The sequence below is a fragment of the Solanum lycopersicum genome, chromosome 12 (assembly GCF_036512215.1).
Source record: "Solanum lycopersicum chromosome 12, SLM_r2.1".
NCBI classification, from domain to species: Eukaryota; Viridiplantae; Streptophyta; class Magnoliopsida; order Solanales; family Solanaceae; genus Solanum; species Solanum lycopersicum.
The window spans coordinates 18,857,219-19,001,397 of NC_090811.1; the positions used below are offsets into that span (position 1 = coordinate 18,857,219).

At 35.2% G+C, this 144,179-nt stretch overlaps 1 protein-coding gene, 2 long non-coding RNA genes and 2 pseudogenes across 3 annotated transcripts; 3 read left to right on the forward strand and 2 right to left on the reverse strand.

Annotated features, from left to right (window-relative positions):
- Positions 1–23,332: 23,332 nt before the first annotated feature.
- On the forward strand, positions 23,333–24,912 carry LOC138340727 (uncharacterized). Its single transcript, XR_011213476.1, has 2 exons — positions 23,333–23,592; positions 24,592–24,912. It is a non-coding gene; the product is annotated as an uncharacterized lncRNA (long non-coding RNA).
- Positions 24,913–46,529: 21,617 nt separating this feature from the next.
- Positions 46,530–50,156, forward strand: LOC138340241 (uncharacterized). Its single transcript, XM_069291952.1, has 7 exons — positions 46,530–47,053; positions 47,412–47,978; positions 48,241–48,332; positions 48,671–48,751; positions 48,908–49,005; positions 49,048–49,482; positions 49,854–50,156. Exons 1-7 carry the CDS (start codon positions 46,530–46,532, stop codon positions 50,154–50,156), a joined length of 2,100 nt encoding a protein of 699 aa, XP_069148053.1.
- Positions 50,157–51,321: 1,165 nt separating this feature from the next.
- Positions 51,322–63,006, reverse strand: LOC138337073 (NAP1-related protein 1-like; annotated as a pseudogene).
- LOC112940477 (uncharacterized) lies at positions 58,974–59,803 on the forward strand. The gene is made up of 2 exons (XR_003244712.2): positions 58,974–59,117; positions 59,281–59,803. It is a non-coding gene; the product is annotated as an uncharacterized lncRNA (long non-coding RNA).
- Positions 62,942–67,324, reverse strand: LOC101264191 (NAP1-related protein 2-like; annotated as a pseudogene).
- Positions 67,325–144,179: the final 76,855 nt, after the last annotated feature.

The window sequence follows — 144,179 nt, forward strand, 5'->3', positions numbered from 1 at the left end:
AAAGATATACTTTTTACAACAAATAAATTTCTCACAAATGTTAAAGCATTTTGAGACAAATTTTTCTTTTTATAGTTAATATAATACTTTTCGAGACGAAGCACTAAATCGTCTTTATATACTTATAGAGACTCTCATTTAGTCACAACTAGTGGCAAATTATTTTTTGTCAAACAAGATTTTTAATAACGAAATATGATTTATAAGTGACAAAATTATTTGTTCCTTATAATCTAATTTATTGTAGTGAGAGGAACATGTTTATGTTGGTAGATCATGTGATGGTTCGGTGGAAGAAGGTGAAGTGTAACAATTTGGATATTAATGAGGTACCCGGGTGTTTAATGGACTTCATGCATGACTGCATTGATCTCAGCAAGAATGAGAAACTAGATGATTTAAAGGATTGGTTAGTGCCCCTAATTTTGTATATGATACTAAGGTGGTTGGGGGTTTGTGCATCAATTGAGAAGAAGGACCTGGATGTGGCTGCAAGATACTAGTTTGGGTTTATTAGTTGCACAATCATGCCTTATCAGAATTATTCAATCCTTTGAAATCCAAAGGTTGTGTGTCTAGGTTATAATATGGATTGACATAGACTGAACTTTGGTCTGCTCATTATATAAGAGATGGCAATGAAGCAAACAAGAGTCAGACCTCCTTTACGTTCCCGGTATTGATCACTAGGTTGTGCAAGCCCGCCTATATTCTGTTAGTTGCCAAGATGGATGTGGAAGTAACTCTCACTTCCTCTACTAACATCCAGCATATTGAGGTTAAATACTTGAGGGATGAGGCCCACGGGATGAGGGGTGTGCCAATGGATACATCCTCCATAGTTGACATTTTGAATATTGTTGAATATGGAAATATGTCCCTCTTAGACCAGTGATCCTACAAACACATCTGTTCTTTCTAATTCTACTAATCCTAGGGCACCCCCTCCCACAACTTCTGTTGTCGCTGGTGATGTCGCCTACTAACCCCCTATATGTAAGGACCCAAACTGCCGTTGATTAGGAAAGAGAAGCATCTATGGAAAATCTTGGAAATTATCCCACTAGAGCAGGCTAGATGTTGCTTGAATAGTAGTGCCACATTGGGATAAGTTGCCTCTACAGTAAGATAGATTATAAAAATGTAATTACGAGAAATCCTATTTTCTCGATCTTCCTAAAATACCTATGTAGGTCTAAAATTACCCCCTAAAATCATAAGGAAATCTTCTCTAAGCTTGGGAATGAAGGAGAAGGAGAATTATAGTGGGTGAATGGTGAAATCTTGTGAATTATTGGCCAAATTCACTATCTCAAAATTTGGAAAAGCTAGAACGAAGTCAAAACCTCTTTAAAACTTCTTGGCACCCAGATAGGCTAGGTTTATGCATTGAGTAGTTGTAAATATGTACTTACCATGCATTATATTATTATTTTTATATAGACCTTCGTTCACAGAGTATATTACAAGGGAAATTTCTATAATTTAAATTAATTGTCTTAGTGCTTGAGTAGAGATTTTGATGACTTGTCAAGGTTTTCGAAATTTCCTTTTTCAATGGATTTGCTTCAAAAACAAGGGTATCCTGTAACGTGGAAAAACATTACGGGTGTACACTTTTTTCGATCTAACAAAGTTTTGAAATTGATCGATTTAGGTGAATTAGGATAAAACACTAGTAACGAAACCTAAAGAAGAACTATGACTAAGCTTGACCTACTGCATGTTATAAATTTAGGGTTATTCGTAGATAATGGTTGTGATTTCATGTTTGTGTGAGATCTGTTTGTAATTACACAATTATAATGCATGTATGTATGTCCATGTTTGATTATCGATCACACTTATTGTAAAAATGAGGATAACTTAATAATTGTATGCCATGAATCACCTCTTGTTGTATGATTGGAAGAATATACATTGTGATTGTGATTATGGTATTTGAATGAGGATCGGAGTGTTACGTTTCGACAAGCTAACTTGGATCTTCATGCTATATTTTGTCACAAATATTGGATTAGGTTGCCACATTTCGGCACAACTTGGGATCAAATTTACGTGTTTTAGAAAGCTAACTGTTTGAGTTTGGGTTCTGTGAGAGGGTCAACTACTTCTGATAAATGTATATTGTGAAGTATATTATATTCAATGTTGTCCGTGTGTGAAATCCTTGACAATCGGGTACCGATGGATTTATTTCTATGCATTTAAATATGTGGTGACATGGATGTATTCTATAATATACACTTGTTAGGAATCAATGGAAGGTTAATGTTTTCTAAGGGAAAGTGAGGAAAAATGAGGGGTGTTTGTTTTGGTAAGTACCAAGGGAGAGAGTGGTCTAAGGTTATAGATGGAGGTAATAAAACTACATAAACTTTGTTAGTCTAGGTGATGAGAATTTAGGGGTATGATACGATCAGATTGTAAGTACATTCATCATTCGACGGGGTTAGTAATTATTATTCTATGATCTTATAAAAACAGAAGTGTTAGTTGGGGAAAAAGTTGTTAGAATTCAAACCATTGGTGTAAATTGAATGTTTTCTAAGAGAAAACATGGGTGAAGAAGCTTGTGGTTAATTGCATGATCTTACTATTTATTTCTTATCCTACGAGGTGGGTGTCGGGTTGACCTATGATGTTTCATTAGGTAAAGACGAAGAAATTCTACATCAACTTCTATTCTCTTTTCTTCACATGGTGGGAGTTGTATTATTTGTTATTTTGTCTAGTTTTAACTATTAGTAGCTCTTGTACATGTTAGATTAGATCATTGGGGTTGTTAGTTTTCTTTACAAGTCTTCAATAGTTTGTTGTAAAAGATTGCTTTGTAAAATGTTGATCTCTATCATATCTATGCTTCGTTAATTTTTTCCGCATGTTTAAACCTTTAGGGTATAAGGGTTTTCTTACTTAGGTGATAGAGTGGGTGCCCTCACGGCCCGATGGGTTGGGTCGTTACAAATTTGTATCGCAGCCTAAGATCCGGTCTTCCCATAGATGAGCAAAATATGTACTAGAATCATGGGGATTTGTGTGTGTGTTGATGTCCAAATCTAATCTTCACGAAGCTAAAAAACATTCTATGATGTTTTTTCACTCTTTCTCCCCTTCTTGGGAGGTGTTTCTTATGATAAGTCCAATTGGCATCTCCCAATTCCAATGGGTATATCAATAAAGTAGACTAGAAATCGCGATTATGACAGAAGGGATACAAGAAAAAGTTAATAGGAACTGAGAGGCATAAATAACTATTTGTGGTCATTTATAGGATTGAACTAATCTATATTGTGAGGTTGTTATGATAGGTGATTTATGCTTATGAATATTAGACTTAGTGTCTGATTTATGGTTGTGAATGTCTATACTTTTTGTTGTTTGCATTAACTACGAGGATATTCTCCTTGTTGTGACAAATGATTAGGTATGTGGAGGTGTTATGAGGGATGTGTGACACATGATTAAGGAAATAATGTTGTGTGTTGTTTAAATTGTTTGATGAATCGTTAGCGTATGCAAGTGTAATTCCTTGAATGTCAAGAAATCTGTTGAGATAAACTCTAATCATTAAGTATGTGATTGTATGGGTGTATCCTGGTATTTGTGGGCTGTAATCCTAAATGATTTATTACATTATGGTTTGAATAACGTGTACTCTAGATCAAAAAATTTATTAGTTTGATGGAATGATATAATGGAGATCCTGGAAAATATCTGGATGTGAAAAAAAACTCTGAAAAATTATCCATAGGTTATGGGACCGTCGGAGCCACTACTACGGAATTATTACCAAAAGAGTGGTGTCGCTACAACATTATTTATCCCGACAGAGAGTGACGAAGGGAGGAAGAACCTTGCCAGTTTTTCCCTACTTCCCCTATTTTACAAATGTCAACCTAAAAGGGATTCGAACAAATCTGTGCAATTCCTCACATTGTCCAACAACAGTAGTAGAGAATCAAAATATATGTTTAAAACATGGCTGCATTAGACAGCCAAGAACAAGAATAAATGTTCTACAAATATTTAGAAATATCAAAAGGTAAACATAAAACAAGATTGTCTTAAAATTCACAACTAAAATAATAAGGATCGAAATAGCGACCAATAAGAAATTCTTAGACTAGGTGGTGTCCACATCAAAGTTCACATTCTATAGGCGTTCTGGGCCAGCCCAAGCCTCGTTCAACAAAAAAACTATGGAAGTCTATCAGATCAAGTTGGGTAATCTCCTTTGCAGGGGACATACAAGTGAAAAATACTTTAATACATTTCCATATTCGGTCAATTGAGCGATCCCTCTCCACGCCCTTCCTCCTCTCCTATTGCAGCTGGCGTCGGAGAATATGTACCTTGAGGTCAGTGCTGCGAGGAACCAGAGTGAAGTCATCATATGCACTCCCCATATTCTTTCAGGCCGTGTCTATGTTCACCTCGACCCATGTAGCTAAGAGGGGGTATTCACATTCAGAACATGTGGCCACCGTGCTGCTATTAGCCCTATTAGTCCTCCTTCTCTCACTCCTAAAAGAAGAGCCAAACCTAACTAATAGAGGGTCAATAGAAGGATCCGTAAGAATTACCTCGTCAACATCGATCAAGGGCATTAATGCCTAAATTCAAACGGCACTGATAAGAACAAAAATGAATAACACCTTCTTGTTGGCTCGATCGAGCATCATCCACTCAAAGATAATTTGTGTTCCATCATTCAGATGGATGCCTTGCATAGCGCACGCTACCACCAAGTCCTAGGAAAGGTCATGTCGATACGATTGCATGATGGCTAGATCCTCCTAGAATCCAAGAGCAGCCACCTCTAAGCAACAAGTGACCAATCAATACTGTGTTTCCCTCTCCCGTTGATGAGAAAACATATTGCGTATAGTAGGCTCAACTTTAGAGTCTCTCAGCCAGTCCGGACCCATATCTCTAAACTTGGTGTCTAACTCTATGTTTGGGACCTCTATAACCTCCAATACCTCATTAATAATAGTGTTATTAAAAAGAAAGCCGACTCCTTGAACGTGACAAACTTGATAAGGGTCACCCAGCATACGATAGGGAGGATTGAATAGAACTCTCTCACCCAAGTAGAGTATGCATCTGAGGGATACTTAGTTAGTCGTAACTACCATAACTCGATGATGTGGGCATAAAAGTAAAGACCCTTCCATTCCACCTTATGTAACACAAACTCACTTCTGTAGAAGAATTCGGTGTTGCAGTAGTCGTGGTGTCCCTCACGACTAGTAGCATTAGGATGCTAGACAAAGGCAAGTTCACATCATTAAATCCAGCCATTAAGAAATCCTGTAATAAGTTAAGATAAGTAAGAATAGTGTATAATAGTAAGGGGAGGCTAAGCCAAAAGAGAGAAATTTAGGTTTTAAGGGGTGGGACTACTTATCTTGGACTTGCCGCTAAAGCATCCAGAATCCCGCTTCAGCGCGATGTTGTAGTTCGTTAACATACTCGTCCTAGATGATTCGAGTATGATAACTATCATGAAACATGAGTAAGGATCAATTTCAAAAAAAAATAACCCCTAACTTTTTTCTAATTTGGAGTTTATGTCACGAAAACCTTTTAAATTCCCCCACCCATTTATCTCTAACCGTATTTTTTTGAAATCATTATGCATAGGGTGTGTGTTAACTTTGTGGATGTAAGGGATGTAACCATGCTGGATTTTTCTATATGGCCTAGCAACCTAGTTCAACTTTTAAAATAATTATCCAAAAACCATTTTCATTCGATCTGTTAATTAGCATGTTAATTTTGATTAATCAAGTAATGAAGTAATGAGATAGAAAAATAAGAAATTACTTGAGTTTTGACGTTCAAAGAAGAGTGATTTCAGAGAGTTTGGAGGAGTTTACGAGGAAATGGAAACTTCTATCCCTTCCCCTACTTACTGTCCACAATCTCCCACAACAATAGGAAGATTTCCTAGTACAACTTGTGCTCCACAGCAGGAGGTCTACCACTCTGGCAAGCCATGTAGTGTTGTTTGAACATCTTCGATCATTCCAGGGCAAACAAGGGATAAATTAAATTCACTTGTAACAACCTGAACTGTCGTTAATTAGAAAAGACAAGCATCTGCAAAAACATCTTAATATCCCGCTACATCAGACTAGATTTCAAAGGCATAGCGGCACTCCAACTGTATAAGTTGTCACTGTAGTTGGATATGCAATATAGAATGCAATTATGGGAAAATCCTAATTCCTCCATCTTTTTTTGATACCTAGATAGGTCATAAATTACCCAAAAAAATTCACAAAAATTGTTTCAAGATTGAGAAGGAAGGAGAAGAAGATTTCTATTGGGGGAATGAGAGAATCTTTCAAATTCCTAGAAAAATTCATCGTGTCAAAGTCGGGAAAATCTGGAAAGGAAGTCAAAACCCTGGTACAGCTACTTGGTTCCGAGGTAGGCCAGGTTTATACTACCATATAATGTATGAAATCAATAATATGGGTTATGAATAGACTTTCGTGCACCGAGTGAAATTAATGGAAAATGCTATAATTTAACGTAATTGAGTTAGTGCGTAAGTATGAATTTTGGTGACTTGTCAAGGTTTTAAGAAATGCATTCTTAAATAGATTTGCTTCAAAAACAAAAGTATCTAGTAAGGTTGGACAAGATTATTGGTGTAATGTTTGTTCGATCTATTAAAGTTATGAAATTGATTGATTTGGGTGAATTAGTGTTAAACCTGAATAACGAACCCTAATGAAGAACTAGGACTGAGCTTGGCCTATTGAATGTTAAGAATGAAGGGTAATTTCTATATGATGGTTGTGATTTCATATTTGTGTGAGATATGTTTGTAGATTCTCAATTATAATGCATTTATGTATATAAATTATTGATATTCAATCACACCTGTAGTAAATGAGGATAATTGAATAAATATATGTCATGAATTGCCTGTAGTTTTATGATTGTGAGAATATATATTGTGATTATGATTGTGGTGTGTGAATGGGATCATATTTTAACTTTTTGGCAAGATAACTTTGATTGACTTACAATGTTATGGCAGAACTATTTGATCGAGTTTCTCGTTCTCGCACAACTTCTGATAAGATTTGATCGGATTTTCACATTTAGGAAATCTAACTAATTGAGTTTGGATACTGTAAGAGGACCAAATTCTTGCGATAAATATGTATTGGGAAGCATTTTATATTAAAAGGTGTGCGTATGTGAAATCCTTGATAATCAAGTGTAGGTGGGTTTTTGTGTATGCATGCAAATATGTGGGGACGTTGATGTAATATATAATGTATACTTGTTCGGAAAATAGTGGCAAGGTGTTGTAGGGGTGAATAAGGAATAACGAGGGGTATATGTTTGGGTAAGTAACAACGGAGACAGTGGGCTATAGCTGGAGGTAACGAAGCTGCATAGCCTTGGTTAGGCATGGTGATGAGATTTAAAGGGTTTGATATGATCGAATGGTAGTAATGGAAGACCGTAGGTGCATGGAACATTTAAAAGGGTTAGTAATGTTTAGGCTATGATCTAACAAAAGGAGAACTGTTAGTTTCAAAAAAAGTGGTTAGTGTTAAGAGCATTTCTGTAAACTGAAGTTTTATAAGAGAGGACAAGGCTGGACAAGCGAGTGGTTAAATGCATGATCTTACTATTAATTTCTTATTTTATGAGGTGGGTTTATGTTGAAAAATAATTCCTACCAATACGTGTGAGTGTATTGATAGTACTCCTGCTATGTCTTCTGACAAAGTCTAGATGCAACATTGGCGATTAAGAAACTCTCTAGCAATTTCTATAATTCTTTCCGCATGGCGGGAGTTTGTCCTTTGTGTTTTTTTGAATTTTTACTCTTAGTAGATCTTGTACCTATTAGACTAAATCCTTGGGATTGTTGATTACTTTACAAGTCTTAACTAGTTCGTTGTAAAAGATTTCTATCACATCCTGCTTACCCCCTAGACATAACCGACGTCGTCATCCTTTTTAAGGACTAAGACTAGCCTCTTAGTTTTGTGTCATTACATTCATAGGTTTAAAATGCAGAAAAATTTAAAACTTTTACTTTCTCAATTTGGAGGTGTACACAGACATATACATATACATAATATATATTCATATCGTGTACAGATAGACCCTTCATATACGAAGGTTACATAGCCTTTTACTTTTATTGGACATATATATAAAAATATAGAAATAGTCCAAACGATCGTCCCATCTCATACCATCTAAACGGATGTCACAATATGGGCAAAGCCTTTACATAAATTCAACAAGACCATGTAAAGGTCATACGAAATTACAATATTCAAATAACAAGGAATGAAATGGTAGAGTCAATAAGCTAATAAAAAATTCAAAGCTAGAAGACGGCATTGCCCTCGTAAGTTGAGGACCTACCTTACTTGGATGAAAGGAGGAATCCAAGACTTCAACGATTTCTCCTTTGAAACTTTCAAATGACCAAAACCTAAAATTTTTGGGAAAAGGGAAGAAAAAGGGATTATTACTCCACATGTACTAAGTATGGATCTTATGCATATGCACACGCAAACACATGATAAAAAGGACTTTTTATCAAAGCATGTCATTCTACCCCTTTATGGGGCTTAATGCAAAGTCAAGTAGGTAATTTTGATCAACCAAACATGCTTACAATCTCAAGAAGTAATACTTATCCCAACATACTCAGAATCATGATTTACTACAACCCTTACATCAAGGAATAATATCACAAGAATGAATAAGAGTTAAACATATCACAACAAGCAAGACAACTACTCACAAGTCCTTATCAAGTCAACAAGTGTAATGTCTAAGCAAAGCACCATAACTTTACTCAATTAAGTATCCTCAACAAGAAAACATGACCAATGTCAAACTTTACATATCATGGAATTTAGGCTTGCATTTCATCTTATATTATCATTATAATTCAAGGCATATTCATAAACGAACTAATCAACATATAGTATCAATAATATGACATCGACATCATATATATACATCATAATTATCATAACATAAGCATATAAGAACCTACTCCTAAGACTCCCCTCAAGACTAACTAGTGCAATATCTAGGTAGAGTCACAATACCCCTACTTAAACTAAGCTAGACCCTTAGGTTATCCAAGTTAGAGTTCAAGTCCATTAATTTGTTTTAACATTTGGGAAGATCTTGCCCTAACCGACATAGACCACATAAGCTAGTGTGGAATCTGGTGTCATAGAACCCTACACCAAAAAAGGCAAACTACTTGCCAAGGTAGTACAAAACATAAAATATAGCAACTACATGGATCAACTAGCTAGTATTCCTATGGGGTCAGCATAGTTAAAGAACTACAAGATTTAGTTGGGACCCTCTTTATGCTCCATGCATTATAGTCTCAAATATCAAGAGTAATGTAGTGCTTCTACATTCCCTATGTCGGAAGGGACACTTCTCTATCTAGTTCACTCGGGGCTAAGCTAGAGTCCCTTTTTGAAATGTCTTTAAGACTTTAATTATCAATCATAACTTAATTTAGGCCATAGCGTTTTCCCCTTGTATTATCATCATCATCAATAGCTCAATAAGAATTTTATGATTATAAGTCCTTTCATCACAATTCAAATAAGTGAGGTTTACACTTAAACATTTCATACCTTATTGAGGAACATTAATAGTTTTCACCATCCTTATAGCACATACACCTTAATATACCTCATAACATAGTGAATGCATTACAATTCAACATCATACCACCTTATAATCCTAATATAGGACATACTCGAATGTAATATCACGGCATAACAACAATTTATCATAATAGGAAGTAAAGATAGAGATTCTAAGACTTACCAAGTATTTCTCATTACTTATCATCAAGGTTTTACCATCAATCTATAACTTAACCCAACTTGGGGAGTAACATCATCACACAAGGATAATCAATAAAATGACACGGCCAATTTCATCTCTATAACACAATTCATCTTTAGATCACAACTTGAAACAACATACATAGGCTAATTTCACATTATAATTCATAAACTAAATCACATATAAAGAACTAGAATTATATACCTATAATTAATCTTAATTTAAAAATAATAGCACCATAGAATAGTAATCTAATCAACAACCAACTCAATTAAATATCACCAAAAAACATAGGTCAAGATTACTACCTAGGTTTAGGGATAGAGGATCATATTCTTCAATTCGACTAAACCATCAAAAATTATTATAAAAAGTCGATTTTTATGTAAATGTACTCAATAAACCATCAAAAATTATTATAAAATAGTTGAATTTTATGTAAATGTACTCAATATAACCCTAAGAATTCATTAACAACTTAATCCATGACTTCCTCCTTGTAATTGAATAAAACCAATAGAAAAATTCATCTTTTTGCAATCTACTATGAAGAAAACCTTTGAGTAAAGGATATCAAAGGTGAATAGAACCCATACCTTAATGTTTCTCGACAATTTGATGAAGAATCAACCCTTTTTTATCCCCCAACCCTTGTTCTTGCTAGTCTTCAACAGTGAGTTCCAGTAGAGAGACATATATGAGAGAAGAAACAGAATTTAACTTGAGAGATGTCTTTAGGTTAACGAGGGTTAAGGGTATTTATAGAGGGCTTAATTAACTTATCAAGATTCCCTTTAATCACTAACTTACCCCAAAAACACTTAATTAATTTTAAATAAAATCATTTAAAATTTATCAGTGAAACTCGACCCTCACTGATAAGACCCCTATTGGCGGTCCGTCGGTGCATCAACTGAAAACCCACCCTCCGTCCTGCATTCCGTCATCTCTGTCAGAGACTTTCCAGGTGAGTTTCCATCCAATTTTTCTAACTATGGGATAACGGTGGCCTCGATGCCCCCTCGAGCCACATACTGACCATCATTTGTCCCGTCGATGCACACTACCAGGCAGTACTGCATCAAACTGCAGGGATCCTCTTCAAGGGACCTTAGTTGATCCTTGGGGAGTCGTACCCAGACGTTTCAATAATGAAAAAACTCAAACATCTATTAGATACCTTTCAACCTATTTTCGTACATTTCTAACTCCTAAAATTTAGTAAAAAGGCTAAAGCAAACTAACATCCCTTTGAATCAACTTCCCGGACGTTTTTGGACGTTTTGGTTAATAAACCTTCTCAATGACCTATATTCATAAAAAGTAGACTTATAAACTGTTTTTAGACTTCACGAAACCTATTTTAGGTTTTATCATATTTCTTGGATTTTTATGATGTTACAATTCCTTTATAAGATGTTGACTCTATTATATCTATCTTTCATTAATTTTTATGCATGTTCAATAGTTTGTGGTATAAGGGTTCTTCTACTTTGGTGCGAGAGTGGTGCCCGCACAACTCAATGGTTTGGGTCATGATACTATGACTCAATCCATGTTATACATGATAGGATATCTAGCATATTCCCGTGATGTGTGTGACTCCCAAGTATAGGCCATTGTTCCTGGGATCATACAGAGGGTGACTTCTGCTTTCTTGGACCTGATTAGGAGTGATGAGAGAACATAGAGAGTTGATTGATGGCAACAGGCTTGAATTTTATGCACTTACTCTATGGGTTGAGGTTGTGAGAAGGGTCAAAATGATTCTTCTGTTGTGGCGGCCTTGAAGGTTGTTGTGGTAAGGCTGCACAATGAGTTAGATGAGATGAAGTCCTTATACTTGTCGATGTTGTTCGGCTATTTCATATTCCCAACAATGCAAGCAGTGATAGTCCTACTAGGTGTGAGGTTCCTTCGGCAAATACGACTGGAGATGTTGTTAGGGTTGATGATGCAGATGTCGAGTCTGAAGCACATACTGATATGGAAGAGGTGGGCGTATGTGATGCTGCTATGCATGATGACGGATTTGATCTTAAGGTAGCCATGGTTTAAAATGTTTTATCGGCATCACTAATAGATTCCTTGAAGGTGGGATCTAGTGGATCCAAGAATGTTGCTAATCTGAGCACTGATACCCAGACATGTTGTACCGATCCTCTAAGCGAAAAAGGTTGAACTAGAGCTTATAATGTTTTTATGACCTAATAATGCATTGACATGATAGATTTTAGCAATATATATTAGTTTTATATTTTTGGAAGCCAAATGTTAAAGAACGACGAAGACGTTTGAAAACTAGTCTAGTGTGTGTCCTAGTGTGTCCTTTTTTCGTGCATGTTTTTAGGTGCTTTTTGGAGTATAAAATCAGTGGGTATGACTGTAGAACCTATAGGGGATACCAAGGGTCAAAACGTTCAAGTATGAATCCCCGAGGACCACCCAAAGAGTCCCCAAGGAGGACCCAAACATTGGTCAAGAAAGCTACCGAGGTGGCCAAGAATTAGCGTCAAAAGCGCGTCGTGCCTTCTACACATAAAGGGAAAAATTTTCCCTGCGACGCGGGGCCAACACAAATAATTTTGTCCAAAAATAAATTCAAGAACCTAGATGTGGAGGTGTCCCTACGACACGCTACCGTGTCCAAGATATGGTCGCGTCGTTTTTAAGTCAAATTAGACTTTTGAAAAGGGTCCAATTAGTTTAGGGGTATTTTTGGAACTTTGGGATTATTTATGAACTATTTTTAGGTCACTTTAAACCCCAATTCCACAAATCAAGCAATAACCAAATACACCTACAATGATAAAGAAATCAAATAGGTATACTAAATTAAATCTTAATATGAGCAAGAAGAATGGAGAAGACCCACTTCTAATTTAAGGAATAAAAGCTCCTTTCTTCAAGTCTTCCACAAAAATCCTCTCCAAACTTTAGAGAAAAATACCAAAAACTAAATATCTAAGAGTGAAAATAAAAATAATATCCAGACATTAAAAATTATCACCAAGAACTAGTATTTATAGCTTTCAGATTAAGTGGTAAGAATTCATTCGGCGAAGTGAGTCGTGAACCACCGAGTTATTTAGAGATTATCCCTTCTTCTATATCTCGCCATTTTTGCTTTGACTTCAAAGTTTATGCATTCTTGTTCATTTGGCGGAATAATTCTTGATCACAGAACTACTCGGTGAAGCGACGACTTCTCATTTTATCTTCGTTTTGTTCCACAAAATTCAGGGCGTCGATTGCTAGAATAAAGGGCAAAATGCATCCTTTTGACTGATAGCTAAGTATACCTTGCACTTATCAGGCTTCAACTTCATCTCTTTTAATTTGTTCACGTTTTGTGCATAAGTGTCCATGCTTACACTAAAACATCAAATACTAGAAACTTAAGAGTTTTCATCAGATATTGACATAGAATGAGCATTTTAGAACACTATATCATTAAAATAAGTCCTGAAATAAGTGGAATCTGAAGACTCATCAACACCCCCAACTTAAACTTTTGCTTGTACTTAAGTAAATCTTAAGTTTAATAGCTCAAATATGATATATCAATTGATGCTACACAACACTTAATTATTAACATAGACAACAAGATTAAAATTACTCATGCAAAGATCAATTTTATACGCATAGATTCAAGTTATAACACACCATTACCAAAGATTTTTGTGCTTGCAATACTTAATACTCATGCAAGTTCAAGCTCAACAAAAGTATCTAGATGCCCTCACACAAAAAATTATTCCATATTCACATTAAAGTATTAATCGATTTAAGATCAGGAATCAGATGCAACGCTCACACTCATAAAGAGGAACACAATGCATATTTTCACCCATAGATTTGCCCTTATTTTCCAATAAATCTTCAGCTCAGCTCACTCAAGATCAAAAAAGTATTTCTAAGGCTTGTAATAGGAATGAGTGCAAATGTTTGGTCATTTAGGTCTAGTGGATTTTGGTAATGAGATGTGATATTCTAAAGACATTTCATTATCTTTCTTTTACCGATTCTCTTACAAGTTATTCTAAGTCAACCTTTTATTCACCTCCACTGATTGAATGAAAACCCAATATCTTTCATGATTTTAATCCACAACTTTCATTTGTTATCTTTTGTTTCTTTTTGGTATCAAAGATTTCTATCTTTCCGCACCACTATGGGTTAAGGAAGACTTTTCCTTCATTCCTTGAATTCTCTTTACCCTTTTCACCACATCCCAAACAAAGGCTTTTGTCCTAAGTTGTCTAGTAACTTTAAAACACAAATTAAGAGGATTATAGGTGGTAGATCATATAAGGATTAGTGTTCGTCAAGGTTCTTCTAAAGACAGGTAAGGCTCAAAGGGTGTTCAAAATAGTTTCAAAAACTCATGGGTAGGGCACAAAAGAGATATACGTCTGAGTGGACTTACACCATAAAATTTCCTAAGATCAGCTCAAGAGGACACTATTCTAAAGCAACTAGACTATCCGGGCAATTTTTAGGTTTATTCATGAATGGTTCAAAGTAAGCTCATAACAAGACATTTATAGTTAAGCCAAACAAGACTACACACTTTCGGTATTGTGCAATGGTCAGTACAACAGAATCAATTTTATAAATTGCTAATTTAAATGAGAGGCAAATAGTTTACACATTGTTTTTGTAACTTCATTTATCCTTTTTCTAATTGTACATGCATGTTTGTTAAATAGAGAGCATTACTCAAGTCATCGGTATTAATCGAAATCAATATTTGAATTTGTACAAGAAAAACAAATTTCAACACCAAGAGGTGGCGAATTTTTTAAAAATAAAAATTTTTGGAAACGTAAAAATTATTTTGAATTAAATCAACAGAGATACATAAGGTCATACAATTGCAAAGATGTTTTTAAAACACAATTAAAATAGAAAACCCAAATATATATATACATACATACATATATATATTTATATATATCACAGAAGAAAAACTAGGTGGATCTCATCCCACGACAAACAAGATTTTCTGTCCTCAAATGAGAGTAATTTTATCAAAGATAAAAATGAATGTCAGCTAGAGAGAAGTGAATAAAAGATCTTGTCTATGAAGTTTCTCTATCTTTAAGGGTGTCAACACTTTGAGCAAAGGCATGTGATTGGGCGTAAGTGCCTGGAGTATCCACAGCAAGAGCAACATATATATATATATATATATTACTAGAATACAAATATTCACAAAAGAAAAATAAGGTGGGTCACACCCCACCAAAAACAGAGTTTTTGTCCTCAAATACGAGTAATTGTATCAAAAAAATAAAACGAAAGTAAGATAGAGAAAAGTGAATAAAAGACTGTGTCGATGAAGTCTCTCTATCTTTAGGCATTTCAACACTTTGGGCATCAGCATGTGATTCTACATAAATACTCGGAGTATCCTCAACAAGTTATATAGTGCTACGTCTTGTGGGAACTACTGTTAGAGTCTCGGCAGGCAATATCTGGGTTGTCGACTTCACAATGGCCCCCACTAGTTTTGGCAAATTCTCTAAGATATGCTCTTCCTCTGTCTTTTCATGTGTTGTTACTAACTCCTCGCCAGTCTCTACATCTGTAAATGAATCTACTCAACTTCCATGAGTACATAGTACATATCCAGTGGTAGTTGAAAAAATCTTTGAGGTCATATGGACATCATCAGTCATTCTCATCAAATCATTGAAGTCAATAGACTTCAAATAATCCATGTCTTGGCACAGGCCTGCAATATAGGCTTTCATGGACTGTATCTCAATTGTTCTCCCTTGTCTTCTCTCACAAGCTCTAACCCTCAAGGTCAAGGAATCAATAGAGGTTTGAAGTGAGGCTAATGTACCGGCTCTTGCACTCTTTATTATCCCGTGGACTGATCTATCCACTCTAGTCACCTGTACATCAGACAATTGGTCCAAACATCCTGTCTTCATAATCATACCCTGAGTGAACCTGATCGGCTAATGAAAAAGAATTTTGATCGTGTGAAGAGGAGGAAGGAGCTGATGTACCTATGGGCCTAGAGGTCGGCGTGGGGGTTATTGCATTTGCAAGTATCATGTCAATACCGATCTCTAGAGTGGTATCAATAGTAGTTGCTTCCCTTATATCATCCTTCTATTGGTTGTACTGGACCTCATATCACCGGATATCAATGGAAGCTGAGGGATTTACCTCAAGGTCTCTTGCAGGGTCTAAGGCACTCCAGCACGTCTGCATAGGTCAATAACATAAAAAAGAAATAGAAGGGAATTTTGCTTCTATTTGGACCTCATTGACATCTCGTGTTAGATCATCATGAAAAGATCAATTCTTCTATAGTTCATGATGCTACCCACGTAGGATTATTTGGGAAGTCACGGAATAGACTCATTCTGAGAGGGCATGATAGCGCTATTTATGAAAGTGAACTGAAATCAGGCAGCCATGTTCAGATCCCTCTTCTTAATTTGAGAACGAACCCCGATCTATCTTTCACTTTTCTCTGAATTCATGGGCCCCTACCACACCTTCAGGTCATCTAGTGATACAGCAGGGGGCAACCCCTCATAACGATGTATCAAGAGTAGTGACCTTCCTATTACAACATTTATGTGTTCACTCTACCAATCAACCTTTTTGTCTCTTACTGTAACACACCTTACTGTTCTGAACTCACTCACATGCTTTTTGTTTTTAGGAACAAGTGCAACATAAGCTTCATAAATTCCTAGACCCAAGAAGGGATGTATGGGCCTCGGGGCCTCATGAACTTCTCAAACTCGTAGAAGAAAAAGATAGATAGAACATCATGATATATGTCTAATCGTTCTCTCGATAGAAGCTTTACATTTATAATGGTCCAGAACCCAACACCTTCAAATTGTTCACTAGTTGTGGGTGGGGAGAAATAGAGTATGTAGGAAACCCTGCATGTGGTTGTGCAGGATCAAGCGTAACTGTGGATGGTGTGTCTCTAGTAGAAGTGACAACATTCATTCAGTCCCTTTTGGTTGCGGGTTGGGGCATGTTCCTGAGCGTCGTTGTTCATGGATCAATGGATTATCATCTTAGGTCTCATCCCACTCAATATTTACCTCAGCAACTACACTTCTCTTTGCCACTCTTTTTATCTTTTTACCTCTCCTTTGTTGGGGTTCTTTCTCCTCCCCTCTTGGGAATATTTAAAGCCCCTACATTAATATGAATATCTACTGTTTGCTTCTTTTTAGGTTACGTATTAAGGTTGGTGCATACCATACCTGCAAAAGTTTGTGATTAGTCAAAATGACAACAAAATGCAAATACAGGAATTGGTTGCAGACAACATCATTGTTACACTCTTGCTCGTCGAGTGGAGTATCTTGTGATAATGAAAAAGTTTTGATGGATAATTCTACTCAGCGAGTCAGCACTACTTTTGGCAATTACGAATTTGAGCTCTTGAAGATACAAAGAAAGAAGGAATAAAGGGCATGCAAAAGGGCGATGTAAATCCTATCAGCGAGTCAGTGACTATTTCAGCGACCAAGAATGTGTCTGCCAAAAGTTCCAAAACTTATAGGACAAGTTACATGTACTAGGTGTGGTTTATAACCATTATACAAACGACCATATCATTCGACGATCAGCGAAAGACACTATGTGACCACTTTTAAACCCAACTCTCAAAACTGGCCTCACAATTTTCAAAAGCACCACCAAAGTAAGTAAACAGAAAATTCACCTAAGACCAAACATCCTATCACCCTGGAATACTCAAAAACTTCTGTTTTTGCAATATTTATTCATTTAACTACGATTACCCTTAAGAACATTGTCACCCATTCCTTCATAGAGAAATTTTGTTATTTACCTCAAATGGTGGGTTATTTAGACTTCACCAACACAACATGACAGTCATTATGTAACACCCATTGCAATTTCAATCAATACAAAGCATAAATAGCATGGTATGCAAATATTTAAGCATTTCAGGCAAAAATTTTGAATTATAAATAGCATGTTGACTACCAGTTTCTTTCAGAGAGGCCCAACACACGTCATCCTTATACTATACTTGCAAATGAGTTCAAAAATGTAAAAAACAAATTTAGAATTTTAGAGACTAACCTTTTATGATAATCAAATATCTTTTTGTAAAGCTAGGTAGAAAAGAATTCCAACCCCAAGAACTATTCACGAACTAAAATAATAATTAACGATAAAAATCTAAGAAAAAAATACCTTCACTGTGATTGAGTTTGAATGGATGGAAAGTTAGCGAATCAAAAATTTTACCTTTGGCACTGATATAACTGTTGAGTTCTCATCCATTTGGTGAATTTAGTCACTTTCTCTGAACCAATTGGTGACGTGCCGACTGGCCTTGTATCTCTCCCTTTCTTCAAAATCATTAATTTTCTGGGTGCGAGATTGGTGGTCTACATCAAAAGTGCCTAACATGTCTGTGATACACCTATACTTTTATCGATTTTGCAAGTTTTACAGGCTCTACAATGCTCTACAATATTCTTGCATTGAGCCACGCGGTAGGATTTAGATGCCCTCGCCGACTTGTTTGGCTTCTCGCAGAAGTTTCAAACCTGAGATTTTTCACACATTCCTCATTTTTACGTGCAACAGTAACACACTATTACTTATCAAAGTAAATCCTATTGTAACAACCTTGGTTTGCCTCCAAAAAAGTGTGTCCTGCCTCACTCTCTGGTATGGGAGCTCGACCTAGTGTCACTAGGTAACTCCAATGTATCGCTAAGGTGGAGCTTACGCATGGAAAACATCAAGATTGATATGATATGCTGGATTGATCTAGATTGAGAGATAATAAAACCCTTCCCAATTTTTTTCACTTATTCCAACAATAGATCTTGATCGGTGATCTTTTGGAGAATGATTTGAAGTGTGTCATCAAAATGACTTTTCTCATCTTCTCTGAACTTCTTCTGTGCGTGGGGAGGTATTTTTCTCCTTTGGCATTTGCACTGGTTTTTTACCTTTGATATTTTTGTGGTCAAGAAATGTAGTTGGGATACAAGTGCAGCTAACGTGAAGTCATCCTCCACTTCATGATCTACCTAACTAGCTTACCACCCACTCCCTCAGCTATGCTTAGGGGACATGCACACAGATACGTGTAACAAAGGAAACAAAACTAGAAGTAAAATTAGTAAAGTACACTAAAAAGAACAAAAACTCTAGTGAGCCACATATTCACAAAATACCACTCCTCGCTAGTGACTCCATTTTGGTGCTTCTTTTGTAATCATTATTAGTGACACTACCCTACAGTCTTAGTGTTTACCAATCGAAGCAAGTATTGTAACCCAACCAAGGGTTGGATTCATTTCCCAAGGGAGCGGTTGTGAAAAATAGTAGCTGAAAAATAGTAGCTAAACTAGAATTTCCGTTTTAGTTAGTAATAGTTTGAGATATTATCAAATAAAAATAAATTCAATTCAATTTGTGATACCAAAGTGTCAAATATCAAAAGGGTTTGTAACAGTTATTAAGACAACAAAAATAAGAAGAGGGAATTAAGTATAGGAAGAATTTCTTCGGGTGTGGCCACAATATATGTTGACTAAACTATTGGGTACAAGCTTTCAATAGGAAATCTGCAAGATAACAATAGACTAAGCTTTAGGTGAAAGTAAATTCCCTCTAAAGCAACTTACCCGATATCAAATGGTTTCCTCTCCTTAGGTCATAAGTCTAGTGGTCTTGGTTTCTCGACTTCTCTCTCTCTCTCTCTCTCTCTCAAAATCCAAATACACATGGGTGGTTTTTTATTTTCAACTACAAAGCTCTTAAATTATACCATAACAATTAGGTCAAATCACCATTAGAACACATCTAATCTATCACTAAGAAAGACCCAACAATAATATCAACACATACTTTCTAAATAACACCCCAAGGATGGGGGTTATATCCATACATAAAGAAATAACCAAATACATCTAAAATGAGAAAGAAATCAGATGGATATAATAAATTGAACCTTAATATGGGCAAACAATGAAGAATGGAGAAAACCCACTTCTGATTTGAGTATGAAGATCTCCTTTCTTCAAGTCTCCCACAAAAAACCCTTTCGAAACATGAGAGAAGAATACAAAAAACTAAAGTTCTAAAACTTGAAAAAAAAATAATGTACAGATTTTTAAAATTATCACCTTTGTCTAGTATTTATGACTTTCAAATTAGGTGTTGCGAATCCATTTGGTGAAGTTAGTCGTGAATCATCCAGTGATTCAGTGATTTTCCTTTCTGCTAAAACATTGTCATTTTTCCTTTACCTTTGGCATCTATGCATTCTATATCATTAGGAGGAATAATTCAACTTCTGAGAACTAATCAGAGAAGTGTTGACAACTTATTTTTATGGTTCTTTTGATCCATATCCTTCAGGCTTCATTTTCTTGAACAACGAGCAAAATGCATTCTTTTGGCTAATCGCCATGTTTCTCAAGCTTCAACTTCAGCACTTTTCATTATTTTTCTTCCTGTTTTGGGCCGAAATCTCCATGCTAACACTAAAACTTCCATTGCCTGAAACTTAATAGTTTTCATCAGATATTGAGATAGAATGAGCACTAGATGACACTATTTTCATTAAAATAAGTTCCAAAAATAGTCCAATAATCTCTTCTATGATAGTAGGATACAAGTCTTGATTTTATCCCAAATAATTCTTAAGGAAGTGGATAAGATATGCAAAAAAATCTTGTGGTACTAGTTCTAATAAGAGTAAGATAGTTTTCGTGTCATGGGAGAAAGTTTGCTTTCCAAGGAGACATGGGGGTCTAATTAAAAAAGGTAGCAGCAACTGAAATGTTGCTTCACTCGGTCAATTGCCATAGCAAATCATAGAAAATAAGGAGTCATTGTATATATATATATATATATATATATATATATGTATGTATGTATGTATGTATGTATGTATATACACAGACACACATATATATATACATATATAAAGCATGACACTTCTATATGGACTCACAAGGCACCATTAGACTGTAACTGGTACTGAAAGAAAATAATTATAATCAAAGTTCAAATGTAGGGTTGGTAGACAAATATAAGTTCACACACTCTAAAATTTATTTTATCACTAGAAGTTTGTTTGCAATAATAGTCCACAAGCCACAAATTAGGAATGTTGGACTGATATGGACGTTGTTGGCTCTACTAATGCATAGATTTATGGTGTGGTTAGTTGTACAAGGAAGGTTACTAACTCAAAATAGGTAGTGGAAACTAATCATTCAAGTAAATAACACTGATTGTTGTCCCTGTGATAAGGAAGCTTTGGAGACCATTGTTCCTCTTTTAGAAGTGTAAATTGACATTCGTTGTATGAAAAGAGGTTATTCAATGGACATGTACAACATTACAAAATGTCAGAATCTCAAAGAGGTTGGACAGCATTAGGAGGAAACACCGGAAGAAAGCAAAGAAGGAAATTATGGCAACTCTAGGTGGAGCGGTCCTCTATCATACATGTGTCACGACCCAACTCGTCCTGATTGTCCCCACCCTAATCCTCAGGGGGAGAACCAATACTACCATCCAACTAAAGCAAATTATCTAAACTATGGTACTTAAGTTATGGCAGCAAGTTAATAAACTCAAACAATGTAGAAAATACACCTAGAACATGAAACTCACTATACAAAAATGCTACTAACGAAAAGCCTAAGTACAAGGAGCACAATCCCAAAAACTAAACAACACCTTAACAGTAGTATGAGCCTTAAAGGAGTGGACTTAAACAAATGAGAACTCAAGGAAGCACGAAAACACTAGCTCACTCTTAATATTGAAACCGTCATTGGTTATCTAAACGAGGTCTTCAATAGCTTCCAAAAGATTCTGTGTACTCAACAAAAGTAAAAGCAAGTGCAGAATTAGTAGAAAACCACTGTGTACTATTAGGATCACGCAACTATCCTAATAAGTGAAACCTATATAAGCAATTACAACAGTATAACCACATAACATACAAAATATTGACAACATTGATTTACACGATCTTCATAGAATAAGAGAACTAAACCAAAACCACTCTTAAAGTCCATTGCTGCAATATATGAATGAAGTCTCATTCCCCTATTCACACTAAGTATAACTCTTTGACAATTTATAAGTCATAGTCTATGTTCATGTTCATAACAAAAAGCCAATATATGACAAGTCAATGGTCCTTTCATGGAACCTTGGCCCAACTTTTAGCTTGCAAAAACGTGGAAATCCAATCCAAAGTTACGCAGGAACGTGGGAACTGATCCAAAGTTAGATTTTCGGAACGTGGCAATCTGATCCGAACTGTAACACCCCCATCTTTTCAAAATGTACCTTCATGGAAACACAAAAAGAATGAGTAATAAATTCAGAATGATGTGACATGTAATATTTTGAAGTGTACAAGGGTTGTAAATCAAGGTTTGAAGTAATGTAAGTCGAAAAATAAAATTTGGCAAAAGTTATCTTACGTTCTTTTTTAAACAATCATCTGAAATTTGGGTCAAATGTCTCGAACGTTATCTCTCAATCTATCATGACTTATGGGGACAACTACCTATCAAATAGAAGTTCTACCAGTCGATTTCAAACTCATCAAACAATTTGTTCAGAAGACTTCATAATAGAGAGATATTTTCGCTTTTGCGAGAATGCACAAGCACACATGTGGGGTGGGTCCCCTAGTTGTGGAAAACTTATAATATAGTATCTTCTTTATTTTTCTTCATTCAGAATCGCAAGAAAACCACTAAATTTAGACAATTACTTCTCAAATAATCATTGTGTGCTCGTGATCTCTTCTTTGCTCTTACTAAAAAATATTCACGACGTTGCGAGCTCGTCATTTTTGTATAATTTTCACAATGAATTGAGCGGTGTAGCACTCTGGAAATTGTGGCAGGAAGATTATTTTCAATGGAGTGTTTGTATTCAAGTGTTTTGGCTGATTAAAGAATGGTAGGAATCACCTTTTATCAATTTACGAATACTTTGGGTCTTGGATTATAGTTTAAGATAGGAATCTGTATCGATTGTAGAATCGTCACAGTTATTTTTGTATCCTTAATTATTTATTAATTAAACCTTTTTATATAGTGTTGTAGTCGGACGATAGAGTTAGTTTAACCTTAAGTTATCAAGTAAAAGGTATATTAAGGCTATTCCCTGTTGTTCGACATATTTACTTAGAGCTTGGCAGCGACATCATAGGGTAGTTAATGTTGGTGATCTTATAAATGCAAATGTGAGTGGTTGGCTGATGAAGTGGTTATAAACCCTCATTTTAGGGGCTTAAAATCAGTTAAAAACGACCCTAAGATAGGAAATACTTGGATATTATTCATATATATTGTTTATAGCTATATTTCTCACCTTTATCCTATTCAATTGTTTGTTGTCACCCTTGGGACTATTGTGGTTAGTTTTTTTATCTATGAAAGGCCTATGGGGGATATGATGTGGTAAAATAGGACTGTGATATTGCCAATGAGGGCTATAGGTTTCCCATGGGGCAATACTGATGCGAAATAATGTTATGTGTTGACTGGAGGGCTATTTTAAAGCCAAGGAGGGCTATGTGAATCCCACAAAGTTATGATGTTTCCTAAGAGGTCTATGTGCTACCTATGAGGCTATATTATTTCTTAAAAAGGCTATTTGACTTCTTACAAACACAAGGAGCTACTGGTAAGTGTACGAAGATCTGTTGGCACCTTTCAGGCTTATGGGGGCGTAGCAGGTGGTATATTATTTGTACCTACCGAGCTTATGGGATCTTGGTTAGGTTGTTTTTTAATAGTATTTTTTTATCAATAGGTTGTCAGCATGTTTATCTAAATTTTGATTTCCTTACATGATTGTTTTTTTTATATTACAATACTTGCTCACTAATCTATAGCCTTTTATACTTTATATATTATATTTACTGATGCCCCATTGCCTAGAAGTACTGCATTCATCTATACATGTCCTGATCGACGACCCAGTAGACCTCCTTTGCAGTTGGATTGTTTATATTATTGTTTAGCCCCTTTCCTCTTGAGCTGCCAGAGTTGCGAGGGTTGTTAGCTTTTGTTGTAAATATATTTATGGTAGGCTGGGGCCCTGTCCCGCAAATTTGTTCTACTTTTAGAGGCTTGCAGACTAGTGTGTGGGGTTTATAGCTACGTTATTTCCATGTTGAACTAGCTTGTTCGTTTACTAAAACTTGTGAGTCATTTGGCGTATTGTCTTGATATATACATGTTTTAAGTTTTGGTATAGATATTGTGGCAGCCTCAACGACCCAATCATGAATTTTTTCCTAGTTTAATATTTATTTATCTGAACCCTTGGGTATAGCTATTTCATTTATAGATATTTTCACATGGTTTTTTCCAGCCAAAGGCTTTATTTTAAGTCGAGATATACTTGTTTGTTTTCTTGATTGCATGTGTCTTCCATGCGCTAGTAGTAAATAGTTCAGTAGGGGCATGACAAACTTGATATTTGAACAACATCATATATTAGGTTGTCTGAAAGCCATGTCTAGTAGAGTATTGTTTATAAATATATTGTGCACCACATTGGATACTCAAAACGCTACTATGCGTGTTAGAATGACTATACTACTTTTGGGCACCTTATGTTAAAGAGCGGTGTCTTAAGGGTTGAGGTTTCTTCCTTATAATTTCTGCTTGTATGCAGATAGAGATGTATGAAACAAGACAGACCATATCTATCCTGGGTCTAGATACAATTGAAGGCATGGGAACAGACAAGGTACAACATATGGAGGTAGCCCATTGTGATACTGAGGTGGAGACATCTTTTCAGCCTCCTATATCTTCTCCTCCACTTCAAGACCCTCCGAGGACTAAAGAAATTCCGGCTCCATCAGCAGTACCACCTCTAGTTCATTGTATTCCACCTAATCAACATTTAAGAGTTTAATTTGTATGTTAGAACATTGAGTAAATGCACAGTGCCAGATGTGGCTGGACCATCTCAAGGGACCAAGTTCCAACAGATCATGAATTTCTTTCCTTGAATCCTCCATAATTTACAGGAATTGATTTTAGAGAAGACCCTCAACACTTTGTTGATCAGCTTCGTTGGATCTTTAGACTCATGCATGCTTCAGCGACTGAGTCATTTGAGTTATATGCATTATGATTTGGTGATGTTGTAGTGTGTGGTATTAGAGTTAGTAGAGATCTAGGGGTTAATACGCATCTCTTCCCACCTGGGATAGCTTTATAGAAACTTCCATAGCACTATTTCCCTTGATAAGGGATGGCCGGCTTGTAATACTCTGAAAGTCTAAAGCCTAATCTAAATCCTCTCATGAGTGTGTAGGGTTTTAGAACTGTTTTTTAAGGTCAATTATAATGAATAAAGGTCATTGAGGAAGTTTTAGAGCCAAGACGTCAAAGAAAAACCGTGACGTCTGAAAACTAGCTAGATTGGACTAATTGATACCCCTATGTTTAGTGAAGGTTTGGGAGGATTACATGAAGTCCAAAACATATAAAAAGACTTTGTATATTCGGAATACAGTACAAAGGGTCCAAACGTCCAGTAAGGACTCCTTAGGGACCAACCGAAGGGTCCTTGAGTAGGACCTAAACTTTGGTAAGCAAGATGCCAAAGTAGCTTGCAGCAACATAGAATTGAAGGTCCCTGCGCACGCAGCGGAAACGTGGGGTGGAAAAAAGTTTCCTCGCGACGTGTGCACTCCATGAGGTCGACTTTCTTAACCCATATTAATAAAATAATATGTGAAATTAACCCCGCGATGCACAGCCACTTCCCAGATCATTGAAATAATATTTTAAGCGTTTTGACTTCACAAAAAGACCCATTTAAGTGAGGGTTATTTTGGATATTTTATGGGTGATTATATATTGAAAAAGTATTAGTTTTATGTCATTTTTAGTCACCTAAATCAAATACACAAAACAAAACCCAAAAGCTCTCATCTCTCTCTACTTTCTCTCTCCCTAAATCCTCCACTGAAGAAGCAAGAAAGCTTGAACAAGAAGACCAATTTCCCTAAGATTTCACTTAAATTTCGTGGATTAATCTTTATTAAGGTATGGGTTCTTCACTCTTGGGAGTTCTCTCCTCAAGAGATCCTTTCAAAGTTTATTTCTAAATCACCCAATTCCAAGGGTTTTCCTATTCTAATGAGTCTTCCAAACTTGAATCGAGGATTGATTTTGATTAATTGTGATTCAATGTGATTAATGAAGTGTATATTGTTGAGTAATTGATGTTAATTAGGGTAATTTCATGTGGGATCGTGTCCCTTTTCTAATTTCCCCAAATCTTGGATCTTGTTTATAAATTTATGAGAATTGTAGAATGTCTTGATTGTTAGACTTATTTTGTTGATTATAATTCATCCATGAACTTAATAGGGTAATTTATTTTTGGGATTGGATCTATTTCTTGAAGAATTCATGATGAACCCTACTCCCGTAACCCTAGGTTATGAAGTGAAGTTTATTGGGATAGTAATGATATTATTGACCTAGTTATTGTATCAATTTCTATTTAATGATGTTATTACACCCATTGTTCTGTTTAATTGGATTGTTGATGGTAAAACCTTGGATAATCTCTTGTGAAAGAGATTTGGTAAGTCTTGTGCTCTCAATTCTTTACTTCAATTACGATTACTTATGTTTAGTGATGAAGTTATATTGAAGTATACCTTATGATGAGATTGATTAGCGTTGGTGTAATGTTGAATTTGAATGTATTGAATTATGACTTGTGAGTTGTTGGCTAGGACGTGATGACATAAGGGTGGTGATGAATTGCCTATGTACCTTATCATAATGTCATTATGTAATGTGCTAACCTCACATATGTGAATTGTAATGAAATAACAATACTCATGCAATTCCTATTAAGCTATGATGACAGCTATATAAGGGATAGATCCTATGACCTAAACTAAGCTATGATTATAAATAAAGGCTTAAAGACATTTAAGAAGGTACTCTAGCTTAGCACCGAGTGAACTAAAAGTGAGGAGTGTCCCTTCCCACATAGAGAGGGTAGGATTACTAATGTACTCATGATATTGTGACAATAATGCATTTAGCATGACGATCGTCCTAACAACATCTCCTAGTTATTGAACTATGCTTCCCCCATAGGAATACTAGCTAGTGATCCGCATAGATACTATGTTCATGTTTTGGTACAAGCTTGTCAAGTAGTCCACCTTCTTTTGATGTAGGTTTCCAAGACAACGGATTCCACATTAGCTCATGTGGTCTATGAAGGTCAAGGAAAAATGTTTCCAAAGGTAAAATGAAGTAATGAAGTGAACTCTTACTAGGATGACCTAAGGGATTTGGCTTAGTCTTTGTAGGGGTATGGGACTCTACCTATACATTGCACTAGTTAACCTTGAGGGAAGTCTATGAAGGATGTTCTTTTGTACTCATATGCTTATAAATGTAAATGATATGTATATGTTTATCTTATGTGTTAATGACACTATGTAATATTGGTTTCACTTATGAACATGTTGTTGGTCTATATTTCTAATGTATGATGATGGTTACTCTTAATGATGTAGTCTGTGAACTTGGACATCGCTTGTAGTTCTTATTAGGTTTACTTCATTGAGTGAGGTTATGGGGCCTTACTCAGTCATTGCACTTGTGGACTTAATGAGGGTTCATGATTAATGGTCTTGCTTTGGTTATCATGTTATAAAATCTTGTGTATGCTTGTTGATATAATAACTTCATGATAGAGTTTTCTTGATTATGTGCACACTTATGTTGATATGCATATTGACTTGACTAGACTTGGTATTGTTGGTCTTGTGATGTACATAGTCTTGACTTAAGGAATATGTGCTTATTCATTTGTATTGGTTCTTCAATGTGCATAAGATAATTCTAAAGTAGTTTTGCATGCTTTGAAATAAATGTCCCTTTTTAGCATGATTTCTATGTGTGTACATATGTGCCCACACTTAGTACAAATGATCTGCTAAAACTATTTCTCCCATTTGTCCCAAACATTTTAGGTTCCAGTCGTTGAAGGGTTCGTGATGAGTCTGTAAGAAGACTTGGATTCTCACTCTCCAAGTTAGGTAGTTCCTCACCACTTCGAGGGCATACTATTTTCTGGCATTAGATGTTGATTAGTCTTAAAGACACTTTTTTCATTCTCTTTCAATTGAGTACTATGATTGTATAGCCTATATGTGGCTTTTATTGTATTAGTGTATGGTCTATGCCCAAGGGTTATACTCTTGTTTAAATGGTTATGATATGAAACACTCATTTAAAAACTATGTTATGTATCTTGCATATATATGTGTCATAAAAGTAAAAGGCTATGTAGTTTTCTTATATGAAGGGTCTATATATACTCGGTATGACTATATTCATAAAGTAGTGCAGATGAAAAAATTTAAATTTTCTGTATTTTTCGACCTATGAATGTAATGATAAATGTTAAGAGGCTAGTCTTAGTCCTCTTTACGGAGGAGGACGTCGGTTTCTTCTAGGGGACACTTTGCGGATGTGACAAACTTGGTATTAGAGCATGAGGTTGAATATCTTTAGGATTTATGTCTAATTAAACCACATCAATGTAGGTTCTTAATCATAATTGTGAAGTGCGCCACACTTATGAGTGAGAAGCTATATAATGCTTAACAAATTCTCATTTTCTTTGAAATCACATGTCATTCCTGTAGAGTCTACTTTATGTGTGCTTTTGCCTAAACCTTGTATTATGGTTTTAGGTATGAATACTCGAAGGGAAGCCGCACGAAGACTTGATGAAGATATTGCTAATGTGGGAGTTCTTTCCCTTGGCAATCAAGATCCTTCTCTAGAAGAAGTTGCTAATGAAAATTGAGATCCGTCCAATCCTCCCGACTTGTAGGATGGGGACATAAGGGAAGCTTTTCTCCAAGTGGTCCAATATATTACTACTACTCATGATCAAGCCATGACAACCCAAGCTAACCAGGAGGTAGTACCCCAAGGAAACCAACATGTTAGCACCATGGCCTCCGCTTAAGGGATTCCACATGGATAAATCCCCCTACTTTATATGGGTCAAAAGTGGAGGAAGGCCGCCAAGAGATCATCGATGATGTCTAAAAAAACCGTTGTGCCATGGGGTTGTCTATTAGGAAAAGGTCGGGCTAGCAACCTACAAACTCAAGGACGTGGCCCAAACTAGGTAAATTTAATTGAGATACAATAGTCCTTTGTGGGGTGGTACGGTGACATGGGATATTTTCAAGAAGGCTTTTATTGAAAGGTTCTTACCAAAGGAAAAGAGGGAACCAAAGGTGGAAGAATTCATCAACCATCATCAAGTAGGTGTTAGTGTGATTGACTACTCTTTGAAATTTACTAAGTTGTCGAAATATGCTCCTTCTTTGGTTTTCCAACTCGAGGGATGAGATGAGCCGCTTTGTGAGTGGAGTGTTCAATGACTTGAACGAAGAATGTCGTTCGGATATTCTACATGATAATATGAATATTTCTCATCTCATGGTTCATACTCATCAAGTGGAGGAGGGAAGGGTTAAGAAGAAGAGTAGAGATCTAATAGGGCAGGGTCCTGTGATGGTGGTTCTTCGAAGTGTAGAATTGATATCCAAGACAAACCAAGGTTCAAAAAGAGGTTCTCAATTCAATTTCCTTCAAAATTCCCCATGGCTCGTGATGATAGGGTGTCTAACCCTAAGTCTCAAAAGGGATGATGTACTACCTCACCTAACAAGAACCCAACTTGTGAAAAGTGGGGCTCGAAGCATTATGGCCATTGCCTTGTTGGGATGGACAATTGCTTTGGGTGTATCAAGAGAGGCCACAAGGTTAGGGATTTCACTAATGTGAAGGGTAAAAACAAAGGAATGGGCAAGATCAAACTAGTGGTTCTAATATTGATGCTTCAAAGAATAATCGCTTTTATGCACTTTGTTCAAGGAGTAAACAAAAGAGTTCTCCCGATGTAGTGATCGGTATGTTACTAGTTTTCTCTATTTATGTATAGGCTTTACTTGATCTGGGTTCTACATTATCGTTTGTTACTCCCTTGATAGCTAGAAATTTTTATATTTTGCCAGATATTTTAAATGAATCTTTCATGGCAGCTACCTTGATAGGTAAGTCAGTGGTTGCAAAGAGGGTATATAGAAATTGTCCTATAATGTTTCCTAGTAGATTTAAACATTTTGAATTAGTAGAGCTTGATATGGTTGATTTTGATGTCATTTTTGGGATGGATTGGTTGCATGATTGTTTTGCTTCTATAGATTGTAGAACAAGAATTGTCAAGCTCAATTTTCCAAATGAACCCGTCTTCGAGTGGAAAAGGGAAATTCCCTTCCTAGAGGTCGTATTATCTCTTGTCTTAAGGCTTGTAAAATGATCTCAAAAGGGTGTTTCTACCACATTGTCAGAGTGAAAGATTTAGACTCCGAAAATCCTCCCATTGAGTTGTCCCGTAGTAAGGGAATTTCCGGAGGCCTTTCCTAATGATCTTCCTGAAATCCCTCCCGAATGGGAGATTGATTTTGGTATTGAATTGCTACTGGATACTAATCCCATTTCAATTCCTCCTTATCGGATTGATCTAGCCGAATTGAAAGAGTTTAAGGCTCAACTCAAGGACTTACATGACAAAGTCTTCATTATACCAAGTATTTCTCCATGGGGTTCTCTGGTATTATTTGTGAAGAAGAAGGATGGGTCCCTTAAAATGTGCATTGATTATCGCAAACTTAATAAAGTGCCTATTAAGAATAAGTATCATATCTCTTGGATTGAAGACTTGTTGATCAACTCCAAGGGGCAAGCTACTTTTCTAAGATTGACTTGCTATCGAGGTATAACCAACTAAGGGAGAGAGGTGAGGATATACCTAAAATGGCATTTCGGACTAGATATGGTCAGTATGAGTTCTTATTAATATCCTTTGGTCTCAATTATTCCTCGGCGACGTTTATGGATCTCATGGACAGCATTTTTTAAAGTTACCTAGATTCATTTGTCATTGTCTTAATTGACGACATCTTGGTATATTCAAAAAAAGGAGGGTGAACACATGGACCATTTGAGGGTGGTGTTGAAAGTACTTAAGTAACACCAATTATTTGCCAAGTATAGCAAATGTGAGTTGTGGTTGAGGTCTGTGGCGTTTCTTGGTCATCTCATATCTAGTGAAGGAGTTGAGGTTGATACAAGGAAAACAAAAGTTGTGAAAATTTGTCCTAGGACATTGAATCCAACCGACATTAGGAGTTCATTGGGTGTAGCGGGATATTAAAGGAGATTTGTGAATGCTTTTGCATCCATTGCATCTCCCTTGACTACTTTGACCCAAAAGAGTGTGAAAATTGAGTGGGCGCGGGCATGTAAAAGAAACTTTGAAATTTTGAAAGAGAGGCTTACCTACGCTCTGGTATTGACTTTACTAAAGGGTCATAACAGATTCGTTGTATATTTTGATGCATCCTGAGTGGGCTTGGGGTGTGTGATTATGCAAAATCGGAAAGTAGAAGCTTATTCTTTTAGAAATCTTAAGGTGCATGAGAATAATCATCCAACTCATGTTTTTGAGTTAGCGGTTGTAGTATTTAGATTGAAAATATGGAGGCTTTATTTGTAAGGTGTCAACGTTGATGTATATATCGACTACAAAAGTCTTCGGTATGTGTTTACTCAGAAGGAGTTAAATCTCCGACAAAGAAGTTGGTTGGAATTGTTGAAAGATTACAACATAAGTGTTTTATACCAACCCAGCAAGGCCGATGTGGTTGTGATTGCTCTATCACCATAGGTAGTGCGTCTCATGTAGAAGAATCCAAGAAAAACCTAGTAAAAGATGTTCTTAGGTTCGCTCGTTTTTGTGTTAGTTTAGAAAATTCTACAGATGGTAGTTTTATGGTTGATCATAACTCTGAATGATCTTTTGTATTTTAGGTGAAGTCTAAGCAACACCTTGATCAATAATTGATGGAGTTGAAAGAATCGGTTCTCGGTAAGCTTAATGAGTCATTCTTCACAGGGTCTGATGGTCTCTTAAGGTATCAAGGAAGGTTGTATGTGCCAATGTTGATAACTTAAGAAATAGGATTCTTGAGAAAGCTCATGGTTCTCGTTATTCCATTCATACGGGATCTAGTAAGATATATCATGAACTTAGAGAAGTTTTTTGGTGGGAAGGTTTGAAATGGGACATAGCGTAATTTGTTAAAAAATGTCCTAATTGTTAACAAGTGAAAGTAGAGCACCAAAAGCCAGGTAGCATATTTCAAGAAATCCAATTTCCTACTTTGAAATGGGAAGACATTAATATGGATTTCGTGGTAGAGATTTCATCTAACACAAAATCAATTTGACTCCATATGTGTGGTTGCAGATAGGTTGACTAAATTCTCTCATTTTATTCCCGTCAAGTCAACTTACTCGGCGAAGTATTATGCAAGGATTTTCATAGATGAGATTGTATGTCACCATGGTATTATGTTATCCATCATATCGAATAGGGGTGAAAAATTCACGTCTAGGATTTGGAGGTCATTCCAAAAATGGTTGGATACAAAGGTGAAGCTTACCATCGCTTTTCATCCCCAAACGGATGGTCAAGCAGAGCATACAATTCAAACCCTTGCTGATATTATTAGAGCTTGTAAAATTGACTTCAATGGAAATTGGTATAAACACTTGTTTTGTTGAGTTTGCTTACAACAATAGTTACCACTCATCTATATCTATTCTCCTTTTGAGGCCTTGTATGGTAAGAGATTTAGGTCTCCAATTGGATAGTCTGAAGTGGGCGAGTCTTCACTTTTAGGTCCCAATTTAATTTATAAGTCTTTGGAGAAAGTTCATATAACAAGGAATCGCTTGGAAACAGTTTTTAGCCAGTAAAAAATTATATCGACCACAGTAGAAGAGACTTATAATTTGAAGAAGGTGATAAGGTGTATCTAATAATTTTACCTATGAATGGGGTGATGATATTTGGCAAGAAATAAAAGTTGAGTCCTCGTTATGTGGGTCGCTATGAAATTTTGCAAAGGTTTGGTAAGGTTGCATATGAGTTGAAGTTACATAGTGAATTAGCTTCGGTTCATCAAATGTTCCATGTTTCCATGCGTAACAAGTGTATCGGTGATCCCGAGTCCATTCTTACTGTTGAGGGTCTAGGTGTGCAAGAGAACCACTCCTATGAGGAGGTTCCGATAAAAATCCTTGATAGACAAGTGAAGAAATTGAGAACAAATAGGTAACCTCTGTAAAAGTTCTATGGATGAATGATACGCTCAAACTTACTTCTCAAATAAGAAGTAAAGCGGTCGTATCAGGTAAAGAACCCACTACTAATGAGGTTGGGATTGTTCCAACGAGGAAAATAGTTCAGACTTAACTTTAATCTATTATTACTATTATTTGGTCAATTATTTCCTTAGAAAACAAAAGACAATAAAGGGGGGGTTTATTTCTAAATGAATGAAAATAACAAACTAATGTAATGTAAACAACTAACAGATTCAAATATTGGAGTTTAATGAATTAATAAATGTAACTAGGGTTTAAGTGTTCCTCACAGGTTCCTAACTTGACAATTCTAACTATAACAATTCTTTCGTAGTATCTTGCAAGCAAAGTGATAAGTTATGTATTTCTAAATTCTTGGTCCGGCATCTAGAAAATTTCACTCCACACCTTGGTCCGCCTACGTGTGTTGCTATACCAACCCTTACCTTTACCACATATTACGCATTGTATTCGATATTTGACTAAGTTATTACCTCGTACCAACCAACACTAGACTATTAGATAGTATACACTAAATCTATGTTGATAATTCTTTTCCTATTATCTACCTCCTTGGTCCGGCAAGTAGCATTAATGTGAGTTCTAACATTGTCCATCTGTTAAAATGACTTCTAAACGATAGAATTATCAATACATGCAAGACAGTAATATGGAATTGTTATTTTTGTTAGATTCTACCTAATTATTCACCCATGGTTCCCACAACCCTTGTTATAAAGTTTAGTTACCCATAGTCATAATCACAATATTCATATATTGAATATAAGAATTCATGCACTTATTTTGATGTGAAAGAATAAATTCCAGATTTTCACGTGATTGATCAACAAAATCACTAACAATCTATTCCATAAAAAGTGTAACAATCAAAAAATATAATATCAAAGAGTTTACTAACAGAGAGTCTAACCCCAAAATGAGGTTTTTCGAACTATTTATAAAAAACAAAAATCTAAAAAAAGAAGGACCTCGTGACAAACCGTCGTGGTCATGACGGGCCGTCATTACCTCTGCTGTCCCATACTTCACAAATTCTTCTGTTGCTCTCTATATTAACCTTAACGAAAGGTATGACGGACCATTCAAAGCACGACGATCCATCAAGGGTCTCTGTTCCATAAAACTTAAACTTCTTTGAAATTGGGTACTGGACTACTCTCTGATCATCGCGACGAACCAGCCAGACGGACCGTCGTAGGTCTAACGCTCCGTCATGAACTTTCGTAATCCCACACTTGGAAGACTTTCCCATCTTCCTTTAGCAGCTTCACTACTTTGCCACCTACAGACCGTCATAAGCTCCGTAGGTTGTAACTTTTCTGCATTTCTTGCTCAAAAACTTTCGCGTTTATCTTTGGACAAATTTCCTGCAAATAAAGAGAAACTTACATAAAAATCAATACAAAATGTCTTTTGGACACACTAAACTTAAGAAAAAAAGCATTAAAAATACCGTGAAACCACTGTATATCAACACCCTCAACTTAAATTCGTTGTTTGTCCTCAAGGGATACACTATGACTCACTACAAAATCTTTGTACAATAGTATACATATTTTAGCTTTTGCAATCATTGGGCTATCAATCCCGATCAGTCTCATCACATTTATGCATGTTATCACTATTAGGCTTGAAATATGTGGAATCAGTCCATGACACAGACTCACCACGCTTTAACACCTATCCTTTTCAATTTCTCTCCGAGTTGCTAATATTTCCGGTATTACACTTAGTGTCTTCACTTCAAAACAACATCCTCATTTTTCACACAATGATTTCAATTTATGTAGAAGGATTACTTTTCAACAATCACTCTCAGAACAATTTCACAACTCATTCATACATATTGCCATAAGCTTGGCCTTATTTTCACTGCTTTAAGTTAGCTATACAACTCTTAGGATCACGATATGACTTTCTTAGCTTGTAACATAGGATCTGGGTCAGGTAGGTTATATTTAGGTATATTTTAATTGACTTTTTTCCCTCCTTGACATATCGGCTAAATATATCGCTTGTTATTATTTTATTTCGCCCGATTTCTCATATTCTTTCACCTTGATATTTTCCCTTCTTTCTTGATTTGTGTAAGTGAATCTCTTCTTTTCTTTCTTGTATTTATTGTATTTTTTTATTTCACTTTTCTTTCGACTAATTCTTGAGTCACTTTACTTTTGTTGTTTCTCTCTCATTGTTCTTTCAACCCCACTTTCCAGAGCATTCCTCATAATAGTCACCCTCAAGTTATGGCTTTGCCATGAATCAAAGTACACAATACCCAAAGTTGGGTCAGGTCCATGAAAAGGTTGTTTACTACATTAGCCACCCTCAACTTATACTTTTGGCATAAGCTGAGATGCACATGTCCAAGGAGACACCAGGGCCAACACATTATTCCCAGAAAAGATCAGTTGGTGTGAAAAAGAAAGGTCTAGTTTATGCTCAAATCATTTGGATCAAAGAAGGATTGATTTCACTCTGGTTTTTTAGTTAGGCTAAAAATTGGCTATATTGTACAAGGGCCTATGATCCTTTCCTAATTGTCTATTACAGCTTACTTTTAGCAGGACTAACCAGGCAAGTTCTAGCTCAGTTCAAATAGTGGACTATTCAAATCTTCCTCCCACTCACATGACATATCATTACTCTACCACATTATCAGACACATAGTTGGAATTTTAGACTTAAGGTCATGCAGTGGTGTATCTCTATGTCATGCTTAAAGCCACACATTTATCAATTACTATGCCTAGTCACGCGTCATTTTCATTACATGAGGATATCATTTTTGTTTTAGCCATCATGCTTCAGAGTTATACTATGTACACATGATATAGACATGCTGGTTCAATGATAAATATAATCAGTCTGTTGGGGGAAAAGAAAACCCCAAAAGTGGATCATGAATTGGGCTACTCATACTTCACCCTAGCACTCACTTTCCATTTGACCCACACCCAACAAAAAAATATGAAATTGTGCCCAATAAATAAAAAAACTGAAATATAGAGTTGTAGGTGAGCAAAACTAGAGCGCAATGCGCCGACAATCAGCAAGTTGGTGGGTCCGGTTCCCCTAAACCCACTACCTCTGTAGTCTGGACACCCTCACTAGTGTCCTCATCAGCAACAACACTATCAGTAGTGCCTCCCCCCGTCTCCACATCTCTCGATCTAGATGCCCCAGCAGCTGACTCTACAACCTTAATCCGACGCGCCTCCTCATCAGCAAGCAAGGCTCTCCTCGCAGCGTCCATATCACGGAGCTCCCTCTTTCGTGCTCTAGCCTCATCCTCCTCTCGACCCTTGCGCCTCTTGACATGCTCTCAAGGTGGAGGTGGTGGAATCTCACAAGAGGCGAATAAGGCAGCCATCACTGTGTCCTCACTAGGATCTGCAGAAGGGGCCTCAGACTCAGGCAGCTCAGCCTCTAGGATCATATCAATATCCGCACGAAGACTCTCAACTGCACACTGAATAGTCGACACGTCCACCTGAGGGGCTGTCTAGGCTAGCACCCCCGACTCATGTACAAGCGTTGATGAAACTTAGCTATCTTTCATTTTGTGTGTTGGACAACTTTATCTCCAAGCAATCCTCCGCCTCAGCAATAGACCTCTGATCCATGGATTGATGTGATGCAGAAGTGTGGCCATATGAGCTTCTAGTTTATGACACTAGCAAGCGGGACCAGAGCGGGGAATGGGGTTGAGCGAGAGGAGATAGGGGCAGTGCTACTACTCGGGATAGACTTGACTAGGGTAGTGCCGGTGGTTTCAGAAGCAGCCTGCATAGTCGTTCAAGCACGTTCTACCGTATTAGCCAGATTTTCACCAAGTGGAGGCAACTCTGAATGGGGCCCTTTGCGTGGAGCCAACTCGTTGGGCTCATCCTTGATGAGGCCGATATCAACAGTGCCCAACGAAGTCTTGAGCTGATCAATGTGCCAGATAGTCACACCTGTGGACCTGTATATTGAAAATATCATGCATGGAAATGATTAAGTAGTTGTGACCAGAAAATCCCTCTCGTGCATGACCGCCTGTAGAAGCTAAGCGAAGTCCACCTCAAACCCGGCTATCATTGCCACCATCAGAATTGTGCGATCCCATGTGACTATATTATCAACAGCCATGGGGGAAAGGCAATGGCAGAAAATCAACCATAAAAACTTAGCCTTGAAGGTCAAGTTAGCCTTCTTGATGACTCCCTTCGGCTCTGTTACCCAGTCTGCACCCTCTCATTCAATAGAGAAGTTTAAGGTCATCCATCTCTTGGTGGTCGCTCTCAGCGATGGCTCATGCAAGAAGTGGCCATCTTTTACTATTTGCCACCGGTAATCAAACTCAGCAGTGAGAGGGGTCCTGTTGGCATCAACATCCTCGTCGTACAGATACCGGTGGATAGCGGGCATGGAGATGTCGACCTGTATGCCGCGTACACGGACGTGCTCAAGTGGGGCCTTTTTGCCGGGGGTAGCCTGCCTATCTATATATGATCGAAGAGTATCCACGTAAGAGGCGTAAAACTCGCAGACCAACTCATCACTATAGCGGCCTAAAGAACGAGTTATCCACTCTAGCCAGTGTCTGGTGAAGAGATTGTGGATCTCTGGCATGGTGGGGAGACTTCCCATATGGACCCGCCTTTCCAGTGTAAGGGTCTATGTCTGATGCCTTTATCATTTAGAAACTTTGCGTCTGAATACACTTGGTATTGCCCGTCGACACACCACCGGTTGGGCTGGTCGACAACCAGGGTGAGAGCAATGGTCGGTGAGCGTGGAGTGAAATCACAACTGTTAGCCTCATCAGATGAGGCAGACTATGCAGTTGCGACGGCTCAGCGAATTCTGCGGAACCAGAGGCTTCCTCTGACCACGAAACTCCTAATCAGCCAGACGCTCCTTCTTCATGTGTAGTTGACCCAGAAGGTGTGTCGTTTTGTGTGCATTCTTCATCAGACTGGGAGGCAGTGACTACGCTGGACGCCACCTTTTTGGGCGTATCTCTGGTTGCACATGCAGCTCGTGATGGAGTGGCAGTGCCTGGGGGCATGTACTCGGGATCATGCTCATCATCAGAGCCTATAACCAGTCGGGCAGATGGGTTGACAAACTTTAAATGCCCACGTACATATACTCGATCTTGTTTGGTGCAATTAGAGATAGTACTTGTAAAGAATCAATATTAGTACCAGAAGAAGAAAACAAGACAAGCAAAAATGACAAAAAAAAATATAAGAGCGAAGTTGTAATGACATTTCTACAGTAACAGTGAAACACGACGCAGCAGGTGATGGCTCGTTGTGAGTATGACGCACCATCATGGGGTTTGTCATGTCTTATTTAAAACTATGTTTATGTGGAGACCCTAAAGGAAAGTCTCTAACAGTATGACGGATAAGAAGGACGAACCATCGTGATAATGACGGTCCATCATCGATTTCCATTGTGGGGCACTTAGAAAAAGTATGGAGACCCTTAGAAGAGGGGTCTCTGACCATCATGATAGTATGTGCAGGACGGACCATCGAGGGTATGATGGTCCGTCATAGATGTCCATCAGAGGACACTTGGAAAAAAAATGGAGACCCTTAGGACAACGGTCTATGACCGTCATAACGGTTGTGCAGGACGGACCATCGAGAGTATGACGGTCCGTCATAGATGTCTGTCATAGGACACTTAGAAAAAGTTAGAGACCCTTAGGATTAGGGTCTCTGACAACCAGAACGATTGTGCAGGATGGACCGTCGCGGGTATGACGGTCCATCTTAGATATTCGTCAGAGGACACTTAGAAAGAGTTGGAGACCATTAGGAATAGGGTCTCTGACAACCAGAACGGTTGTACGGATGGAACGTCGTGGGGTCGATGGTCCGTCGCATGTGTCCGTTGGTGGACACTTAGAGAAAATGAACAGTGGGGTGTTCAGTTTGTTGGAACAGACCCTATGTCGGTCCGTAGTGGGTACGATGGTCCATCATAAGGGTCTCATTCTGTCATTCAGTGATAGAACTGAGGATGCCATATTCATCCTTTGTTACTCACATGGAATAGTTAGTGTTAACCTATATGTTCCTAATCCAAATACCTAGAAAACTAGCAATGACAAAGCACCTATTTTTTGAGTTTTAATAAGGCAATTCGAGGATTCTCAAACTAGGTAAGACAAAATTGGAGCAAAGAATTAAGACCCACGAAAAAGGAATAGGCTAATACTAATTAAGACAAACATGCATTGAAAATGGGTAGAGATCAGATACACATACCTGAGAAGAGGAGAAAAACAAGCAAATGAGGCACTTGGTTATCAAGAGCGGAACCACAACAGCAGACTCCGACAAGTATAAATGAGATTTCTGGAATTTGGGGATTTAGGGAAGTGATCGGTTAATAGAGAAGAGAGGTAAGAAGAAGTAAGTTTGAAAGGGAGGAAATGAAATAAAGAGGGAAGAAAATGATTAAAATGAAGGTATTGATGAAACGAGTCTCCGACGACGGTCAATCGCAGATGCGACGATTTGTCATGGATTCCGTTGCATGTGCCCTAATTTTGAAAGAAATGAAAGAAATACCTAGCACTATGGATTCATGCGACGGTCCGTCGCATGCGTGACGGTCCGTTGATGTATCCGTCAGTGACTGTTGCCAAATGATTTTTCTACAGAATTTCCTGGTGATGTGCCTGCAAATGTTTTAGGTCGCTTCTTCATTGTTCAACCAAAATTTCATATTCCCCTTTTCCATATCAACTAAGGCTCTACCCATATCAAGGAATAGCCTCCCAAGAATAATAGGCACTTCTATATCGACTTCACAATCAAGAATAACAAAATCTGCCAGAAATATGAACGACTCCACTTTTACTAGCACATCGTGAAGTATCCCTATAGGTCTTTTTAATGTTCGATCGGCCATCAGTAGCCGCATCACAGTGGGCTTTGGATCACCCAAACCCAACTTCCTTTAAATTGAGAGGGGCATGAGATTTATGCTTGCCCCCAGATCACATAATGCTTTCGAAAAATGTAATGACCCGATTGTACAAGGAATAGTGAATGCACCCGGATCTTCTTTCTTTTGTACTAAATATCATGTAGCAATAGCACTACAATGCTGCATTCTTTCATCATCCTCAAAAGTGACCAATCTTTTCATTGTAACAAGATCATTCATAAACTTGGCATAACCGGCATTTGTTCTAAAGCTTTTACCAAAGGGACATTGATAGAAAGCTTCTTCAACATTGTTATTAGATGTCGATATTACCATCCTCGGTATTTATTCACTAATCTTTGAGGAAAGGGGGGGTGGTCAAGGCTTGGTAATTACCTTTGTAGGTACTTTAGCATTTTTTTCAGTGTTATCTTCTACTTCACCAGTAACCTCCACCACTTTATCATTATCTTTTATCACCTTTTCCTCATTAGAAGGCATAGATGGGTCAATGGTTTAATTACCACCCCAAGTAGTGATTGCCATACAGTGTCCATCATTTTTTGGATTTTGAACAATGTTGCTAGGAAGAGTGACCGGTTGCCATGTGTTCACAGTCGCAGATAATTAGGTCATTTGTAATTCAAGCTGCTTAATAGATATTGCATGTGTATCGACTTTCTGCCCAATAGAGGCTAAATCACTCCTTAACTCTTTAATATGCTCATTACTAGCATCGAACCTCCTCATCATTTTGTGCAACATATCCTTAACTTGCGCCATACTATCTCCACCATCCCTAGGAGTAACTTCACAATTTTGAGGAGGGACATAGGGCTCATTCCTATCATTTCTGTTACCATAGTTACCCCTATTGAAGTTGGTGTCGCGGTTGTAGTTTCCATCTCGGACATAATGACCCTCACAGTTTTAGTTACCATAGATTCGACCTTGGTTTCCTTGACCTTGGCGTCAATTCTCCTGATTTGAACCTTGGTCACTCAGTCGGAAACCCCCCATCTGCTCATTTACCGCATAGGAATCCTCCGCATAATAGCATTCATCATTTGGTGGTGGTGGTTTAGGCAAGTAGTTAACTGCATTTATCTTTTCTACACCCCCAGTGACATGTTTTGATACCAACCCAAGATCAGTTATCATCTGAGAAATCTATTCATGATTCTCATCTGTGGCTGGGTTGTGAGTGGATTGCACTGCGAAGATATTTCTCCCAATATCTGACTTCCTAGTACTCCAAGCTTTATTATTCCGGGAGATTTTCTCTAACTTCTTGGCAATCTCGGCATAAGGACACTCCCCATAAGAATCACCCACTATAGTATCCAATACAACTTTATTATTATCATCTTGTCCCCGATAGAAATATTCCTTCAGTGACTCATCATCTATGCGGTGATTGGGGACACCTCTAAAAAAAGAAGTGAATCTATCCCAAGAACTACTAATTGACTCTCCCGGTAGTGCCACAAAGTTGTTCACTCCGTCTTTGTGGTTTAGTTTCTTGGAGACTGGGTAGTAACGTACTAAGAAAACGTCCCTTAATTGGTTCCAAGTGAAAATTGAGTTATCAGGGATCTCAGTGAACAAAATAGCAGCAACTCCCGTCAGTGAAAGAGGAAATGCTCTTAGCCCTATTACATCTAAGTCAAAATCAGGCCTCCCTACAGAGCTTTTACACACTGCCCTTACCTTAGATATATGGGCATGTGGGACCTTAGAAGGTATCTCTGAAAACAACCTCTAGCAGTGAGCATTTGCATCAGACTACTAGTTACCACGAAGGTGTGGCCTTGTGCTAGAGGGGGCAAGACAAGTGGCCCATCAGAGTCTGCAATATTATCAATCGGATGAAATATTTTTAAAGACGGTGTCGTCTGAAACGCCTCAAGATTAAAGAATTCTCTACAAAGTTCATGGCTAATTATAAGTTTGGTGAACTCCATATCAAGTGTTTGTGATTAAAGTACTTTCTGTAAGATATATAACAATTTTAAGGATATTTTTTAAACTCTTTTCTTGCGGAAAATCAATCACTACAACATTAAAGTTTTTTTTTGTTAAAAAGAAAACTAGAAAGAGATTAGCCTAACATCTAGATTGGAACCTAAGTTTTACAATGTTAAGATTTTGTGGGTTAAAAAAAAATTAGTGTTAGATTTCTAGAGATACTTTTCAAATAGATAATTAGAAAGAACTAGAAAATCTTTTGCTAGGTCCTTAAGACTTTGATAGTATATAATTATATATATACATATATCAATCTCATTAATTTAAGGGAAAATGGTCTAATATACCCCTCAACTTTGTCCTTTGGAGGTGATATACCCCTCGTTATAAAAGTGCTCATATATGCCCTTACCGTTATACAAATGGCTCACGTATATCCCTGTCGTTACAAAATGACTCACATATACCCTTCATTTAACGGAAATTAAAAAAATTTGTTTTAAATTTATATTTATTACTTCTAATTTTTTTAAAAAAAAAAATTATTTAGGGGTACATATGATTCTTCTATCAAAGTTCAAGTTATATTTTAATTTTTTCATGCATAAATTATTTTTTGACTTTTTTTATTACAAATATTTGAGTTTCTTATTCTTATTTTGTTTTTTTCTTTCATTCATTAGTTTTTAAAGAAAAAAATTCAAAGTATTTTTTTTGTGTGTATTGTAATTTATTTCGTATTCGAAGAAAAAATTTGGTCAACTACAATAAGTTTTACAAAAATATTAGTGAAACATAAATAAATTTGATTATCAAAATAATAATTATAAATTAGTCATTGAAATAAAAAAAAGTCAAAAAATATGTTTGACGAGGATTAAATTTACTCATATGGGATTATATTTTTTAGAAAAAATAATAAAAATTTAAGTTAAAATTATTTTTTTTAATCATTTCCGTTAGAAGAAAAGGGTATATGTGAGCCATTTATTTACAAGTAGGGGTATATATGAGTCACTTTCATAACAAGGGGTGTATCAACTCTAAATTACAAAGTTGAGGTGTATATCAGACCCTTTTCCCTTAATTTAATTGGATTACTTTTCTTAATGTTTTAATCACCAATAATAATGTATATAAGTATATAAAGCATGTTGTTTGATCTATTAAGTGTGCATTGTCACTTTTTTAAAAGCATAAAAGCTGATGAAGGTTTGTAATGATACTATGTGTATATATTTTTAATGATTATTATTTGTGTGTGGTGAAATAAATAAACATGCTTCTTATGTGAAGAAGATTTCATAGAAATGATAATCTCACTAAATAAAAATAAATATGACCAAGCGGATGATGTAAATTATTGTGATCATTTCTCAAGTAAATTGTGTGTCTAATATATGTAAAAGGTTGGGTGTTAGACTCTGACATAGCTGAACACATTTATGTGAATTAAAATTATTGTGTCCTTCACCCAAATTGGGTAAGAAAGGGGGAAAAAATAAATGTTGGTGATTCTGGAACTACTCAAATTCCTGAAATGAAAAAGTTCTTCTTGTTAAACTCACACATGAAAATAGTAACATTATTTGACATGCTACATGATTTTAATATTTGTGCTAAATTGATGGTTATGAATTTATGAGGGGAAAATATAATGAATGAAGTTTTTATTTCAGTTTGTCAATATGTTTAAAAATGTTGATAGGATAATGAGTATTTTATACTTGACGGGTTAAGATAATTATTGATGTGTTAGACTTCTAATCTATATAATTTAATTTTGTTATGTTTGGTATATAGATTTGTATGTTACATACTAATTTGAAAACTTTATGGATGTTGAAAAAGTTAATCCTCTATTATAAAATATTTAAAAGTGTAGGAGTATCTTGTTAAGCTTATATTACATGATCTTAAGAAAAGAAAAAAAAGATCTAATTTTTGCTAATAAATGTTGCATATATATATTTATGGTAATCAATTATGATTTGAATGCAATGTTAGAGTTGGAAAAAATAAAATAAAGTATTGTTGAGTTTCTAAAGTGAAAATACTTTCAATGTTCTTGTTATTGGAAATGATATCCATTCTTTATACATTATATTGAAAAAAGTATTTGGTATTACATGAGAGGTACGACAAGTACAACAATAAATAAATTGAATATTTTGTTGTACAATAAGGGTACAACATATGATGAAAAATATAAAAAGAATTTGATACTTTTTTGTGAATGACATAATGTAAAGACAATTTATTAAAATTAGTTGTTGTGGAATTAATTGTGATGAGACTAAGTGGTTAAGACAATTTTTAGTGTGTATTTCAGTTGGAATAAAACCACTTTTTATGTGACTAAATTAGATACATGTGTTTGAGACACAATGTGATGAAAATATTGTAGTGAGACAAATTATTTACGTAAATAAATTATGTGTAGTCGGAGGTGAATCTCATCACTTCACAGATTAATGAAATATCGACAGGAGTAAGACCTTTAGTCATTTGAGAAGATCAACAATGATGGTAAACCAACTCATATGGGTAATAAGAAGTCACTAGTCGCTCAAGTAAGCACTATAAAATGATGTTTCTCCTATTACATGTGTATATAGTGCACAACCTTCAAAGCAAAGTGAGGCTGATTTAAACTCTTAATCCAAGTCATATCCTTTATAGGTGTTGTATTGCTCTGGAGAATACACTTGATGATTGGACCTACATGAGTGTGAAGTGGCTTATAAGTCAAAAAACTAGAAATCCATCCAAATAATTTAATTTTAGGAAAAATTACATAAATACACAACTTAAGATATCATAATCTCTAAAATTCTCTATTATTTAAAAAAGAATTACAAAAATCCTCTCTCAGATAAATCTTTATCCCCTCTCGAATACATCCTTATCCTCGTATATATCCTATCTCTCTCTAATAGAGTTTTTGGCCAAAAACATCCCTAAACTATATCACAAAATTAGACTACATCCTTAAAGTATCATTCTAAGCAGAAAACAACATTCAAATACTTAAAAGTGAACAATTTTTATCCTTCTGTTAGATGTCGTCAAAAAACTAAGAGATCGTACAAAAATATGAGCAGTTCATGTGACCATCAACAGAGATTTCCCGCATAATATCATTACTTGCTATAAGAAGTTCATGAAAAAAACATATTAAAAATCTTATACACTATTGCTTACAGAAACAAAAAATATTTGGAAGGTGTGAGGATACATGAGCTGCTCTTTTTCTTATTTAGTAAAGGAAAGAAGGTGGAGCTTAATTATCTTACCTTTTTCATAGTCAAACTATATTTAGATGAATAATTTTATTGGACCATCTGATATTCAAGTGATCAAACTATTGATTATTTCTCGCATTTAAGTTTCATTCTACATTATTAGAAGCGGAAGTCTCCAACAAATGCCGCTTCTAGAATATTTAGTTGAGAAGAATCATATTTTAATTGATAAAAAAAAACTATTTCAACTAATAATATTTTTAATATCAAATTACATAAAAAAAAAGGGATAATGCACAAGTACCCTCTCAATCTATGCCCGAAATCTCAGAGACACACTTATACTATACTAAGGTTCTATTACCCCTCTGAACTTATTTTATTAATAATTCTTTACCCCTTTTCGGTCTACATGGCACTATCTTGTGGGTCCAACGCTGATTGACTATTTTTTCAAGCTTGTGCCACGTAAGCCGAAAAGGGGTAGAAAATTACTTATAAAATAAGTTTAGGGGGCTAATAGGACCTTAGTATAGTATAAGTGTGTCTCTAGGATTTCGGGAATAGGTTGAGGGGGTACTTGTGCATTTTCCCAAAAGAAAATGTCAAACTAAAAGATTTTGCATAATGCTAAACTCAATTACCAAAAAAGTTCACGGTTAGTATTTTTTGTTGAGAAGTGATTCAAAGATACTTGACCAAGTCTTTAGGAAGTAGTTAATTAGTTCCCTTTATTTTAGCAAGGTTAGATATAGTGGCAGATTAGTAGCTAACTAGAAATTAGTGGGTACCTAAATTTCAGTATTTCAGTTTCATTGTAAGCCTATTTAATAGGCAGGTCTCGTTAGTTTCATAATAAAAAAAACCCAGAAACAGAGAAGTTGGCAGTAGCTTCTCTTTTCTTTTGCTTTATTCTCTGTTCACTTTCTCCCTTAGATTTCCTTTTTCTTTCCAACAAATCTGGTATCAAATCAAGGTTCCTTTTTGGAAATTGAGTGAGTCGTGAGGCTTATATCAACTGAGTATTTGAGTGGTACAAAGAGGAAGTGTCAGAGCAAAAAAAAAAGTGGCAGTGAATGGTATATCATCATCTTCGCAGCCCCTCGTGCCAATTTTTACTGGTGAAAAGTATGATTTTTGGAGTATCAAAATGAAAACTCTTTTCAAATCACAAGGAGTTTGGAAGCTGGTTGAAGAAGGCTTTGTGTATCTAGCAGGCTCTAACGAAGAGGCAGATAAATTGAAAGAGATCAAAAAGAAAGACGCCAAAGCTTTGTCCCTGATTCAACAAGCAGTTCATGATACAATTTTTTCAAGAATTGCAGCAGCAACTACATCTTCTCAGGCATGGAAGATTTTGAAGAAGAAATTTCAAGGTTCAACTAAGGTGATTACGGTAAAATTGCAGACTTACCGTCGCGACTTTGAAACTCTTTCTATGAAAAGTAATGAATTTGTTCAAGCTTATTTGTCTAAAGTTTCTTATCTTGTTAATCAAATGAAGTCTTATGGTGAAGATATATCTGAAGTAATTGTTGTAGCAAAAATTTTAAGGAGTCTTACTCCAAAATTTAAACATATTGTTGTTGCGATTGAGGAATCTCATGACTTAGTTGATTATACTTTTGATGAACTAATGTGTTCTTTGCAAGCTCATGAAGAGAGGCTCCTAAGGTCACATGAAAAAAAATGAAGAAAAGGCATTTAAGGTGATGGGGGAGTCCAATCATCAGAAACATAAGCTAGAAAACTTTGCAAATCGTGGCCACGACAGAGCTGGCTTTCGAGGAAGCGGTCATGAAAGAGGCCAAGAAAGAATTTGAGATAGAGGAGGACCAAATAAAGAGAAGCAAAGGACGTTTTTGTGCCACTACTGTAGAAAACCAGGTCAAAAAGAAGCTTATTGTTGGCAAAAACAGAAGGATGAGAATGATCAAGCAAGTTTTGCAGAGAAAAATGATGATGAATAAAAGCTGTTCATGGCCCTTTCTTGTGAAAAAGAGACTCCTAACGATATTTGGTTTTTGGACAGTGGATGTTCCAATCATATGTCTGGAACAAAATCATTGTTCAAGGATCTTGATGAGTCAAAAAAATCAGACGTGAGGCTTGGAGATAACAAGAAGATTCAGGTTGAAGGCGAAGGCACTGTTAGCATTATGACCAGCCAAGGTAATGCTAAAATTTTAGAAGATGTGATGTTTGTTCCTAGCCTATCTCATAATTTGCTTAGCATTGGACAACTAATGATTAGCGGGTACTCAATTTCTTTTGATGATGGTGTTTGCACTATTAAAAATAAGAAATCAGGGAAAACCATTGCTAAAGTTCCAATGATTAACAACAAAATGTTTCCTTTAGAAGTTTCAATGGTTGAAAAGTGTGTTATGGTAGCTAGTGGAGATGATGAGACTAGACTGTGGCATTTGCGTTATGGTCATTTAAATGTTAATGAGTTGAAGTTATTGAGCCAAAAGAAAGTGGTTTTTGGGTTGCCAAAAGTTGAGAATCTTGATTTTTGTGAAAGTTGTGTTTATGGAAAACAAAGTAAAAATGTTTTTCCTGTAGGCAAGTCTTGGAGAGCTTCTGTTTGTCTTGAGTTAGTACATGCTGATTTGTGTCCTATGAGTGTTGAGTCCTTAGGAGGAAGTTTACTTTCTGCTTTTTACTGATGATTATACTCGTATGAGTTGGATATATTTCTTGAAATTTAAATCTGAAACATTTGACAATTTCAAGAAATTTAAATCTTTTGTTGAGAGGCAAAGTGGATGTAGACTCAAAACTCTTCGGACAGATAGAGGTGGTGAGTTTATGTCAAAAGAATTATGTTCCTTTTGTGAGTAAAATGGAATACACAGAGATCTCACAGCACCTTTTACACCGGAGCAGAACGGTGTAGCTGAACGAAAGAACCGCACAGTTGTCGAGATGGGCAGAAGCATGATACAAGGTAGAGATGTATTGTAGTGTTTTGGGGCTGAAGCTGTTGCCACTGCTGTCTATTTGCTGAATATTTCATCCACCAAGGCAGTGTTTAATTGAACACCATATGAAGCTTGGAGAGGTAACAAGCCAAAGGTAAGCCACTTACGTGTCTTTGGATGTATAGCTTATGCTTTGGTAAATTCGCAGGCTCGACGTAAGCTTGATGAAAAATGTGAAAATGTATCTTTGTTGGATATAGCTCAAAATCCAAAGCCTATAAGCTATACAATCCAGTGAGTGGCAAAATTATGGTCAATAGAAATATTGTGTTTAATGAAGATGCAAGCTGCAACTTTAATTCAGGAAATGAATGTTCAAATATTCAATTGTTGCCTTCTGACGTTGTTGTTGATCAAGAGTATGGAGCAGATCAGTTTTTGGCAGGTCCATCGACTACCTCATCAATTGCACCAGCAACATCTCCAACATTGGAAGAACCTTAAGCTGAGCCAACTCCATTAAGAAGATCAACAAGGGATAGGAAACCAAATCCCAGATATGCTAACAATATATCTTGTATTTTTGCTTTACTTGTTTCAGATCCTATTTTCTTTGAAGATGCTGAAACAGAGGATAAATGGTGCAAAGCTATGGAAGAGGAGTTGTTGGCTATTCAAAAGAATCAAACATGGGACTTGGTAAATTTGCCAGAAGGAAAGAAAGTTATTGGGCTCAAATAGGTGTTTAGAACCGAGTATCATGCAGATGGCAGCATCGTAAAACAGAAGGCAAGGCTCGTCGCAAAGTGTTATTCCCAAAAACAAGGTATTGACTTCGACGAGACTTCTTCTCCTGTTGCCCGCTTTGAAACTGTGATAACTTTCTTAGCCTTGACTGCTAATTTATATTGGCCAGTGTATCAATTTGATGTTAAATATGTCTTTTTAAATGGTGATTTGGAAGAGGAAGTTTATGTCTCACGGCCTGAAGGTTTTGTAGTTAATGGCAAAGAAGATAAGGTTTACAGGTTAAATAAGGCACTCTATGGATTAAAGCAAGCGCCGCGGGCATGGTACTTCAAAATTGATTGGTATTTCCAGGAGAATGGTTTTGAAAGAAGTAACAATGAGCCTACTCTTTATGTAAAACAAGAAGGTAAAAATGATTTTTTGGTGGTATGTCTTTACGTTGACGATATGATATATATGGGTTCGAGTGAGTCTATCGTCACTGAATTTAAGGGCTGCATGATGAAGAATTTTGAGATGTCTGATTTGGGTCTTCTACATTATTTTCTTGGTCTTGAGGTGAAACAAGGAATTGATGGCATATTTCTTTGACAAAGAAAATATGCAACAGATCTTTTGAAAAAGTTTACTATGGTAAATTGTAAAGTTGTTGGTACGCCAATGAATATTAATGAAAAGTTGTGTCGTGATGATGAATATGAAATGGCAAATGCAACTTATTTTAGAAGTCTGGTTGGTGTTTGAACTACTTGTCTCATACAAGACCATACATTGTTTTCTCTGTTGGAGTCATATAGAGATTTATGCACAATCCAAGCAAGCTTCACCTTGGAGCTGCAAAGAGAGTGCTGAGATATATCGCTGGGACAACAGAGCATGGAATTTGGTATTCTAAGGTAACAAATTTCACACTAACTGGCTTTACTGATAGTGACTACGCAGGCAACATTGATGACAGAAAGAGCACATCAGGTTTCTTGTTTAATCTTGGATCTGGAGCAATTTCATGGAGTTCAAAGAAGCAGGAAGTAGTGGCCTTATCAACTTCAAAGGCTGAATATATTGCAGCAACCTCTGCAGCTTGTCAAGCAGTTTGGTGAAGGAGACTTGTTGCAGACTTAGATCAAAAACCAGCTGGTGCGACTAAGATTTTTTGTGACAATATATCTGCTATTGCGATGATGAAGAAGCCAGCATTTCATAGTAGAACAAAGCACATTGATATTCGCTATCACTATATTCGAGGTCTTGTTTCTACTGGAGAAATTACTTTGATGTCTTGTGATACAAATGAGCAAATAGCAGACATCTTCACGCAGTCACTTTCGCAAGCAAAGCACGAGTTCTTCAGAGGTCAACTTGGAGTTTGCAGGTTTGAAACAAGGGGGAGTGTTGTGAAGTGATTCAAAGATACTTGACAAAGTCTTTAGGAGGTTGTTAGTTAGTTCCCTTTATTTTAGCAAGGTTAGATATAGTGGCAGATTAGTAGCTAACTAGTAATTAGTGGGTACCTAAATTTCAGTATTTCTGTTTCATTATAAGCCTATTTAATAGGCAGGTCTCGTTAGTTTCATAATAAAAAAAACCAGAAACAGAGAAGTTGGCAGTAGCTTCTCTTTTCTTTTGCTCTATTCTTTGTTCACTTTCTCCCTTAGATTTCCTTTTTCTTTCCAACATTTTTTGGCATGTCTAAGAATAATAATTACGAATGAATGACTGTGGGATTTATTAGTTTTCTTATAAATTCAAGTAGAAAGATGAAAATCGTTCACTTTAAAATACTTGAAAGATGTAATTTAAGTTAAAGTAATGTATCACTCCAAGAAATATAGTGAGAATTATTAAAATATTAATTTTTTTATAATTGAAAACTTTTGAGATAGAACGTGACTAGCCCCAAATGTATGAGATTTTTGTAATTTATACATTTTAGTATTGTCTCATAAAAAAGGTTATTCAATATTATATTGAATTCATATTTCATGCCACGGTCCATTAAAGTTGCATTTGCGTTTGAAAATTACTAGTGCAAGTTTCATGTTGGATAAAATAAAAGATATATATATTTTCTGGAATGAGATTATTTAGTTCTACAATAGTGTACGGGGTATAATAATTTTTATTATATTGGGGTGGTGAATACAAGAGTATGACCACTAGGTTATAGTATAATGGGATCATGGATGGTTATGAACATATGTGAAAGTAGAGAGGATATGACCCTTTTCCAATTATGAATTTGTATCTATCTATTGTAGGCAAACGTAAATGAAACCTCTGAAATTAGATATTTTTTTATAACCAACCATACAAGTAGAAGAAGAAAAATTAGTCACCAGTGTAATTTTTTATCTTTTAGATCTTTACAGACACCAAACCCCAATGATTAAAACATTGAAGATGATAGCCTATGATAAGATAAGTGTTTATCTCCTTTCATTCTTCATCGCCATCTTCGTCCTTCTCATCGTCTTCAGAGCCTTCACTCTCCTTACCCTGCATTAGACATTTAGAATTCAAGTCAATCAACCAATTTAACAATCTCACCAGAAAAAGATTGGTGAAGACTTAAACAACCACTGTATATAACAGACATTTGACAATAGTTAAGTATTTGGTGCACATATATATCAAAAGGATACTATTCCTCTGGGGGAAAAAAGATCATTCTTAACCACAGATAACTCCACTTAATACACAGCATCATAGAACACCATATGTTGATCAACATTCAACTAAATTATATTATAGATGTTATGAATATTGTGACATTTTAGTCAGAATAAGAACATATTATCTCTATTTGAGCCCCAAGAAGCTTTTGAGGATAATCCAAGCAAAGCTTTCTCTCAATATTCTTTGCTTTCACATATGGTATCACAGTTTATCATTAGATTCCTTGGTAGTGTTGCATCAACCAACACTGCCACAAGGATTGGAACTCTATGGTGACCAAATCCTAGAAAGGCAATGAGCAGAGAACCCTCCACAGGCCGCCACATGGCAATCAAATCTAAAAACCTAGTCATGTGTGCAGTCCACCAACGACATTCTGAAAATATTCTTTTACTGATGGACTCGCTTCTTCACTTCAAGTTGACCCTTTTAAGGTCTCATGTGTTAGCACTTAATGAAAGGCTTAATCTTTATCATTTAGATCTAAGTCACAATGAGTGTTTGCTTTTTAAAGTTTAAACCTTAATCATTCCGAACTTAAACATCAAGTGCGTTTGTTTTTAAATTCTACAACCACTTAATATGTCTATGAGTCTTAATATCACTAAGATATCTATTCAAGGATGTCTACAAAGATTGTAGTTCACCGCAACTCCATACACTTCCAGTGCCAACTGCCCCTGCCCCTGCCCCTGCCGCCCACCATTATCAATTATCACATCATGCACAACCACCACGGTCATCTGCTACCACCATTTACCATTACGACCACTTATCACTACCATCAATCACCACAATAAGCCATCACTATATACCACCATCTATTGTCATCATATACAGTAGCTATTACAATTATCCACAATAACTAAAGTACCACAAGGAAAAACCATTGTTAATCACTACTACCAACCAGCATCATTACTAGCTACTATTACCCAAGACAACCTCTAGTCAGTACCACAACAACTAGCGCTAACCATCACCACTACCAACAGGCATATCAACTGAAATTAGGTTTTATATTTATTAATTTAAAATAAAGATAAGCTTTATTCCCTCCGTCTCAAAAAGAATGATCTCCTTTCTTTTTTAGCCTGTTTCAAAAAGAATAACATCTTTCTTTCATTTTGGTAACATTTTAACTTTAGCTTTCCACGTGGCATGTTTAAGGCCACAAGATTAAAAGACAATTTTGTACATTTGACGTAACTTTAATTTAGGACCACAAGATTCAAAAGTCTTCTTTATTTACTTAAACTTCTTGTCAAGTCAAATCAGGTCATTCTTTGTGAAACAGAGGGAGTATATATTAAAATATTGAGAAAACAAAAGTCTTAATTATTTAGTATTCTTATCATGATACAACATCTTTATACTCCAATGTCGATTAAGATTCATACACCTAAATCTAATTGCACATTTTAATACTCAGATTCAAATATGTTATTGATCTTAGGGCCAGTTTGGTCATGCGATATGAAATCATGATTCCAAATCATGATATGAAACCATTAAATCTAGTTGAAATTTTGTTTTGTCATGCAATTTGGAATTCTTATATTGTATGTTTTTCATAAACATGAACCCCATAAGTTGTAAAACTATTAAAATTGGCTCAATTCTTTATACAATCTTACAAAATAACCAAAAGTTTATAGATCAAATAATACACTATCACAAAAGTATTCTAAAGAAAATACAACAATTATAGATCAAATCTAAATTCAATAAAATATAAATTGAACATAAGTTGTGGCATTCTAGTTGTTAGTAGCCAAGAAAATTATTTTTTCAATAAATGTTACCATGGTTAGTACAAATTTTATTAAACATTGATTTGAATGAAATAGTAATAAGTTTGATAAAAAATAATGAATTTAGTGAATCTAAATGGTAAATTAAAAATTGATTTGAAATAAAAAAAATTATATTAGCGAGAATAATCGTTATAGATTAAACAGTTTTAAAAGTAATAATACATATTATAAATTTAATTTACTTATGAAACAAATGGCTAGTACATATCCATATATCTATATAAAAGAGAACCCTAGACCCGCCTCCGTTGCGCCACCACAAACCAGGATTTCCTTTTAATTTATTTATTTATTTCCAAAATTAGCCTTTTCTTTACTGAAAAGTTTAGACTTTTACGAAAAGTTGCGATTTTATGAAAAGTAGCGACTTTTATGAAGAGTTGCGACTTTTATGAAAAGTTGCGACTTTTGTGAAAAGTTGTGGCTTTGATAAAAGGTTGTGACTTTTTCGATAAGGCACAAAAAGAATTTATTCACACTACCTTTTATTATCTATAAACAAAGAGTTTTCGTCTCATTTTAAAACAATGAAAATTCTGAACTTCTTCTACATAATTAAATATTCATGTACTTTGCTCCTGTAAAGTGACTCACTGACACCATTGTTTTGGTATCAATACACTGGTAAATAGAATCACTCTATCTTGAAAATATCTCTTTCTTTATAAGCAGGTACTAGAGGAGAATGGCTTTCTTAAGGGGACAAGCATACAGTGGACTCGATTTTTTCCTATCTATTTCATTCTATTGTTACAGATCCTGGTATGTTTTTTACGATCATTAATTTATGTTTATGTTATTAATTGTTATTTTGAGTACAGGTTTTAAACTTTATTGTTTATTTTTATTCTTTTAATCATTATGTTGAAGTAAAGATATGTTAATCAAAAGTTTGATGTAATCATTAGACTATTGTTGTAATGTAGAATAGAATTCATAAAGTTGTAAAATAAATGACTTTGATCTTTATAGAGTTTTCAGAGGTTAAAAGATCCATGGGATGTCCAAGAAGGGACTTTTGAATGTTCAGAAGTTATGGTGGTTCCACGTTACCTTGGAGTCTTAGTTATTCAACTTTCTATCTTATGGAGACATTCAATTATGACATGCAAAAATTAAAGAAATACCGGATGGTTAATATTTTACTCAACCTTAATCAAAAGTTTAGGGTTCAAATGTTGGATTGGAGTCAATGAGCTACCCCTGAAAGTAGGATGAATCCAGATTAATCAAATATTAAAGAAATAATTAACTCCTTATAAACATTAGCTTAAAAGTCGCAAATAAATTTTTTAACCATATTGATCGAAAAATAAACAAAAAAATATGTCTTTTGGCTATCAAAGTAGTGTCATCGACTGCAAATGATTTTGAATGACGGACTTGCTAAAACATCATTTAATCCAAATTATTTGAGCGGCATAAGTTATTCCATTGAACTCCAAGAGATGTGTTTTTAAATTTCAATTAACTTATCAAGTACACAACTAATTATATAACATGTAAAATATTTAGATTATATATGTAGAGGTTTGAGTAGGAGAAATATCTCGCAATTAATGAATAAAATATTTTTACACTTCTTGAAAATACAAATATAGACAACGAAACAATTTCATATCTTTTGTAAAGACTGGTGATGATTACTATAATTAAAGGGAAAAGGGTCTGATATACCCCTCAACTTTGTCATTTAGAGCTGATATACCCCTCGTTATAAAAGTGGCTCATATATAAAAGCCCTTACCGTTATACAAACGGCTCACATATACAGCTGCCGTTACAAAATGGCTCACATATACCCTTCATTTAATGGAACATAAAAAATTAGTTTTAAATTTATATTTATTACTTCTAATTTTAAAAAAAAAATTATTTAGGGATATATATGATTCTTCTGTCAAAGTTCAATGTATATTTTAATTTTTTTCATGCATAAATTATTTTTTTGACTTCTTTTATTATAATTATTTGAGTTTCTTATCCTTATTTTGTTTTTTTCTGTCATTCTTTAGTTTAAAGAAAAAAAATTTAAACTATTTTTTTTGTGTATTGTAATTTAATTTCGTATTTCAAGAAAAAATTTGGTCATCTACAATAAGTTTTACAAAAATATTAGTGAAACATAAATAAATTTGATTATCAAAATAATAATTATAAATTAGTCAATGAAACAAAAAAAAAGTAAAAAACAATATGTTTGATGAGGATTAAATCTACACATATGAATTATATTTTTTAGAAAAAAAATAATTAAAATTTAGATTAAAATTTTTTTTCATTACCGTTAGAGGAAAAGAGTATGTATATGTGAGTCATTTGTTTACAAGTAGGGGTATATATGAGTCACTCTCATAACAAGGGGTAAATCAGCTCTAAATGACAAAGTTGAAGGGTATATCAGACCTTTTCTCCATAATTAAATAAAGAATAAATAACAAAATGCATACAATTAGAATCAAATCTTTTTGGTTCTAAGATTTAAAAAATATTTTATTTCATATTTGGTTAAAATATTCTGACAATTTATCGTAGGCCATACCCACTCAAAAACACTTCTATTATAAAATATTCAAAAGTAGAATATTGACATAGTTCACCACTGCGCGAATATATATATATATATATAAGAGTAAAGTGGAGGACGACCAAGGGAAAAAATATAATTTCACACTAACAAAAATCAATGAAGAAAGATAATAAATAATTCTAGAATAATCTTTCTATATATGAAATGAATAATGATCAAGGGCAAAAATATAATTTCACGCTCACAAAAATCTACCAAGGGCAAAAATGTAATTTCCCACTAACAAAAATCTATGAATAAAGATAATAAATAATTCTAGAATTATCTTTCTATACATTAAATGAATGACGATCAAGGGCAAAAATATAATTTCACGCCAACAAAAATCTACCAAGGGCAAAAATGTAATTTTACACTAACAAAAATCTATGAAGAAAGATAATAGATAATTCTAGAATTATCTTTCTATATATGAAATGAACAATGATCAAGGGCAAAAATATAATTTCACGCTTACAACAATCTACCAAGAATGATAACAAAAAAATTAAATAGTTCTATAAACATCTTAAGTAATTATTATTACCAATAACTTATTTTTTTGTTACCTCATTTCCTTTTTATTTCTATTGTGAGTTATTGTGGTATCTATTTTAAATTGCTCTATTTTACTATTACTTTAATTTAATTGTTAATATTTATTCTATTCATTATGCTTATTAAAACACCTACTTTTTATATAAAAATATCACGAATTAATTATTATTTTGATTCTAATCAATATATTTGAAAATAAATTAGCGTGATAAGATTAATAATATATATTATATTGAAATTAAAAAAAAAGATGTTAAAAGTAACTTTACAAATAAAAATAAATAGGATGATATATTTATATTAAAGATGATCAAGAATAAAAATGTAATTTCATTCTAATAAAAATCTATCAAGAATAAATAATTTATTAAACATCTTTCTATATATGAGATGTATGGTGATCAAAGGTAAAAAGGTAACTCATGCAAGCAAAAATCTACGAAGAATGATAACAAGAAAATTAAATAGTTCTAGAAACATCTTTAGGTACTATTATTAGTATTACCTCATTTTGGTTATTTCTTTTTTTATGAGTTATTGTGATATCTATTTAATATATGAAAATTAATAAACAATGATTACGCTTAACTCTTTATAACTATATATCAATTATAATATTAGGTGGAACTAATCAAAATTAAAATTAAAATTGATATGTATATTAAATTTTGTGTCGAAATATTTTTTAATTTTGTGAAAATCATAGGGATTCACTTTTAGTTTCCAGCGAAGTTTCTCTACATTAATGTTTTCAACACACATTACCACATTTATATTTTTCCCCATCATTTTAACATGGAGTCCTCTAATTTATTTCTCTTCAGATTAGGCTCAAACATGTCATCGAACTTTTAATAAAGACTCATTTATGTCATCCGTTAAAAGTTTGGCTCATCTATGCCATAATCGTTCGAGAAAAAGCTCATTCATGCCATTATTTTTTAATTGTGGTTTTGCAAAACCATTTTTGACACGTGGCCAATTATAATTCGGCCACTCATCAATTTTTTATATAAAAAAAATCTAATTGTGGAAAAAAAATTGAATTAAATTTTTTTATTAATTTTTTATTTAAAAAATTGATGATGTGGCTGAATTATAATTGGCCACATCATCAATTTTTTAAATAAAAAAATCAAAATTCAGAAAAAAATCAAATTAATTTCTTTAAAAAAAATAATTAAAAAAATTGATGACGTGGCAGAATTATAATTGGCCACGTGTCAAAAATGATCTTGCAAAACCATTGTTAAAAAATAATGGTATGAATGAGTCTTTTTCTTTAACAATAATGACATAAATGAGTCAAACTTTTAACTAATGGCATAAATGAGCCTATTCTGAAAGTTTAATGGCATATTTGAGCATTTTCCCTTCTCTCTTTTTCTATTTTGATATGTTTACTTGAGCTGAGGGTCTATCGAAAACAAATTTCTGCCCTTCACAAGGTAGGGGTAGAGAGGTTGCTTATTCACCACCCTCCTAGACCCTAGTTGTGGCATTTCACTTGGTTTGTTGTTGTTTTACCACATTTTCAAAATTTTGTAAATCAATTCAAGCATAAGATATTCGATGTCATTTTAATATTCTAGTAATTTTTTTCGACAATCAAAATATTCTTGTAACTTCCATCTCAGAAAAGAAATATTCCCACAAACTTTCAGACATTCAAAATATTTTGGAGATCTCATAGCAGTTCATTCTTATTTCATCAGCTTATAAAATATTGTAGTTTGAACCTCTTAGCCTAACTATTTAAAATAAGAGTTAACCCATAAGCTTAGTTGCTCAGACCCTTCACATTTGGTGTTGCACTCATGTCAACACAACATGGGTGTGGTGTGAGTGTGAGATATGTGTCCGATTTGGTCAACCAATTTTGGGTACTTTGACCAAAATTCATGGGAAAGTCTGGACCATTCTAATGATTTCTGTTACTGTAATCAATACAAAAGCTAAAGTGAGATTAAAGAAAATAGAATACCTTTTATATAGAAATTTATGTCACTCCTTTCCCTTTAATTTCCTTCCAAGAATCTCCATATAATATCTCATAATTTAAGTTTGATAACTCTATTTTTATATATTTTGATTATTTTAGGCGAATCCCCGCACCCACTATCAGTGGTGTTGAAAAAACCCATTAGGAATAATTCAATACAACAATAACAGATCCAATGAAATTCTACTAAGTATTGATGGAAATCCCATAAGGATAAATACTAAAATATTGATAATTATTCTGACAATAATAGCTTCCAATATAAGTACACCTATTGTGTACAACTAGAAGACACACGAAAGATAAAACTCTAAGTACACTTTTTTTTCTCTCACAATAGCATCTAGGGTTGCTACAACACATCGTGACAACCATTACTAGTTAGTGTCAAGGTTCGTTCAAGTTTTTCGCTTCCACAGTTCTGCTATACATAGAACATGTAAGTCCTTTTACAATTACATGCTATCTAATTAGTTTAAATTAATGTGTAATCGTCCTTTGGTATCAAAGCAATTTTTGGAATAGTGACCCTTCTTACATAATTGTAGAAAATCATTTTCGCAAATTTGACACATCTAGGCTGTTTATTCTTGCCTAGTTAGGTCATTGCTCTGTTGGCAGGTTGAGGGCCTTGTAGCCAAGTGCAACTCAGATATTGGTTTTGCAGCTTCAAGGCATTTGTTCTCCAACTCAAGATGCCTCAGGACATGTTCTAAAGTTGTTATTCATCCATTGTGGGTCAAATGCATTTTCTAATTTTCATATGGTCTCATGAACTAGAAAAGACATATGATTGTTTGGATCTATTGTTCATCAGTCAGCATGACCAGCATTTTTCCACTCCATGATCATATTTGTTATTGCTTCAAATGTGTTTTCATTCAATGTTCTAGCCATTTCTTATGTGAATCTAAGTTAATCGTTAAGACTAGAATAAGTACCAAACATATTCTTCAAAGCACTCCAAAGATATATAACTCTTTTGTGCTCCTTTAACACCATTAGGATGTCATCATCCAAGGTTAGTGGTATTAATTTTCTTCCAAGCATCTTAAGTGACACAGTCATGCAAATGTTGAACCATGAACATCCTTAGGCTCATTCATGACTTCTTCAATGGCTTCCAAAGCCTCTTGCTCTTTAAGCACGTACTGGACTACAAGCTCCAAATTTCATAAATGTCGCCGTTGAGCTTCAACCCTTAGTTGAGCTCAGCAACAATATCTTTTGCAGTAGCTATTCTTTAATAAAATAAAAAACTATGTATTCACAAAAATACTCCCCACAAACATGGTGGGTCATGTGGTAAGCATGGTTAAATGATTCTTCTAAGTTATGCTCACAACCCAAGATGAAAACTGCTCACAAATAATCTAAAACATGTACCTTAAACCATAAAAAAGGAACCATCATAAAAAAGATGTAGGCAGTTGCATATCTAAGATTTTGAAGTCTCCGTAAAGTAACCACACAATTCTTAGAATTTATGCTTTTCTATTGAAGATGAAATAAAACGAAGAAAATTCTTGAAAAGATCAAAAAAAAACTTCTAGATAATTGACGCAGTATGTCGGGAGAAAGAAAAGGATTAAGGAAGTTATACCTAACAAATACGTTTTTCCCAAAAGTACGCTTAAGCCACCAATTTATTCATATATTTTATTTAAAATATTTGCAATAATATTTGTAGATTATTCTTTGGCTATCAAAATTTGGTCCATTCTTTCAACTTAGCATGAAATTTGGAAAACTAGGTTGGGAATATTTCACACAAAATAATGATTCACTCACAAATTTTTGCGTTATTTTCAAGCCAAGTTCATGTCCAAACACAACTTTAACTTCCATTTTTTTTTTTTTGAGATTTAACTACTGGTTTTTTCAACTTCAACGAAAGATTGACCCAACTCCCACATTAATAAAGACTAGGCCCTCAAACTATTACCATCTTAACAAAAAGCTTACTCAACAATTAACCCACCCAAGGTAGCAACCTTAACGAAACACATGAATTTTAGTGATAAGGTAATTACTACCTCAAGTTCCACTCGAGTCCGCAGTTTTCTCCCACCTTCAATGACCATTATGATCTTTTGACCTTCGGAGGACTACATTAAGAAGTTGATCCATCACTTAGGAAGATTATTCGACATTATTGACAACAAATGCCAGACAACTTAATTGAAGATATAATGCTATAGCTTAATAAGGAAAGAATATACTGAAAATAATGTAAACCCAGAGAGAAACACGCATTATAGTCACAGTAAACTAGTATTCATGCACTCATCCATGATATATATATATATATATATATATATATATATATATATATATGACACTTAAGAACTAGTTAATGCATCTTTACCTGGTCCCCATCGAAAGTTTCTTCATCAGGCTCCTGCGGTATGTATAGTAATGCTTAGTCCTTAGATGGTGTTAGGCAACAAACATCTTTTACAACTAAATTTTGATTAAAGAAAACAAGGAAGCTTGAATGGGACTAACATTGTTAAAATACGTGAGCGGGTGCGGCCACAAGTCATCCTTAATTATCTCAGCAACCTGCAAAAGCACCAATGATACAGTGTCAAAATGAAAATCTTCAACAAAAAATTAGACCCCAGTACACCAAAGCTTGCACCACCACCCCAAAGAAAACAGAAAAATTGGGATAAGAAATGATCATGAAGTAATCTGCAAAAAAAAAAAAAAAAAAAAAAAAAAAAAATACCAATGGAGGGGATGGAAGCGTAAAGAGATTATTCAGAAAGATGAGAGATGTAAGGATGAAGGTGTATTTTATTTATGAGGAGAGCTCCTCTATTTATACACAAAATTTACAAACTTTTGGCCAAAAGTAGCCGACACATACTTTACACATGGCCTCTCTTTATTCGGCCGACACAAGAAAACAAAATACTTACTATTACTACTTTATATAATTGGCCGACAAACTTTTTACATGATTGGCCGACAAACTATTTACTTTACGACTTTTATACAATTTGGCTTTTTATAGCCGACGCAACACGACAAAAATAAAATTATTTCTTTCTACATATGGCTGATATTCAGCCGACACAGAATTTTAACAAAATAAAATACAAAATAAAATACAAATACTTTCTTCTTCTTCTTTTTTTTTTTTTTACTTATTCGATTTGTACGTCTGGTATGACATTATCTTCTCCTTGACATTTTGAACATATATGGTCGGGGTATTTTTGTCCAATAATTTTGCAATATCTGGTCAATAATTCTTCCGAAATAAACCCTTTCCTTAATGCTCTTGTTGTTGGTTTTTGCTCTGGCTTGAGTAGACTAAGTATCCATTGGCGTATCTCTTCCATATCTTGTTCTCTGGTTTCTTTAGAATTTGAATATATCATAACTTGCTCTCGTACATAATAGCTCCATACTGAGTTTCCGTTTAAATAATTGTTAGTTAGTTTATTTAGGATAGTTGCTATTCCTATAACTCTTTTGTTGGCGTAGAATTCTGGTATCTCAATCTTTTGTATTTCTTGTTGTATTCCGATATCTTCTGGAATTATCATATCTCTGGTCAAACCAATTTTTATAACTTGTATAATTGGTTTTATCTCATCAAATAATATCTCTGCTGGTGCTGAATAAAACTTTATATAAAACAATGTTCCTTTAGTAATTCTTTTATAGTTCATAAAGGCTTTGTATAGCTCTGGTATGGTAGATATTTCATCTCCTGTTTGGGTATAAACTGTATTAAGTAATCCATAACTATAACATGTTTTTACTAGATTTGCATTGGTGCCCGGTTGTGCTATTAACTTATTATATCCTTGTAGCTTTTGGGTTATAAAATCAGTGTTAGGGTTTTTGGTAGTTGGAGATCTAGGTGTTGAGTTTAAATAATTTTGGATTTTATAAAGGTTTTCAATATATGAGCGGGTTATGTGGTTGTAGGCTTTTTTATCTTGTTTTAAACTTTCTGAGTAAGTATGTATTTGCGGTGGTATAAATAATGAGTCTTTTTGGTTCTTTGGAATAAATGGTTTATCGAAGATTTTGTTCATATTTAAATTTGTATATCTTATTCCACTAGCTCCTTTTGTTGTAGACGTGCTTGCTGTAGCTGCATTTAAACAAACATTGTCATGGGTTTTATGGAGTTTCCCAACGTCTCCTTCTAGTTCTGGCTTTTTACCGTCTGCCGAACGACGTAGCTCCGCATTTTTAGAGTCATGCTGCTGACTTGTAGATTCTTCCTTTTCTTCTAGCTTTTGAATTCTCAATCCCATACTGTCCACTTTTGTACAAAGTGTAGTTAGGGTTTTGAGTATGTTTTCCATAACATTATCTTGTCCTGGCTGTGTAACTCTGTCTTGATAAATAGTCTGCAATCATATTTTTGTCAGTTTTTATTACCTCAATTGTAAATGTAAAATTTAGTATGTTTAATACTAGTCTTCTTATTTCTTTTGTTGTAACTGAATCATCTAATTTTTTCGTTATCCACCATTTTACTTGTGTGTTATCTGTTCTTACAATAAATTTATTGTAAACAATATATGGTTCAAATGCTAATAAACATTTATATAATGCGAATAACCCGCTCATATATTGAAAACCTTTATAAAATCCAAAATTATTTAAACTCAACACCTAGATCTCCAACTACCAAAAACCCTAACACTGATTTTATAACCCAAAAGCTACAAGGATATAATAAGTTAATAGCACAACCGGGCACCAATGCAAATCTAGTAAAAACATGTTATAGTTATGGATTACTTAATACAGTTTATACCCAAACAGGAGATGAAATATCTACCATACCAGAGCTATACAAAGCCTTTATGAACTATAAAAGAATTACTAAAGGAACATTGTTTTATATAAAGTTTTATTCAGCACCAGCAGAGATATTATTTGATGAGATAAAACCAATTATACAAGTTATAAAAATTGGTTTGACCAGAGATATGATAATTCCAGAAGATATCGGAATACAACAAGAAATACAAAAGATTGAGATACCAGAATTCTACGCCAACAAAAGAGTTATAGGAATAGCAACTATCCTAAATGAACTAACTAACAATTATTTAAACGGAAACTCAGTATGGAGCTATTATGTACGAGAGCAAGTTATGATATATTCAAATTCTAAAGAAACCAGAGAACAAGATATGGAAGAGATACGCCAATGGATACTTAGTCTACTCAAGCCAGAGCAAAAACCAACAACAAGAGCATTAAGGAAAGGGTTTATTTCGGAAGAATTATTGACCAGATATTGCAAAATTATTGGACAAAAATACCCCGACCATATATGTTCAAAATGTCAAGGAGAAGATAATGTCATACCAGACGTACAAATCGAATAAGTAAAAAAAAAAAAAAAAAAAAAAGAAGAAAGTATTTGTATTTTATTTTGTATTTTATTTTGTTAAAATTCTGTGTCGGCTGAATATCAGCCATATGTAGAAAGAAATAATTTTATTTTTGTCGTGTTGCGTCGGCTATAAAAAGCCAAATTGTATAAAAAAAAAAAAAAGAAGAAGAAAGTATTTGTATTTTATTTTGTATTTTATTTTGTTAAAATTCTGTGTCGGCTGAATATCAGCCATATGTAGAAAGAAATAATTTTATTTTTGTCGTGTTGCGTCGGCTATAAAAAGCCAAATTGTATAAAAGTCGTAAAGTAAATAGTTTGTCGGCCAATCATGTAAAAAGTTTGTCGGCCAATTATATAAAGTAGTAATAGTAAGTATTTTGTTTTTTGTGTCGGCCGAATAAAGAGAGGCCATGTGTAAAGTATGTGTCGGCCACTTTTGGCCAAAAGTTTGTAAATTTTGTGTATAAATAGAGGAGCTTTCCTCATAAATAAAATACACCTTCATCCTTACATCTCTCATCTTTCTGAATAATCTCTTTACGCTTCCATCCCCTCCATTGGCCGAACCATGTAAAGAAGCTGCATAGGAGACCCCAAGAGGGAAAGCAACTGAGCAAGGATGACCAGAACTATCACATTCCAATGTTTATCAAGAAAACACTACAGAACATAAGGCCAGTTACAGCACCACCGCTACAAAGTAGCTGCATTAAATAGTGATTATATTCATGTTTTCTAGAAGAGTCTCAGCTTCTTATTTGATTATGATGACAAAGCTCAGCGTCACCGCTGACCAAAAACCAGTAGAAGTGATGCAAAAACATTCCAACAACCAATATCATCAAGAACAGTTATATTCGAAGGTTTGCACTGCAATGGACCAATGATACACCGTATATCATCAAGTACAATTATATTTGAAGGTTTGCACTGCAATGGACCAATGATACACCGTATATGTCATAATGTGCATCAACAAACACTTAAAAATTATCATCAGGGAAGTTTGAAACAAGTAAGCATACTATCAACATTAACCAAACTACGTTTCCAACCATATATCAGAGCATTCAATTTTAAGTTGGCATATAAATAGCAAAAGTTGATTAAAAATAGATAATATAGAAATTCTAGAAATAAGTAAACTCACCTTTCCTCAGCATGAGATCGCTTGTTTCCATTCTTCTCATTAGAAACTCTATTAGGGATGCCCTTTAAAGAGTCAACCAATATCATCAATACGATGAAATACAGAACATACAGAATGTGCGACATCTGTCGAGCTACAAAACGGAAACTCACCATGGCTTCTTTCCATTTTATTGTTGTAGTAGAAATCTTTGTCAGTCCATCTTCAAGGAAGGTATAGGTCTTTGAGAGCTTTGTATTTTCAAAATAAGGATTTGCACTGAAGTTCTATAAAAGGTGGTCATCAATTTGAATTTCCAGAAATAACAATTTACATACATGGATGTACATTAATTCCATGTGGGGAAAACTTACAAAGGTGATCGAATAGCCCGACTTCACATCTTTAGATTCTTCCACTTCAATAGAACTAAGAAACTTGAAGATCTAGCATGGGATGAGGCGGATGCATTTTAAGATGCATAACTCAAGAAGCATTTAGATGATAAGTTAAAGCTTATTATAGATTTATTAGAGAGCATTGTTGATATTACAGCAATGACTTGTCAAAAATAACAACTAAATTCAGCATTGATAGAGCTTGGCCAAAATAAGCAGTAGGTTGGTTATAATCTAGAATTATAGTTATAACCAACAAATTAGAACCAAACCTTTTGGTCTTCTTCAGTTAGAAGTTCACCTAGGACAGGATGGTTCAAAAACTGCAAGTAATGAAACAAATCAATCAAATGAGAAGCAATTCAGAATTGCAGCAACATAGAGATACAAAAGTCTCAGGATAGGATCACTAACAGCAGTCAACCAGAAATCTGGAATAGCTTTAATGATGTTGTTTCACTTATCATAGACAGGCTTGCGGACCTCATTGTACTTCTGTTCCACTTCCAATACTTCATCACTTGCTTCTTCATTAATCTGATAGAAAAATTAAAATGCTCATTAGTTAACATGTAACACCAACTATTAAGCAACAAAAGAATCTAGCAATCGACTCTAAGTTAAATATTTATTTATTTTGTCTCAACTTTCACCTAAACTAGAACATACCCTTCACACCATTTTTTGTCAGCGCACTAGCAAAAGCTTGAATTTTAATAGAGATGCTTTGGTTTGAGAAGGTTAAGATTCTCACATACAGAGCACCAAAACCTCCAACTCAGTTCCTTTACATTACTGTAGGAAAATAAGTAAGTCGAACATTCCGTCCACAGTGTTGACATCTTTTAGTCTACATCAAAAAGCTAAAAAAGAAGTAAATTTATGTTTCACAGTATGAGTATTTCATGTTTGCTTTGAAAAGTTCTTCTATTTCTTTCATTTCATATAGAGATGCTTCTTTACACATAGAGGATTTATTTATTTTTTATAACTGTTGTGTCCAGGACAACTTGTGCATACCTCAGCCCACCAGCAAAAATTACCACATAACTTTGTCCACCAAGTCTACGACAGGATTGGAAAGAAATCACTTAGTATTTTTGTCACTACGGTGATTTGAATTGAGACATCATGGTTCTCAACTCACATCATTGACAATCAGGGCACCCCTTCATTGAAAAGGAATATATAAGAGGGCTTGCATCAACGAGAGTATTTTTATCTATTCCCGCTGTTGTTATCAACTTTAACAATTGCACATCCAAATGTTATCAAGATTATGCACATACAGAGAACATAACACACTATTTTAGAAACAATATCAGGAAGCAAATCTTCGAATTGTCCAGACAAGGAAGGTTATCTAACAGAACACATTATTCAAGAAACAATATAAATAAAGCACCACTCACTCCAATTATGCTGAGTATTGTCACAAAAAAAACTAGTAGTATAAAGTAGTCAAATGAATAAAAGGGATTGATTACCTTCTCAAGCTCGTCTTGAATTTCTTGCAATTTTTCAATGGAAAAAACAAGGTCACCATCAATGTTGTTTTCTTCATCCACTTTTTGTTTCTTCCCTTTGTCTGCACCCATCTTATTCCCCCTACACAACGTTCAACTGCTCTCTTAAACCGTAGAACCCTAAACCCATGAATTTATATGTTGTCCAACTAAAACAGTGCACGTGTGAAGAACAGAACATGAGAATGGACAGTTTTTTGACTAAAATGGTCCGGGGTTGTTACTGCTTTATTTTGCTTTCTTACGGCCCGTGAGAAAACATCACAGGAAATTAGATTTTTGTGTGGTTCGGTTTGTATTGGTTATTGTATAAAAATTCAAATCAAATTTATCTATTCAATTTCTTTGTATCTTTCAAAATCAAATCTTGTCGTCAGTTTGATTATTAACGATTTTTTTTAATTTTTCTATTTTTTTCTATTTAAAGTAATAAATTATTTAGGACATATGTATCTTGATAGATATAAATATCTAGGACTCGTTTTATACGAGAAATAAACATAAATAGTCATGGGAAAAATAATAGTTCTCGATAAAATTTAGATATTATATTTGGTTGACATGTTTGAGATAACTTATCCGTCATTTATAGCAAAGTGATGGAATACGTTATCTTATACACATTGTGGGATAAGTTATCTCATGATAACTAATCCTAAGATAGTTAATCTTGTGATAACTAGTTCTCAATCAAACAACCCCCTAGTACATTAACAATCCACAGAAAACTACAAGACTATTGTTTTCAATTAAGTAATACGAGAATTATCATTACACAAATAGAATAATTTAATTAAGAGAAAGTGTGACTATCTTATCAGAGGTATAATTGGTAAAGACTAGAATAATGAATGTTGATGGATTTGAACTGAGAATTGTATTAGTTGAGCTAAAATTGAAGTGTTTGACTTGAGAAAATGGTAAGTTAAAGACTTAAGTTACTTAAAATTTAACAAAATATTTATATTTTATTTATGAATAATATATCGACAATTATAAACTTTATGTATCTAATTTTATCAGTCCAATTCGGTTATTTTTGCAATTCTTTTTTAGTAAAACAAAAATCAAATAAAAAACGATTTTCAAAAATTTAAAACAAAACCTAACCAAATCAAATCAAATATCGATTTTGTAAGTCGGTTTGATTCGAATTACAGTTCAATTGAATTTTTATACACAACCCTAAGCAGCCCTACCTGAAATCATGATATGATCATAATATGAAATGATATGATGAAGTTGAAATTTTCTTTTGACATGCGATTTGGACTTTTTATTGTATTCTTTCTCATAAACATAAAAGTCCATTAATTGTAAAGCTATTAAAATTGTCCCAATATTTATACGATCATATTAAATAAGTGGTAAAAATGCACAATACACTATCACAAAATTATTCTAAAAATACAACATTTATTGATCAAACCTTAATTCACTTAAGAAAATTAATTGAATATGAGATGTAATGCTCAAGTTATTTGTAGCTACGAAAATTATTTTTTCAACCAATGGAACAATGGTCAGTCTTGTCCCCTCAATAAAATGATGGGAAAAAAAATCATCAAACATTAATTTGAATGAATAAATTTGGTTTAAAAAATAATAATGAATTTGTTGAATATAAAAGGTAAATTAGGAGTTGATTTGAAGTAAGAAGATAATTTTATTATATTTACGAGAATAATCGTTATAAGAGATACAAAAGGTTTAAAAAGTATTATATGAATTTTAAATTTTATTTACACATGAAATATATGGCTAGTGTATGTGTGTGTGTATGTACATATATATATATATATATATATATATATTGTCACGACCCAAAACGAGCCGCAAGTGGCACCCACACTTATCCTCCTAGGTGAGCGAACCAACAAATCTAAACCCCAACATTTATCAGTATATCAATTATGAGTAGTAAAATACTGCGGAAGATCCAAAACTTATTAACGTAATCAATTAAATAAACTTCTAAAGTTTAATATTTATTAATCCCAAAATCTGGAAGTCATCACATCAAGAACATCTATCCTCAAATTTCTAAATCTAAGAGTATTTAAGAAGCTAAAATAAGTAACAGAAATGGTCCATGTCTGAACTTCAAAGACATCAAGACATGAAGGAGAGAATCCTGTCCGAGCTAGGAATAATAGCTCACCCTGAATTCTGATGTGCTGGAAACTGGCTAGAGTTGAGGGCGAGTCGAAGTTGATAGTGCACTTGCTGCACTCCACAAAACAACAAGAAGAAAATACATGTAGGGGTCAGTACAAGGAACACGTACTGAGTAGGTATCATCGGCCAACTCAAAATAGAAAGCAATATATACTGATTAATAATATAAAATCAACCACAATACTTAATAGGTGACAAAAAAGAAGTACAAAAACCATTGGCAACAACACCAAGCACACCTATGAGGAATCAAGCCTCCACACCATACTCATTTGGGAAATAGGTTTTTCAAATATGAGTATATTAACCTAATTCAAAATTCCTTCTCTTTATTATTATCGTGTCGGAACGTGACACTCCGATCCCATATACCGTGTCGGAACGTGACACTCCGATCCAAGAATACCGTGTCAAAACGTGAAACTCTAATCCAAAAATACCGTGTCGGAACGTGACACTCCGATCGATTTATCTCATTATTTTATTTCATCAAGTTTTCTTCATGTCAAGGCGTCATCTTAATAGAGAGGATTTAAGATTGAAGGTTCAACAATCTCATCATTCTAACCAACCACAACTGCACAATCAAAACATACAATTGCACAATCAAGTACATAGAAGACTTTACAATACCACCCAATACATATCGATCGCTATTTAGAGTTTATCTATCACATATAAATAAACCATAACCTACCTCCACCAAAGAATCGTGATCAAGCAAGCTACCTCCCCAATGCCTTTGAATCTTTTCAATCTGAAGTCTAAGTCACTTGCTTTCTTCTTCGTTATCTGTCTCTCGCTCGTTCTCCCTTTCTGTTCTTTTTATTTTTCTTCTGCAGATTCTTTTTCTTTTACCCTAATTAACATATAATCCATTATGATAAAAGTAACCCACTATTTATTTCCCTATTATCTTCTTTAACCCCCAAGTAAATAAATTATTGAACTTACCCCACTAATTTCATAATTATAATCATGAATAGTCCAAAACACCCATTTAAATTTTAGCGGAATCCGACCCAGGGTGGAGTTACGCAGCTTGTGACGGTCCGTCGTATCTATGATGGCCCGTCCTGCAGGTCCGTCACAAAGTTCAGAGAGTTAAATTCAGTAGTGAGGTTACGCAACTTGTGACGGTCCGACGTATCTACGACGGTCCGTGCTGCAGTTCCATCGTGCAGTTCAGAGAGTCGATCCCAGTACTCAGATTTCAGAGTTGAAGTGTTTTGGAACGAAGACCCTCGACGGACCGTCGTGCCTATGACGGTTCGTCCTACCTACCGTCGAGGGTAATGAGGAGAGCAGCAGAAGAAATTACACAAGTATGGGACGACGGAGTCTAGCACGGTCCGTCGTGACCATGACGGACCGTCGCGTGATCTGTCGACCCAATCAGTTTTTATCAAAAATAGTTCTACTGCTCGAACCGACTAAACATGTTGTTACAATAGATACCAATTTACCCATCGTTCGTCCTAGAACGATCACAGGAAGAAAAGCAAGGGCGAGAAAGAGTACCTGAATCTGTAAAAAGATGTGGATATCTTTCTTGCATATCAGCCTCATTCTCCCGAGTGGACTCTTCAACTGGCCGATTCTTCCACTGAACCTTGATAGATGCAATCTCCTTTGATCTCAACTTGCGGACCTCTCTATCTAAAATAGCAACAGGCTCCTCCTCATAAGACAAATTCTCATCAAGAAGAACTGAATCCCAACGAATAATGTAGTTTCCATCCCTATGGTACTTTTTCAGCATAGACACATGAAATACCGGGCGCACTCCTGAGAGTCCTGGAGGCAATGCCAATTCATAAGCCACCTCCCCCACGCGCTTCAGAACTTCAAATGGACCACTATACCTCGGACTAAGCTTACCTCGTTTCCCAAACCGCATCACTCCTTTCATGGGTGAAACCTTTAGCAAGACTTGTTCACCCTCCATAAAATCCAAGTCCCTAACCTTTCGATCTGCATATTCTTTCTGACTGTTCTGAGCTGCTAGAAGCTTCTCCTGAATGAATTTTACTTTATCTAACGATTCCCTCAAAAGATCGGTACCCCATGGTCTCACCTCAAATGCATCAAACCAACCAATGGGAGACCTACATCTCCTCCCATACAGTGCCTCAAATGGGGCCATATCAATACTTGAGTGATAGCTATTATTGTATGAAAACTCTGCTAAGGGTAAGAAGTTATCCCAATGACCACCAAATTCTATCACACATGCACGAAGCATCTCCTCCAACACCTGAATCGTTCGCTCAGACTGACCATCGGTCTGAGGGTGAAATGCAGTACTAAGATCCAACCTAAACCTAGTACCTAATTCAGCATGCAATGTTCTCCAAAACTTAGAAGTAAATTGCGTACCTCTATCTGATATGATGGAAAGTTGAACTCCATGCAATCGAACAATTTTTGAGATTTAGAGTTTGGCTAACTTCTCTGCATTGTAAGTCACCTTGACCGGAATGAAGTGAGCAGACTTAGTTAATCTGTCAACAATTACCCAAATAGAATCAAACTTACCCAATGTCTTTGGAAGACCAACCACAAAATCCATTGCAATTCTTTCCCATTTCCATTCAGGAATGGGCATTTTCTGAAGTGTCTTGGCCTCTGGTGTTCATACTTTACCTGCTGACAATTCGGGCATTGGGAAACAAAATCAACAATGTCATGCTTCATTCTACTCCACCAAAAAATGTTGATTTAGGTCACGATACATCTTGGTTGCACCAGGATGTATAGAATACCTTGAACTATGAGCCTATGTAAGAATAACGTGAATCAAATTATCAACACGGGGCACACATACCCTTCCCTTAATTCTCAAAACGCCTTCCTCATCAATTATTGCCTCTTTAGCCTCTCCTCGTAATACCATATCTCGAATTCGGCTCAGCTTCTCATCAGTAAACTGTTTTCCCTTAATCTTGTCAAGAAAAGAAGATCTTGCCTCCACACAGGCCAAAAATCCTCCCTTCTCTAGTACTTCCAGCCTCATAAAGTCATTAGCCAGGGTCTGAATCTCTCTAGCCAATGGGCGTCTAGAAACCTGTAAGTGCGCTAGACTTCCCATGCTCCCTGCTTTTCTACTAAAAGCATCTGCCACAACATTAGCTTTTCCTGGGTGATACAAAATAGTAATATCATAGTCCTTCAGTAGTTCCATCTACCTCCTCTGCCTCAAATTCAAATCTTTCTGAGTAAAGACATATTGTAAACTACGATGATCTGTATAGACTTTTGACCCCATATAGATAATGTCTCCATTGCTTTAATGCAAACACAACTGCAGCCAACTCCAAATCATGGGTCGGATAGTTACGTTCATGCACTTTTAATTGCCTCGAAGCATAAGCAATTACATTCCTCTCCTGCATTAGCACTGCACCCAAACCAGAATAAGATGCATCACAGTAAACAATGAAATTCTTAACTTCCACTGGCAAGGTAAGAATTGGCGCAGTAGTCAACAAGGTCTTGAGGTTCTGGAAGCTTTCTTCACATTCATCCGACCATACAAATGGAACATTCTGCTTAGTCAAATTTGTCAATTGGGAAGCAACAGAAGAAAATCCCTTGACAAATCGATGGTAGTAGCTAGCTAAACCAACAAAGCTCCTTACCTCTGTACATTAGTAGGTCTTATCCAACTCTTCACTGCTTCAATCTTAGAAGGATCCACCATCACTCCTTCCTTAGAAACCACGTGCCCCAAGAAGGACACTGAATCTAGCCAAAACTCACACTTGGAGAATTTGGCATAAAGCCTTTTCTCCCTTAACAACTCCAATACAATTCTCAAATGCTCCTCATGTTCTTTCCTGCTCTTTGAGTATATCAGTATATCATCAATGAATACAATAACAAAGAGGTCCAGATATGTCTTAAAAATCCCGTTTATCAGGCTCATGAAAGAAGCAGGGGCATTCGTAAGCCCAAAAGACATTACTAAGAATTCATAATGCCCATACCTGGTTCGAAAAGCAGTCTTTGGCACATCTATTGCCTGTATTTTCAATTGGTGATAACCAGATCTCAAATCAATTTTTGACAAGGTACAACCACCTTGTAACTGGTCGAACAAATCATCAATGCGGGGAATATGATACTTGTTCTTAATAGTTACCTTATTCAGTCATCTGTAGTCTATGCACATCCGAAAACTTCCATCCTTCTTCTTCACAAATAAAACCGGAGCACCCCAAGGGGATGCATTTGGTCTAATAAAGCCTTTACCTAACAACTCCTGGAGTTGGGCCTTTCTCCCTTAACTCAGCTGGAGCCATTCTATATGGGGGTATGGAAATGGGGCGAGTACCCGGCTCCAGATCAATACAAAAATCAATATCCCTATCTGGTGGCATACCAGGAAGGTCTGCACGAAACACATCCAGAAACTCACGGACTATCGAGACAGACTCCATCGAAGGTACTTGGGAAGTATCATCCCTGAGATGTGCCAAGAAAGCTAAACAACCCTTACTAACCATTCTCTTAGCACGAAGAAAGAGATGATATGAACTGGAGTGAAAATATAGTCACCCTCCCACACTAGGGGATCTGTCCCAGGCTTGACCAATGTCACAGTTTTAGCATTACAATCTAAGGTTGCAAAATTTGGAGAAAGCCAAGTCATACCCAGAATTACATCGAAATCAACCATCTCTAGAATAATCAAATCTATGTGAGTATTGCTCCCCACAAAAGCCACAAGACAAGACCTATACACCTTCTCAACTATCACAGACTCACCCACAGGAGTAGAGACACGAATAGGCATGTCAAGCAAATCACAATATAAATCAAGACCAGTAGCAAATGAGGAAGATACATATGAAAATGTGGATTTAGGATCAAATAATACAGAAGCCATGCAATCACAGATCAGAAGATTACCTGTGATAACAACATCAAATGTCTCTGCTTCAGATCTCCCGGGGAAAGCATAACAATGGGCCCTATCACCTGTCTGCCCGTTGCCCCTATCATGTTGCGCTGCAGTAGTTACAACTTTCCCGCCACCCCGACTGATTTGATGACCACCATTACCTTGGCCACCACGTCCTCCAAAATGGCGGCCCCTACCATGACCACCTCTACCTCTAGCTATTGGGGGTCTGTAACTCTGTTTTGGACAATATTTCCTAATATGTCCAGTCTCTCCACATCCATAACAATTTCTGGAGTCAAGCATAGGTCTCTGTGAGAATGACGAAGTCTGGGGATAACCTCCAAACTCAGAAAAATGCTGACTGGTCTACGATGGACCCCCAGCTACAGCCTGTAGTGAAGACTGAATAGGACTGGCTGGGTAACCTCCTGAACTCTGCCCTCTGGAGTAAGAACCACTAAACTCACCTCCCTTACGGAACTTCTTAGATGTCAATGCCATGGTGAAGTCGTCTGGCTTCACCCCTCCACCTCTATCACAAAATCGACCACTTCCTGAAAGGATTTTGCTGCGGCAGCTACCTGTAAGGCTGGGATCTACAAATCTGACCTCAATCCTTTCACAAAACGGCGAATCCGCTCTTGTGGACTAAAGCAAAGCTGGGTGGCATACCTGGATAGTGCACAAAACTTAGCCTCATAAGCAGTAACAGACATCCTGCCTTGCTCTAGGCTCAGGAACTCATCTCTCCTCTTGTCCCTCAAAGTCCGGGGTATATACTTCTCCATAAATAAGCTAGAGAATGATGCCCAAGTCATAGGTGGTGCCTGTGCTGTTTGACACTCAACATACGACCGCCACCACATTTTGGCATTCCCCTGAAACAGGTAGGTCACAAACTCAACACCGAATCATTCTACTATGTCCATCTTATGTAGCAGCTCATGACAATCAACCAGAAAATCATAGGCATCCTCAGATTCAGCACCCTTGAAAACTGGAGGTTTCAACTTTAAGAATTTAGTGAAAAGTTCATGCTGATCACTCGTCATTATAGACCCTGTAGTCAATCGAGGAAACGTGCCTACTTCCAATGAGGCATCCATGCGGGGAGCCACAACAGCTGCATGTTGTACTCCCGGAACTTGAGGTGCTGGTGCAGAAAATACTGTAGGTGTCTAGCCCTGATCAGATAACCCACTAAGATAAGTAAGAACCTGGTTAATCATCTCTGGGTAGGCTGGGGTGGTAATTCCTCTTCTTGAACCCGCTCGTTTTCCCCTTCTTCACCCTCTCTCACTACCTCATCAGTCGGTGGAGGAGTCACCGCCCTATTATTAGATGGACCAGGTGTTTGTCCTCTACCCCTAGAGGGCGTTCTCTTGCAACCTCTACCACGGCCTCTTGCCACTGCTCCTTCTCGAGCTACAGCCCCAATGGTTGGCTCAGACGCACCCTGTCTTGCCGGTGTTGGTGTTGGCACAGTTATTGCTCTAGTTCTAACCATCTGCGAAATAAAGTGAGGATGTCAGATACCAATTTGTATCACCTAGATACCAATTGGATCCAAGTAATAGCACGAAAGAAAGAAAGAATGGAGTTTTCCTAAAGTCCTATAGCCTCTCAAAGAAAAGTAAGGGTGTCCCCCTACATTTCCTCAAGACTCTACTAGACTCGTTCTTGTGTGATGAGACCAACGAACCTAAAGCTCGGATACCAAGTTTGTCATGACCCAAAATGAGCCATGAGTGGCACCCACACTTATCCTCCTAGGTGAGCGAACCAACAAATCTAAACTCCAACATTTATCAGTATATCAATTATGAGTAGTAAAATACTGCGGAAGATCCAAAACTTATTAGCGTTATCAATTAAATAAACTTCTAAAGTTTAATATTTATTAATCCCAAAATCTGGAAGTCATCACATCAAGAACATCTATCCTCAAATTTCTAAATCTAAGAGTATTTAAAAAGCTAAAACAAGTAACAGAAATGGTCCATGTCCGAACTTCAAAGACACCAAGACGTGAGGGAGAGAATCCAGTCCGAGCTAGGAATAATAGCTCACCCTGAATTCAGATGTGCTGGAGACTGGCTAGAGTTGAGGGCGAGTCGAAGTCGATGGTGCACTTGCTGCACTCCACAAAACAACAAGAAGAAAATACAAGTAGGGGTCAGTACAAGGAACACGTACTAAGTAGGTATCATCGGCCAACTCAAAATAGAAAGCAATATATACTGAATAATAATATAAAATCAACCACAATACTTAACAGGTGACAAACAACAAGTACAAGAACCATTGGCAACAACACCAAGCACACCTATGAGGACTCAAGCCTCTACACCATACTCATTTGGGAGATAGGTTCTTCAAATTTTAGTATATTAACCTAATTCAAAATTCCTTCTCTTTATTATTATCGTGTCAGAACATGACACTCCGAACTCATATACCGTGTCGGAACGTGACACTCCGATCCAAGAATACCATGTCAGAACGTGACACTCCGATCCAAAAATACCGTGTTGGAACGTGACACTCCAATCCATTATCTCATTATTTTATTTCATTGTCAAGGCGTCATCTTAATAGAGAGGATTTAAGATTGAAGGTTCAACAATCTCATCATTCTAACCAACCACAACTGCACAATCAAAACATACAATCGCACAATCAAGTACATAGAAGACTTACAATACCACCCAATACATATCGATCACTATTTAGAGTTTATCTATCACATAGAAATAAACCATAACCTACCTCCACCGAAGAATCGTGATCAAGCAAGCTACCTCCCCAATGCCTTTGAATCTTTTCAATCTGAAGTCTAAGTCACTTGCTTTCTTCTTCGTTCTCTGTCTCTCGCTCGTTCTCCCTTTTTGTTCTTTTTATTTTTCTTCTGCAGATTCTTTTTCTTTTACCCTAATTATCATATAATCCATTATGATAAAAGTAACCCACTACTTATTTCCCTATTATCTTCTTTAACCCCCAAGTAAATAAATTATTGAACTTACCCCACTAATTTCATAATTATAAATCATGAATAGTCCAAAACACCCATTTAAATTTTAGCAGAATCCGACCCAGGGTGGAGTTACGCAGCTTGTGACGGTCTGTCGTATCTATGACGGTCCGTCTTGCAGGTCCGTCACAAAGTTCAGAGAGTTAAATTCAGTAGTTAGGTTACGCAACTTGTGACGGTCCGTCATATCTACGACGGTCCGTGCTGCAGTTCCGTCGTGAAGTTCAGAGAGTCGATCCCAGTACCCAGATTTCAGAGTTGAAGTGTTTTGGAACGAAGACCCTCGACGGACCGTTGTGCCTATGACGGTTCGTCCTACCTGTCGTCGAGGGTAATGAGGAGAGCAGCAGAAGAAATTACACAAGTATGGGACGACGGAGTCCAGCACGGTCCGTCGCGAACATGACGGTCCGTCGCGTGATCCGTCGACCCAGTTAGTTTTTATCAAAAATAGTTCTACTACTCGAACTGACTAAACAGGTTGTTACATATATATATATATATATATATATATATATATATATATATATATATATATATACTAGATATTATGTGCCCGCGCCAGCGTAGACCCAACGTATGTTAAATTTTTTCTTCCAATTTATCTGACACAAATGAAATTTTACAAGGTGAACTAAATTTTGTTATGTGTTTTCTAAAAAGATATTTTAATTGTCAATTTATGGAGTACCTTTTATGTTATTTTTGAATAATATATGTTACTTCATCTATTTTATTTTATTTGATACAAGTGATTTTAGGAATGTAAACGGAATTTCTTATATGATTCTCACATGTTTTTTATTGTCATTTTACAGTGATTCATAGTACTTTTTAGTTCTTACGTTATTTTCAAACAATATGTGCAACTTTTTTTGTTTCGATAAAAATAAGGGAGTCAACCAAATTTCGTTATGTTTTTTAACTATATTTTTTTAAAAATATCTTAAATTTTTACAATGTGTTTTTAAGCTTCTTTTTTTCAATGTAATTTTTAAATATGTAACAAATTAGAAATTAAAACGAAGAACTAAAATTTTGAAATCATTATATTTCTATATTAAAATATTCAAATCATTAAAACCCACATACATGCACAAATTAATAGAAGGAAGCCAAACAATTTTTTTTAAAAAATATAATAATATTTGTTTCTATCCATTCACATGGCATCATCAAATGATACAAGTCTTGGATAAGAATCTACAACGCACTAGAACGCCCTTGTTGACGATCCTTTACTCCGACAGCATCTAGGGTTCCTCGAACAATGTGATATCTCACACCGGGTAAATCCTTAACCGTTCCCCCTCTTACTAAGACTACAGAATGTTCTTGTGAATTATGGCCAATACCGGGTATATAAGAAGTGATTTCAAATCTAGAGGTTAATCGTACTCCCGCAACTTTACGTAAGGCAGAGTTTGGTTTTTTTGGGGTGAAAGCTCATTTCAATAATAACACATATATATTTCATTTTTAATATATGACTCACTCCTTTTTTATTTATATAAACTTATTTTTTGCCCTTGATCATTATTCATTTCATATATAGAAAGAAGATAATTCTAGAATTATTTATTATCTTTCTTCATATATATATATATATATATATATATATCAAATGCGGCTTTTTTTCAAGATATAAACATGTCAGTTTATTTTATTTTTTTTGAAAAATTCCAAACATTATTTGAAATACCAAATCAAAATTTTGGAGAATTTGAAATTTCATCTTATGATATGAAATCATCGTGAAATCGTATGTCTAAACGCTCATTGAATATCATGTTTCATATCGCGATATGAAATCACATTCCAAACACCTAGTTAATATATTTCACTCTATTGAAATTGTCCTTAATGTATAATAAAGGTGTACATTTTGATCCTTAATATGTTTTCTTTGATTGAAATGATCATTCATGTATAACAAAGTGTTAATTTCAGACCCCATGTGGCTTCACCATTTTGTCTTCTTTGTTAGCTTAAATAAAAATTTCATGAAATTTAACATCATTTTCTCTACTCTTTCTAATTAAAAATTTATCATTATCTCTTGCTTAAGACAAAAATTTTATTACGTCAATAGTAAATTTAGTTGGAGAAACTAGAGAAAATGGTGTCATAGTTTATAGAGTGCTTACTTGGAGCTGTCAAAAAAGATAACAACGGTAAATTTTATTAGCCACATATGGTCTATAGTACAATTTAACATTTTTTTAATAGTAAATTTGTTGGGTTTAGGTAAGGACCAAAATGAACATATTTTGTCATACATTAAGGATCATTTCAATTCAGTGAAATAAATTAAGGACCAAAATAAACATTTTTGTTATACATTAAAGAATATTTCAATCAAGTAAAATACAGTAAAGACCTAAATAAAGAATTACACATACATTAAGGGTCAGTTTCTTCAGAATTTCTTCTTTTTACTAAAATCATCCTTAAACTATATTCCTAACTTAGATCACGTCCTTAAAATATTATTTTAGCAAAAAACATCCTTCGGGTATTTGAAAGTTAACATTTTCATAGTTTTACTTGAATTTATCTGAAAACTAACAGATCTCACAATAATCAAGGCACCTCTTCATATTTATTATTCTCAGATACACAAAAAAAATTATCGTGAACTTTTTCGACAATAGAGTTTAGCATTATGTAAAATCTTTAAATTAGACATTTTTCCATTTGCTTTTATGTGATTTAATATTTAAAAATTTATCATTTGAAATATGTTTTTCCCTTAATTGAAACTGCCAAAAATAGTGTTTGTTGGGGACTTTCACTTCAAATAATGGAGAATGAAACTCGAATGCATGACATAATTAGAATTTTGATCACTTAAATATCAGATTGCCCTGAAAAATTATTGATCTAAATACAATTTAGATTTGAAAAAGGTGAAGATAATTAAGTTCTAGCTTCTTTCTCTTGGTAACTGAGAAAAAATAGCAAATCATGTATCTCCACACCCTCATAACATTTTTTGTTTCAATAAGCGATGATATCTAAGATTTTTAATGTTCTATTTTTCAAGAGATTTTAATAGTAGATGATGAAATTATGCAGGAAAACTTTTGTTTTTAGAGGATCCTTTAGTTTTTTGACAATATTTAATAGAAGGATGAAAATTCTTAACTTTTAAGTACTTGAAGGATATGTTCTTTCAATTTTTAAAGAATGTAAATAAAGTTTGGGTATATGTAAAGTATGTTTTTGGGAAAAAAACTCATAGAATGAGTTAGGGCTTCTCATCACTTAGGATATCTTCAAACCATAACATCAAAATTTACAACGTAACCAACTTCAATTCACTATACCAAAATTTTGCATTAAAAAGAATATTCTTTGTATATTCTTCTCTCATCATTTTTTTAATTTCATTTGTATTTTCAAAAGTTTTATATAATACAAAGAGAAAACACATACACCCCACCCCCCTGAACTTGGTGAAATAACTTATTTTAGCACTCAAACTACACAGACATTTAAATATTTCGCTTTAGCAACTTTGAAGTGAATTAAATGCACCCCTAAGGGATTACGTGACAAAGAGAGTGAGTTCATTGACCTAATATTGTGTGAAATGGTTAAAAAAAGGAAAAACATATTATAAAATCATAGACATGTCATTTTTTATAGGTCAATATATAATTATATTTTAAACATTTTTTCTTAATATATTAACATTTATTAAACTATATGAATTTTTCTATTGGCCCATAAAACTTTTAATTTTTTTCTCCTCATTTTATTGTCTTCCTCAATAAGTTTCTTCTCGATTGAAGCATATCCTTTTTTCCTCCATCTTTATCTTCAACTATAACTACTTCAATTTCACCATCTCTTTAGTAATCCACAAAATCCAACACCAACATCATATTATTGACGTCAATTTCACACCTATAAATTGTATCGATTTTTATCGAAGCTAAAAAAAATTTGTTGGTTCACCGAATGAGAAGAAGAATGAAGGAGAAACAAGGGGTGTGGTAGAGCTCATTGAAAAAAATGAATAGTTAAGAGCTAGAAATTGTGAAGAATAAGGAAGAAGAAAGAAGTAAAAGGGGTGGTTAAGGGCTGGGTAAGGGGGAAAATTAGAAGGGGGTGGGTGGGGCTGTGTATTTGGGGATAAAAATGGATCCACATTTAAAATTTTAATTTAGAAAATGAATTTTTAATAAGTTACTTAGCTTAATTAATTTTAAGAAGTATTAAAGAAAAAATTGTGAAATAATAATAAAATAAATAGATGGCGTAGTGTTGACATGAGCATGTTGTGGCGCTTACATGACTATGATGTGACAAGTGCAAGTGGTATAATAATTTCATGGTGATTTTTAGTTCACTTCAAAGATGGTGAGGAATGTATTTAAACGCCCGTGTAATTTAAGTGCTAAACTAAGTATCTGACCAAGTTCGGAGTGGGGTATTTATTTTTTCTAATACAAATAATAGTAAAATAATAAATAAATAAATAAACAAAAAGAGTTTTGATGTGGATGAATAGCGTTACACCATTTACACACTAAAATAGTGTAAGAATTAGTGTTGGGTTGGAACATTAAATCACCAATTTCTACACCAAAATACAATCTGTTGCAAAATTTGATGTTGGATTTGAGATGGTCTTAGTTAATGCATATGCACTCACTAAAAATTAAGGGCATATACTGTTTACAAATTATATTATTTTTGTAGTTTTGAACAATAACCATTCTCCTCTCATATGTCAATTGATTTTTTCACATACTCATTCTATCCTTATACTATCAAATTTTATTCCTTTTTTACTTCTTTAAGTTTATATTTTTTAATTAAAAAAATATATAACAAATTTATTCGTAGAGAAATAAATATTACCTTGAAGATGAAAAAGCAAAAAGTGCTTAATTTGATAAGATATTAATAATAATTATGATATTATATGATAAGAATCCTATCTTCTTTTTGACAAGAAAAATCCGAACTAAATTATTTCTGCCTCACCTGGTCATTGGTTACTAAGAGGTTAGAAGTATATCTTCGCTTTCCAGAAAGAGAATGCGCATTCATTTGATCCTGATCCTTGTGGATCAAAAGGTAGACTAGACTGGACATGCACAACCCTCCTAATAATATCCATAAATGTCTTTTTTTGTTAATACATGAACTGTTAGATCAACCCCTTCCTTTCTCTTGGAATCGAAGTGGGAACTGGGAAGATTGTCCGACAACTCTCTGAACTCTTACTTTTCTATCTTGTGTACAAGATATGGTGTATGACCTGCAACTAGGTACACTAGAAATTTTCCTTCATCATTTGGGAATCAAGTCATTCTATGAATGAAAAGTGAAAAACCTGTAGATAAATGCTTTATACAGATGAGGATAAGACCTGGAATAAGAAGGAATCAGATTAGATTTCAAGTCAAGCCTCCAATTCAACCATTGAAGGATAAATTTTGACATTACGGTGTGATAGTTTTCATCAATGGAGCCCTTTCCTTCACGGAGTTCTCAAAATCTCAATTTACAAAGTTAGAGTTCCCTAATTGAGTTAGGGTTTTCTTCCATGTCATCTATTTGATTGTTTTGTGATCTATCAAGCATGCATTGAGATAATTACACGATTTTATGATTAATTCCCATAAATCTATGTCTAAACCATGTTTTCTATATATTGATGATTGAAAGTGGGTTTTGAACTATCAAAGGTGAATAAGGAATTATGCATGTTGTTATGCAATTGATGAGATATGATGTACATTTCTTTAAGAGTAAAAGCATATATGTTATTATTGTGGTTAATTGTTTTAAAGGGTTGCTCAAATAACTACTTCAAGGAAAGGTTGAAATGTCTTCTCCCCTAAACGAGTCAAAGATAAAAAGCTATTCTAAAAATGAGGCAAGCGGTGATTATCCATTACCTCTAATGAAAGACAAGTGGATAATACCCATCTCACATGATGTAAGGACAAGAGGCAATTACCCAAGTCCCTTAAAAAAGATGAATAAGAATAATAGATATTCAGTGGGAGTTGTGCTTAACATCAAGTAGACAAGTGTAGATTGACCAAGTCTCATAAACTATGTGCCAACATAGGACTGTCTGTAAAGACATTAGCTAGTGGATCCACGTAATCTAGAAAATTTATGGTCTTTGGCAAGTAGGGCATCCTTTTTCATTGCAGGAGACGATAAATTCCATGTTAATATCTCACATGGTCTTACATGTTGGATAATGGTAATTCTCCCACATTAATGAATCAAGGTTACTTCGAGAAGTAAGTCACATGTGTTTAAGATGTCGTTTATTTGCATTACCATGTTTTATGACTTATCTACTCTAATCCCCTTTCATATATCATGTTTTAGATTGGTCATTGCATTACCTTTTTTAAGCATGACTCTCATACTTGGTATATGTTTGTACTAACACATACTTTTTCCTACATTTCCCCAAATATAGGGTCCGACCTTACAGAGTCACACTTCTGTGTCTAGGGATCTCATATAGCAGATTGAAAATTGGTGAGTCCTCATCACCCGAGGACCAAACATGATTTTCTTTTTGAACAGGTTACGCCCCAATCAATCATATTTACCTGATTGCTTTTGATACTATGTTTAGACTTCTAATTTTCTCTATAAAACTTTTATATGTTAGAACTATATTTTAAGTCTTTTATATTTCATTATCTTGTATGATGTATTCTAAGTGGCTTGTATGTGGTCTTTTGAGGTCTTATACGCCATGTTACGCTTAGGGGCTACTTTGGGTCAGGACAATCTTGGTAATCAGAGTACAAGGTTTAGAAATGTCCTAGGAATTCTATAAGCCACAACAAGTAGAGTCTTTTTCATGAGTATGAAGCACGCCACATTTATGAATGAGAGGCTATAAGATGTTAAGGGAAATCCACCTTTTTCATTTAAAGGCATGCGATAAATTTTGACTCTATAATGGCTCTCTTCTAATGCTTATCTGATGCTCTAGAGGATATAACCACTCGAAGGGTATATGCTGAAGGAATGTGGGAGAGAACATGAATCAAAGGCTCCTCCTCAAGCTCTTCAAGTTCCAGTCTATCCTTTTGCCATGCAAGTGACTAATGCGGAGTTTAGAACTACTTTTAAAGTGTTGACTCAATCCATGATGACCAAAGTCAATAGGTAGGTTGTGGATCCCATGAACCTAAATATGGGTGCAACAACATCTAGAGTGAGGGATTTTAATAGAATTATCCCTACAGAGTTTCATAATTCTAAGATTGAGGAATACCCTCAAGAGTTCTTGGAGTGATGCTGGTGGAAAATACAAAATTGGCCTTTTACCAACTTAAGGGTGTTTATGAAATATGGTCAACCAATATAAATAAAACAGAACAATAGATGCATGTCCTCTTGATTGGGAAAAGTTCAAGTTTCCTTCCTTGATAGGTTCTTTCCTTTTGAGATGAGGGAGACAAAGGTGCTTGAATTCATTAACCTTTGTCAAGGATATATGAGTGCAAACGAATACTCTCGAAACATCACACATTTTTCTAAGTATGCCCCTAATATGATTGTCGTTCCCAGGGAATGGATGAGTAAGTTCATTTTGGAAGTGTCTGAGATTGTAGTTAAGGAATAACGTACCTCTTTGCTTGTCAATGATATATACATTTCCCATCTCATGGTTCATGATAAAAAAATTGAAGAGGAGAAACTTAAGGAAATGTCTAGGGAGACAAAGATGGATAAGACCAGTGATGGTAACTTTTCACATTTAAGTCCCATGAACATGGTTGTCCTAAGTTCTGACATATATAGGGTGTCAAAACCTATGCCATTAGAAGGAAATAGTGGTGGATCTTCATTACCCACTTGTTCTAATTGTCGAAAGAAGCACAAAGGTAGATGTATCATGGGTGCCAATGCTTTCTTTGGTTGTGGTAAGATGGACCACAAGATAATGGATTGTCCCTCAATTGCTAAAAATGAGGGAGATACTCATCGACGGGCTCAAACAAATTTTACGCACTTAAAACTCGTGGTGAGCAAGAGGGTTCTCCCAATGTGGTTACTGGTATGTTGAAAGTCTTCCAACTTGATGTTTATTCTTTACTTGATCCCGGTGCTACCTTGTCTTTTGTGATGCCATATGTGGCTATGAGGTTTGATATTCTTCAAGATGTGTTGTTGGATCCTTTTTCAGTCTTTACTCTTGATGGTGATTTTGTTATGGCTATGAGATTCTATAGAAAATGTACTATCTAGTTACCACAAAGTGTCACTCATGTTGACCTTGTAGAGCTTGACATGCTAGATTTTGATGTTATCCTTGGTATCGATTGTTACATGTATGTTACACTTCTATTGATTATAGAACATGTGTAGTCAAGTTTCAGTTTCCAAATGAATATATCTTCGAGTGGAAAAGGGATTTTTTTGCCTAAGGATCAATTTGTATCTTGTCTCATACCTAGAAAGATGATTTTGAATGGTTACATGTACCATCTAATTAGGATGAGTAGTCGGTCCCTATTGTATATGAGTTTTTGGAAATGTTTCTAGACGATTCACCCGGTATTCCTCCCCAAAAGAGAAACAAGCTTGCTATTTGTCCTCCCACCTACACGACCTATTTATATTCCTCCATATCGTATAGCGCCGATAGAACTTAAGAATTAAAGGAGCAATTAAAAGATTTTTCAGACAAGGGTTTCATCTGACCAAGTATTTTTCCATGGAGTGCTTCAGTTTTTTTATTAGAAAAAAGGATGGTTTGCTTTTTATGTGTATTGACTACCGACAATTGAAAAAGGTAAGTATCCTCTTCCAAGTATAGATGATTTGTTTGACCAACTTCAAGGAGCAAGCTACTTCTCTAAGATTGACCTCCGATCGGGGTTATTATCAACCGAGGGTGAAGGAAGATGACATTGTGAATACAACTTTTCAAACTTGGTATGGTCATTATGTGTTTTAGTGATGTCATTTGGGTTGACTAATGCTCCAACGAAATTTATGGATTTGATGAATAGGGTGTTTAGGCAATACCTTGACATGTTTGTGATTATGTTCATTGATGATATATTGGTCTATTAAAGGAGTGAAGACAGACATACCAATCATTTGAGGATTCTGTTGCAAGTCCTAAAGGACCAACAATTCTTTGCAAAGTTTAGCTAATGTGAGTTTTGACTAAGGTTCGTGGCTCTTTTGGGAATGTTATTTCCAATAAGGGTGTTGAGGTAGATCCTAAGAAGATGGATGCGGTTAAGAGTTGGCTTAGACCTCTATCACCTTCGAATATTAGAAGTTTCTTGGTTTTGACCAGTTATTATAGAAGGTTTCCTGAAGGGTTTTCTTCGATTTCTTCTCCATTGGCGGTACGGACTCAAAATAAGGTTAAGTTCATATGGTACGAAGCGTGTGAACAGAGTTCCCAAGAATTGAAAGATAGACTTACTTTTGCTCCAGTGTTGACATTATCGAAAGGGACAAATGATTTTGTGGTTTATTGTGATGCCTCAAAAGTTGGTCTAGGATGTGTCCTTATGAAAAATGGGAAGGTTATTACATTTGCTTTAAGAACACTTAGGATTCATAAGAATAATTATCCCACCCATGACCTTGAATTAGAGGAAATTATTTTTTCCTTGAAGATTTGGAGGCATTACTTATATGGTGTACATATAGATGACCTTACAGACCACTAGAGTTTGCAATATGTATTTAACCAGAAAGATCTAAATCTTTGCTAAAAGAGGTGGCTTACGTTACTAAAGGATTATGATATGAGTGTCCTATATCAGCCCCAGTAAAGCGAATCTGGTAGCAGATGCTCTTAGTCGACTATCAATGGGCAGTGTTGCTCATATAGAAGACAACATAAAATAGTTAGTTAGAGATGTTTGTAGATTTGACCGATTGTGTGTTTGGTTAGTTGACTCTACCAAGGGTGGTGTTATAGTTCACAATGGTTAAGAATTGTCTTTTGTGATTGACATGAAGTCCAAGCAAGGTCTTAATCCAATTTTGGTTGAATTGAAAGAAGGTTGCTTAAAAAGTCCATTGAGGCTTTCTCCGAAGGGAGAGATGGTGTACTTCGATATCAAGTTCATTTTTGTGTTCCTAATGTAGATGATTGGATAGAAAACATCTTGTCAAAGCCCATAGTTCTTGATGTTCCATTCACCCAGGAGCCACCAAGATGTACCGTGACTTGCAAGAGGTCTAGTGGTGGAATGGGATGAAAAAGGATATTATAGAATTTGTGGACAAATGTCCTAATTGTCAACAAGTGAAAGTTGAGCATCAAAATATGAGAGTTTTAGATCAATATATTAGCATTCCTACTTGGAAGTGGGAAGATTTGAACATGGACTTCATTATTGGTGTATAACGCAACCGATGACAACATGACTCCATTCGGGTTATTATTGAACGAATGATGAAATAGACTCGATCATTTAATTTCCGTTGAGGTCTCCTATTTGGTGGAGGACTATGCTAAGTTGTATTTGAAGGAAATGGTGAATTTTCATGGAGTGCTCTCATCTATTCTTATCGTGGTAGCTAATTTACTTCTTAGTTTTGGGAATCCTTCCAAAATGCTCTAGGTACTCGTGTTAAGCTTAGTAAAACATTTCATCCACAAATAGACGGGAAATCAGAGCATACCATCCATACTTTGGAACATATGTTGAGAGCATGTGTAATTACTTCAAGGTTAATTAGGATGCCCGTTTGCCTTTTATTGATATTGCATACAAAAATAGCTATCACTCAAGTATTGTCATGGCTCCATTTGAGGCTTTATATGGTAAGATCTCCCATAGTTTGGTTTGAAGTAGGTGAGGTTCCTTTGATAAGTCCCGAATTGGTATATGAGTCCATAGAGAAAGTTTCTTAGAGATGTTGAAACGACCCAAAGTTGACAAAAGGTCTATGCCGATGTTAGGAGAAAAGATCTTAAGTTTGATGTACATGATTAGGTCTACTTGAATTTCGACCATGAAGGATGTAATGAGGTTTGGAAAAAAGGGAAACTTAGTCCCTGTTATGTGAGCCCATATTAGATTTTGAGACAGATAGACAAGGTAGCTTATGAACTTGCATTGCCTAATGAATTAGCATTCGTAAATCTAGTTTTCCATGTTTCATTGTTGAAAAATGTATTGGATATCTGACATATATAGCTCCCTTAGAATGGTTGGGGGTTGAGAAAAATGTTTCTTATGAGGAAGTTCCGATTGAGATTTTAGATTGGCAGGTTAAAAAGTTGAGAAATAAAAAAGTTGCCTCCGTGAAAGTTCTTTGGAGGAATCAGTTAGTTGCGGGTGCTACTTGGGAGGCCAAGGCCGATATGATGTCCCTTTATCCTCATCGCTTTCCTTCCATTCCTACTCTATCTTGTGAAAATAGCTCCTGATGGTTTAATCTTTAGGGGCCGTTTGGTTACGATATAACTTACATTTTGTTCATGTATAAATTATTGTATTAAGTTAAACTATGTTTGGTAGAAATTTTTGTTTAGATAGAAAAGTCAACACAACTTATACCATGTTTGGTTGCGTTTTTGTAGTCCTTCTTAATTAATACCAACATAACTTATGAGGAAATCTATGTATAAAGTTATGCAGGGTAGAAGGTGGAATAAGTTATGTGGGTAATTATTAGTTATACATGTATTAAAGTGAGAAAATACATATTAACCCTATTAATTTATTCTATTATTTTTAATTGGAGACTTTATTGTTTTCCTATATATAAATCTGTTGTTTTATTTTTTTTAAATTTTTTTAATTGGAAACTTTATTGTTTCTTGTCAACATGTGTTGTTTTTATTTCTTATTATATATAGATTATTTTCATTTCTCTTTATATACTTATCGTCTTGATTGATTTCAGCAAATATAAATATTTTTTAATGTTAGAAATTGATTGTATATTTTTAAACGATACATACGCTAATAATAAATTAGCATTATATATTATTTAATATATTTCACATTTTATTAACATGTATTATTGTTTTGTAAATAATATATATTAATAATTTACCACAAGTTTAATATTCAATAGTTAATAATTCATGTATTGTAATCTCTAAACCCTGTATAACTAATACTTGCATAACTAAACCCAACATAACTAATACCTGCATAACTAAACCCTCCTATCTAATACCTCCATAGCTCTAACCAGTAACCAAATAGCCCCTTAGTGTAATATGTCTTAGATATTCCCATGATTTCCTTATTTATGCATGTTCATGAAAAGCTTAAATTTTAGAAAGAATGAGTTTACTTGGTTAATTTCTACTTGTTTATGTGCACTAAGTATGAATTGCATATACACTTCATGGTATGATGTTTTAACTTGCATTAACTTGGAGTTGATGTTTCCTCCTCGGATATGTGTATTTATGTGATTCCATGCATGTTGGGCGGCTAGGTTGATTTCCTATCCTTTATATTATGACTTGAATCCCATTCATAATCGAGGATGAATGTTCTCAAGGGGGAGATATTGTAACACCTCAAATTTGAGAAAGATCTACAAAGGAGAAAATGGGAAAGAAATCACAGGCCAACACCTGAACCATGAACCCTCCACAGAGCCCTAAGCGGGCTGTGAAGGGGAACACAATCTGTGTGGTAGCCTATGAAAAGTCCCCCAAGGCGGTCTAAGAAATATCCCTCCCACAAGGGTCTTAACGGCTCGTGTGGAGGTGGATGGATCATTATAATGCTCGTGTGGGGGAGGCACAACCAACCCTAGAGTTGGCCTCCTGCCACAAGCCCCTAGATGAGTCATGAAAAGGAAAATGACTTGTCAAGGTTGTTGTGAAGGGGCATGGCGAAAGGTACTTCTCCCCAGGCCACTCTGGTCAAGGACTATGACTGCCTCAACGGGACCGTAAGGTTCTTGACGGTTTTTGAAGTCCACAGTCAAGTGGTTGCGTCAACTTTTTGTCAGGGGCTATTGGGTCTTTTGCTAATTATTTTATCCTAACATTATGTCGCTTTTACCTTACCTATAAGTCCTATATAAGTATCATAGTTTTCATCTGTGGAGCCCTTTCTTCCATGAAGTTTTCAAATTCTCCAATTTACAAAGTTAGAATTCCCCAATTGCGGTAGGCTTTTCTTCCATGTCATGTGTTCCTATAAATATTGATCTATTTGATTATTTTGTGATATATCAAGGATGAATTCATGAATTGAGAAAATTAAATGATTTTTTGATGAATTCCCATGAACCCATGTCTAAACCGTGTTTTCTAGATATTGATGATTGAAAGTGGATTTTGAACTATGAAAGGTGAATTATGGAATTATGCATGTTGTTATGAAATTGATGAGATATGATGTAGATTTCTTCAAGAGTAAAAACATTATGTTTCTACTGTAGTAAGTTGTTCTGAAAGGACTGTCAGGATTTTGCTCAGATTATCTTACCTTATTTGAAGTTTTATTTTTCTTAACGGAAAAGACAAAACATTACCATAAATTTTTTTAATTTTTCTGAAAGGAAAATATAATATTGTTTCATACTAGGAAAAGATTTTAGAGTATCTACTACTTTTCTAGTAGGAACTGTTTAGGACTCTATAAAAATATAGACTTGTTTCTTCTAACACAACACAACAATTGAATCCACAATGTAGTCATTTAGAGACTTTTGTTTATGGGGAGATTTTATTCTCTCCACAATTTTAATGTTTATTCTTTATATTAGTTTTGATATAATAGAATTTTGATTTTTAGTATAAGTTTTTGTCATCTAATTTATCAACAAAATGATTTGCAATTGTAAGCTTCCGCAAGACACCATATTCTCCCCCTTCATATCCCCAACAAGTGGTATCAGAGCGCATGGTTCAAAGATCCAATGGTCAATGATCTAATGATTGAATGAGGTTGAAGAAAGAGTCAAGCGGTTTCAAACCAAGTTGTATTAAATTTGATGATAATGAAGATTTCGTCAAGCTTCATAAAGAAAAGTTTCAAATATGTTTTCAATAATATTCTGATGTTTCATGCTTTAAACAAAATCAATTTTCAACAATTTCAACCCCCACAAACTCTTAATGCTCGGACTCTACTTTTAACTCATGCATCTTACTTTTAATGCATGATCTCCACTTTCAACTCTGGCATATTATATTTAACGCATGAGCTTCACTTTAAACCCTGATGATAACTTTTAATACAGGGCTCTAATTTTTAAATCATGGTAAGCAGCAGTGATAAATGAAGATTGAAGAAAGAGGATCAAGACTATTATGCCAGAAAATTCAAGCCAAAAGGGTAGATTTGTTAGAGTTTTGCCATGATTTTCTTATCTTATGTGAAATTTTATTTTTCCTAACAGAAAAGGCAAAAGATTACCATAAATGTTTTTACTTTTCGTGAAAGGAAAATATAATATTGTTTCATACTAGGAAAAGGTTTTGGAGTAGCGAGTTCTTTTCTAGTAGGAAAGATTTTAGGACTCTATTAGTATAGGTTTGTTTCTACTAACACAACACAACAATAGAATCCACACTGTAGTCGTTTAGAGACTTTTGTTTATGGGGAGATGTTATTCTCTCTATAATTTTAATGTTTATTTTTTATAGTAGTTTTGATATAATAGTATTTTGATTTTTAATTTTTGTCATCTAATTTACCAACAATATGATTTGAAATTGTAAGCTTCCGCATGACGCCATAATCACCTCCTTCATATCCCCAACAAGGATTGCTCACATAACTACTTCATGCATGTATGTGAAAGGTTTTCTCACATAAAGGATTCTAAGATTGAAATTTCCTCTCACCTTAAATGAATCAAAGATAAGTATACTAAGAATGAGCAAGCGGCGATTACCCATGACCTCTAATAAAAGATATGAGATGATTAACCATCTCACATAATGTGAGGACAAGAGGCGATTACACAATTCTCTTATTTAAAAAATGAATAAGAATAATAGATATTCCGTGGGAGTTATGCTTAGCACTGAGTGGACAAGTAGATATTACCCAAGTCCTATAAAATATGTGCCAACATAGGATTCTCTAGATAGACATTAGCTAGTGCATCAATGTAAGCTAGAAAATTTATAGCCTTACCTTGGAAAGTAAGGCTGGGAGACACAAGATTCCATGTTAATAAATCATATAATCTTATATGTCGCTTAAAGTTAATTCTCCCACATTAGTGAATCAAGGTTACTTCTAGAAGTATGTCCCAAGGGTTTAAGATGAAGTGTATTTGCATTGACCATGTTTTATGATTGATGTCCTCTTTACCCCTTTCATACATCATGTTTTAGCTTTGTTATTGAATTTCATGAAGATATATCTTTTTAAGAATATTTTCAAATGTTTTATGCATGACTATCATACTTGGTACATGTTTGTACTAACACATACTCTTCCCTACATTTACCTAAATGTAGGGGTCGACCTTATAGATTCACAGTGATGTTGCTAGGGACCTCATATAGAAGATTGGAGATTGGTAAGTCCTCATCACCCAAGGACCGAGATTGATTTCCATTTCTCTTTAATTTCAGGTTATGAAGTCGACATACAGGATACACCCGATAAATTAGATGTACTAAATGGATTTTGAAACGATGTATAAACTTCTGATTTTCTCTATTAAACTTTTATATGTTGGAACTATCTTTTAAGTCTTTGATATTTTATCATCTTATATAATGAATGCTATGTGGTTTGTATGGGGTTTTTCAGGGTTCTTTATGCCATGTTACGCCCAGGGGCTACCTTGGGTCATGAAAATTGCAGTATTTTTTTTAAAGTAAATAGTAATACTACGTAGAAGTTTGAGATAGAGACTAAAATGGTCTTTAGTGTATTGATAATATTTTATTTTGGTTATTAATATATTTCACTTGATTGAAATGATAATAGATTTATTTTTAAAAAGTGCTAAATTAAACTACGGGCCTTATGTGGCTATGAATATTCACCATTCTTATCTTCTTTATTAGCTCCGAAAGAAGAACTCCATAAAATTTAACACCATTTTCTCCAGCTTTTCGCATAGAATTAAGTTGACATTTGAGTTCAATTGATTTAGCTTGACTAGCATCCATAGACGTCGGTTAAAAGAGATCCAAATATCACACGATGTAGGCAACAATTGAACAACAATAAGAACTTCTATGGATAATGTAACAAACAAAAATGAACGTATACTTTGATCAAATCTTAGCCATGTAAGATAGTGGTGGTTAACTTGTTTGTTAATAGATGAATCACATACAAATTGAGGCGGTGTATATATATAGCCATTTACGAAGCCAACTAGCTCATGAGAAAGTAATAAAGAGGTGAACTGAGTAAGCCAAGTGATATAATCTTCAATAGAATTTAATTTGATAGTTATCAAATTAGTGACATTAGTTGCTGTCAATGCCACCACAGAATGAAAAATTGATGGAATTGGTGGTTCCATTGATCCAGCATAAGGCAAGAGAGTGGGCTGTCCGATTTGACCAATAGAGGAACTAGGAAGAATGTTGGGAGGAGAAGAATGGACATGGACTGATGAAGATAAAGAAGGCAACAGAGGAATCATTAAAGGTTGGCAAGAAGAGCTTGATGAAATAGTACTAGTAGCACCTGAAGAAGAGACTACAGGTGCAATAATAGTAGTAGAAAAAGGCAAGGAGATATCCAAAGAAGAGGGATTGAAAGAGGTTAGGAAGGCATATCACCTGAAAAGATTCAAAAGAACAATAAGATAGAAGGAAATTTGTATTAGTAATGACACAAACTATATTCCCAAGATCATTTACCGAGGGTTGGTACCGGGATATTGCTTTTACTTTAGCTAAAACCTCTTAAAAATGTTAGCTAAATATACATGTATCGTAATCCAATGTTCCATGATCACTCCAAACATATTGATGTTGATTTTCATAATTTTCGTGACAAAGTAGCTCAAAGGAATTTGGTTGTCCAGTGTGTGCCTTCTCGCTTGAAATTAGTTGTTGTCTTTTTAAAAAGGGCTTACACTCTTATCAATTTTGCGTTTTACGTGACAATATCTCCGTAGTGTCATCTCTCCCATATTAAGGGGGCATATCAGGACTTCGTGTCCAATATTCCTAGTCTAGTAGTTGTAGGTGTCTTATAGTTTGACTTATGTTATCTTATATCTTTATGCACTTGTACAATATAAATATATTGGATAATATATACCTTGAGTTATTTGTCACACTATCATCCATGAAATATATTTGTGAAAAATTCACGTTAGTACTAATAAGATAGCTCCTAGTAAAATCTTTTGTTAAGAACTACATAAATACTAAGGATAACTACATTGTAGTTAATACAATGACATACACATTATAATTCTAGAAACGGTGGTGTAGGAAAGATGTGTGCACGCAAAACTTACTCTTACTTTTAGGAGAAAAGAGATTGTTTTTGAAAGATAAATCATTTTCAGATGAAATATATGTAGTGGGTGTAGTCATTTTTCTTGTGTAACAGTATATGTTCATCCAATTTCTAGTATATATTGAAAACATTGAAAGAAAGTCGTAGGAAAGGAAAAACATATATGTTAAATATAAGTTTCTTGTTATCTGTAGATTACAGTTCTATGTCCTTTGGACTTTTCGACAATAAGAGGAAAACTATTTTTTTAAACATGTTAAGAAGAAAGTAATGTTTCTTCTTTGGTACTACCACGTTCAACAAATCAGGGCGAATATTAATAGTAAGGAACATGAACTTTACATGGGTGAGTGAGTGAAAAATATTGATTTAATTTGCGCTTCCAATCTACTGTCATCGGGAATGTTCTTGCACATTTTATACTATTTAGGACTCTCCATCAATTGTTGAAGTTGATGCTGATCATATCTACACAGTAATAATCATCAATTCTATAGAATGCATTCTCCATGGAAACTTTCTTACACATCTTATATATTAAAGTTATTTCACACACTTTTAACTTGAAATATGGACAAGAAAAAAGCACAAAAGAAACAAGAAACTTCTAGTGTTGGAATTAACATGGGTTATCATCTCAATAGGGGTCATCCAGATTTGCTACCCCAAAAATGAAAGGCAGTATTACCTATTCAGAAGTATAAATGACATCAAACTTGAGTTCACTTTCATTACATTAAAAACTCAACACACACAAAAATATAACATACTATATCAGTAACATAGACTTGAGTGAACCATTCAACTAGTCCAAATCGAATGCATCTACCATCTGCTTTGCCCCCAATGCAGCAAGCGACCAAAAATCTTGTCAATAGAAAACTGTGAGTTGAAATTGTTACCTAGGGCTATGTATCTGCCTATAACTTTTGAATGCTTTAGTTTGACACGTAAACTAGGCTAAACTTATTCATACAGAAAGCTATGTTGATGCCTATAACTTTTGAATGCTTTAAGTTTCTCCCTTGAACTAGGAGAAACTTACTTTCAGAGTCTTCCTCTTAAATATTTTTTGGCTGAATCAACTCTCAAGACTCTAGAATCTTCTTGATTATACTACCATCTGGTAATTCCTATGCGTCCAGTCATCTGAAGTGCATTACAAAGAACATCATCACACTTTGGTGAAGTACCTATTGTTTATCCATTGTCAATATAGCTTTTAGATACAGTTAGCTAAGGATACACACACCGTCTTGTCTCAAATATTTTATCGCTTTAAAAGTCTTCGTAATAATCTTGGTACTTTCAAATACTTTATCTGAAAACCTTATTTACTAATTCAGTCCTATTGATAACTTTGTTATACCATCATCTTCTTAATATATAGACCCATCCACTTACAAAGTAACTAGTTTCAATCCTACGTTGATATAGATAAAAGATCCAGTGATCTAAGGATGCCCACATCAACTATGTCACATAATGTACCAATTACACTTTATTGATTATCAGTTAATCCCACCTCTGATTTTCCTTGTTAATCACATTGAGTGAGGATAATCAAATCTTTACCCAACAACTCATGATTTCGAGCCTTCAACTCCCTCAACAAAGTGTGGGCCATTCTGTCAGCTGAAATGGTAATGGGGCAAGTATTCAACTTCAGGTCAATAAAAAAATCAATATATTATCTGGTGCCGGACCATGCAGGTATCCAAGAAAAACACCCACAAACTCATAGACTAGAGAAATAGACCCAATCAAAGGAACATTTTAAGTATTATTCCAGAATGTGCCAAGAAAGTTGAACAACCCTTACACACCAAACACTTAGCACAAGGAAAATATATAATTCGAACTAAGGCAGAATTATAGTCACCCTCCCACACTAGAAGATCTATCCCAGGCTTGGCCAAAGTCACAGTCTTAACATTGCAATCTAAGATAGCATAACTTGGAGAAATCTAAGTTAAACCCAGAATTACATAGAAGTCTACCATCTCCAAAATAATCCAATCCACTTAAGTTTTACCCCCCTCCGTACAAAAATTATAATGCAAGACCTATACACCTTCTCAACTAGCACAAACTCACCCATGGGAGTAGAAACACCAATAAGCATGTCCAATAAGTCATAATGTATTTCAAGTCCATTGTCCAGTGAGGGCTATTTATATGAAAAAGTGGATTCATGATCAAACAATACAAAATTCATGCGATCGCAGACTAGAAGAGTACATGTGGTAACAATAGAAGCCTCTTTCCTTCTTAAGAATACATAACAATGGGCTCTATATCATGTCTAACCATTGTGCATGCAGGGATGCACTCTCGTAGTTTTAACCTAGCCTCCATCCTAGCTGGACTTGTAACCACCATTACCTTAGACATCACATCCTCCAAAATGATTTCCTCTACCATAACCACCACTATTTCTAACCATTTGGACTCTATAACCTTGATTATACTGAGCCTTGATACGCCTCAAACAATATTTCCTAATATGCTCAACCTCACAACATCCATAACAAGTCATGGAGTGGAGATTAAGAATATGTGAGAAGATTGATGATAACCCCAACTCAAAAAAGGTTGACTGGACTGTGACGAACCCCTCAGGTGAAACATGTAATATAGACTAAATAGTACGGGATGGATAACCCCCGAAACTCTATCCTCTAGAGTAAAAACCACCAAGCTCACCTTTTCATACAGAAATTCTTAAATGTTTTCACCTTGGCAAAGTCATCTAGCCTCACTCCTTCTACCTCTATTACAAAATCAACCACTTCCTGAAAATATTTTAAAGAAGAAGCCATATGTAAAGCTCAAATCTGCAAATCTAAACTCAATTCTATCATAGAACAGTGAATCCTCTCTTGTAGACTAAAGCAAAGTTGAGTGGCATACCCATATAAAGCGTAAATTTTTACTGATAAGATACCACATACATCTTCCCTAGCTCAATATTCAGAAACTCATCTCTTATCCTATCCATCAAAGTCCGGGGTATATACTTCTCCAAGAAGAAGCTAGAAAATGCTACCCAAGTAGGTAGTGCCTTTGCTGGTCAGCACTTCACATGAGACTACCACCAAATTTTAGCCTGTCCCTAGAATATGTATATCACAAATTCAACACCAAATCACTCCACTATATTCACATTATGAAGAAACTCATGATAATCAACAAGGAAATCATAAGAATCTTCAAATGCAGTTCCACTGAAAACTCAAGGATTTAACTTATGAACTATAAAAAGAGATTATGCTCGTCACTGGTTATTATAGGACATGTATGCAATCAGGGAAACATGTTTGTCTCCAAGAATGCATCCATGTAGAGAGCCACATGATATTCATGTTGTACATCTCGAACCTGAGGTTGTGGTGTTGAAAATGTTGAGGTGCTTAGCCTAATTTGAATAACCCGCAAAGATAAGTAAAAACCTGATTGATCATCTCTAAATAAGACTGGGGTGGTGCTTCCTGCAGACCTGTATGGTATACCACCAGACCTTGATATTGTTTTTTATTGACATGAAGCTGAAGACTCGCTCCATTTCCATTCCACCTTATAGAATGACCATGATTGTGCTGAGGGAGTTGAATGCTACACATCAGGAGTTGTTGGGTAAAGGTTTTATTACACTGAGTACCATCAACTATTCCAAACCGAATGCAATTACCATCTGCTTTACCCCTTATGTAGCCAGCAACGAAAAATCCTGTCAATATCAGATTGTGGGCTTAAATTCTTACATAAAGCTATGTAGATTCCTAAAACTTTTGGATGATTTAAGTTTGATCCACCAACTAGGCTAACCTTATTCATTCATAAAGCTTTGTAGATGCCTAATACTTTTTAATGCTTTTTGTTTCTCCCTTCAACTAGGCTAATCTTACGTTTAGATTCTTCCTCTTAAATTATTTTCCGCTGAATCAACTCTCAATAATCTAGGCATGTTTTGATTATAATACCATTTGGTAATTCATCCACGTCAATTCATGTAACACGTCTACAAAGAAAACCATCACACTTTGGTTAAGTAACTATTGTTTATCCCTTTCAATATAAGTTCTAGATCTTGTAAGTTAAGGATACCCACATTGTCTTGTATCAAATATTTTATCACTTTTGAAATCTCTGATAAACTTAGGCACTTTCAAATACTTCTTCTGAAAATATTATTTACTAATTTAGTCCAACAGGCTACTTTGTTATACTATCTTCTTCAGTTTACATAGAACCATACACTTGCAAAGTGACTACGTTTTATCCTACGTTGAGAAAGATAATAGATCTAGTTAACTGACGATACCCAGATTAACTATTTCACATAATGTACCTATGACACTATATTGATTATCAGTTAATCCCACCCCTGATTTTCCTTAATAATCACATTGAGTGATGGATAACCAAACATTTAGCCAACAACTCATGATTTTGAGCCTTCAACTCCCTCAACAAAGTCGGGGCCATTATATAAGGTGAAATGGTAATGCGGACAGTCTCCAACTTCAAGTAAATATAAAAATCAATATCCCTATCTGGTGGCACACCATGCAGGTTTGCAAGAAAAACATCCACAAACTCATAGACTATAGAGATAGACTCAGTGAAAGTCACCTTTAAAGTATCATTCCCGAATGTTCCAAGAAATTTGAAAAACCCTTAAACACCAACCTCTTAGCACAAGCAAAAGAGATAAATCGAACTAAGACGGAAATACATTAATCCTCCAACATTAGCAGATCTATCTCAAGCTTGGACAAAGTCACGGTCTTAGCATTGCAATCTAAGATAGCATAACTTGTAGAAAGCTAAGTCACATCAAGAAATACAACAAAGTCTACCATCTCTAAAAAAATCAAATCCACTATAGTTTACTCCCCTCCCCCAAAAAATCAAAATACAAGACTAATGAGTCCGCAGATTGGACACATTTAGGGGTATATTTTGATAGATATAGTGTCCTTAAATGCTTGTTTTGTCTCAATTTAGATGAATAACATTAAGTTTTAGGTACTTTATCTTTGGGAAAAACATGGAAACTACTTGGAAAAAAGGAGAAAAAGGAATGCGAAGAACGAAGAAATGAAGGACTGAGGATCGGTGAGTCCACTTGGCATGTCACCAAAGGGTATTACCTCCCCATTTACTCTAGTGTGTTGAGCCTTCAAGGAAAGAGTCAAATCCACAAAAAAGAGGAGTAGTCAATGAATCTCCGAAAAGTTACGCGAAGCAGTACTTCATCTCCCAATGGACCAAAGCATGACGATGCAAAAGGGCATATCAAATAGCTGTAGACTGCACCAATGGGAGAATCTCCGAGTTGATTGGCGATTCCGATTAGTGACGTCGAACGATTGCTGCAACACATATCTCTAACAACTATAAATGCTAGCTATATCTGTAGTTTTTAGAGGGAATTATTATTATTGTTTCCATTTTTAATTTTTGTTTTATATTTTTCTCTCAGTTTGAGAGGGTTTTAAAGACTTGGAGAGAAAGAGGGTTTCATCTTCAGGATTTGGAGTTGGGTATTCTTGATTCTTGATTCTTGGCTTGTAAGAAGACTTAAATCTTCATACCCATATGAATAAAAACTCATTTAGGTATTAAAATCTATCTCATGTGTGGCTAAAACCTGCCAATATTTGGGATGTGACTTAGCGAATATGGGTTAAGATTGTTGTTGAGTCTTACTAGTTGATAAATTAATTTTTAGTTTAATTTCGATTTCGATTAGTAGTTGTTGATGAATATAATGAATTTTTAGTTTCAAGTACAAGTTTATTTATGTGTTTTTTCGGCTTACTAGAGAGAGAAGTCTCTAAACTAAGAGTACTAAATTGATGGCCGATGGGAGTGGATCGATATGAGGCTCGACTCGAGAGAGTAAGTCCTAGTCTCAAATTTAAGAACATTATCTTGTTGATGTGTGTTGGATATCTATGATAAAGGTTAGAATTGTTATTCACCTGTATTGGGGTTAAAGATTTTGATCATAATGAGTAAGATGCTTAATCCCTGAGAAATTGTCTATGAAAAGTAGATGAAAAGAATGGGATATAAATAAATATTTCTAGGCCTAAGCTTAGTTTGAGTAGTGCGTGATTTGATTTTTTTTTTCAAAAATTGCAAGGTTAAGTTCAAGAAGTTTGGTTGGAAATAGGCACGTTGAGATGTTCAGTGAGCTGGGTCGAGCTCACAGAACCACTTAGTTGTTTACCTTATATCCCCATCTTTCCCTTAGTTACATGATAATTAAATTATAGACTCGGTAACTTTCAGCGAGAAGTCTGTAGTTGGCGAGTGCACTCGGTGCTTCTCCAAAAAGGACTTTTGTTTGCCCTTTGTTTGCACACTTGTACCCTTTTTGCACAACATTTGGTGCATCACATATGTTGTTGCACTAATTATTTTGGCAAAGCATTTCTCATATAAACTTCCATATTTCTGTTCTATTTTTTTAAGGTTATTGCATATATGGCCTGACCAAAAATTGCAAGGAGAAGCATACCGCCAGACATATAAGGGCGAAAAATTTCAGGAGAAGTGAAGGAAAGCACAAAGCAAACAGAAGGAAAGCACTTCTAGGAGAAAAATTCCAATTGACCCTAATGTCCCATTGTGAGCTCAAGGATTCATGAAGGTAATACATTATTTAAAAGCAGCCCACACTGTACATAATATGGTCGAAGCAAACACCGCTGCAGAAGCAAAGACCAAAGAAGCAAAAGTCATTGATACCCAAATTCAGGTGTACACACCAGGCACTGAGACCCCAAATGACAGACAAACTACACTGACAAGATCTCCTCTTTATCTCCCTATCTGTTTTGATGTCTTGTCCATAGATTATATTCTGAATAATTTGATCATTTGCATTTGAGGAAAAATGTTTTTAATTGTAGTAGGGTGAGTCCCACACCTTTCGTGTGCTACTTATACTAGTGTTCTGTTAATATTTGGGTTTTCTCTATCGTAAATTGTGTTTATCTGCTTTTGTTGGATGTTTGAGCTTATGACTCCTATCTCTGTATAATTGCTAAATAATTTTGACCATTCCAATTTTTTTTGATTTTTTTGGAAATTTTGTGCCACTTTTTGTTTGTACTTGAAAACGTGTTTGTTATTAAGAAAATTAATAACCCGGTTAAGATCAATATTGATGACTTCGATAGTGCTCCCAATCGAACGAACATGAATGCACGACAACAATGAGGAAAAATGAAGTCGCATATACAATATGTGAACTCCTTGCATCTAATTGCGATTAGCCAATTTTGAAATCAATTGTCTTGTAATGACCGTTGTACACTAACAAAAGTGTGGAGTCTTGTTTGACTTAAGTATCGATACCTTTTGTGATAATCTTACCTTGAACCATATACGATAGCACCTAGAATTTATCCCATTAGTTTAGTTGATTAAGTAAATCTTTCTCCAGATATGATCTTAGGAAATTTTGAAGAGTGTAAGTCAATTTGACATATACCTCTTTTGTGACCTACCTTGTGAGTGTGTGAAACTCTCTTGAACACCCCTTGAACCTTAACCTTCTTTTGGAGAAACCTGATAACAACTAGACCTTTCTTACATTCATTTCCCCTAATCATCATGATTGTTGGTTTGATTGAAATAACCAATTTAGGCCAAAAGCCTAAGTTGGGGGCGTGGTGAAAGAAAAAGTGATAGTTAAAAAGTGCAAAGAAAGTCTCCCTTAACCCATGGTGTTGCGAAAAATATAAACCCCATATTAGAAAAGAAAGAAAAGAAAAAGAAAAGAAACATAAAAAGAATGATGTGAAATAAGTACAGAAGAAATAGGGTTTCCAAGAAATCCATGGAAGTGAACAATAGGATGAGTTATGAGCACTAACAAAAATGAGAAAGGAAGAAAAATAAATTGTTGTGAGCACCACAATTCATGGGGATCATAGCCACTAAACCTAAATGTCCATACCTTTGCAGTTATACCTATTACAATCCTAAGAAAGACCTTTTCAATCTTGAGAAAAATGAAACAAAGGTTTATAGGAAAATACGGGCAAGCCTATGGGTGAAAGCATGCATTGTGTTCCGCTTTTTGAGAGAGAGTGTTGTATCTGATTCCTGCACTTAAATTGATTAAACTTTGTGTGTGAAAATGGAGTCATCATTTGTGTGAGGACATACAAATGCTTTTCTTGAGCTTGAACTTGCATTTGAAGCAAGTATTGCGAGCTGAGAATCTTTGCTAATGATGTGTCACAACTTGAATCTTTGGGTACATAATTGATCCTTGCATAAGTAAATGAGTTTTTTTGTGTGCATTCATGATTGCATCTTATGTATCAGTGTTTGGGACATCCTTTTTGAACTGCTGAACTTGAGTTTTACTTGAGGACAAGCAAAAGTTTAAGTTGGGGGTGTTGATGAGTTCACGAACTCATTTAGCGCTATTTTTGATAGATATAATGTCCTTAAGTGCTTGTTTTGTCTCAATTGCTGATTAATAACCTTAAGATTAATGTGTTTTTAGTTTTGGGCATAGCACAAACACTACTTGGGCAAAAGGAGCAAGAGGGATGAGAAAAACGGAGAAATGAAGTCCCGAGGATCGCCGAGTTCACTTGGCGTGTTGCGGAAGGGTCTTACCTCACCTTTTATTCTAGTGTGCTTAGATCTGAAGGAAAGAGTCAAATCAATGGAAAAGAGGAGTAGTCGGTATATCGCTAAGAAGTTTCATGAAGAAGTACTTCATCGCCTAATGGACCAAAGCACGATGATGCTGAAGGATGTTCCAGATGGAGATAGGTTGCACAATAGGCGAATCGTCGAGTTGATGGACGATTCCAATTAATGATGCCAAATAGTTCGGTGCAGTACAGATTTATAAAAACTATAATACTAGCTAGAGTTGTAGTTTCTATAAAAAACCATTATTATTATTTTCTCTTATAATTTAAGTTTTTCATATTTTTGCTATGAGTTTGAGAGGGTTTTGAAGACTTGGAGAAGAATAGGATTTCATCTTCAAGATTTGGAGTTAGGTTTGCTTGATTCTTCATTCTTAATTTGTTAGAAAGCTTAAATCTTCATACCCATTTGAATACAAACTCATTTTGGTGTAAATTTATATTTCTTGTTCATGTGTTGCTAAAAAACCCCAATTCTTGGGAATGACCTAAATAATATGGGTTAAGATTGTTGTTGAGCGTAGTTAGCTGATAGATTAATTGTAGTTTAATTGCGATTTCATTTAGTAGTTGTACATGAATCTAAAGAGTTTGTAGTTGCAAATACAAGTTTATTTATGTGCTCTTGGCTTTTTTGAGAGAGAAGTAGTTAAACTAAGACTACTCAATTGATGGCCGGTGGGAGTGGGTCGACATAAGGCTTAGCTTGAGAGAGTGAGCTTTATTCTCACACCACACACTCAGCTCAAAAGAGTGAGTGGGGGTAAGGCGTACGCTGGTCTTTAGGTGGCATGTGGGTATCCGAGAGAAACCCATTTGAAACGGGGTAAGTTTCTTGAGAAAGAACTTATTTCCATTTAAATCTTAGCCTAATCACTATTATTCTATCAATCTCCTATCAAAAGAATGTACCCAACAATCTAGATTAACCCGTATACCTGTCACATATCAAGAATTCCCTCTCTCATTGCTTAGATTTTTTTTATTAATTTCTGTTAATTTTAGTACTACTGATAAACCCCCATTGATATTTGACGCTTGTGTCACCCCCTTTTCTATTTATAATGTTTTTATATGATGACGTCTTTAGCTACAACTAGTTAGAAAGTAATTTTATTTTTCTACTAATTTTCACTACCACTATCTTGGGACACGACCACAACCATTGCTTATGTTTCTATATCATTACACGATCATAGTCACTCGTACTAGAAATTGTGTCGTTGATTATTGAAACATCAAAGAATTATACATATTTTCAACTAGAACAAACTCACCCATGGGATTGGAAACACCAATAAGCATGTTTAGTAAGTCACAATGCAATTCAAGTCCATTAGCTAGTGAGGGCGACATGTTTGAAAAAGTGGAGTGAAGATCAAGCTTACGAATGTCATGCGATCACAGACTAGAAGAGTACATCAAATAACAATATCAAATGTATCCACTCTTATGGGGTAAGCATAAAAATAGGTTTTGTAGAATATATAACCATTGCGCTTATGGGGCTGCACTCAAGTAGTTCCAACCCACCAGCCACCCCGGCCGGATTGGTGACAGCCATTACCTTGCCATCACATACTCCAGAATAATGGCTTCTATCGTAACCATCACTACCACTAACTGTTGGGGGATATGTAACCTTGATTATATCGAGCTTGGTGCCTCGAACAATATTTCCTGATATTCTCAACCTCACAACATCATGAACAAGTCATAGAGTCGATATTAGGTCTTTGTGAAGAAGAAGAAGACTGAACATAACCCTCAAACTCAAAAAAGGCTGACTAGTCTACGAAGAATTCCTCAGCTGAAACCTGCAATAAAGACTGAATAGTATGGGTTGGATAACCCCAATAACTCTTCCCTGTAGATTAAGAACCACCAAGCTCACCTTCTTTACAAAACTTCTTGAATGTTTTCACCTTGGCGAAGTCATCTAGCATCAATCCCTCTACCTCTATCACAAAATCAAGAACTTCCATATTTTACAGAACCATCCACCTATAAAGCTTGAATATGCAAATCTAAACTCGATTCCTTCACAAAGTGGTGAATCCTCTCTTGTGGAATAAAGAAAACTTGAGTGGCAAACCTTCATAAAGAAAAACTTTTTGCCTGATAAGATACACCATACATCTTCCCTTCAGAAAGTCATCTCTCCTTCTATACCTCAAAGTATAGGGTAAATACACATTCCAAGAAGAAGCTAGAATATGCTACCCAAGTCATAGGTATTGCCTTTGCTGGTCAACACTCAACATAAGACTGCCACCACATTTTAGCCTCTCCGTAGAATTGGTATGTCACAAGGTGAACAACAAATCACTCATATATATTCATATTCTGAAGCATCCCATGAAAATAAACCATGAAATCACAAGCATCTTCAAATTCAGTTCCATTGAAAACTCGTGGGTTTAACTTTAAGAACTAAAATAAGAGATCATGCTCGTCACTAGTCTTTAGTAGCCCTATATTCAATCGGCGAAACATATATGTTTCATACATGTAGATAGCCATAAGAGATGCATGTTTTACTCCTTGAACTTGAGGTGGTAGTGTAGAAAACATTATGGTGCTTGTCCCTGATTAGATAAACCACAGAGATAAGTTAAAACCCGATTGATTGTAGCGACCCTCATAATGAACTAGGTTGAAATAGATCTTCACAATTTTTTCATGAGTTAATAATTTGTTAAAATATTGAATTTTAGTGTTTAAGTTAGTTTGGTAAGTTTGGAGGTTAAATGTTAAGAGATGACTAAGACGTTTGGAGACTAGCCTTGTGTGCTCGCTAGTGTGTCATTGTATGTTGTATGTGTTTCTATGTGTTATTTCGAGTCTAAAATCAGTGCGGATAACCCTAATACCTAGAAGGACATGATTAGGTTCAAAATGTCCGGTTACGACTCCCGAAGAACCGCCATAGGGGTCCTTGAGGAGGACCCAACCTTGGCCATTAAGTTGCCCAAGGCTGCAATTTTGTACATGAAAGAAACCTGTCTGCGTTGCGGACTTGTTCCTCCAAAGGCAAAATTCTGCCTCCACGTGGTGGAAAAAACGCGGATTGTAATTTCATGGAATTTATTTTCAAAAATCTTATGAGAACAGCTCCGCAAAGCGGACTTATTTCCAGATGATAACTCTGAAAAAATTAAGTTAAGTTTGACTTGTCTAAAAAGATCCAATTGATATAGGGGTGTTTTGGGTATTTTGGGGGTGTATTATATATTGATTTAGGTCATAAAAAACCCTTTACACTAATAAAAAATCCTAACCCTCAATAAGAAACCAAAATTTTACATGTTCTTCTTTCTCTTTAAATTCCCTCTCTTAGTTGAGTCCTCCATTGAAGAAACTTCAAGCTCCAAGAAAGAAGACCAAATACTTCAAGTTTCATCGCCAAATTTCATGGGTTTCTTCATATTAAGGTATGGTAGTTCATCCTTGAACCTTCTATCATTTAAGGAGTCATTCCAAAGGGGTTTCATAAAGGGTTCCAAACTCCAACTTCTTCTATCTTTGACTCTAAGCAGGGTCTTTGCGTATTTTAATGATTGAAATATGTTGTGTTAGTTGATGATTTTAATGAGGTAAAACCTAACTGAAATAACAATTCTAGAATACTTTCTTGCATGTATTGATAATTCTTTCGCTTAGAAGTCTTTTTAACAGATGACCAACGTTAGAACTAACCTTAATGCTACTTGCCTGACCAAGGAGGTAGATAATAGGTAAAATAATTATCAACATAGATTTAGTGTATACTATCTAATAGGCTAGTATTGATTGGTACGAGGTAATAACTTAGTCAAATATCAAAATACGATGCTTAATATGAGGTAAAGGTAAGGGTTAGTATAGCAACACACATAGCTGGACCAAGGTGCAGAGTGAATTTTTCTAGATGCCGGACCAAGGATTTAGAAATACATAACTTATCACTTTGCATGAAAGATACTAGGAAAGAATTGTTATAGTTAGAATTATCAAGTTAGGAACCTGTGTGGAACACGTAAACTCTAGTTGCTTTTATTGACTGATTAAACTCCAACATTTGAATCTATTAGTTGTCTACTTTGATTTAGCTAATTATTTTCATTCATTTAGAAATAAAAACACCCATTTTATTGTCTTTGCTTTCTAAGGAAATAATTGAATAAATAATAGTAATACTAGATTGAAGTTAAGTCTGAACTATTTTATTCGTGGGAACGATCCCAACCTCACTAGTTGGGTTCTTTACTTGATACGACCGGTTTACTTCTTATTTGAGAAGTAAGTTTGAGCGTATCAAATTTTGGCGCCGTTGCAGGGTAAAGTAGCTTTTAGATTAACTTAAACTTATTACTATAATTTAGTCAATTTTTTCGTGGTTTTACTTTGTTTCTTGTTTGTTTTTTTCTTGCAGAACTATCTTCCTTCTATTCCAAATACACGGAGAGGAAGAGAACCCTTGTTTCCCTACGATCACGAATTAGAGCGTACACTACGCAACATGAATTGAAACTTAGGTATTAATGATGATGATCCAAACCAGAACATCCCAGCTTCGGTTGATGTTCTTGGTCAGTTTTTACCCGATGCTCTGGGTGAAAACCAACAGAGGGGACAAAACCCCGCTCCACGGCCCCAAGAATACTACAGAGGCTATGACAATATAGAAGACTCCGATGGGCCACTTGTTTTTTCCCCTCTACCACCAGACCACAGCTTTGTGGTAACTACCAGCCTGATGCAAATGCTCCCTACCAGAGGTTTGTTTTTATGCCTACCTTCTAAGGATCCACATGCCCATATAGCTAAGGTAAGGACAATGTGTAAAAGCTATGTAGAGAGGCCTGACTTGGACTTGGATGTAATACGGCTAAGAGTGTTTCCTCTCTTACTGATGGGAGAGGCTGCTATTTGGTTCACTGAGCTCCCTTATAACTCAATTTTCACTTGGAACCAACTAAGGGACCTTGTGGCACAACCAAGACAGTCAGTTAGTAGTTCTTGGGATAGATTCACCCGTTTTTGAGAAGCATCCCCAATCACCGTATAGATGATGAGTCACTGAAGGAATACTTCTATCGGGGACAAGATGATAATAATAAAGCGGTATTGGATACTATAGTGGGTGGTTCTTATGGGGAGTTTCCTTATGCTGAGAATGCTAAAAAGTTAGAAAAAATCTCCCGGAACAATAAAGCTTGGAGTATTAGGAAGTCAGATACTGGAAGAAATACCTTCGCATTGCAATCCACTCACAACCCAGCCACAGATGAGATTCGTGAAGAGATGGCTCATATGAGAACTGAGCTTGGGTTGGTATTAAAACATGTCACTGGGGTTGCAGAAAAAAATAAATGCAATCAACTACTTGTCGAAACCACCACCACCAAATGATGAATGCTATTATGAGGAGGATTCCTATGAGGTAAATGAGCAGACGAGGGGTTTCCGACCGAGTGCCAAAGGCTCTAATCAGGAGAATTGGCACCAGGTCAAGGGAACCAAATTGTGATCTATGGTAACTATAACCGTGAGGATCATTATGTTCGAGAAGGAAATTACAACCACGACAACAACTTCAAAAGGAGTAACTATGGTAATGGAAGTGATAGGAATGTGCCCTATGTTCCTCCTCAAAATTGTGAAGTTATTCCTAGGGATGGTGGAGGTAGTATGGCGCGAGTTGAGGATATGTTGCATAAAATGCTGAGGAGGTTCGATGCTAGTGATGAGCATACTAAAGAGTTGAGGAATGATTTAGCGGGTATTGGGCAGAAATTCGATACACATGCAATATTGATTAAGCAGCTTGAGTTACAATTGGCCCAATTATCTGTGACTATGAATACACGGCTACCGAGCACTCTTCCTAGCAACACTATCCAAAATCTGAAAAATGATGGACATTGTATGGCAATCACTAATCATGGTGGCAAGCAAACCATTCACCCACCTATGCCGTCTAATGAGAAAAAGGTGACAAAAGATACTGATAAAGTGATAGAGGTTAATGGTGAAATAGAGATAACACTAGAAAAGATGCTGAAGTGCCTAAAAAGGTAACTCCCATGCCTAGTCCCCCCCATTTCCTCGAAGATTAGTGAAAAAGACCGAGGATTGTAAATATCGGCGTTTTATAACAATGTTGAAAGAATGCATCATTGTAGTGCTATTGCTACTAGATCTCTGGTACAAAAGAAAAAAGATCCGAGTGCATTCACTATTCCTTGTACAATCGGGCTATTACATTTTGCGAAAGCATTATGTGATCTGGGAAAGCATAAATCTCATGCTCCTCTTGATTTACAAGAAGTTGGGTTTGGGTGATCCAAAGCCCACTGCGATGCGGCTATTGATGGATGATCGAACTAGTAAAAAGGCCTATATAGATACTCCACGATGTTCTAGTAAAAGTGGAGTCAATTATATTTCCAGAAGACTTTGTTATTCTTGATTGTGAAGTCGATTTGGAAGTGCCCATTATTCTTGGGAGGCCATTCCTTGTTACGGGAAGAGCCTTAGTAGGTATGGAAAAGGGGCAGATGAAATTTTGATTGAACAATGAGGAAGTGACCTTTAAAATTTATAAGTCCACGAGGCAGAGTGGTGAGCTCAAATCGGTATCTACTATATACTACAACGTTGGTGAGTCATCTCAGACACAAATAGAAGAACGTCTAGGTGTAGAAGCATTAACGGCAGTGATAATGAATTTTTATAACGATTGCATTGAAGAGTATGAGTCATTAGTCACGTCTCTTGATCGAGGTGATCTTTGGTTTAAATCAAAGAAATATGAGTTAGATATGAAGAATCGCGAGTCTCCACCCGCCAAACCATCTATAGAGGTCGCTCCAAAGTTAGAATCAAAAGCTCTCCCACCTCATCTCAGGTATGAATTCTTAGGAAAGGGTTACACTTTGCAGGTAATCATTGCATCAAACCTGAATGAACAACAAGTTGAGTGTTTGGTGAAAGTTCTAAAAAGGTTCAAAAGAGCTATTGGGTGGACTATTGCGGACATTATTGGGGTCCCTCCTGGTAGTTGTTCTCATAAAATCCAACTCATGCCTGATCATAAGCCAAGTATTGAGCACCAGAGACGCTTAGATCCACCTATGCAAGAGGTAGTGAAGATGGAAATCATTATGTGGTTGGATGCTGGAGTAATCTATCCGATCTCCGATAGTAGTTGGGTATGCCCTGTTCAGTGTGTACCTAAGAAAGGGGAAATGACTGTGGTCCCCAATGAAAAAATGAACTTGTTCCAATGAGACCGGTTACTGGATGGAGGGTGTGTATGGATTACCGAAAATTAAATGCATGGACTGAAAAAGACCATTTTCCTGTGCCCTTCATGGATCAGATGTTGGATAGATTTGCCGGAAAAGGGTGGTACTATTTTCTTTATGGATATTCGGGGTATAATCAGATTTCTATTGCACCAAAAGATCAAGACAAAACCACTTTTACTTGTTTATATGGGACCTTTGCGTTCAAAAGAATGTCATTTGGATTGTGCAATGCACCCGCCACATTTCAGAGATGTATGATCTCGATATTCTCCGACTTGGTGGAAGATACAATAGGAGTTTTTATGGATGATTTTTCTGTGGTTGGTGATTCATTTGAGCGGTGTTTGAACAATTTATCTTAGGCCCTTAAGAGATGCGAAGACTGCAATTTAGTACTAAATTTTGAAAAATGCCACTTCATGGTGAAAGAAGATATTGTTTTGGGTCATCGCATTTTAGAAAACGGCATAGAGGTTGATCGAGCTAAAGTCGAGGTAATAGAGAGAATTCCCTCACCTATATCTGTAAAAGGTGTGAGAAGCTTTCTTGGGCATGCAGGTTTTTACCGAAGATTCATCAAAGATTTTTCAAAGATTACACATCCGTTGCGCAAACTGCTGGAGAAAGATTGTAAATTTTGAGGTGATGTGCGATGCTAGTGGGGTTGATCTTGGTGTAGTATTGGGACAAAGAAAGAAAAAAATCCTTCACCCCATTTACCATGCTAGTAAAACCCTAAATAAAGCTTAGAAGACCTTCACAGTGACTGAGCAAGAAATCCTTGCAGTAGTCTTTGCTTTTGAAAAATTTCACTCCTATTCGCTAGGTACTAGAGTTATAGTACATACTGACATTAAGCATTGTGATATTTGATGGAAAAGAAGATGCGAAACCGAGGTTGATTCGTTGGGTATTACTGCTACAAGAATTTGACTTTGAAGTAAGGGATAGAAAAAAAGACCGAAAATCAAGTTGCCGATCACTTGTCCCGACTAGAAGTTTAAGTTATGAGAGAGTTAGGGGATAATACTTATATTGATGATACTTTCCCCGATGAGCATGCATTGGCTATCTCACAAGACTTGATTCCATGGTTCGATTATTTCGCAAACTATCTGGCTAGTGATATTATTCCATCGGACTTGTACTTTCATCAAAGAAAAAAGTTCATGTACTATGTGAAGAAGTTCTTTTGGGATGAAACATATTTATACAGGAGTTGTGCCCAACGGGCTTATTCGGAGTTGTGTGCCAGAATGTGAGATGTTGAGTGTTTTAGAGGCATGCCATTCCTCACCCGTTGGTGGACATCATAGTGGTATCCGAACTGCTCATAAGATATTACAATGTGGTTACTATTGGCCAACTCTTCATCAAGATGCTCATGAGTTTTCTAAAGCATGTGATAGATGTCAAAAAGATGGGGCCATTTCCAGAAAGCAAGAGCTCCCTCTAAACCCATTCTTGTGATTGAGTTATTTGATGTTTGGGGTATTGACTTTATGGGTCCTTTTGTGAGTTCTCATGAAATGAAGTATATTTTAGTAGCGGTTGATTATGTATCTAAATGGGTGGAAGCTATCGCCCTTGCAAACAATGAAGGTAAGAGTGTCACTGCGTTCTTAAAAAAGTCTGGCACCCCAAGGGCAATTATTAGTGGGCTCCCACTTCTGCAACAGATTGTTCAAGGGGTTATTGGAGAAATATGAGGTTCGCCATAATGTGGACACCTCTTTCCATTCTCAAACTAGTGGGAAAGTTGAAGTGTCAAATAGGGAGATCAAACATATATTGTCAAAAAACAGTGAACGCTAGTAGAACAGATTGGTCAAGGAGGCTTGATGATGCTCTTTGGGCGTAACGGACAATGTAGAAGACTCCCATAGATATGTACCTATACCAACTTGTATACGGGAAAGCTTGTCATCTCCGGGTTGAATAAGAGCATAAAGCCATGTGGGCTATGGAGAAGTTGAAAATGTATTGGAGCGAAGCTGCAGAACAACGGTTAACTGGGTTGAATGAACTCGATGAATTTCGCCTGAAAGCTTATGAAAGATCATCCCTCTACAAAGAAAAAATGAAGAAGTACCATGACTTGAAAATTGAAAACGAGAGTTTATGGTTGGGGATTTGGTGATTTTATTCAATTCTAGGTTGCGCTTGTTTCCAGGCAACTTCAAGTCCAAATGAACTGGTCCTTACTTGGTTACCCGACTATTCCCTCATGGAGCAGTTGAGTTGGAAACTAAGGTGGGTGTGCGGTTCAAGGTGAATGGAAAACGCATAAAAATCTATTGCAGGTATGCTGAATCAGTGAATGGAGTGATCGAGGCATACCATCTTGATGAAGTCTGAGTAATCAAGTGTCCTCAGTCGTGCCGCGACATTAAGTCAGGCTCTTGTTGAGAGAAAACCCAATACTTATAGTTTTTCTTTCTAGTAATGGTAGCATTTTCTACTAATGGATTTTAAATTTGCAGGCACATCACCAGGAAATTCTGCAGAAAATTACTCTATAGCAGTCACTGACGGACCATCCCAAACGCGATGGACAGTCGCATGAATTCGTCGTGCCAGGTACATCTTTCAATTAATTTCAAAACTAGGGCACACACGAGGAACCAATGACGGACCGTTGCAACTGCGACGGACCGTCATCAGGGACTCATCGCATCATTAATGAAGCGTACTGACCCGACACGACTGTTTTTTTTAAAATTCTTAACATTTTAAAACCCCACCCCTTCATTTTACCCATTTCCTTCCCTCTTCCTCCCATTTCCCTCCCTCTTAAATTTCCCACTTCCTACCTCTCTTTCAATCGATCATTTCTCCAAATTCCCCAATTCATAGAATCCACTCTTTACTAGTCGGAGTTTGCTGCTCTGGTTCTCATCTTGATTACCAAGTACCTTCCTCTCTTGTTTTTCTCAAATTCTCAGGTTTGTATCTCTGATTTCTACCCATTTACATTTCATTTTTTTTATCAATTAGTATTATCCTATTTCTTATTAATAGGTTCATTCATTAACACATATTCTGTCTGACCTAGGTTGAGAATCCTCAAAATTGCCTTGTAAAAACTCTTAAAATAGGTGTTTTAGCATTGCTAGTTTACTAGGTATTTGGGTTAGACACATGTAGGTTAAAACACTAAAAATTCAATTTGGGTTATAGGGGATGATTGTGGCATCCCCTGTTCTGTCACTGAATGACAGAACGAGACCTCGATGACGGACCATCGTATCGACGACTGACCGTCATAGGGCTCGTCTCAACATACCTAACACCCCACTGTCCAATTTTCTCCAATTGTCCACCAACAGACACATGCGACGGACTGTCGTTCCCACGACAATCCATCCTGCACAACCGTTCTGGTTGTCAGAGACCATATTCCTAAGGGTCTCTCACTTTTTCGAAGTGTCCTCCAACGGACACTTGCGACGGACCGTGGTTTCCACGACGGTCCGTCCTGCACAACCGTTCTGGTTGTCAGAGACCCTATTCCTAAGGGTCTCTCACTTTTTCTGAGTGTCCTCTTACAGACATCTACGATGGCCCGTCATACCCTTGATGGTCCGACCTGCATAACCGTCATGGCGGTCAAAAACCCATTTCCTAAGGGTCTCCACCTTTTTCCAAGTGTCCTCTTGCGGACATCTATGACGGGCCATCACACACTCGACGTTCCGTCCTGCATAACCGATATGACGGTCAGAGACCCCTCTCCTAAGGGTCTCTATACTTTTTCTAAGTGTCCCACAATAGACATTGATGACGGACCATCATCATCACAATGGTCTGTCCTTCTTATCCATCATACAAAATAGACATATGTTGCAACATATAACTTACACAAGCTGCAACATATAACTTAGACATGTAGCAACATATGACTTACATGTCGCAACTAACATGATAGTTGTATAACACCCTTGTAAATTATTGTTTCAAGTGTTATAACATATTTTTTTTCTTAGTTATGATTCAAAGTACTAAAATTTGGTCAAATTTTATATTTTTCATTCCTAAATCGCTCAATTTATTAATTAAGTCATCCTTGAAGTAACATATGTGACAACATATGCACCTGTTGGAAAAATTGCAACAGAGATTTCATATGTGGCAACATATGTATATCATAAAATAATCTTTTGGTGGTTAATTTAATTAAGTTGTCACCTAATTCAACATATAACACCAATATATAATCCTAAGAAATATCTAAGTATAAAATTATGGTCTAATACAACAATCTTCATCAATTTTATCAATACTTTTACAAAGAATATCATACGACAAGTTCATCATAAAATGACCAAGTAACTTCATAAGATAGTGATATCACACCTTTTTAAATTGTTGTCTCAAGTGCTATAACATATTTTTATTGCATAATTATGGTCCAAAGTACTAAAATTTGATCCATTTTGACATTTTTCCATTTTAATTGCTCAATTTATTGAGTAAGCCATCATTGAAATGACATATGTGATAACATATGCACGTTCTGTTGGAAAAATTACAACATACATGTCATATCTGGCAACATATGTATATCATGAAATGGTCTTTTGGGGGTTAATTCAAGGTCAACTTTCACATATAACAAACATAAAACACATATTTGTATGGTGTAGAAAAGTTTGCAGAAATGCACTCGATAACAAACATATAAATGTATAATTTGCTATACATATACCATTTAAGCGAATTGTATAACACAAAGTGTATAAAAGGATAAAAAGAAAGAGACTTGAGTAGAGAATTATATAAAACGAAGTGTATAAAATGCATTGTGTAATTATAAGTGTATAGAGAGATAATACAAAATTTGAATTTATATAAAATGATAAAGAGAGAAAGACAAAGACTTGGGCAAGGAATATACAATTGAATCGAATTATATTGAATGAGAAAGATATAAATTATGTACAATTTGAATTTATATAAAACGAGAAAGAGAGAAAGGCAAAATAAAATGAGAAAGGAGTTATTTTTATTGTATAATTATAAGTAAATAGGACGAAAATATATGTATTTGCATGTGTATATACAATTTTCACTCGCTTTATACGGATATGGAAGAGGGAAGAGAGGGGAACAAAAATATATGTATTTATACAATTTCCTCTCGCTTTATACAAATAGAAATAGATTTTATACACTTGTGTTTGTATAAAAGTGAGAGGAAGCGAGCGAGAGATGGAGCGAGAAAGTTTAATAACTTTCTTCTCTATATTTTTCTCTATCTCTTTTGCTTTAATTTTCACTTTCTCCCTCTCCTTCTCTTGCTTCTTATCCTCATTCTTCTCCTTCTTCTCCTCCTCTTTATCCTCCTTCTCCTTCTCCTCCTCATCCTTCTCCTTACTCCATCTCTTTTCCATTTGGATTTGAGTGTAATAATGGAGCAATAGTCATTGATTTTTTTTCTTTCACTAATAATAGATAGTGATTGGGAATAGATTATTTTTCAACATCCTACACATCAAAGGTTGTGAAATCTTCATGGATGTATGGACATAAATATAGTAAGTTATTTCCTCAAAAAATCAGTGAGTTCGGTAACACGACTAATAAATAGTCATGTTGATGTTAGAAAGAGCATTTGATGTTAGAAGAGGAAGCAACACAAATAAAAGATTTAGCTGTTATCATGGATGAAATTTCCTGTATAATTTCATCTACAAGGTAAATAAAAAAAGGTTGTGTTTTGACTGGGGAGCACCCCCTTAAAATGTAACACGGTGTACTTGACCTCTCGGAGGTCTTGTACAAGCCCTTAGATATCTTTCATCACATTTTCATTGGAATTTGCGGAATATTTATATATATACACAAAATATCATAAATACATAATAAGACTCTAAGTCTCGTTTGCCATCTTAATACACAACTCAATAGAATAGAATCGGGACACGACCCTTAAGAACGTAAAATAACAAATCTAGAATATTACATCATTTTGAATAATAACTTGACAAAGGAAATCCTTGAATCATAAGGATCCCTTCTCTTGAACTTGGGAGATCTATCAAAGCCCTTTACTTAGGAGACGTCCTCTAGCCATCACCACCTACACTTTGTGTAAAAAGATGAAGAAGAATGATATTAGTACAAGAATGCACTAAGTATGGAAACCATGTAAAAATATGCATTTAAAGAGGTCATTTAGTTCGAAACAATGCATTATTCCTTTTTGTAAAACTTCATGACATTATAACATAGGCATGATATAGTTCACATATATCTTATAGGCATGGACATTAATCATAACAACACATATAGCCACTTATCATACTTTGAGGCACATTCAATACATACAATATATTGCCTCTGTTTTACCTTGACTTCTTTCCTTATGAAACCCTCAAGTAGTACTTAGTATAATGTACCATTTTAAGGTCACCCAAGACGGTTTTTCATAAATATGCTTCATCAACATAACCTCATATATTCATAAAATCATAAGCACATAATAAGACATAAGTTTCACATAATAACCATCACATAAAACAACCCCCAAGTCACACTAGTGCAATGTATAGGTAGCATCCCGTAATGCTACTCACACCAAGTGTTGCTAAGAAGCCACCCTAGACTAGGCATATCATATTCAACAAGTCATAACACCTTCATTTATCACTATACATAAGGCCACATCTTTCATATCATCATATACGGACTCATTCATTTAATATAACCTTAGTCATAACTTATTTAATTCATATCATAGGTAAACCACACTCACAAGCTTACTTGTGCAATGAACACATGGAGTCCCATACCCCACATATACCAAGTAAAATCATTTAAATCCATAATTTTAATTCATATACATAATTGTAATTCATGTTTTGACATTACAAAGTCACTTTAACATGCATTATTACAAATCATAGATACACATACGTTTTCATTTCATTAAGGTTATAATCCTATCCTTTCTTAAAGTTAACTTGTGCAATTCATGGGTTGGGTCCATAGTCCTACCTATACTAAGTAAACTCCTCAAGGATTTGTGACTACAGTTCATAGTCTTTATCTTAATTCCTTTCTTAACTTTCGAGAGACATGCAATAACCGACATAGACCATGTGAGCTACATGGAATCCGGTGTTCTACTCCCACACCTAAAGAGATGGTACTACTTGCCATGGTAGGACCTTCATACATAATAGCTATTCTAGTGGATCCACTAAGTTAATATTTACGGGGGCATGTAGTTATGGAACATGAAGATTTCTACTAGAAATCCTGACTTGCTAAACGTGGAGGTTTCCATCTCATGAGACAATATCAATGTTGGAAACCCAAACTTACTAAACGTAAAGGTTCTCTTTTTGGAAACAAGACTTTCTAAACGTGAAGCCCCCACTATCATTTTCATGTTCACTCGGTGCTAAGCTTAAACTCCCTTTTGAAACATATTTAAGCCTCTAGTTACATCGTTTCATAAATTGTCTCCAGGAGCTTGCTCCTTTATACATCATATAGCTCAAAGGTTTCTAAGATGAGAATGTTCTTTCATGAAAGAACCTACTATTCAGACAATTATGTGTGTGTGCATACATATGCGAGATCCACTTTCACATAAACACCTCTAGGCATACATGCTCATAACTTCATTAGTTATATACTTACATGCATTGTAATATGTAATGATGCATAGGAGAACTATTCTTTCCTTAGTCAGCATGACTGTATTGTACTCATAGAAATGGATGAAGTGTGTCTATACATTGGTCAAAATGATCACATAATGGCAATGGCATAGTATTGAGGAAGCCACCCTCTAAAGATCACAACACATGTACAACATCACTCAAGTCTTAAGTCAAATACATGTACAATATTAATGACTATATACTACACACTCATTACACCATAGGAGACAAGAAAAAATTCAACATTATACTACGAGACTCAAAACATTCATAGGATCATATATTCGTATAGGGTTACCATAGATAGGTGTCATGACATAAGAGTATTCATCTCAACAAGTCCTATAGAACACGCCTAACCCTAACATAGTCATCCTCTTATACATAACATCATCCATACACTTAATTCATACAACTAGTATGTAAGACTATACATATAATTTCAAATGTGCACAAATCATCAATTTTCCTTCAAGTCCATGTTCATCACATATAAGGATATACAAGAATGTAAACACTGCCACCATAAGTGGACCATACCAATCAACACAATTCAATATCCATTAATAGATAAATTAAAAAAAATAGGTCAAATTACCAACTTTCCAAGTGATGATCCTCATTGATCAATCCTCCACAATTCATAATCAATCGACATAAACAAATGTCGAGCTAAGCAATTCATTACAATCTAAATATAATCTAGTCATTATTTAATCAAGATCACAAGACCCATATTATATCGAAATTGAGAGATTGAGGTAATCATGGGTTCTTCATGGAATAGGACTGAAACTAACGTTTAAACCATTGACTAATCATATATTCATCATTAAAATGCTTTTGAAATCTCTTTAAAAATGAACTCATGACTAGATTGAAAGATATGATTTTTTTACCTTAAAATGATGTTTGAAAACCTTTGAAAGAACTCCTTAGATGAAAGAATAACTAAGGATGAAGGATCACCATACCTTAATACATAAGAATCCCACAAAATTTTTGGAAGAAAATAGTTGGAATCCATCTCCCTAGCTTGTTCTTCAGCTTGGTCTCCAATGGAGGTTTTGGGGGTTTCATATTTGAGAGGGAAGGTTTGATTTAAAGAATGATTTCTAAATTAGGTTTAAGGATTATATAGTAACTTAAAATACCTAAATAAAACTAAAATAACCTCTGATATTTTAATTAGGTCGTGGGTGAATTTCCCAATTCACCCCTAGCATGGCAGCGTGTAGCAAATAGAACTGCAGGTTCAACCTACCATATGGAAGCGATGTGGCATTGTCTGATCGACAATCTGTCCTGCTGCTCCATCATTTTTGACAGAGGCTCCCATTTTTGGGGCCTAATATCAGGTGCCAAAGTGTGGAGAAATTCCCCCAATCAATGGGGCGTCACCAGTCTAAGGGGCATCGATGCAAGTCATCGTTTGGATACTGCCAAGACAGTGTATTGCTAGATTTTGGGTCCTCCTCAAGGACCCTTCAGGTGGTCCTTGGGGAGTCATGCCCGGATGTTTAGACTCTAAATATGTCCATATACAAGTTATGATCCTCCTCTATCAATTTATACCCCAAAAAACACATAAAACATACAAAGCTACAGTAGAACACACTAGCACGTCTAAAAATTAACTTTCAAACGTCTTGGTCGTTCTTGGACATTTGACCTCCAAAACACTTCAAAAAAATGATAAAATATCTAAAACAGTTTATTGACATGTTATTAAACATTTTATAGACATAAGAATCTCTAAATACCTTAGTTCCTTTTCAGGGTCTTGACAATGTCCCCCACTTGGAAACATCATCCTCAAATGACACTCGGAACTTTTAAAACACAATCAAGGACTCAATGACCCATACAACAGATCACATCATTTAACATATTATCACATCATATTATATGCACCAAACTTACAAAGAACATAATCTTCATGCAATCATGCAATTAAAGCAACATAATCAAATAAAGACTACTCCTACAATTATTTCCATGCATGCATATTTCTTCATCCTCATTGCCATTTGGAGAGACTAACTTCTCCAACTTTAGGTATGCTCATTATCTCATCATAAGGTTAGACATAAAATGGATTTCAAATGCACGCATAGGCATAATCCACACTTCAACTCATGAGAAAATTAAGCAGTTAATTTAGTTGCACAATATCATGAATAACGATGTAGATCAACTAAAATCTTATAGGCTAGACATCATACCATCATGGTCATATGTGAAATTACCATATTTAATTTTGTTTAAGAAGTATCTACCTTATCCTAGTCACAACATACACACATGGCATCATAAAGTTCACATAAAAGCAATGCACGATGGTCAATTCATTTTAAGGAGGATTTCTCTACTTCAAATCACATTATGCTCATACTCTCTTCCTTATGAAATCAAAATGGCAGATCACACAACGGACATCACAACAATATGAACGTATTTCATACAATTTCAATTTCCTAGCATGACGCTAGCTTTCATGAACATGCATCATTTAGGAAATTTTTTTACAATTCATAGGCACACATTTATGACATTGGATAGACATACCATCACTTATCAAGAGTGAGCCTACATGAACACTTCCCAAGTCATAAAAGTCACACATTTTTAAAGGGTTCATCATTTCTTGTTTAAAGAAGACTTAACACCTCTTATTGAGACAAGACACCCTCATATGAAAAGTATTATCAAGCATGTTCATCTAGCCACCTCATAAAGTTACATGCACATTTATCATATCAAGAGACACAACAACATGAGAAACATGCAATTTGATAAAAATCCCGTTTTCATGCAATAATGACCTTTCATAACATGCATAACATAGTATCATTTAAGACATGCATAACATATGGAGAACATGCAACATATACTCATATGCAAGACTCCCATCATGAACAAGATACTTAGGAACTCTTTGGTTTCAAGCTTGAGTAGAAATAGAAGGAAAATATAGGGATATCAAAAACCTTACTACTCACATAATCATCCCCAACATAGGATAAACCCATTTATAAGAAAATCATATCATTCAAGAGAACTTGGAATTACCAATACTTCAAGTCAAGCACAACATCCCCCTCTTGGGGTCAAGCTTATGTAAACTTTTTCACACTAGCTACCTTACTCCCCTCAATAACCATCACCCAAAGTGATTCTTAACCTAGGGAAGTTCAAGGGAACTAAAAATAGGACCATTATGGCACTCATAACCTTACCATCTAAGACCATTATCCCCCAAATGGGGTAAGACTACTCAAATATTCATCACCTCATACCCTTAAACATCAAGGTCAAGGCAAGTCAAGACCAAACCTACATACTCCACACATAGGAAGGTTTGACATCATTGATGTTTTCCACTCCTAATCTCATCTCAAGGAGCTTACTAACCCAACCATCAAGAGGTACTCCTCAAGAACCTTTACTCCTCTAACTTCATCACCTAAAGAAACTCATAACAATCAAGTTAGGTCGTACTATTTAACCACATAAGGACTTAACTACACCATGAATACCATGGGTAATTCCATATCTCATTACATTCTACCACCAAGTCATAACAAGAGTAGTGGTTTCAATTTCAAGCCTACAAAGGTCATCACCTTTGTTGGAAACTTCAAACCAACCATGCCTAGGTACAATCTAACCACTCCATCAAATGCCCATACTTAAGATCAACCTTAAAAGACAACTAACCACTTCAAGGTAGGTCAACATCAATTTTCTCCTTCTCTTTAAAAGTTAAGCGATACAGACATCCCTCTAAGTCAACCTTAGGGAAAAATATAATCCCAACTTATGGAATAAGACCATTTCCTCCCTTTTACCCCATTCTTAGACTAGGTTCACATAGGGACTCATCTACTAGTCATAAGGGTTCTCCCATTAACTAGCATACTTCCCAATCACCCTATAAGATAACTACCTCCCCTTCTTAGGATCAAGCCTATACAAAAAACTCCTATCCACACAAAGGGAACTATAGACAATTTCTCAAATAACAAGGCAACATCCTTCTTTCACTATTTACCACCTTTCTCTAAAAACATTTCAAGCCTATTCCATAGAATTTCACTACCAACATACATAATCATAAAACAACCTATCATTCTAAAGGGAACTCCATTCAACTATAACAACCATTAACAAGCTATAAGCATATCGTATCATAACTTTTAACATATAACCTCAATTCTCATAAATCACATATGGCCATAAATCACATCAAAACATACCCATTTAACCTTCACATATAATAATCAAGCTATAAAACCAAAGTAAGCATTAATACTCACCTTTCACCCTCAAACTTTGACACATCATCCCATCCAATCAATGACATCTAAAAGACCACCAGACAAGAAAACATAGGAGAGAAATCATATTGAGCTAATTTCAATGGCACGAAAGAAGAGTAGTGAAGAAAGTGAAACTCTATCGTACTATAGACTCTAGATTATAGATATGTCATGACTCACCACCGATGAACAAAAATATACTAGACATGGCAATAAGAGACTTTGGATAGTAAACCACTTTATAGAACCTCATTCTCTAATTCAAGGTTTGTCACGACCGGGCAACACCCCCTTGAAGTAACACGACATACTTGAACTCTCGAAGGTCTTGTACAAGCCCTTATACATCTTTCAGCACAATTTTGTAGGAATTTAGCAGAAAATTTAGAACTTTTTAGAGCACAGCATATGATAGAACATCACTTCATATATATCAAAAATATCATAAGTACATAATTAGACTCTGTATATCATTTTCCATCTTAAGACACAACTCAATAGAATAGAATAGGGACACTATCCTTAACAACGTAAAATAACAATCTAGACTATTACACGATTTTAAAAAATAACTTGACATTGGAAATCCTTCAATCATAAGGATCCATTTCCCTGAACTTGGGAGATCTATCAAAGCCCTTCACTTTGGAGACATCCTCTAGCCGTAGAATTATGTTTGAATACCTTTGAAAAAACTCCTTAGATGGAATATTAACTAAGGATAAAGGGTTATCATACCTTAATAAATCAGAAGCTCAAAAAATTTTGAAAAGAAAATAGTTGGAATCCATCTCCCTTGTTTGATCTTGAGCTTCGTCTCCAATGGATGCTTGGGGGTTTCATATTCGGGATGGAAGGTTTGATTTAAAGAATGAGTTCTAAATTAGGTTTAAGGCTTATATACTAACTTAAATACCTAAAAACACCTAAACTAACCGCCCATATGTTAAATAGGATGTGGGTGAATTTGCCGATTCACCCCTAGCATGCCAACGTGCAACAAATAGAAATGTAGGTTCAACCTACGGATGGCAGTGATGGGACGTCGTCTGATCGGTGAGCCATCAGCTAATCCATTATTTTTGACTGAGGCTTCCATTTTGGGGGCTGATCTCATATGCCTAAGTGTGGATCAACTCCCCCAATTGATGGGGTGTAGACTAGTATAAGGGCTACGAATGCAAGCCTTCATTTGGAAACTACAAAGGCAATGTACTGCCAGATTTCGGGTCCTACTCAAGGACCCTTAGGATTTGTCCTTGGGGAGTCGTGCCTGTACGTTTAGAATCTAAATGTTTCCATATACAAGTTAGGATTCTACCCTATAAATTTAGAACCCTAACAACACTTAAAACATATAAAGGCACACTTAAACACACTATCATGTCTCAAGACTAACTTTCGAACGTCTTGGTCATTCTTGGACATTTGACCCACTTCAAAACAACTATACAAGCTCAAAAAGACTTTTTAACAAGTTATAAACCTTTTTGACACATGTGAGGCTCTAACTACCTTATTTCATTTTGGAGGGTTTTGATAGGTTGAGAGTTTACAATTCATTATTAAATAATAATAACGTTATGTTGCCACAGATGGATAGTTTCTTGCCACAAATTAACATTATGTTGCTTGTACCTAACGTTGCCACAAATGAATTTTTTTTTTCTATATACAAACTTATGTTGCCACAAATGAATCTTATGTTTCCACATATGTACCTACGGTTTTTATATATGAGTTTTCTTTTGCCACATATGAATCCTATGTTGCCACAAATAACCATTTTTTTGCCCTAACACATAGGTGATATGTTTCAACATATGATAACTCTGTTGGAATATGCACCAACATATCACTAAAATATGGCAACATACAATACATCTTTCAACAAATGAAATATATGTTAGACAATTGAAGAAGACTATATTTCTAAAATCATATGAATAAAATGACCACAAAAAATATGATTAAAGTAACAACAAATGACTTTTCACTGAATGTTAACAATACATATACATTTTCTAAAATTAGGGTTTTTTTGGGTTGTTGTTTTTTTCAAAACAGTAAATAATAGGTACCGTTACATAATTATTCAACTTTCACATCTATACAACAATTAATTGTTCATTAATCCAAGAAAAACATAGTGTTGTTCAAAAATTGTAAAATCTTTCCAAAAAATATATCTTACCCATTATAAGTCAAACACAATTTCAGTTAAAAAAGATGAGAGAGTCACGATCTGAGATGAGGAGGAATATATTGGAGATAGTCAGAGAGGAAGATAATGGAGATAGTTGGAGAGGAAGATAATGGAGATGATCAGATTTTCAGATTCGTAAGGAAGAAAAGAAGAAGAAGAAGAAGAAGGAAAAGAAGAGAGAGAGAGAGAAAGAGAGAGAGAGACAGAGAGAATTTGGGAGAAGAAGGTTTTTTTGTTTAAAAATGTTTGGATTGATTTATAAAAGTTTAAAATCGAAGTGTTTTTTGGTATTTTATAAAAGATTAGAAAGTCTTCAAAATGTTAATTTGATCCCAAATTTACTTAACTACTTTTTAAAGAGGATTTGACCATCTCTTGGACAATCTGTCACGAAAAACCAGACCAAGACTTAAGTGACACCTTTCTTTTAATTTTCTCTCAAATCATGGGTCAGATAGTTACATTCATGTACTTTTAATTTCCTTGAAGCATAGTAAATTATATTCATCTCCTGCATTAGCATGAAATCTAAACTAGAATAAGATGCATCACAACAAACAATGAAATTCTTACCTTCCATTGGCAAGAAAAGAACCACTGTAGTAGTTTAAAAGGTCTTGAAATTCAGAAAAATTTCTTCACACTCATATTACCATACAAATGGAACATTTTTCTAGGTCAAATTGGTTAGCTAGGAAGCAATAGAAACAAATCCCTTGACAAACCGAGGGTAGTAGCTATCTAAACCAACAACGATCCTTATCTTTGAAACATTAGAGGTAATTATCTAACTCTTTTGTGTTTAGTTTTGGTGGGATCCACCATAACTCTATCCTTAGAAACCACGTGCCCTAACAAGGACTCTAAATTGAGCAAAAATTTGCAGTAGGAGAATTTTGCATAAAGACTTTTCTCCCTTAACAACCCAAAACAATTCTTAGATGCATTTCATGTTCATCCTACTTGAGTACATCAATATGTTATCAATAAACACAATAATAAAGACATCGACATGATATGCCTTAAAATTTTCATTCATCAATAGCAGGGTTATTTGTAATCCCAAAACACATAACTAAGAATTCACAATGTCCATAATTTGTTTGAAAATCAATCATTGTAACGTTCACTGGCCACATTTTCAGTTGATCATAACCAGACCTCAAATATGTATTAGAGAAGACACAAACACGTGTAATTGATCAGACAAGTCATCAAGCGAAGAATGAGGTTTTAATGGTCTATGCAAATCCAATACTACCATCCTTAATCTTCACAAATAAAAGTTGGATCACTCCAAGGAGAGGCACACAGTCTAATAAAACATTTACTCAACAACTCCTGAAGTTGAGCCTTAAGTCATTAGGGGTCATTTTTTAAGATGAAATGGAAATAGGGTGAGTCCCCGGCTTTAGGTAGATACAAAAAACAACATCCCTGTCTGGTGTCATACCATTCAGGTTAGGAATAAAAATATCCAAAAACTCATGACTGTACAGACTCAATAAAAGGCACTTTGGAAGTATCATTTTGAGGTTTGCCAATAAAGGTGAACAACTATTACTCACCAACATCTTAACATGAAGAAAAGATATAATCCAAACTAGGGCGTTATATAATGACTCTCCCACAGTAGATGATCTAACCTAGGCTTGGCAAAGTTCACAGTCTTAGCATTGTAATCTAAGATAGAAAATTATGGAGAAAAATAAGTCATACCCATAATTACATCGAAAAGTATCATCTTAGAAATAATCAAATCCAGATGATTTTAACTTCCAAGGAATCATAAGGAAACTCCTATTCACATTGTCAACTAGCGCAGACTCACCCACAAGAGTAAAAACACAAATATCCATGTCAAGTAAATCATAATCAATTGAAGTTCATTAACAAATGAGGACGATATTTAAGGAAAAGGGGATCTTGGATCAAACAACATGGAAGCCATACAATTGAACACTAGAACAATACATGTGATAACAATATAAAATTCCTCTAGCCTCCTGTAGAAAGCATGGCAATGGGCTTTGTATCGTGTATAACCATTGTCCCAACGGGGATGTGCTCTAGTGGTTCTAATCTGCCCGTCACCTCGGTCGGACCATGACCACTATTACCTTGGCCGTACCTTCTTTATTATGAAATATTCTACCATAACCACCATGCCTATAACTATTAAGGCTTTCTAACCCTGATCATACCAAGCTTGGATATGCTTTGAAAAAATTTCCTTATATGCCCAACCTCACCACATCCATAACAAGTGATGGATTAAAGAGTAGATCTCTGTGAAGACGAAGAAGACTGAAGATAACAACTAAACTCATAAAAGGGTTAACTGTTATGTGATACACCCTTAGTTGAAAACCTATAATGTAGAGTGAACAGTATGGGATTGATAACCCCAAAACTCTGATGTATGGAGTAAGAAACACTAAGCTCACCTCTCTTACAGAACTCTTTGAACGTTGTAACATTGGCGAATTACTTTCTTAACTCCCTCTACCTCTATCACACAATCAACCACTTCTTAAAAATATTTTACAAAATAAGACACATTTAAAGCTATAACATGCAAATCTAACCTAGCCCTTTAACAAAAGGGAGAATACTCTCTTTCGGAGTAAAGCAAAGTTGAGTGGCATACAAAAATTAATAACAACATTTTGCCTCATAGAAGACATATTCCCTAGCCATATATTTTAATGATCATCTCTCCTCCTTTACCGTAAAGTCCAGGGTGTATAATTCCCCATGAAAAAGATAGAAAATGTTTCCCAAGTCATGGATAGTGCCTTTAATGTTCGACACTCAACATGAGATTGCCACCATATTTAAGCATCTACCTAGAATTGATATGTCACAAACTCAATACAAAAATCACACCACTCTAACCATATTATAAAGCACCTCATGAAATTCAACAAGAAAATCATAAGAATATTAATACTCAAATCCCTTGAAAACTAGAAATTTGAACTTTAAGAACTTAAAAAGAGATCGAGCTAGTTAGTAGTCATTATAGGCCCTATAGTTAATCGGATAAATACATCTTTTTCCAAGGAAATACATGCGAGGATACCCAAGAGCTGTATGTTGTACTCTCTGAACCTGAGGAGCTAGTGTAGAAAGCGCTGGGGTGCTTGGCTTTGATAAGATAACCAACAGAGATATGTAAGAACCTAACTGACTAAGAACCTGACTGACCAACTCTTGAGAAGGTTGGGGTGGTGCTTCCTACACATCAATCTGTTTATCCTCCACCTCACACACTCTCTTACTAATTTATCGTCCGGTAAATGGGTCACTGTTCTACCCCTACTTGGCCTAGTTGCTTGACCTCTACATTGGTGGGATTTCTCCACAACCTTTACCATGACCTCTCGCCACTACTCCCCACCAGGCCACAACCCTATCGGTTGGCTCAAGCGCATCCGGTCTTGCCTGTGCTGGTGTTGCAAATTTTTTTGCTCTATTTATGAATATTTGCAAAACAGAGGGAAGAAGGTTGGATACAAATTTGTATCACCTAGATACCAATTGTATAATAGAATGAAAGAATAAAAATTACACTACAAGAAAAATTGTTTTTAGCGAGCATAAGTTTGTTCATTAAAAGTCCAAATCCGGTAACTATTAATATTGAGCAAAAATATTATGGTCACCATTAGTCATTGGAATCTCTATCGTTAAAGTTTACAGCCGGATTTCAATCTGGTTTTTAAGAATCCTTTTAAACACTTAAATAAACCGTCGTTGTACAACTTTTATCGACAAAATTTTCTATTTTATATTACTCATGTCGATAGTTATTGTCACGACCAGAGTCTAGACCCCAGACGAGACCGACGTCGTTGACCTCTCAGAGTCGCAGACAAGCCTACTTATGTCATTCTTACTTCGTCTAGGTTAATTTTAGCGGAAAATTTGAATATTTTTGTTTCTTAACATACATACTATTAGATTCATAATTGTTCACCATCAACCATGTAAAATTAAGATCATCAAATGAAAGAAATAATTTAATATAGAATTAAATGTATACTTGCCAAAATGACACCAAGACAATGTCTGAACAAAAGCGGAAAGAAACGCTAGTGCAACATACTCCACTAGCTCAATCCTATAACTAAGATAGAATATAATGGGCAATAATCCTCGAAAGCATGAGGGCCTACCAAGTCCGGATGAATGCTTTACGTCCGGATAATTTTAGCGTCAACCTGTAGATCTAGCGTCAACCTGTGCCTGCACCTAAAATTGTAGAGTTGTATGCGATTAGTACACACTTGTACTAAGTATGGGTATATGCAAGCACAAAACACGGACATGCATGAGAAATAATATCTCTTTCCTAACAACATGATTTATGGGAAGTCAAGTCAGTGGACTTGCCAAATTTGGATCAGGGAAGTCAATGGACCTGCCAAATTTGGATTTTGAAAAGTCATGCCATCAGTGTAACATGCATCATCAAACTTATCATTTTGCAAACAGAACATAACATATTTCACATATCATATCACGTAGTTCATATCATTCTTTCATATGCCATGAGACCTTGGGATCATGGACTTGACATTAGGACTTCCCAAAATGAGGGATCAATATATGTGACCTCAACCAGGTTGCCTTATTTAGCAAATACAGAGTCTTCTTCATTCATTCATACGTACTGTATTTCATTTAATTCATAGGCTAGTGTTAACACCAACTATACGTAGGATGTAGTTTCAGACATTCATCGGGTTCGCTGTGCAATGATCAAGAATGACCTAGTATCATTACTTATGTGTAGCCCACCTCTTTATTATCCTATTCTAACACTTTTGGTATCACTCATTTCATTATGTGCATCATTTGAGGTTGGCCTCATTCATTCATGGGAAAATTCAACTTTAACCGACATAGATCATGTGAGCATCATGAAATCCAGTGTCATGATACCCCACACTGAAAAAAGGTGGAATCACCGGACAAAGTGACCCAAAACATGCTAGCGTACATGGGGATTGAACCCTGCCAGATCCCTATATTGGCAGTATAGGTTCGAAGACTAGGAGATATAAGGAGACCCATACCCGGCATGCCGGAAAGTCTCATCTCATGAGAGTAACGTGAACCTCCGCCCTTCCCAAAAGAAGGCATCACCACTCATAGCTAGTCTATCGATGCTCAGTATAAAGTTTCATTACATTCAACTCATATGCTACAGAAGTTTGATTCTAGTATGAGGACATCATATCTCAATTGATTATTTCTCATCTCATCATTAGTATTCAGTGTGCTAATCTCAGTACTTTCATTAGAGTGTTCATAGATACTTGCCTCTTCATTAACTTTACACTCTCATAGGTCAGTACGTTTTGGTAACATTTACTTAGGCTCATTTGAGATTGCTCTAATCTTTTACATTAACCTCATATCATGTTGTGAACACATTCATTAACATAGCACATTGTCTCTTCATAATTACTCACCCCAATTTACGTGAATGTTCATTTCATCATATGCCAATGCACTTGGCCAAATAGTGTATTTCACACTCTTACTTAACCATTCTAGGGTTTTATCATTTCATTATTAATTTCATCATTTATTTGTTCATTTAATAATTTCATTGTTCATTTTATCATACTCCAATGAACTTGGCCATTTAGTGTGTTTCACACTTTACTTAACCCTTTTAGGGTTACATCATTTCATCACATACATCTTAAGTTCACTTACTTTTAAACGTATGCTAGACTTATGAGTCTATACCTACGAGCCATGGGGATTCATTCATAGTTTGTCTAAGTGATTCATAACTACCCAAGATTATGTGGTACAAGACTTATGCATTTTATAGATATACCAAGATATTGATTTCAATCTTTAGAGGCAACATTCATTAAATATTTACTTACGTGTGACTTATGTGTCAATATGGAATTGGGCAAGGGAACCCGATTTCGAATACCTTGGACAACACTTAATCTTATTTTGAACTTGATAATCACATTTTTTAGATTTGGGGGACCCTAGTTCAATCCGCATCAACCCCATCATATTTCCTTTCTTTTTCTCCTCTCCTTTTTTGGTTTAAGTCATGGAGGTTGTGGGTTCAATCCCCCACAACCTCATTATTTTTCTTTTAATTTATATCTTAACTTTCTCACCTATCTCAATAGGTTGTGGGTTCAATCGCCACTCTCCACATTTATTTTCTCCTTTATTTTTCTCCTCTCTCATCCATTCAAGGGGTTGTGGGTTCAATCCCCACTAACCACATCTATTTTTCCTTGCATTTTTCTCACAAAATTTTTATGAAATTTTCATTTAGTGATGTGATGGATTCAATCCCCAATTACCTCACATTTAAAATTTTTTTAAACGAAGCTCTTTTTTTTAAAGTTGGCCGAGACTACAATTTCCAGCAGGCTGGAAATTTAGTCTCTTCCAATCCATTTTTGTCTTAATATTTTGTTGATTTTTTTTTGTAGTTTTCATGTAATGATGTCTTGGGTTCAATCGTTAGTAATATAACTTATTTTGACATTCATTTTTCATTGCATTTTGTACCATTTTGCTTGGCCAAACCCAACCTACCAAATTCTTGAACTTTGTTCACTATTTTCATCTTCTTATTTTCATCATTCATACGTTAATTCTTAGGGCATTTCGTGGATCATTTGGTGCATCTTTAAGTATAATCTTTTTATGATTATATTCAGCCAAGAATTACAATTTCATACAGGAACATTACACCACTTTTACACGTCATGATTTACACAAACATTCGAACATAAAATTTAACCATAAAAACATATCATTTTTCACATACTTTCGGTTGACATAACTTAACATGCTTACAATTCCAAATACATAATCAAGAACACACTATCACGAAAATCAAACTTCATACTTAAACTACCAGAAAACATACCAACAACATGACCTATAACCTATTTCACATTGAGATCAAAGGGATACTAGGGACAGGGAGTTCGTTAAGAATGGGAACAACCCTAGTTTTCGAGTAGATTCATCTGAGCCTTAAGGGTCTTTGGGAAAGGTACCAAGAGTAAGAAAACCCAAAACTTTTATGAAGTTCAGACCTCGACTTTCTTCCCAAAATCTTCTCCAAAATCAAGTCCAAATCCCCTCAAAGTCAACACCAACTCGACGGACAAACTTCTTTTTGCCTACGTGATTTATTTGTTTGTTTTCTTATATTTTCGTTGTGAGTTCTTCAAGTATGAAGAACTTTGGTTTACCTACTGTTTTTTGATGTTATTTGGCATAGATAATCGTGAGTGAGAATGATAGAGACGTGAGATAGAGAGAGATGAGCGTGGGAGAGAATAGTTTTCTTAGGATTAGGAGTCTAGTTTAGGATTTAGTCGAATAAGGTTTTTATTTAATTATTAATAATCTGATTTACTTTTATTTTAAATCAGCTAATAAATAATAAATATAAATTAATTACATAAATTTACCAACTTAAATTCAAAAGAGTTTAATACATTGCTTCCACCTAGGTTCGAACCCCAGTGGAGCAAGACTTCACTTCAAGAGCCCAATTTCGGCCCTCTCACCCCAAATTGCCCCTCCACATTATTAATTAAACAATTAATTATATATTTAGGATAATTACGATACTACCCTTAGCCTGGAAAAAGACCATTTTACTTCAAGACCCTCCAAACCTAAAATTTTTCCTTTTTAAGTCGGGTAAAGACTTCTTCAAGTAAATCTTCGTATTCGAGAACCCTACATGGTTGGAACCAACCTTTCCTATCTCAAATAACTCCACAAGTTTGTTGGATTGGATGTAGCAAGGGTTCCGAGGTCTGGTTCTACGCGCATCAATTCGTGTGAACCCGGTCTAATTGTTGTAATTCTAGACACATTAAGCATTACTTAGCATATCCCTTTTTAGAGTTGTTACAGTTACTATTGTTTTTAATGTCAAAAGTTCCTTTCATTAATTATAGGACATGTCATTTCAACAACTAATATCTCTAATAGTTATATAATTTACTAAATAGATATAATAATAAGATAGAAATTAATCCTATTCTTTTACATACGTACCAACACATCAAAACACATGGAATTATCTATACCAAATATATTACCTATATAATATAAAACATCATGGTTAATTCCAAAGAAACAGAAACTATATTATCAATATACTCATTCAAATAATGGGACAATGATTTATTTTCTACACCTACAGAAAGAATAAAATTGATGTAAAAAGGGCAATATCTTTAAATAGCTATATGTGCAAAACAAAGTGGGTTTCAATTCTACTCTAACTTGTTCTTCATGATTTTCCTTTGTTTAAAACTCGTCCTCTACAATCTATTAGAACTCTAGTCCAATATTTTTTTTCTAGTACTTGTGGTAGTCTTATAATTTGAATTATGTTATATTACGTCTGTATGCACTTGTACAATACAAATATATTTCATAATGTATACAGGCTCTCTATGCCGCGAGTTATTTGTAAACTTTGATGATTTTTGCTATTGTGACAACTGACACTAACCTACGGTATGAGTGTCTAAGATTGTTGATAATTGTACCCAACCAAAGGTTGGGGTCGTGTCCTAAGGGAGAGCTTAAGAGACAACGTAGTTAATTAGAATTTCATTCTAAATATTCATAGCTCAGGATATTAACAAATAAAAACATCGTAAATTAAGAGGATGACACCAAAGTGTCAAATATCGATTTGGGGGTTTATCACAAGTAAATTGAAAATAAAAAAAATAACAAGGGAATCAACTATGGGTACATGTTTCTTGGGTTGTGACCACAATACAAGTTGAGATAGCTAGTTGGGTACATGTTTTTATAGGAAATTTGCAAGATAATAGTGATAGGATAAGATTAAGATGGAAATAAGTTCCCTCTCGGGCAACTTAGATGGTTTCAAATGCATTGCTCTCAGACATCCATTTCCAGAATAAAGGCTAGTCTACTCCTTGCCCCACTCACTCTCTCGAGATGAGTGTTATAATATGGGACTACATCTCACCCTCTCGGCCAAACTCATGTCGACCCATTCCTTAGGCCATCAGTCTAGCTATCTTGGTTTGACGACCTCCCTCTCGGGCAAGCCAAAACACATGGGTGAGTTTGTATTGCAACTACAAACCGAGTAAGTTAAACCACAAACACTAGGTGAAATCACCATTAAAATACATCTAACCTATCAACACACAAAGATCCAATAAGAATATCAACTTGTTTTGCTTAATCACACCCCAAGAATTGGGTTTTTAGCCACACATCAAGCAATAACAAAATAAACCTAAAATGATAATGATATCACACAGATATTAGAAATTAAACCTTGATATATAAACAAAGGAAGAAGAATGAAGAAGACCCACTTCTAACTTGGGGAAGATGAAAACCTTCTTTCTTTATGTCTCCAAAACCCTCTCCAAACTCGAGGGAAATTACCAAAACAAAAGTTCTAAAAAGTTGAGAAATAATAATAATGTTCGGATTCCGTAATAATAACACCTACAACTAGTATTTATAGATTTCAAATTAAGTGTTGCGATGGACCATTCAACGAGGTTAGTCGGAATTGCCGAATGACTCGACAATCTCCCTTCTTCTGGTTTATCGCCTTCTGTGCTTTGGCTTTAGCATGTTTGTGTCATGGATCATTGGTTTGTATATCTTTGCTTCACAGAACTGTTTGGCGACACGCTGACTGCTTTTTATCAAATTTAGATCCACTTCCTTTAGGGCTTCACGTGTTTGAATAAATGGAGGCGAGGTCTACTCGGCGAATTGCCAAGCGTACTTGGCGATGCTCAGTCTTCGGTTTCTACGTTATTTTCAGCATTTTTGTTCCTCTTTGTGTGTAAGTGTCCATGCTTACATACAAATTTCTAGCACCCTAAACTTAAGATTTTCATCAGATATTGGGACTAAATAAGCATTAGAGGACACTATTTCTATCAAAATAAAGGCCTAAATGAGTCCAATTTGAGAACTCATCGACACCCCTAACTTAAACTTTTGCTTGTCCTCAAGTAAAACTCATGTTTAGTAGTTTAAAAAGAATGCATAAAATAGTGCTACAAAAGACTCAATTATGAACATACACAACAAGACTCAAACTACTCATGCAAAGATCAATTGCGTATTTATAGATTCAAAATTGTGACACACCATTACTAATGACTGTCATGCTCACAATACTTGTTGCTTATGCAAGTTCTCAACAATAGTAGCAGAATTCCCTCGCACAAAGAATGTTTTAATATTCACACACAAAAGTTATCATTGTAAGATCACGAATCAGATGCAACATTCACACTCAAAAAGAGGAATATAATGCATGTTTTTACTCATAGAGTTGCCCTTATTTTCCAATCTATCTTTGATTGGGCTTACTCAAGATTAAGAAAAGGTCTTTCTAAGTAATGTAATGGGGTTGAGTGCAAATATATGGTCATTTAGACTTAGTAACTAAAGATCCTCATGAACTGTGGGGCTTTCAATAGTTCCGTTTCTTTACCTTGTTCTATCAATTCTTTTCTATTGCTTCTATGTCATCCTATTATTTGTTTCTATGGATTGCGTGGAAACCCCAATTTCTTTTAGACTTTTATTCCATAATCTTTATTTTTCATTCTTTCCTTTTCTTTTTCTTTTTTATATGTAGGGTTCCTATTTTATTTTCCATACCATGGTTTAAGGGGGACATTTCTTTCTCCATTTCATTCTTACCACACCCCAACTTAAGATTTTTGCTTAATTTGGCTATTCATTAAATCAAAAGTCATGAGGATTATAGGTAGTGGTTGAATAAAGGTCTAGGTTTTCATAAGTTTTCTTCCAAAGAAGATACGGCTCAAGGTGTGTTCTAAAGAGTTTCACATGCTCATGGTAGGTCACAAAAGAGGTATATGTTAAATAGGCTCACACTCTTTTGAAATTGCCTAAGATTATTTCAAGAGGACGCCTTTCTAAATCACTTAGACTAACCGGGAAATTATAGGTTTATTTATGCATGGTTCAAACTAAGCTCATCACACAAGGCATCGATACTAAAGCTAAACAAGACTATACACTTTAGCTTGTGTGCAATGATCATCACAAGAGAAATCAATTTGATACATGGATAATCACAATTAGATGCAAAAAGTTCACATATTGTCAATGTGACTTCATTTTGTTTCGTCGTAGTCGTACTTTCATGTTTGTTCGATTGAAAGAACTATTCAAGTCAATTATATTGATTGAAACCGAGACTTAAATTTGTACAAGAACAACCATTTTCAACAGAAGAGGTGGCAAAATTTTTTGAAAAATGAATGTTTTTCAGAAGGTTCAAAAATCGTTTGCAGGTAAAATCAAAAGAGGATCCATAAGATCAAACAATCGCAAAGCAGTTTTAAAACACAATTAAAACAGAAAACCCAACTGTATATAAAAAACACAATTATCAATACCAAGCAAACAACAGGAGCCTCATCCCACATGAATAAAAGTGTTTGTCCACAAATACAATTAATAAAATTGTTTTGCAGAGAAAGAAACCAAAACTGATAGTTGGCAAGAGGGATCCTGTCTAGGCACTTGCTTAATTTATCGAGGCATCATTTTCGAATGCATCTACCTTGAACTTGACAAGGGCCCCCGGAGCATTTTCATTCTGTTCTTCATCCTTTTCATTTTGGATTAACTTCTTTAGTGATATTAGCTACAACCATTTGGTCTATCTTGAGCTTCCACGAAGGCATGTATCGCATAAACGAGACCTTGAGCACATGGAGGCACATCGGGATCAAGAGGAATCAGTCTTTTTGCCCTGGATTCCTTGGTATTTTTCCTTTGTGTAGCAAGTTCCGCTTTCTTTTCATCTTCTTTAAGTTGCCGTGCTCTTATGCACTGGGTTGGATCAACTCTCCCTGCGATTAGACGGTAACTAAAAAGGTGTAAGGGAGGTTTTGAATGTAGAATCACTTTGCCAAGATAATTTGCAAAGTGCTAATTTTGTTAGGTTCTTCGTTAAAAAGATGTACAAATGATATAAGGGAAAAGAAGGGCGAGCAATGAGTATTGTGGCGAGTCCCCGAATGCGATTAGCAACTCAAATGAACGCTAAAAGTTATAGATCAGACAACACATATAGCATTCAATTAAAGTCAAACCGCTGAGTAGTTCGATGAGCTAGCCTTAACTCACCAAACAACCCAACGTGCTTATTTTTAATCCATTAGTCCAAATTAGACCCCCAACCACTAACAGTATAACTCAAGCCTCTTCAACATAAATTTAAATGAAAACACACAATATTTCCACAATCCTAACACGTGACGATTCAGTGCAAAGCACAATCGAGTGGGATCCAACCAGTTAAGCAAGAAATATTGAGTAATTATCCATAATAGATGTTATCCAATAAACTTAGAGACTCAGCAAATATTTGACAATATAAATCATTATGAAAAATGGGTAAAACATTGTAATAAAATAATTTAGGGATTCAATCACTAACCTTTGATGCTGATTCTGACACTAACGAAGTGCTAGGCAGGAAAGCAAATCAATATCCGAGCACAATTTGATAACTAAAATAATATAAAAATTTCTAGGAATATAACTTTATGGTGCTGGTGTGAGTTTGTAAATCACAAAAAGTTAAAAAAAATTAAATGAAATTGAATTTTTAGACTTGTGGTTTATGACCATCCAATTTCTACTCTTTTGGCGATGTAAGTCGGTTTCACCCAAATGCTTGGTGAAGCACCGAATATTAAATTTCTCGCCGAATATAACAGAGTTTTTAAATCTGGTGGGCATTGGATTGGAGGTCTTTGTCAAGATTGCCAATTGGGGGGCAATGTACTGACAAAATTCACACCCCGCTGAGTTTTACAGACTCAACCTTTAAGATGTATTGAGTCAAATGAAGGAAATGATTAGTTACTCCGAATTGTCGGCGATCCACCAAATAGAATTGGTACTCGTCCCCATAGTCAAACACATTCCCTACTCAATATGTACAAATAACACACTATTATTTTGAAAACAAAAAAAAAATCAAAGGGTTTAGGGTTTCCTCCTAAACATCGCCTAAATTAATGTCACTGCAAGAAGCAAGTCCTCTTTCAAACCTCATTCTCGGGGTTAACCATGGTATCACTAGAAAAAAACCCTTGTTGTCTCGGATTTAGCTAAGACGAGATACTACCCATTTGGGTTTCTAACTGCTTTATTTAACAAAGCTAAAAATATAATAAGTAAATTATAACTAATAGGATTATGAAATCAAGGAAATTCTAAGTCTATGTGACACCAGTACCGGGTAGCGGAGCCATTTCAATTATTTACTATCGTGACCAATGACACTAACGTACAGTTTCAGTGTCTGTGCTCGTTGATAGTTTAGTAACCCAACCAACGGTTGGAGTCATGTCTCAAGGGAGTGGTTTAAAGAAAATGTAGTTAATTAGAATTTAATTCTTATTAGTCGTAGCTAAAGGAATAATGAAAAAACATTGTAAATTTAGAGGATGACAACAAAGTGTCAAATATCAATTTGGAGGTTTGTCAGAAGTAAACTAAAAATGATGAAAATAACAAGGGAATCAAGTATTGGGACTAGTTCTTGGGTTATGACTGGAATACAAGTTGAGATAGGTGCTTTCGATAGGAAATTTGGAAGATAATAGGTGACTAGGCTAAGCTTTAGATGGAAATAAGTTCCCTCTCGGGCAACTTACCCCATTTCGAATGCATTCCTCCTCGAAACCCATTTGTGCATGTAGACTAGCCTACGCCTTACAAATCAGCACTCTCTTGAGTTGAGTGTAAGGATATGGGACTAGCGCTCACTCTCTTGGGTTGAACCTCATTTCTACCCACTCTTTAGGCCATCAGTCTAGCGGTCTTGATGTTACAACCTCCCTCTCGGGCAATCCTAAAATATATGGATGAGTTTGTATTTACAACTACAAACCTATTAAGTTAAATCACAACTACTAGGTGAAATCACCATTGAAATACATCTAACCTATCAACAAGCAAGACCCAAAAGAATATCAACTCATATTTGTTAAATCACACCTCAAGAATGGGGTTTCTCTAGTCACACATAATGCAATTACAAAATACACATAAAATGATAATGAAATTAAATGGGTAGAAGAAATAAAACATGATTTAAGCAAAGGAAGAAGAATGGAGAAGATCCACTTCCAACTTGGGGAAGATGAAAACCTTCTTCTAGTTCATCGCCTTCAACATGTTTGTGTCCTATATCATTAGGCAGTATAACTCTATTTTGCGGAACTGATTGGCGACACGCAGGCTGCACTATTCATTGCCTTTTGATCCACTTCTTTCAATGTTTTGCGTGTTGGATCAAAAGGTGGTGTACGCCCTCTCAGTGACTCGCCAAGCATACTTAGCAATGTTCAGGCTTCAGTTTCTACGTTTTTTCAGCCTTTTTTCTTTTTTGCGCGTAAGTGTCCATACTTGCTTAAAAATTTAACTACCTGAAATTTAAGAGTTCTCATCATATATTGAGAATATTGAGCATCAAAGGAGTCTATTTCTATCAAAATAAAGCCCTAAATATGTCCAATTTGAGGACTCATAAATTGCTCATATAGCAACAACTTTGCGCCGAGTTTGTCAACAAGTAGTTAACCTAGAAAGTGAGTTATGATGCCAACCTATGTGTCGTACTCTCTGCCTAACCCAAGAAGAACATAATTTACAATTTTTGTATTAGTAATTGGAGAATTAATGGCAACAAGGGAATCAACTGTGTTTTTAGCCGCTCGGAGATATTCATTAGTCGCCATGGAATGAGCTTTTTGCATAGTAGTAAGTTAAAGTTTTAGTTCGACTTATTTACGCTGACTAGCATCCATAAAATATAGGTTCAAAAAGAGCCAAATATCACGCGACACAGGCAGCAAGTGAACATATAAAAGAACTTCTCTGGATAATGTAGAAAACAACCATGAAGATACACATTGATCAACTCTTAGACATGTATGATAATGGTGGTTAGCTAATTGTTACCAGATGCATCGTATACAGATTGAGGTGGCTTAGATATAGAGCCATATATGAAGCCAACCAGTTCTTGAAAATGTAACAAAGAGGTGCATTGAGTACGCCAAGTGAGATAATCTTAAATAGAATTTGATTTGATAGTCACATAATTAGTGACATTAGGTGCAGTCTACCGCCGCAGAGTAAAAACTTTGTGGAATTGGTGGTTCTATTGATCCGCATAAGGTAAGATAATGGGTTGTCCAATTTATCCATAGGGGAACTAGGAAGAATGTTGGGAGGAGCAGAATGGACATGGACCGATGAGAATAAAGAAGGAAACAGAGGAATCCTTCACTAAAAAAAACCTGTCATTTTGCTACAGACGCAAATTCTAGCTAAAGTGATAAAATCCTGGCTAATGTCAATTTAGCTAGGAAAATGACCCTAGCAGTCCTTTAAAGCTAAGAAGCTCTTAGCGAATTTTTAGTTAGCAAAATATGTAATTCCTAGCTAATTTAGCTAAGATATCTCTTCTAGTCTCTTTCCGTAACAAACAATTTGCTATGATGTATAGTAGCTAAATTCATAGCACAATTGGTTCGTAAATGTTGACTTTACTAAGACTTAGTAAGGAATTACCCTATCTAAACTTACAAATTTTCTAGCCATTTTTCAATTTTTACTTGGAATATTTCATTGCTAAATGACTAGATAAAAATAGCTAGGGATATTTTCTAGATAAATATGGCTAGAAATTGTATGAAAGGATACATATATAATTTTCTCTATTTGCCACAATATGCAAAACATATTTAAATCAAATCAACTTTTCAAAATAATTACAATTATAATATCATTTATCCTTAAATAGTTAAGTACTTGTTTACTATCTAAAACATGTCTTAAAACATAAAAACAGTAACATAGATGTCTTAAAACATAAAAATAGTAATATAAATTATATCAAGGTACATTTGGGTAGAACAAAATCCATATGATGGTTGTTGAGGAGTTAAACTAGGCACCCAAGCCATAGCAGCACGAACCGCAATAGTAACTTGAGCTTCCATATTCTGCTGAATATCAATTTGAACATGCTCTTGCATATTCATCATCCGTTTCTCCTACACGCGGTCAAGAAGCTGCTGAAATTCAGGTGTTTCAAATATTTGATGAGTAGGAATATTTGAAGGATTCTGAGCAGTAGAGGATGCACAATTAGAGTTCTTTGAATCTGCCAGCATACAATTTCTTGATCCAAGCCCATATATTTTTCCTTTTTACTTCCACCAACTGTTTCTATCCAAGGTTTAAGTAATTGCTCCTATGATACTGTTTTAAATAAGTTAACATCATCTTCACTAGTTTTTCTCCTTCGTCTTCTCCATTTGTGGCCGTGTTTCTTTCCATGTCTCCATCATGTACTTCAAGACCTTCTTCATTCCATAATGTTGAAGTCTCACCCACCTTATCCTTAATTGTTTTTGTAAATATATTCTGAAAAAGAACAAAATGATTAGCGATTACATTGTATAACAAAATGAGTTTGGCATCCACCAACAATGGCTCTTCAACAGCTTTCAATATTTCAAATTCTTGAGCATTTTTATTAGGAGGTTTTTGATCATCATAATCAATATCAAACACATCATTGTGTTAGTTGAAACTAGGACCAGCTGCGTCTAAGACCATAATACGATATGGATTTATTGGTGTTCTGTCAGAACCTATTTCATCACCTATATTGGTTCTAGGTTGAGGCCAAGAAATTGGTACAAAAGATTCCCCATGTGATTCCCATTGATAATAGTTGGGCATGAAACCATGATTGTATAAATGAGATCTAATATCATAAGGTTCAAGAAACCCACTGTTATTTTTACATTTTAAATGAGGGCACGTTATACTTCCATTAGAAAAATAATCAGGTTGCATAAATGCAAACTCTATAAATCTATGAACACCTTCTATAAACTCAATAGTGACTGTTGTTCGACTTGGTACTAGTCTCATATACATCCACCTGCGATCAACTCTAATGGAACTCATGATTTTTATCTAAGAAACAATGATAAAAAAATTCTTTTAGTACTTAAAATTTATTAATTAGTTCGTAATCAAGTAAATGAAACTCAAAAGGAAACAGAAATGACCATACGACAAACATATAATTTAAGAAAGGTTAAATATTACCATTTAACTAAGATTAAAAAATTGTATTTTTCAATTACAAAAATAAATTTCCCTTCCAGATAGTCAAGTCTAAAAAATTATGTTATTTCTATAAGGGATGAAAAAATAATATAGAAGCATGTTTGTTATACATACTAACACTAGTTAATCACCCAAGTCCAACACAAAATAAGCCACAAAATCACTTTTGATTCGAGAGGGACTCCATAGAAGAGAAATTGAAGTATTCAAAGTTCCACCATTGAACGAAGAAGGTGGGCATGCAGATACACTTACCGTGCAACAAAACATAAAAGCAAAAGGTGAAAAATTGAAGTACTTGTTTGAAAGTTTAAGGCACATTCCGTTCAGTAATTCACAATTTTATATATATATATATATATATATATTGTATATGATATGCTCTAAACAACAAAAGGGATTTCAAAAGAATAAAAACTAAAATCAGCCACCTCCTACCTCATTAGCATAAAACAACTTGGGATTTTTTTTAAAAGTGACATTAAGGTTTCAAAATAAATGGGTGGTGACAAAAGTCTTAAGTATTGAGTGTAGGTGACAATTATGTGATTAATGATTAAGGATTGTGGAGTTGCCCTCAAGTTTATAGGTTGATAGCTTGGTCCCTGAATTAAATGAAGGGCAAAAGGTAATTTCAAAATACTTAATTTAACCAACTTTAGGTGGGAATTAAATGAAACTTAAAATGGTAAATTGACTACACAAAACCTTATTTAACCAATTTTGGTGGGAAAATATCGAGCCAAAAGAGGAAATAAAAGCTTTTTCCCCCCGCCTCCAGCTGTCGTATTCATCCTCTTCTACATCTTCTGCTCTCGTCTTTGCTTGCTTCCTTTCCTTTCTTCCTACTCTCTTCATCTTCCAATTTTTCTTCTTCTTCTTAATTTCGTACATTGCGGGTCTTCGCTGGTAGTGCTTGTGCTTTCTTCTTCTTGAATCAGATTTTTACCTAATCTATAACTGGTGGACCAAATTTCGTTTTGTTCGATTGGAATTATTGCATAAGCATTATACACCATTGTTTCTGCCAAGTACAATTAATAGTTATTTAAAATCAATTCATTATTATCTGATCTAGGTACCTGCATTTTTTTCAATAATTTGCATTCGCGTTTCCAACATATTGCTATATATCTTGCAACAATTGACTATTATAACATATTATAGTCATATGTAGCAACATGTGATTTATTTTCACAACTAAATAGTCATATGTAGCAATATATGACTTACATCTCGCAACAGAATGTCATATGTAGGAACATGTGATTTATTTTCAAAATAGAACATTCATACGTAGCAACATATGACTTAATCTTGCAACAGAATAGTCATATGTTGCTACATATGATATAACTAAAAAATGTATCAACATGTTGATTTATTTTTCACAACAGAACAGTCATATGTAGCAACATATTACTTAGATCTCGCAACAGAAGAGTCATATGTTTCTACATATGATATAACTAATAGAAATAGCAACATATGATTTATTTTTTTAACAACAGAACAGTCATATGCAGCAACATATGACTTGCATCTCGCAATAGAATAGTCATATGTGGCTACATATGACATAACTAAAAAATGTAGCAGCATCTGATTTATTTTTCATAACAGAATAATCATATGTAACAACATATGACTTACATCTCGCAGAAGAGTCTATGTTGCTACATATGATATAACTAAAAGATGTATCAAGATGTTGATTTATTTTTCACAATAGAACAGTCATATGTAGCAACATTTGACTTACATCTCGCAACAGAATAGTCATATGTTGCTACATACAATATAACTAAAAATTGTAGCAACATGTTATTTATTTTTCACAATTGAACAGTCATATGTAGCAACATATGAGTTACATCTCGCAACAGAATAGTCATATTTTGCTGCATATGATATAACTAAAAAATGTATCAACATGTTGATTTATTTTTCACAACATAACAGTCATATGTAGCAACAAATGACTTACATCTCACAAAAAAATAGTCATATGTTGATACATATGATATAACTAAAAAATTTAGCAACATGTGATTTATTTTTCACAATAGAAGAGTCATATATAGAAACATATGA

Excerpts from the sequence above, each read along its gene's own strand:
- LOC138340241 (XM_069291952.1), top strand. The coding sequence starts at position 46,530 with ATGAAAACTCTTTTCAAATCACAAGGAGTTTGGAAGCTGGTTGAAGAA. Across the intron at positions 47,979-48,240 it reads AGAGCTTCTGTTTGTCTTGA|AGATCTCACAGCACCTTTTA; the intron begins GTTAGTACATGC and ends TGGAATACACAG. Across the intron at positions 49,006-49,047 it reads AGAATCAAACATGGGACTTG|GTGTTTAGAACCGAGTATCA; the intron begins GTAAATTTGCCA and ends GGGCTCAAATAG.